Here is a 144,179-nt window from a genome sequence, read left to right as displayed (position 1 = left end):
CCTACATCATCACAGTTAAGGGAAAACTTCACAATATCTGTATCCTTAAAAACTTATTAGATATTCAGGACATAGAATAAAATTAGACTGTGCACTAATTAACAGATAGTTTACAGATCCCAGACTCCTTTTCTCTCCAGTGACTCTCCTGGCAAATACAGATACCAGCACAGACTTCTTTTTCTGTGTTTCTAGCCTTTATCTAACTTTGCCTTTCATGGGTTCATTAAAACAGTGTTTTGTAATAGTGTCAAATTAGTAGAAAACCTGAGCTATAGCAGTTTGACAATGATATAGCTGTCATGATGGTTCTACTTTTTGCTTGTACCTACTCAGGCATCATTAGAATCAAATATCTACCTCTCAGCATTTCTCTTGGGTTCATCCAACTCTGAAAGCTCTTAGGCCATTAAGGCATATCAATTAGTAATGATTTTTTTCCAGCCCCAGCAGCCACTGAAGCATATATTGAAGGTGATATCTGCAGTCCAAAATTTAATGTGGACATTTGAGAATATCTACTTTGATGAAGAGATTATCAGAGAAACTCATTTGCTTAAAGTTTTAGATCACAGTTATTAAAAATATTTTATTTGCTGAACAAATGCCTGATGAACACTCCTGGATCTGTTAAATAATATTAATTGCACACAGGTTTGGAAAACACAAGAATCATTAAAGAATAAATGAGGTTGTGCAATAGCCCAGAAGAGCTAATGTTGTCACTTTCCAGGCAGCTTTTACAACCTTCTGAGCAGGACTATTTTTAACTAAGTCACTGTGGCCTGAGGAAAGTTACTTTCATTTTTTAGTGTATCTATCCAATTGAGTAGATGTCACAGAGGCAGCTCGTTGCAAGCACTGGCATTAGCTAGGTTAGGTCCCTTCAGCCAGGACTGTTTGGGAAAGCAATCCTTTCCATGCTCAGAGGTGTTTCCAAGCCTGGGAGATCACTTACCTCTTGTTTCCAGTGCAGCTCTAAAGTCAGTTACTCAAAGCTCAGACTGAAAAACAAATGCAATTAATGAATGAAAAACTTCTGGACAATCTGGTTTGATCATTCTACCTACATTTACTTATTTTTAAACACAGAAATACACTGCTTGTCATGGAAAATATCACAAACTAGTGGAACACCAGGAGCACATCAAAATCCCATTTAATCCTGGTAGGCAGCACCATGAGCTTTACTATGGAGATAGAGATGCAATTGAATTTGTCACTCCTTTGAGCTGCAGAGGCTCTCACTCCTCCTCAAGTGATGTGACCTGGAACGATTTTTGGAATACAAGCATAAGATTCATTTCCAAGTTTTTATCCTATTGTTATGCCTGCAAAATTGTTTCCACTTGAACATACATGACATTAGTCATAAATCTCTGGTCAAACAAAGGTGAAGAAGGATGAAAATGCCATATACAACATTCATTCTTACCTTCAGCTGCCAAGAATCTTCTTGCAGTGTGGTTAACCTGATCACCACTTGAAACATTCACATTATACTTTAATTATCTGTGTAATCACCCAACAAATCTGACACCAGGTTTCTCAGCAGGAGTTTGCAGATTCCTTCTCAGCTAGTTAATGAATCTTAAGGTCTGGCCTGGACACAGAACCTGGTATGAGTCTTTCAAATTAGGCCTAATTTCTTTTTCATGTTCATTTTCCTCTGAATCTAAATAGTAGCTCTGCTGTGACCACACAGATATCCTTTTATATCTCTGCCCAAGTTTCTATACTAACGAAGTTAATATTTCTTTCCATGTGGAAATCTTCTCAAGCAGATAAGATCAACATAAAGAAGCATTTCAGTAGGTGGCATATGCTCACTTCCCACCACATCTTTCCTACTGCTCAGCCACCCTGGCCTTTCTTTCACCCTGGGCATGTCTCACCAGCAGATCCTGGCACACCTTTGCATCTCTTCACCTGCATATTTAAACTCTGTGAGTGTGAGCATACTGGGCACTGCTTCCATAAGATGTTAAATGAAAGCATATGTGGAAAACAGATTTACAGCTTGAATTTTACAGCAAGGATTTTTGAAATTGTAACCAAAGAATCACATAAAACTTGAACAAATACTTTTATACTTCACTGGATTACTTACACTTTGATATTAAAGCCTCCTTCCAATCATGGGAAAAATATGTTGAAAACAGAAAAAGAAATATACTTCAGTCAAAGTGCCAAATAATCTATCTAGCCTTATCTGCACACATATGCATGCAAGAAATATCTACCACCCAGGCAACAGTCTGCACATCCCCATTCCCTTTCACAGCTATCAGACAAGTTTGACCTTTGGTTCAGACCTAAAATCTCCCAACCCATTCGTTCTATCTTAAGAAGAGCAGTTTCTTCAGGGAAGGAGATGATAATGTATCTGCAAAGGCTGACTCTTTGTGCAGTTGGAGGGGGGAAGTGCCAGCAAAACAAATTGCTCCTGTTCAAACCCATCAATTCAAAACAAGCATCTGGAAAACTTGACAAGAATACTCCAATGACCCTTGTGTTCTGACAGCTGGAAAAGAGAAAGCGCTCTCCACAAGGGGAAGATGCGTGTTCAAACTTTTTGCCTGGATAGAGAAACACATAAAACTGTTTGAAATATTTTTCCTTGAAGCTCATTAAATAAAACTTCCAGTGCAAAGTATGACTCATGTAGGCAACTGTGTCAGCACTCACAAATCTGTGTTCAACACCACCAGGAGCTGGTCATGGTGATGGGCACCTTACACATTCCCTTCTCTCGTGAGCCTCCATGGCTGGAATAGATCATTTCCTCCCTGTGACAGGAGCCTCAATCTCCTGCACCCCTGGCACATCAGGGCTGCCACCTTGCTGGGGAGAGCTTCTCTGCTCCACGTGGAGAGGCCACTGAGGATGGCTCCATGAGGAACAGACTGCAGTTTTGTGCTTCCCCTCCAGTCCTGTCAAGGGAAACACCTCGAGCAGGGTGTGCTATTGTAGACATGATTTCAATTTGATTCTAGCTCAGGGTTTCTAATTTGGTCAAAATCTGCACTGAGCTACAAACCTTTTTTATTTTTGGGAAAAAACCCAAAAATCTACCTCCCAACATCAATGAATTCTCTTCATTCCGACTTTCCTGACTTCAGGCTCTGCAGATGAAACATTTACCTAGTGCACCAAAATATCTTCAAACTCTCCAAAACACAACAAACCACTTCTGGAACTTTCCAGTCCCAAATTCCACTCTTTCTGTACTGCTGCCCCACAGACTTCCTTTTACTGCTGGGAACAGAGTGTGGTCCACAAGTCTGGTTACACATTGTACACCTAGGATATGTGAAATATTCCAGTTTACTCACACCCTGAGCTTCGATGCAGGAGGAAAACAAAAGAAAATTGAGCAGCTAGATCTGTGCTCCCACTGTGCTTGGGGGTGTTATTCTTCAGAACTCTTTCAGGAAAGAGCAGTCTGAAGTTTTCTTCTTTCTATAAGATACTTAAATAATACTCTGGTCTAAGTTTATTCTTTCAGATTCAACATCATGATTGCCCCAAGCTTTCTGATTGAAACAGAAAATGGCAAAAAAAAAAAAAAAAGACCTTCCAGAAGGCACAAGCTTATTTGGAGTTTAAACCCTCCAACAGGTAGCAGCCCAAATTATCCCCAAAATGGATGTGGAGAAAAATTCTGTATTTACCTTAAAATGTCTTGGGAAATGTTTACTAATGTATAGTCTTATATGTTAGAATAACAAAGTCATAAGCCTCAGTACTTTGCAATTGCTTGTACAGGAAAAATGGCAGAAATTATTTAAATTACTTGAATTTTATTATAAAAATGTCCTGGGTTTAAGTTGGTTTTGATTAAAAGTGGCTCTGTTTGGAGGTACTCAGTAACATATTCGGTGTTCAAACCAATAAAGAACTGACATTTTATATATAGCAGCAAACACTGGACCTTATTTTTTTGTGTCACAAGAAAAATTAAACAAGTTACATTAGAAAATGGGTCACAACAGGATTTGCAATAAACACTATACACAATATCAGCCATTTGTACAGAACACAGCTGACACACACACAGAGCTTTCTGGTTTATGCCTTACTTCTACGACTCTAAATTGATTTACAGCCCCATGTGAGACTCATAAAAGAGCCCTAGGCAACTCAATCCTGCTCACGGACTATTTGCAACACTGTGAATTTCTCAATTTGCCCATTTAAAAACATTTTCCCTTTCCCTTCCTTTCAATAACAGATTTCTGGGGGGAGTAGGGTGAGAGAGATGAGAAAAGAGATGGTTAATGGTTAGATAACTTGAGACACAAATAAGTACATTGCCTTCTCCTCCTCCTGATCCCAGAGCAGCTCTGTTCTTTGGCTGGGGGAGTCTCTGTTTCCCACTCACCTGCCCTGGTGAATACAATGAGATCTATAAGCAGCAGCAGCACCTGACCACGAGTGTGATGATGCAAACACTGCTGTGAAATGAGTCACTGAGTTTAACGTGACTTCAATTAGAAGAAAGACTTATTTTTATTAAGGCAGAAGATTTATAAAAATGGGATTTTGTGTCTGTGCACATAGGAAAGGCCTTAAAAATGAGGCATAGTTGGTCTATAAAGGAGTTTGCTCATTAATCCTCCCCCTGTATAACACCCTGACATTGATGGATAACTATCCAACTCCCAGTTTAGAAATTAGGTATGGAGAAATGGAACAGGGGGTCCCAAGGTGGCACAGGAAAATAGGGAGAGAACAAGAACCTGAATTTGCTGTTCTGATGGTTAGTGCAGTTGTCTTTCTAATAAGCCACATTGCTCCTCTTCATTACTGTTTTATTTTACTTCTCTAATGGGAAAATGGCTATGGAGAACATTTTCTGTCAGGCAATGGACATCTAGTGAGAAAATACCAATGTTAACAATCATTTGATCTGTTTGAGTGCAGTGCACTTTGCTGGGGTTACACAGCAAAAGCTCAGAGCTGACTTAGGTCCTGTGTGCACCTGCTTTTTTTGCTGTCATTCACTAATTTAACATTTCCTGACAGAATGGATGTGAATCCTGGCTCCTCCTCAGCACTCTGGCTGGACTGATAAGCCTAGCTAAGGTGCAGCTGTGAAACCTGCCCTGCTCACCCCAAATCTCTGCAGGTGAGAGTGGCCAGCAGAGCCCAGCTGCTGCAGAAGGCATCACTGAGGATTTGGGATATGCAGCTCCCTGCCCAGGGCACACCCCACCTGCATCACCCCATCTGCATCACCCCATGCAACCCCTGGGTACCCCAGCAGCAGCTGCTGCCCTTCTCCCCACATGTGGCCACTTGAATTATCTCTCAGGTTACGTTCATAGTCCCTACTCCCCTCTGCTGCTCTTTCATTAAAGAGCCTTTTCTGGTTTTCTACAAAACAACCCTTCAGTATGGGGTGAAGAAGTAACAAATCACATGCAACTGACAATTTTTCTTTTACAGTCAGTCATGTGAGAAACGTGTTGATGGTTAAGATGAAGAGCCTTTTTTTCCATGAGTCATAAATTTTGAATTAAAAACTGCAATATTTCAGGACTGTGGGTTTTGGGAACAAAATTGCAGTTAATCATAGAATCACAGAATAATTTATGTTGGGAGCAGCCCGTGGAGGTTGTCTCATGTAACCCCTGTCTCTAAGGAAGCCAACTTTTACCTGGACCTTGTCAAACCAGACTCAGAGCCTTGTCACACAGCTATGCCAAGCAGCTGCTCTATTTTGTATTTTTCTTTCAAATTACTCTTTCTACAGAACATGTACAATAAAAAAATTTGAAAATATGATTTATAAAAGCTGCTTAGAAGGCTCAATATTAACTGAATGTCTAATCTAAGAGTATTGTCAACATTAGAAGTTTGGGTCTTTCCTTTTTTTTTTAATCAAACCAGGTAAAACAGGCAAATCTTCCACAAGCTTCAGTATTCAATATATCAGAAAAGATTTTGAGTTAAAGAGAAAATAGGCAGCAACATGAGAACAAAATCTCATCCTTTTTGCCTTGGAGCTGAAGTTATGTTGAGAGTAATTTGTAATAGTTTATTCAAGATATAAAGTTTTCTTACTAGAGAAAACAGATGTATCTTAGCATTGACTTACCAACAAACATCAGACTAGACATGTTGTCCTGCAGTATATCACAAGGGTCTCACTTCAGAAAGAAAATCTTTTTCTCTCTTATATGAAAACAGTTTATTTTTGTGATGATTTTGAGGAGGAAACAAACCAATCTCACAGTGCTGCCAACCACAATGAGGGTCACATCCCAAACCCAAAACTGTTCCCAGGGGTCTCACTAATGGCTGTTCCATACATGAAAGTGGTTTCTTTATAACACATTTGTAATATATAACAGTCTCCATCTCCAATTATTTCTGTTGCAGCCACCACAAAAGTTGTTCTTGCTTTCATCTGTCAGTTAGACCAAGATGGAGCTGTGTGCATCAGCTGTAGGCCTGTCCCTACATTTAAAAAGGGGCCACTGAAGGGTAATTATGCAATATCACATCATGAGGGCAGACACTGCTGCCCTGAGCCAGTGCTGCACAAGGGCACAGAGCAGCTCTTTGGGAGCAGGGCTGGTTTACGTGGGATGAGCCAAGGACTGCCAGTGCTAAGGAGAAGGCACAGGAGACAGCAGCAGAGCTTCCTGTCTCTCCACATCCTCCTTCCTCCAAATGACACTTGACTGGATACTAAGAAAAACTTATTCACCCAAAGGGTTATCAGGCACTGGAACTGGCTGCCCAGGGAAGTGGTGGAGTCACCATCCCTCGAAGTATTTTAAAAATACTGTGTAGATGTGGCCCTTGGGAACATGGTTTAGTTTCCTTGGCAGTGCAGGGTTAATGGTTGGACTCAATGATCTGAAAAGTCTTTCCCACCTAAACAACTCTATGACTTTATCACTTTAGAGGTGAATATCTCTGAAACCTCCCCTTCACCTCTCTGTGCCTCAGCTTCTCATTCTCAACCTGTGATACCCCTGTTTCCCTTCTCTGCCTGGTAAATGTAGATTTAAAGTTCTTCAGGCAAGAATTGTCTCTAAAGCTGTGTTTACAATGCCTAAAGCTGGGTGTCCCAGTACAGACTGCGACCTCCAAGAGTTCATGCTTTACAAGAAAATATGGACTTTCCTCTCCTTCTGAGAGAGGAAAGTCTTTTTGAATATAAGAAAGAAGTCAAATACAGCTAATTACCCAGAGCTTCCCATCAGGCTCACAGACTCCCATCGTGGACACACTCAGTGGTTGTTCTTTATTTCTGAGCTTTACTTTAATCCCTCCTCATTTCTCTTCTTTCATTTTCAGTCAGTTCAGGCTCCTAATGTTTTTGCCAACTTATTTTTAATGGGATTGTTAGCATCCAGGAAGCCTTGTCAAATAATCATTATACAACTACTTTCAGGGACCCCTGTGGTTGCTTCCACTTGCCGTGCATTCCCCCCACCCCCCTCTCTCCTTACATTAGCAGGGGAGATATTTTTCTTACTGGGAAAGCGTCAAATTAAAAATCTGGCTGTTTGACCCTATCCTGCTTGTTCATCCAAAAGCGTAGCTGCTCTGACTGCCTGATGGTCCTTTTACATTATTACATTGTCTTCAGCAATTCACATTTACACATTAGCCAACAAAAAGGCATTTGTAAAATTTTTTCTTGAGTAACAAATTGAAGTCTGTCAGCTACAGGAAAACCATAAACCTGCTGCTCTTTCTCACCCAAACGGAAGAAAGGTTGCTTTTAAATGAGAGTTTTAGCCATTTCTATCTAAGAACATCTCACTGACTGCTCACCACCCACAGATCAGCCCTTTCAATGGCTATAGCTTTTCAGAAATGCTGAACAATGTGTGTTGCTGAATCTTAGTGCTTTGCCCATCTCTGCTAAAGATGCTGCATTATCTCCCTATTTTGATATTTTTCTGCCGTAAATCTTACATTGTGGCAGATTTACTTTTCAACTAGTTTCCCAGTACTTCTTTCTAGTTTCATATATAAAGGAAAATCATCATTGCTAACTACAAAATCTCTACGGCCAAAAATTTTAGGGTCCCAAAACCTTGAAAATTGAGGTGTAATAGTAGAGAGTTGGACCAAAGTTTCAGAAGAGCTCACCTCCCACAGCTGCCCCTGGGAGCTGGTAGATTCTGTTAGACTGTGGCCATGGAGACATTCAGAAAACTGTGGGATGTTTTCCCAGGGTGGCCAGACCCACAGTTACTGCCAGCAGTAGCTCTACAGGAGAGAGAAATTATGGTAAATCAGTCCCATGCAGTGCCCTTTGTCATCAGCACTCCCTGGCAAGGGGCAATTTCTCTTTTCTCTCTGGTGCAGCAGAAACAAGGAACCACAAACCTCTGTGGTGCTCTGGGCTCTGCCTCAGCAGGCAGTGCTGCTGCCTGGAGCACTGACCTCTCATCCAGGTGCTTTACCCTTTTGAAACTCTGGAAGATTTGTGCCCTGCTTTTGAAAGGATTTTAAGGAGATTCACCTGATTCACATCAAAAACATATCTCAAAAAGTTTCAAGAGGAAACTCCGGAGCTCGAGAGTGCAGAGCCAAAATTTATCCTTCCAGGTCCTGCCCTTCCTGCTAGCCTTTTCCCATTAGAGAAAGCAGCCAGAGTTCCCAGAGCTATGATTTTGAATGTAGTTTACCTTTTTCAAGTTTATTTTTGGTATAGGACAGGCTTGTTACCCTCCTGACATTTCATGAATCAACTGAAAAAGATGACAGTGTGAAACTGCTTTTAATTTTTTTAGGCTTACAGTTTTTGGGGGGAGAGGACTCAGAAGAAGTGTGTTACTTCATGCATTTGGTCTGATGCTTTTACAGGGGCTGAGGGAGAATCTGCCTGAGACAGTAAATCAGTTGGCAGACATCCATTTTTGGCACTGTACTGCTTGCATTTTTCTGACAGAGTCAAATATTGATGAGATCAACAAAACTAGCTGGCTGAAAACAGCTGTCATTCTCAAAGAAGATAAAGCCAGCATGGAAAGGGTCGACAGTCATGCCTGAGGAAGGAGTTTTGCTACTGTTCTCCTAATGGCCCCACCCAGGCAGAATTAAAATCAGTCTGAAACTGCTCTGCCTCCAAAAGAGCTGAACCATCATGGGAGGAGCTTGGGCTGGGGATGCAGCGAAGTCACGAAACTACCTTTGTTGTGCCTGTTTCTCCCTAGGAGGTCACATTGTGCTCAGGTAAATGGAATAATTTATATTCACACCAGGTCCCACTTAATTAGAGATTGACCTTGATTTTATTTTTTGGCATTCAAAACCTTGAGAAATCCTAATCCATCCTAGCTTGTTGCATTAAGGAGGGTCAGGTTCCATTCTGCAGCCCTAGACAGTTCACCCTGTGCTACACCTGCCCTGAATTTCTGCCTTAGCAGCCCAGCAGAGGTGCAAGTAACTGTGCTCAAAGCAGAATGTTCATAGACTGCTCCAGTGACACCTTCCAAGGTATACCTGCAGGTAACAACAGCACAGCAAATTGCACAGAACTATATCCTTCACAAAATTCACCCCTTTTTGGTTTGGCAAGTCATCCGTGAACCAAGCTTGATTACTCTGCATTTATTTATTCTCCATAAATATTTCCCAGTTAGTTTCCATGAATAATTGTCAACCTGTTAGTTTCAACCAATTGATAGTGATGAATATTTGCTGTTCATTAGGAATGCAGTAAGACAGGTCACCAGGGGTCTATGTTATTGTTTCTGCATTTGCTTTGGACAACTGTTTTAAAGAGAATAATGAATCCTGATATGAATAATGTAAAGAATAAAAAATCCAAATGACAATTATCATGTGAAAAAAACCACTTCTGTCAAAATTCTTGGCTCAGAGATGGTAGGAGTCCACGAATTAACAAGTCATAATTAGTATAGCCTCACAAATCACAAACAACAAAATTGTTTTTGTCCATACAAGTATTCTCAAGCCAGTGCCTTTGACTATTGTTTAAAAATCTACAGTGCCAGACATCAATCAGCACTCTTTTAAATGTAGAATCTATTGTTTCAAATGCTAAAAATATTTATGTAGAAAGCAGAATTTGGTAATAGTTCTGAGCACTTAAAAATACACTAATGAGTGTTTGCAGAAATAGTTCTTCTTGACTGGTTATTACAACAGCTTCACAAGAGGATTGCCATCCTGCATAATTTAACAACCATGCTCTTAAACCTTGTGAAGTAAGCAAGTGAAAATGTTTAAAGTTTTTTATATACATTCCCTATCTTAACACTGTTAGGAATTAAACCATTACAAGGAAACAATTTGTTAGGAGTAGCTGGGTTTGCAGTTTCACTTGCACAAGCTATGGCACAGATCTTGAAACTATGACAAGTTATTTTCTGAACTGAACCCTCTTTGTGTAACCACCCCACCCTGCTGATCCTTTGAAAATGAACTATGGGAAAGCACAAGTTTCATGAGGAATTCCACATTAAACATCAAGACTGCAAATCAAACACTCAGAAGCTGAAAACACCACTGATCTCCCTATTGATTTCTTGCTAAAGCCCTCCTGTCCAATCTGTCTGCAATAGTCACTCTGTTTTGCCAAACAAAAAACTGAAACTTGGAATAGGCATCTGGTAATATCACAGTGGCAATTCTGATCCCATTTATTGTTACCTGGTACCATCAGTTGTTTTGTATCAAAAAATGAGATGCCAGCCAGGATGTACAACAATGGGAAGTCTGCTCTGTAAAGGGGATGCCAGCACTGGTGTTCCCTTCACCAGGATGTGAGGAATTTCTCCTCTGAGCCTTCCAACCAAAACACAACCATGAAATCCAGTGCTCCAGCAAAACCCAGTCTCCTGAATGGCCAAATGAACGTGAAAACAGTATGTTAAGAACATCTACAGTGGATAGCAACCACCATTAAAATTACATCATCATTGTTACCCAAGTTATGAACTAAAGGCAAGATTTAACCCCAGAGAGAATGAGAACTTGAGAAAATGCTATTATATGGCTTATCATACAAAGAACATCAACTCATCATAGTACATAGAAGAAAAATCAAAGAATTTAAAGCAATTTATGAAAAAAACTTTTGAGGGAAGAGTTGTTGAATGAAGAGCGACATTAGGAATTAGAAAAAATTCCAAGTATTTTCAAATTAAATGCACTAGAGTCCAACAAACCAAAGACCACAGGAGTTCACTTGCTGACATGTAACTGGGATTTGCCCTAATGCTATGACAAGTGTCACACAATAGCTCAAGAGAAAATTAGAAATTTTGAGCAGCTATCAGAGTGGGAAACCTGTCAAATAGGGCCCAATGCCACACACTGAGGAAAACCAAAACTGAACATCTGTTCATTAAGTGATCTCTGTCCATATTGTGCACTGAGTGGAGCTGGGGCTCAATGTCAAAATAGAATATGATTAATTAAAATCTCATCATCAGAGACACAACATTACATAAGCACACCCAATTCTCTTTTCTTAAAAATTCATGGCCTTGTCTTTGGAAACTAGTGAAATTCTTTTAATATAATTCTGTGTGTAATAATTAAACACAAAGCCTTGTACTGTGGTAGGAGGTCTGAGCTGGAAAAGCAGCAAAAAGTGAATCTTCACAAAGCTTGAATGTCACAGACTTGCCCAGGGAAAGCTTAACTTTACATCTTTCTGTAAAACCATTCCCAAGTCACTGGAATAACCTAAAAGGTAAGATTAGGTAATGAAAGGGTAAAGTAGAGCTTTAATGTTTAGATTTTAGGACTGGTTGCTACAAGCACCGTAAATTGGCTCTTCAAAGGAAAAAGGTGAAGACAGACAATGGACAAATCCCTGAACAAGATGATTAAACTCAAAGAAGCCCCTAAAAGTGTGCTTTGGCCTGTCAAAGTGAGCCATGTGAGGTAGATGGGCTATAGAAATGTGGGACTGACCATGCATTAGCAATCACAGAGGCACTCTAATCAGGACAGCACTTCAAACTTGTCCCTCAAAGGCAACACAAAGTGTTGGCTGTGTTTGATTGGAGTGAATGTTCCTTGATTTCACAGTGTCCTAAAACTTCATTCAAGGTTCTTCTGGAAAGGATAAAATAAAGTGGCATGTGGTAATTGCCTTGACGTCCTTCAGGAAAAATCAATAATTAATATGAGTGAAGGGTCAGGAAAGAAACAGATCCACTACTGGGCTAACCTAGAGGGTTTAAATCAAACTAACTAGATTTGATAAACAGTGAAGTCTCTTTCATCCATGTATTGTAGGTGAACTTGGTTCTATTGCTCCTGAGAGCCAAGTGCTAATTACATCCTGGCAGCATCCCCAGGCAGGACACAGCTGACACTGTGCCTCCTCTGGGCACTCAGCTCTGCTGGCTCCTGGGATGCAGAGCCACAGCACTCCTGCCCTCCCAGCCCTGTGCCTCTTCCTCTGCAGTGACAGGCAGTCACTATCAATTATTTGCTGAACAAACACCCCAACCAACCAACCAGGCTGAAAACTCTCACTGCCTCAGAGAGCAAAGAAATGGTGAGCCTAGAGGGGAGAAGGTGAGGGGGAAAGAATGAAAGGATAATTCTGCTGCCGGGCAGGCTGAGATGCTCCTGCTGAACTGCCACTTGTCTTGCAGGTGCTGCTGATCCTTGTCCTCAGGCCATGGATGCACTTCTGAAAGCATTTACCTCTGCACTGGACATGCAAAACAGTGAGATGTGGGGCTTGTATGTTAAACTCCCCCCAGGAAGGGTAAAATCCTCAGGTGGCAAAATTTCATTCCAGGGCTTCACCCTAGCCTATATGCTAAAATTTCATAAAACAATTGCTCTTCTACTGCTTATACTCAGGATTACAGTGAGGGGAAAAAATATAAATACAGTTACCCAAGGTGGTCCACACATCCTTGACACTTGCACCGAGAGGAAATATTGCTAGAGATTCACTTATCCTTCATTTTCTACTGAGCAAAGTTTCCTATGCTTTTGTGCACAGGGATGACTATTATAGACTAAAGAAAAAGTTGTTTGTGGGGGCTCCTAATTAATGGTGAATAACACTGGATACCAACAAAACAAGTCCATTTTCCCAGAGTTCAGATACTGGCAGTAAGCTTTCCCTGGGAGAGTACAAAGCTAATGAAAAGTCTGTTCATTTTGCAGCTCAGATACAGACAACATTTGTTCCTCTAGTTTTCCAAAATGAACATATAGTCATCAGATGTAATTGTTTACCAAATTTGATACTTTTATACAGTGTCATTCTGGAGCTTGAATGAGCACAAATAAGGCAGAAATGTAGCACAGAGAGGAGGAAAGAAATTGCTCACAGAATCCAAACAAGCCTTCATTGTACTTCATGTTCTTTCTAAAGCACTGCAGTCTGGCTCTGCTTTTTGTACCTTATTAGCACCATCTAAGGGAAGAAAATGGAAATCACCTAAGGCTGGACAGAATTTGTACACAATGGTGAAATCTTTTCACTGCGGTGAAGATCTATGTCAGAATGTTTCAACTCAAGAGAGACAACAACAATATTTTAATTCTCAAATTACTTAGGGAAAAAAAAGGCTGATTAACATATCAGTGAAAAAAAATCAAAACATAATGTAACTCATGTGGTTTTCAATTTGAGATTAATATTCATATGCAAGAAACAAGAAATAGTGAAGTTTTTTTTTTCCTCCACTATTAGTTGCACATTAATGGAAGAGGTGTAGGATGTGATGGCCCACAGAAGAATGAAACAATCCATTTTTGTCAGAAAAGACTGCAATATTTCTTTCAAAAATAAAATAAAATTCACTCTGTAGGGATGCAGGAAATGAGAACTGTTAATGTCTATCCAAAATAAAAAATAAACCCTTGGATTCACAGTAATGAAAATTTGATGTGACAAAGAATCACCCAATAAATCAGCTTGGAAAGGCAGTACAGCTCAGCAATCGGCCATAGGTGTAGAAATGACCACCTGCCCACCAAGGGGGATATTCACTGTCAATCTTTAGATCTCAAACTCAGTCCCTGATTCAGGGCTTTTGTGTTTAACCAGCTGAGAGTCCTCCAGCACCTGGCTGGGACAGGCTGGGTGGCTGCTGGGAGGTGCCAGGGCATCCAGGAGCCCTGCCTGGGTCAGTGCCACAGGGAAACCTTCCTCCTCCTCCTCCTCCTCCTCGGCTGCCTGGCTGGGGCCACTGCATTCATAAAGAGAAATTCAGACAGAAAACATACTTGGGAAAGACTTTTTGTCTTTGGGAAATAAAGCAAAGACTGAGTTCTGAGAGCTGGTATCTTACTCCAGCTTTATGTTTGCTACAGCAAACACCTCGTTCTCCCTTCTCTTTCCAGTTCAATGCTATTCAGCTGATCATCTTTGTATTTTCATCATAAATATTCACTATATATTACACTCAATTTGTGCCTTTATGCTGGCTTTTCCTCTTGTCATTGCACTTCTGTTTGTGAGTTCTAAAGTCTTTATTTCTTTAGTTTTAAATTAAAAAAACATTTTATGTGAAGCAATTGGAAATTATTATAAAGATTCTTCCTTCATGAAATAGCTTTCCCATTGAATATAGAAACAATTTATCAGCATGTGAGTCATGCTGGCATCTGCTCCATTTGCAAAATAAAAGGACAGGCAAAGACAGAGTGAAATAACTAGAACATAAAGAAAAAAAACCCCATACATAATAAGTTCCTCAGTGTAACAAATAATTACTCATGGCACCAAAGAGAGAGAAATTCAGGTTAGAGAAAAAAGACACAAATCTTAAAAAGAGGGCATACAACTACTGGAGACCTTTGCCACATTTTACACCAAGATCTCCATCATGTTCATTTATAAAGCAGGATTTGACATCTTTCCAGAAGCTCTACTCTGCTTCAATTAAGAATTAATTAATCCAAGTCTCCTCTACCGTGTTATAAAGAAGGTCAGACTAAAAGATCACAATGATAAAAAAATGTTGAATCACTCTTACCTGGACTGTGAATAATTTGTCAGATAACTTTCTTCTTGTTTAATCATTAACATTTGCCCACGTTAATTCCTTGTCCTGTATAACATAGTAAATAGTGCTTATTGAGCAAAAACCTTACAACAGGATGATCTATGACTTACACAGCAATTTCCTATTTTCTCAGAGAAAACTTTCAGAAATTAATTTCCATTTCTAGTACTTCACAATTTTAAATGCAAAATTTGCTTCCTGTACTCACTATAAAAAAGATTATTTTCAATTTAGATAATGTAACAAGCATTCTTTCCCTAAGGATTGTGCACAGAATACATAGAAAAAGCACAGATGTGAATTTAGCCTGACTGAGTTTGTTTAGAAGTCTAAACTTTTGTCACAGATTTTGCCGACACAAGCTCAGTTCAATTTATTAGCTAATTCAGTATTGCTATAACATAAAGGAAAGGAATGCAGGAGCTTTCACAGCTAGTCAGAAAATAAGGACCTGAGGAGATGTCTATCTAAGCAACTTATTCAATCCTGTGCTGCAAGTCAACCCATTAATTTACCTGCTTTCATTTTAGCTGTGCCTATAAACAGATGTAGATTGCAGACAGTCTACAGCAAGAAGAACAAAATGAAACAAAACCTAAGTGGAATAGAAAAAGGCAAAAGAAAACCAATGCAAGAAAAAAGCAGCTGGTTCAACGTGACAATTCAAGTCCCCCTCAGAAACAATTTTCATCTGCCACAGGAACAGCAGCTCCTGCCTTTCCTCTTGCAGCTACACACACACAGGGTTTGTATGAGTTGGTAAGGAGAAGGAGCATGATGATGAAGAAAAAGAGTTTGATGGTATAAAGGTTTAGAAGTTGTTTATCAGCCTTTAAATTTTCTGTGGCTTTTGCTCATTCCTACCTACCTGGAGTGGAAAACAAGGCCAAAGCCATCCCCCAGCTGCTGGGGCTGCACGGGGAGCACAGGAGAAGAACACATCTGAGCCAGAAGTGTGGGAGATGCCATCATCAGGATCAGAACTTGCTTTGGTTTCCCAGCAGAGCAGGAGTACCTGACTGGTTCTCTCTGTGCATTAAACTTGTTTGGTGTCCATCTCACACAGCACAGCTGCTGCTCTTCCCTTTCCCTGCAGTGCCCCTGGACAGAGCCTGTTGCTGGGGTCGAATGTTTTCGGAAGGGAAGACAAGAATTTTTGTCACAACCTTTGTTGCTGAAAAACTTTGACTGAAGTCTGCTGACAGCAGCAAGATTTGAATAGTTTTAGTGAACATGCAAACCCACTATTTGTCCTCCTCGCCCCAAACTAAGGAGGGAACAGAATTCCTCCTGTTGTCCCAGAGCTGAAGACAGCCTGTGGGCTCCACCTTCACAGCACAGTAATATACAGCTAAAAATGCTAATAATGCATTGACTGCCACCCTTCCTTCTGGGTGAGTTCTGCCAGCACTGCAGATCAGCACAGGGATGAGGCTCAGGGCTCCCAGCAGCCTCTGCCATCTCAGACAAGACAATGTCTCTCCCAGAAAAACACTGCTGGTTCAGTTTCATCTGCTCAAGGACATGGAAGGTACTGTGAGATATACAGGAGCCATTAAAGTAAAACAGGAGAACACACACTGGGAATCTAAACAATACAGCAATGGAGAAAACAGTAAAGATTTGCTCTCTTTTGTATCCCTGAAGGATCAGAGTTCATTACTGGAGCACGTGCCTGCTCAGTATGCTGTGTGCTACACAACATACATGATGTTCTTTTATCTGCAAAAGGTGGATATTTTACTTCCTTTGGGGAACAGCTTTTGTTTTAACACCTACCTGCAAATTACTAAGAACATTGCTAGTGCTATAAAAACAACAAATTGTTGTAATAACAGTAAATTGTATTTGTGACTACATTGAAGATTGATAAACCCAAAGTTCATGCCACGGCAAAGATTTCATTTCCACTGAAAAATGTAGTAAGATGTTCCTCTACAATGGACTGCAATGTGCTTTTATAAACTATTTTATATCTTTCAAAATTATGTTCGTCATTCAAGAATTGCATTGACTTCAAATCCTCAGGATGCTCCAAGAGCACATTAGCTTTATTGCTTTAGATTAGCTTTTCAGATAGTACTCACAGTTAACTCACAGCATTTGAGTTAACAACTTAGCAACCCACATATTGAAACACATCATTTCATGAATCCCCAGACTTACAGAACTGTGTTCTCCGGTACACTGACAAGGCTCCAGTGGAGTCAATGCATCTTTAATAATTTGAGCTGAAATATAATTATTGTGAATTTATGACCTCATCAAAGTCAATGAAAATTTCCACTGGTTTCAACAGAGGCAAGTTTTTGCCTTTAATTTTTACAACTCCTCCCTTTTTCTCTGCAGCATCTTCTTTTTACATAACCAGAGGATCAGCTTCATCTAGCTAATTTCACACATCCAACTGATGCTCAATAAGCTCTATATATGCATTTAAGGGAATGAAAGGGGTTGCCTTAGGACAATTCAGCAACTGTAACATCCCAGCCATACTTGGAAAACCTTTTTCTCTCTCTCTGTAAGTAGAGTAAGTCTGCTGCTGACTGAACGGAGGAGGCTTGAGGCAGCAAAAGAAAGTGAACATTGGAAAGAATATATAAAGGTAAAAATTCTGACGGGAGGATGACTCAAAATAAGTGGTCCAGCCACTGCAAGCAAAGCTGAAAACAGAAATGCACAAAAATTGGAAGTTTAGAGATGAAGATTAGTCATGAAGGACATCCTTTAACCATCCTGACTGTGCTGGTACAGCTTCCTGGGCTGGGCTGCTGAAGGGACATCCTTGCACATCCCAGGAGAAAGAGCCTCATCCAGCAACATTTATTTACCCAAGAGCACAATATTACCTAATTCTGTTACTTAACTGCACTTACTACTAGAAAAGTGAGCATAAAGGAGTATTTTCCTCTTTATAGAATCTTTCTATATATTCGAAGACATTGAAAACCCTTGGTTTCCTTTTCCCTAAAGTAGACTACACTAGTTCTTCCAGTATTTCACACCTTGTAAGCAAGAAATCTCAGCAAAAAAGAAAAACCCCTTGTCATTTTCCTTGGTTGAGGTCTCTTACTTGTCTTAGAAAACTGTGATTGCATGGAAGATAGAATTAACAAATCCTCTGTCTGAAACACAGTTCTTGGATTGTCCCAGAGTTAGCTTTGGAATGGTAGGGTAGTGCTAACTCGTGTTTAGTTTATGATGGAAAACCTGTAGGTTTAACTAATAATAAGTAGCTAATTATTCCCTATTTAAACACTTCACTTTGGGATTTTTTTCCTCCAAAGTGTGCATTTGCATGAATATTTGCATAAGTGTAAGACCTGACCTTACTGATTGCCCAAATTCCCAAAATTATCAAGAATTCTGATCATTTTCTGCAAAGCCACTGCAGTCCCTTCTGAATCTCACAACCTGCAAAATCCATAAAATAAACTCAATTCCAGCAGCCAATGATAAAAATACAGAAGTGAACAAGACCAACAACTACAGTTGACTTAATATATATCTCTGACATGACACGGTTATTGACATCTGTGACTTATTTCAGTGCAGTTTTCAGCCAGCTGTGGACACACATCACAACGATTTTGTCTGGAAAACATCCTCTTTCTGTTTCAGGAATGGCATGCTGAGGTGTGCTGCTTACCTCCCATATCCATCTGACAACTGGGGGCATTAATTCACCATGACAAACAAACTTGTACTTCCTTAAGTTTGCCTCTCTCTTCCTGCAGTCTCCTTATGCAAATTCAGCCTGGCTGAGCAGCAGATCCTCCTGTCCTGAGGTCATCCTTGCATTCTTTTCTCTCAGAAAGCTTTCATGTTTAGAGCACAAAATACAGTGATCCTGACTGCCTAGCAGGTAACAGCACTTGCTCAGGATCCTTTAACAGGACTTGCAGAAGCAGCCCAGCCTGGTTTCAGGGGATCTTTTGCCTCTGGGATGGAGATACAAGGAGCTGCCCATCTGCTTCTATCAAAACTCACCACAGCCAGCTGTAATCTCCATCACACAAACCCCAAGGCATTCTACAGGAACAACTGGCTTTTGCCTGGATGTGGAAAGCAAAGCCACATGCAAAGCACAGCCTCCAGGGTTTTCCCACTGAGCTGAGCTGAGCTGACACACTGCAGATCACAAAGGAAAGTGCTCAGGACAAAGAGGGGAGCTTAAAACTTCTGCAGATTTTTGGAGTATTTCCTGGGAACATCCACTGGTGCTCTCCAGAAATATTACACAAACTTGGAGGGAAAATCACCTCGGTGTCAGGAGGTTATATAGCAATATCTATGGAAAGGGAAGGAGAAATCACTTGCTTCACCCCATTTAGTGGAGAAAAAAAAAGGTATTACTAGAGAAAGTACATCAAACCCAGTAAAGTTAGCCTGTCACATTGTTTCTCCATCTATTTGCTTCACACAAATATTCAGTTAACTCCATTTCTCCACTTGGCAAGAACTCAGATGAGGAAGGGGACTAAAAAGAGCACCAAGAGCAGGGGGAGGGGGGAGGTTTCACTCTCTAAAGAAATCCTTTTCTCTCTGTACTGTCAGTTCCAGGAGCAGAACCATTGTGCACTATCTCAGCTTTTCCTGGTTCATTGATTTAGGCTGCAGTCATTGTCTTAGGCATTCTGCATCTTTTCCTATACTTAATGACAGAGAAGGACAAGGAACTTCCAAACAGCACACCTTGCCCTGCTCTCCAACACACTTCAGTGTCATTGTTGCCCCTTGGGGCCACTCCTTTTGAATTTTCTTGTGGTCTTCCATAACCTCAAAATGCTCTGAACAGACTTCAGTGAAGACAAATCTGTGATCTCAAACCAAATTATTTCCTTTACAAATAATATTTCTTAAATATTGAGTCTCTCCTGACGAACTTTGGCCATTGAGGAGTTTATTTGTGCTTAGCAGTAGCACCCCTGCTACAGCATTGGTGGTAGCAGAAGTTTACCCCTAAATTTTTTTCTCTGCATATTCTGGAAAGATGCATTTCTGTTTCATAACTGTTCTTTCCTATTTGTGGGTCACATCCTGATTGTCCAGAGACTTCCAAGCATATTCTTGCCTTGCATCTTGTCACTCTGATTCTCAGTAGATAGAAGTCATTGTTGCTGCATAGATTTTAGTAGTTTTATTTTCTACAATTTCTTTTGTCTAAAAAAAGAACAGAGAGAGTGTTTTGCTGGTCCAGAATGGAATCCTAAGCTCCTAAAACCTGTAGTCAAAAACCAGCCAAAAGTAGATCTTAAAATACGCTGGAAAAACTTAATTAAAGTATCAAGACAGGTTCTTCCAAAGCACTTTTCCCTCCAAACACACATTGTACCCAGGGCATCCTGCCTCCCTCTGAGCTCTCCCTCTGCATTACACCCACTCCTCAAGAGCTGCTTCTGTCTCTCCCACACGTGGCTCTCTGATCTGGCTGCTGAGGAAGGAGGCAGTCCCTACTCAGCCCAGCCTGTTCCAGCAGGTGGCTTCTTTACTACAGCCATCTGTGCTCTGTGCTGCAGCCAGCCTGCCTTTTTCTTCTCTGATGTATTTATACGACTCTTGTTTTGAACCCACACCCTCAGAAATCAGCTGGAACTGTGCCCTAGTGCACATGGAGCATGGGAACACCTTCCAGGCTCCTGCTTGGCTCAGCCCAGGGGCTCCTGCTGGACACTTGAGCACCAGCCTGGCAAGAGTGCTCCATAACCTGCACACACCAGATCCCTGCATCCTCCTCACCTGCTGAATGGGAGTTTATTTCAGTTGGGCATGCAGAGAGCCTGAGGACACCCTTGTGTAGAGCAGAGGGAAAACAGGACCTGGAAGCTGCACACAAAGTAGTGAAAACTTTATAACAGTATTGGATTATATACTGTGACAGGTAGAGGAGAAAAAGATACTGGGACAAAAGAGGAGACTGGCAGAGCATATTAAAGGAAGAAAAAATACATTCTTCATATGCAGCCTGCCTGAACTAATCAGCATTTCTCTTTTAATTTGTATTAATTTTGCAAAAATCCATTTTTTCTCATCTGATACAAATTACTAAAGAATAAGCAGCTTGGGTTCTACCACATGGACTGATAAATAATTGCTTTGCTCTTTAGTAGTCTGCACTTTGCAAATGACTGAAATCTCCCAGACCTTGCAAGGTCTGTCTTCATTTCTGGGACTGCCACACCATGATTCCTGCCTCATCTCCAGAGGTGTTACAGGGCTGGGCAGAGCAGGGCAGCAAGTGGCTCTGCACCAGACTCCTGTGTGCTCCTGAGCTTGTGCCTTGCTATATGAGATACACATGAGGGCTGATACAGCATTTCCCAAACTAGAAGGGACTTGAGGTTCCTAAAGGCCAGAAGGAGAGCTAGAGAAAGGCTCAAGTTTTCCCTTCCAAAACCCCTGTGAGATCCAGCAGGAAGAGAGGCATCAGCTGAGTTCACTTGCAAGGTGAACGCTGACCAAATCTTTCCAAAACCTCTGTGTTATGTGAAGCTTTCCTTTCTGCAGGGACAAGAAGTTCATGCTCTACAGGTAGATACTCCTGAAGCACTTTTCTAGGAGTGATTTTAGTCCTGCTGAACTCTGGCTGGTGTGATTATTTTCTCACCAATGTATTGCTGTGTTGCTATTCCCATCATGTAAAGCCAGTTTGTGCATTTGGGGCAGGTTTGCAATGAGCTGTGAGGTGAGACTTACCCAGCTCTCCCAGTGCTGGCAAACCACAGAGTCAAACACACTCCTGCCCCTTCCTCAGAGGGGCTCTCCCTAGCTCCAGGCCCTGGGAATTTAAAACAGTATCAACAGGTTCTCCACTGGCTGAGCATGAGCATTTGTCAGATGAAAATGGCCGAAGTCTTGAGGAATTTCACATTTCTCTCCCGTATCTTCTCATTTGTTTTCTCAAGGTCTTCACAATTCCCAGAATATCTAACTGATAGGCAAATACTCACTAGTAAAATCTTTTTATAAAGTGTATAGCTTTTCTACCTAATTCTTCAATAACCTTATAGTAAGACAAAGCTAATAAAATAAAATTCTATTTTCTCACTCCCACTGAGTTGTTAAGTTTCTTTCCTCATTAACACCCTATACTATACCCTTGATTTGCAGCCTAACTAAACTTGGAGAATTCTTTCTGTAATAAAATTATAAGGTTTATTTTAAAGATGAAACATAGGCATTTAACCTGTCAAAAACAAAGTTCAAGCCTGCAGCTTTCTGTATTTCTGCCATTAAAAATAACAGACCTGGTCCTGCAGGTTTTTTTCACTTGAGGAAATCTCTCAAGTTTGAATGGGAATTTTGAGTAAGGAAGGATTCATGCTGAAATATGCCTTCAAAGCCCTGCTATCCTGTCCAAGGGCACAATAAATTGCTCTCAGATCGGGAGTCTAACCAAGATAAAGGGAAAGGAATCCTCCCCTCAGTCTGGCATCCCAGTGCTGTTAATGAATTGTAAGGATTACAGAAGCAGCCAAAGCACCTATATACCCTCTAAAGGAGGCTGTTTCACTGGTACTGAAGCTGAAACAGAATTAAACACTGTCAAACCCCCCATTTTTTATGTACACTGCTGAATATTAACTTAGTGTCAGGTCAGATACAACCTATTGTAGCTGGCTCCCTCCAGAGAGGAGATCTCAATGACAATACTCAGCTGATGAACACAATCAGAGGGCACATCCAGCACAGTGTAGTCTTTGCTCCAGTCACTTTCTGCAAAACCCCTCATTTTTAGACTTTTCACTTCTGAATACACTTCAGTGTCACCAAACAACTCAGAACTTCTAATGCAGATGCCATTTCTCAGGGCACAGGCTATACCAACTACACTGTTATTTATCTTTGTTTTAAAAGTGAGCACAACCCACATTGATCCAGCTAAGGGAGTCCTGTTTCCCTTCCTGAACATCTCTCCCATTCCCATACACACTGCAGGTGTGATCTTTTGTCAGTATGCTCCAGGTTAAACTATGATTCCTTTAAAAGTAGTGAATTTGTAACAATGTAAAACTGGTGAACTTGAAACTGGACCTTAAATTTCTAGTGCTGATAATCTCAGTTCTGAACAGATTCAGCAATGAAATTTTGCTGTCCACTTTCAATTCTCGAAGTGACTCTTTGTTATCAGATGACACAGTCAACAAATTCCCTGTTTATTGTGGTGTCACTTGCTACAATCACCCTGTATCCCCATCTGTGGTGTTTCTATGTGTTACCTTACAGGGTGACATTTTACTATTAACAGGCCACGGAATGAAACCAGGAACTAAGAGAAGGAAACATCAATATAGATAATCTGTAGGGCAAACAGAGAGGGAGGGGGAGAGAGAGAGAGAAAAAGCAGTTATCAAAATGTCCTAAAAGCATGTTTTATGATGAGAGCATACAAATATTATACTATAATACACCTGAAGATAATCACATCTAAAATTTTTCCCCCTGTTGGGTTGCTGAGGAGACAAATACCCTTGAGCTTCAGGGTTCATGTAATTCTAGTCACAAACACCAACCCAAGTGTTAATTAAAGAAAAATAAGAGAGGGGAAGAGCGGGAGAAGCAACAGATAATGAGTGAATATTTGGCACATTTATTAAGTGGAACTCAAAATTATAGTCATGGCAAACCTACCCTCAGGTTCCTGGGGGAACATAATAAAAGGGCTATCCAGCTAGAGAACTTAAGGATATCTAACATAACAAACAGGGCAGGTAGGGATGATGAAGCACTGGGTTTTGTTCCATGTTAAATTTGAGACTGGATGGCATTCAGAATGAGGGAACAGCTCAATTAAGCCAGGAACAAAGGGAATCATTTCAGAAATGTCAAGACATATGTCAATCTCTAGGTCATGAACTAGATAGCAATGAAGAGATACTCAAATTTCACATGGTCTGCATGTGTTTCTACCACATAAATAAGGTATGCTGGGCACAGTGCTGATGCCAAGACCCATGCTAAAGCCCCTATTGCTGTTTGCATCGACTAAGGATCTATATTTTACAATAGTATATTCCAAATGTTATGAATATAGGCATCTCCTGCTGTTTTGACATTGCTTGGCAGAATTTAACTCCTTGTTCCTGCTGTCTCCTGAATCTTACCCAGCCCATTTCCCACACGCTAAGTGTTTCTGCATCTTTCTGTTCACTCCCAATCTCTTGTCTCTAATCTGTTGTTCCCTTCTCTCCCTGCTCCCTTCTCACCTTTTCTATCTCCACAATATCATTCATAACTCACCCCCACTCTTTTTCCAGCCTCCCCTCACACCTTCTTACAACAGACACAGACAGTCCAATTTTGCTTTCAGAAAAGAACTGGAATAATGAGCAAAGCCCTCTAATCTTTTGTGGATCTAGCAGATAGAAAAGCATCGCAAAATTTCCAATTTCTCTCCTTAAAAGTCTTGAAAAAACAACCTTATCAATAGACAGGGAAATGAGCAAGAAATGTAGTGTCCTTCACTGCGTTTGTTGTCTTTCCAACATCTCTGGGTTACACAGACTGGATACATTTCAGGAAAATGACACAGTCTTATTAATGTAAATGGTGTATAGTTGGCACAAAACATGTAAAAGTGAATTAGTATTTAAAATTATAGTAGCAGTTATACGTATTTAGAGAATTGGTTCATGCAATCATGAAAGAAATATGGAAGGCACATGCTTTATGCCAGCAAGAATGCTCAAGGAAACATTATTGTGTGATACTACTAGGAGAGACCTCTAATGATTATTAAATGAGTGAGGAGACCCAGAGCTTAAAGCAGAGGTGATCCATCAGAATCCAACAGCACCACACACTGACCCCCTCCAGATTTCCAGTTTCCAAATCCACACAAAATTCAGTCAAGAAAGATCTCCCTGAACCAAGGGAGTGTAATGAACATACTTCCACCTGTGTGCATGCAGCAGCAAAATACCAGGATAAAAAAAAAATGTATCAGTCCCACACTCAAACTTTCCTTTTGTATTACCTGCCTGGAAGGCTGATGTTGGTATTTGGATGAGAATTTTAAACACACAGCAGCACCAGTACAGCAATATAGAAAATTTAAAAGTCTGTGCCACCAACCCTTATCACATTAGGCACATAAATAGGATTGAGAGACTTATGTAGGTACATTCAGGACAAAATTCTTCCCGGACAAAAGGAACTACTTTTCCATTAAGAACATGTACTCAAAGATAGCAGCAAGCAACTCAAAGTATGTGCCATACCTTGATGAGAGCAGCCTTGTCTTCACAAGCACCTCCTTTCCCCTATGGCTGGCTGGGCACGTGAAACCTAAGCTGTCCCAGGTCCCTTGGCAGGAACATCTCCTACATTTTGAGTCAGGGCAGGTGATCAGGGAATGAAGCAAAAGCCATGTCCTGCCACCCTCATCACACTGAATCCCAAATGAATCCAAACCACTGGTTCGGTGCCTGGTTTTGGTTTGGTCATTCAGCTGGTCCCTGAGAATGCACACTCCTACATACAGCAAATCATACCATTTCCCAAACACATCTCAAAATTTATCCTCATTCTTATTTAAATAATGAGAAAGATATCATCTTGGTGCACCACAAAGGTAGCCAAGAAAGAACCAAAGTTGTCTCTTTTTGCCCCCCATTAGAGCTTATTTAAGAAAAAGAAAACAGAGTTTAAGAATAATCCCTGAGTTTCACCCTCCTTCCAAATATTGTTTTCCATTTTTAAATCACTGTGTGCCATCTGGATGAGCACCTTATCACTAGCCAACAGGGGGAATTCAGTGTTTGTATTTATATTTGCATTTATATGGCATTCTCTTGCACTGTATCTCAAAGCACTGACAGAGCAATGAATCACAGAGCTGGGGAGTGGTGACGCATCGCGGCAGGAGCATCGCGCAAACCGTACAGCTGGAAATGCTTTGGGTGCTAATTAATCTTGGCTGCTCGTAATTCAGAGAGAGGAGAGCCTGGCCTGACAGATTTGGCTCTGCCTTACCGTTTGGAGGAGATCTCAGAGAGACAGCATTTAAAAAATTTGCTTTGGGAATAGCCTGACATTGCATTTCATTGAGGGGATGGGACCAGCACAGCGCTCTCAAAAAACAGCATGTGTTGGAGATGCTTGACTAAAATACTGTGGTGTACTATGGGCTTCAAGGAGTTTTTTCTCTTATTTGAAAGCATAAACAGAGTACAGCTGAGATATTTGGGAACCTAGAAGATCAGTCCATGTAGTATGAGGGAATTCAGAAAAATCACTGGGTGTATTCAGGAGGAAAAAAACAAACAAACAAAAAAAAACCCACAAAAAACCACCAAAAAAGACTCCCCCACATCAAAACTACTCAGCTTTCAAAAAGGGTGAAAAAAAGAATGTAAAATTCAGTCTACTCAAAATCTGGTTCAGGTTATTTGCAAAACCTGGATGCCCTTTGGAAAAACAAAAGGATCATCCCTTTTTAATTTGCAATTCAAAGCTACAGAGTGTGCAGGTCTGAGACCACAGTTAGGAGCAGTGAGACCTGTCCTGCTCGAGGGATCAACCCAGTGGTTCTGTAGCTAATAATGCAGCCACTTCAGATGTGCACATCTGCCTGCTTCCCACACTTTAGTGACACTTCCAGGGTCACTAAGGCCACCCTGTGCTGCCAGCAGGCAGAAATTGCTGTATTCATTAGAAAGTCAGGATTCCTACAGGACAGCCCCTTCTATGTGATGGAAAGGAATGGGAGTGTCTCCAAACAGCCTCTCTCTGTACCTCATGCAAAAGGTTGCCACATCAGAGCCCCAAATAATTCATGTTTCTCATTTCTCATCAGCCCTCTCATTCAGTCCCCCTCACACCAGCAAACTCAGTCAGACTGCTGAGGCTGCAGACTGCTCTGATTAATTGCTCTCATTACAAGCTCATTTTTTAAATTTCCCTTCATTTCAATGCAGAACTTTTCTCTGGAACCTGACTTGTAATAAGCAAAAAGCAGTAATAAGTATGAAAACAGGTCTGGCGAGAAGTGACGGCTTCACCAAAGGGAGAAAAATGAGAAGGCAACCCCTCAGAAGAGTGGAGCTAATGATGAGCAATCACAGAGCAAGTGACCTGCAGACATACAGAACAGGGGCTGGGCCTGGGGAGAGGAGCAGCAAGGAGCAGCATTGCAGAAAGGCCTTGGGAAGTGCCCTGCAACACCTGCATAAACCCTGCAGCCCCTGCCCTGCCCTGGGTGCTGCAGGGGCAGAGCAGTGACAGGGGCTTCGCTCCAAACGACAGGAGAGCAAAGTTTCTCTATAAACATGGCACATTTCCAGCAGGGATTTGCTCTCAGATAAGTGAAAAGCAGATAAAATTCCAAGCAGTTCTCAGAGGTGAACCAGAGGACTTGCTGTGGACTTGCTCTAAGCATGGGGAAATAGCAAATATCACTCTCTCTTCACTCTAACATTGACAAACATTGCCTTTGAAACAGAATGAACGTGAATGTAAACTCGAGAAATGAGGGGGACAGAATTTTTTTTTTTTCTAAATGGATGAAATGTTGAAATGACTGCATACAGCACTCCCAGGCTGTTATTCAAATGCACTGCCAGTAAAAGGGTGTGTGATGATCGTTCTTTATGGACTAGTTTCCATAAGTTCTATCTCAAAAAAGGAGTATTATTCTACACCAGGCTTGAATGCATAAACTTACACCTCTATCACAACAATTCAGCTGTACTGTGGTGAAAATGATAATTTAACTTAACTTACCCTGCCCTGGCAGATTCTGGAGTCATCCTGTTTCTGTGAGTGTGTTCAAAGTTTCAGTGCCACAAATCAGAGGTTCTTAACAACCACTCCTTACTATGGAAAAGAGAGAATAAAGTCTGTCTATTTTATTGAATAATATACTGTTTGTTACTGAACACTACTTGCTGCTTGAATAATACTAACAGGATGAGAACCAGTAGAAGCAAGGTACTGCTGTAAATCTCCAAATACAAGGAGGCAGATCAGGAAGAAGTTTCCATTTTCTCCAAACAACATTCCCATTTCATCACTGGCAGACACAATTCCAGGCAGCCATTGTGGGCTATAGGAATAATACAGCTCTTCCAGCTATGAAAATGGAATGAGGAAAAAAATCTCAAGATGCAAAACCACAGGTCCTGCATCTAGTTCTCCTTACCTTTGGTGTTCTTCCTTTTGTAACAAAAAAAGAAATAATAGTTTGCAACACAGGCCACATGTAAAGTTATGCTAATTTAAAATACAGGAGCACCTAATACAATGTAATTTTGCAGTTATTAAGCACTTACTGAACTCTAACTTCAAAACCAAATTTTTTGCAATGCATGAAGGATAGAGTATTCCTGTATTTAGTGAAATGGATAATTAGCTGAATGTTCAGTAAATAGCAAGCTTGCCCTTGACTTTCCTTGCCACTATTTGCCTGTTTAGCAGCCATTTATGGATGTTTGACTAATAACCAGTTCAGCTCTGTGTTCACTCCTTGACAGCTCAGGTTGCCTGACATTTCTCAGTTGCTCTGCACTGATGTGTGCTGCTGAAAAACAAACTGATGCACCAACCCTGGCTCTTTGTGATCATGCTCTGCATTTCCCAGTCCTTAATTTTTACCAATTAAAACTCCTTCTTTAAGATTCACAGCCCAGAAATCCCATGTTCCTTGACATCTCAGGCTGTGGTTTGGTTCAGAGAGAGAGGCAATTCCTTCAGAATGCCCAGTCTGACACAATCAAATACATCTTGTCAAAATCCAGCTAATCACAACCCTGCACTTAATCACTTCAGCTTTTTCAGATAACTCCAGACAGCCTTACATTTGAGGATCCTTGAAAAGCTCAATATAACCCAATATTCAAATAACCCAGATCACAGCCTGTTCATCAACTTGAGGCTGCTTTCTACAAATACGTCACTATTCATTAAGAATGGTGTCATAACTTGATGTACAAAGTTTCTGAGAACTTGCTTACATTCTGCAAGTTGTCTGGATAGAGATCAATGTCCTGGGGACATTAGAAATGCCTCTGGGTTTCTGATGTTAATTTTTGCACGTGTCATTTAAAAATAGCATTCCTCAACTGTTTAACTGTTAACCATCCATGCAAAAGATCAATAAATGCCTCCCTACTTTTGAAAAGGTTCTCAATTTGTGAAACTTCTTGATGAACTAGCTAAAATTCTGGACCTAATTTTTTTTTTTTTTTGGACAGGATCTAAGAGTTAAGTATTACTGTCCATTGTTGCAGCTGTTTTCAGAACAGAAGGCAGACTGAACACCGAGCTAAACAGAGCTTAGGCTACCACCACACTCTTCTGCAAATATCAATCCATCCAAGCTTCTACTGTGCCACTTCATTGAAAGTCACCTTGGCCCTAATGTTATATTATAGCTGCAGTGCAAATTATTGCTCCTTTTCCCCAATTTTCAGAGTTATGAATGAGTGGAAGACATTTTCCATTAAAAATTTAAACCAGGTAGAATGTCACAACTGTGAGATGAAAGTAAGGTTGCTCAGAAAGTAGCTGGAGTAGATGAGAGATATCTCCTCCCAGGAATGCCATGCCCTGGGGAGAGGGGTAAGCAATCTCATGCCACAGCACTCCTTTATTTATAGGCATGTGGCCACTTTAGAAGGAAAGCAAAGGGAGATGCTCTGCAGACCCTCAGCAGGAGCCTCTCAAAGCAGCCAGAGGTGTTTTGCAGCTCCAAGAGCCAGGTAAATGCCATCCCCACTGAGTTCAGCAGGCACCCAGCATGGCCAGGTTGGACTGTGCTGGTCAGGGCTAACAGCTGCTCCCCCCTTTTCCATTTATTTGGGAATACTGCAAATCCCCACACAATAGTAAATGAGAGTGGGGTTTGCTGGCTTTAGTGATTAGAAGCAATTTAACTCCTGCTTTCCAGTAGTCCCTGCTAACCAAATAGCAAAATACATGATAGGAAAGCCCCCAGATGTTCTCATTAAAAACTTATGATGATTTTAACATTATTAAATGGAGAAAATAATTTTCAAAAATCCAGCTATTTTCAGTTTATTCTAACCTTCAAAGCTTGCTTACCTTCAAAGAGAATTTCCACTTCTCCTGAGGATTATTATTGAAATCAAGTATTATTAAATAATATTAAATCAGATCATTTGCAAAGAAAATAATTAAAGTCACACTAGGTATAAGAAGAGGAGGATGACTGATCTGACCTTTTAATTAAATGATTAGCACTAGTCAGCAACAACACAGTGAAATGACAAAGGAAAAGTGACCTTTTAATGTCTTCACTAAGAATGAAAACAGGGCACCATGAGCATTAAAATCTTTTCAAATTGTAAGTTATAGAACTACTCACCTCAGAAATCATTCATAATTACAACCTTCCAGGTTCGGTATTTATATGGAATACATACTCTGCTCAGTGCATGGAAATGTAGCTATTCTCAAAAGTGACCACGGGGAAAAAGGTCAGCCTGTCATATTTTAATAGTATTTGTCTTAAAGCCTACAAAATGTGTTCCTCTGAAATGGATGGACTCTGCTTCAGTGACTCTGTCAAAACCATTATAAAAATAAGTTACCAAAGTGCTTAGATATAAACTGGACTTCAGTGAGGCCATGAATACTTAACACTAAAAGACAGTGTAGGGCTTTCTTGCCAAGCTATAACTCCACTCTTACAAAAATAAAGTTAGAAATAAAAGGGATGCATGTCTGCACATAAAGAAAATGAAAGCTGGTTAAGACAAAGAAAGTAATTTTTCTTTTTTAAAGACTTCTCTAACTTTCTATATTTTGAAGTATAGCTTTCAAATTGAATTAATCCCAGCTTGAACAATAGGTTAAGGTGTTCGTGTTATCTTAAGACAAGGAGTTTACAGGTTCTGAGTGTTTACACCCCGAATGAAGCAGAGATAAAAGAAAATTGAAACTTAGAGGGTTTTTTTTCCTGGCTTTGTGGGTTATTCCTTAAATAAACTATATAGGCTTCAGGCACACAACGACACTTGGGTTTCTGTGGTAGCTATATAGCAAATAGCTGTGGAATGTATACTACCAAATATATAGTCTGCTTCTGCAATTTGCTTGTAAACCAAGCAGGAGGCAAGAGTATATCGCATGGTGAGCTGCATTTTTATTCAGAACCTCTGATCCAGTCATATCCTTCCCAAGCAGCACATCTAATCTAGTATCTGGAATTTTGTTTTATGCTGCTTTCCGTGACTGAATAAGGCTCATACTATAAGTTGTAGCAGTATTTTTGGACACCCACACAGTTCTAAAGGAAGCCTAAGCCATGCTTTTATTTTCTTGGCTATCACCTGGCCCTGTAGCTCTGATCAAGAGCAGCATCAGTTCAGTACCTGGGACAGCTCCTTCCAGGAGACTTAGCTCTGCATTAGCAGGGAAGGGGACTCGATACTGAAACCTTTCCATCACCTCTTATTAAAAACCAACTCATTAAAGTGCATGGCCTTGTTATGGATCACCTGGAGCTTCTTTAGCCCATTTTATGGTCCCAGCTTTTAGCTGTACATGGTTTAGACTCCTATGCTTATTTTGATCACTGTTTTCCCATTCTTTATCACATGACAGTGATACATATACCTTCCCAAGGGTGAATGCCAGGAAAACAACTGCAGTAAGTCATATGCACATCCGTATTTTTATAATACTTCGTAGGCTAGTTTTCTTGGTTTGCTTGCTTATCTGTTTTTCTGTTGACATGACAGAAATAACGCACAAGAGAAATAACTTCTGCTTCATTAGAATAATTACAAATATAGAAAAATATATACAGGGAAAAAAAATCATTTTTATTTCATTTAAACCATATTCTTTGAAGGCTGCAGCACATACTTAGTTGTATGTCTTCACAAAATCCATCTATACACAAAAGTGAGATGAGCTGTACAAATCTTTCATATCAAGAGAAATCAGTAAAAGCTCTACTTAGAGAGCTCTGCTACATCTGACTTTGAGCCTGATTTCCACTTCCACCTTGCATTGACAAAGCATTTTTAACTAGCACAACCACCAATTCGTTGATATTTTGTATTTTTATAGTTATTTCCTCCTAGGACAAAATGAGGTTAAAAATATAAGCAGTATAGCAAAAAATGCAAAAAGCCCGAGGGATTCTCTTAAGTCAGACATTGCAGCATCAGACACATAATACATCTCTGTTAAGTGATCTCACATGCAGACATTTTGGTTTTCAACTGTTAACTGTTAGGACAGTTAAAAATAAAAAGCCTATAGTTCTTTGCTATTTCTAAATAATCTTTAGATTACTTCCAATATGCGGCTTTGAAAATTTGACCAGGATGACAGCTTCTCACCAGTGCCAACAAGTTATTGGCTTTTGTGGATTTTTTTTGACCTCTGCAACAATTATGCATGAAGAAGAAAGAAAATAAACTTACCTCTTTATTTCTAACTTATCGGGTTTTTGTTATCTAACCCTGAAGTGAAAGATATTCTATGCACTTTCCCACATTTGTTTCTCATCTTTGCAAATCCCAGTGGCTCCACAGTCTCCAATGTGAGATAATCTGTAGATCAATGAGGGCGGATGTAAAACTCTTGCTAAGCCATGTTTTCCCAGCTGGGGGTAAATTCACTTGCCTGTATGTAAAATTTCCTAATTAGAAATGTCAAGTCTCTGTTAAAAGCTTCCAGAAATTGATGCTGAGCTCCACAAAAATTAACTATTCCATAGCCGTGTCTTATCTGACTCATCAGGAGAAACTTTCCCATATTATTCATAATTAGGGCTACAATATCAGAAGAATTGCAGAATTTTACTACATGGGGGTTTCTGCCAATCAGCCACAACAGCCCTGGGGATGTGCCCTGAGGAGGAGCAGAGCACTTGTAGCCATCCAGACTCTGGGCATCCATGGAGGGCAAATGCTTAACTCCCAGAGCCTCTCCCCAACACGAGTCCAGCCTGAACAAAACAATCAGGAAAACCCTCCATCACCAGCCCACTGATGGAAGCTGCAATATTGCTCAGCTCAGAGGGGAGCAGAGGAGTACAAACCATGTAATGCCCAGGCTATAGGAATTAGAACAAAAATCTGGGGATCTTTCAGTGCTTAAATTTCCATCCTTCCCATTGGTGATGGGTCAATTGAAATTCTGCCTTCACTGTGAGACTGATAGAGGTAAAATAACACACTCAAAATAATGTCCTGTCCTCCAATAATTATGGACTTTTCAGCACAATAACCTATTTATGCTCTGGATGGTATTTTGCAATGTTACTGTATTTCCTGGCTCTCACTATAATTGGAAGACATTTTAGAATAAAAGCACGGTTACAAGTAACAACAATTTTCCTATGTTAAAACTCTCTTCTCTGGTAAAATTGCAGAATGCTGATGTTGGTAGAGGCAGGAAATGGCTTTAAAGATTTGCACAGAGATATAGTCCTGACTTTGCATCCCAGCTGCCCCCACTTATATATATCCACAAACCATTAATGAGTTCATTGAAGCAGAGGTGACAACAAAGCCTTGAATGAGCATGGTGGAATGCCAGCATCATGGCCACAGCATTCATTTTACCTTTATTGTAAACTGAGGAGTTTTGGTCGTGATAACACCTGATGTATAGTACCCGAACATGAAAACTCCTTTAAATAAGTAGAGACAAATTCAAGACATGATAGTCATATTCTGCTTCTTCAAAGAAAAAGTAAATTTGTATTTGTGTTCTCAGTTAAGCTGAAAATAAATAGGATACAGAAAAAAAGAAAAAGTTGGTAAAGACCTACCGTGGTGCTCAGTCAGATAGTTTCTGCACTGCAAATCAGAAAGTGGAACTTGATAATATAAGCTGTATTATGAGTTGATCTTGAAACTGCCATCAACATTTGGCCTAAATGTAACAAAATACTCTGAAACTTAGACAGGTTCAGCTCTCTTCAGTAAACATTTGGGGCAAAAGAAAGCTCAGAACACAACAGTTTGCCCCTCTGCACCATACTACTGCCAGCCTCACTTCTAACACCCAAGAAACACAGCAAGAAACCTTATTTTTTCTTGTTTATCCAAAGAGAAGTCATGGCATTTACCCAGACAAATATTGCCAGAAGTCACCTGCACCTTTTTTTGTACATCTGAGCTTGCTCCTATAATATCAGTAATTGTCCTCCCTGCATAGGCTGATAGCTATGGAATAACCTGTGTTTCACTCCTACTTGCAGAGTTCCAGTTATGGCCATGATTAGGTGGTGAATAAGTACAGGGCTTCAGGCCTTAAGTGCCATTCCCTCCTTATGAGCAATCAAACAGCTCTACTGCATTCTTCATACAGTGACTGGAAAGCTTAAAAACTTGTGCTCATACTTTCTCTCCCCATAAGAAATAAAAATTATGGAGGACAGGAAAAAAAAGTTAAATCAGCATGGTTTTTTTCATACTTTAAGTGAAATAACTGGCTAAAATGTAGTGTCTCTACTACGTTGTGAAATAGCTTTCAAATAATGAGAAGACATGAAAGTGGATGCCACAAATATGTGAAATGTTTCCCAGGAAGACAGCAGTTTCATTACAGGAAGAAAAAATAAACACATCTTGGAAAGGCAAATACATTTGGACTGTAAACAGGGGTCTGAAGCATTGTTCAAAGGCTCACCATTTGATTCCAGTACTCATACATAACAAATATCCTTTTTTCTGTTTTGTTCTACTTGTACATAATGGCTACTTAGGGGGCTTCAAAAGCAAGTAACAGAATAATTGAAAAAGAAACCATAATGGGTTCTATCGTCTGCAAAGTTTCCATTTAAGAAAAGGCTACTAAAACCTGGTTAACCTGCCCTTAAAAGAACAAAAGTGAGATGGCCTCCAGAGACAGCAATTAAGACTAAGGGAGACCCTCTTTCTCTCATCATTCTAATAGCAGGTTATGGTTACAGCAGGAAAATAAAATAGTGTAAGGAAGTATTTGTCCCCAGAGTGCAGAATGAACAGGTGGCACTGGCAGAGCAGGGCTCAGTCTCTCCTGGCAGAGGCAGGAGGGAATATTGCTCTTTCCCACAGCAGCACTGGCACAGCCAGGAGGAGCAGGGGTTGGCTCTGGGGGACAGGGGATCACCACAGGAGCTGGAGGAGGAAATCTCCCCGAGAATGATGGATAACAACCTCTCAAGTACCAACATCAGATGTCTGCCAAAGCTGCATATTGGTGGTGATATTGTTCGTGCCATTTCTGGTGATTAGATATTTCCTTTAAACAGGAGCTTCCCCCAGCCCCAAACCCCAATTAAATGAGAACAGAAAATGCTCCGTGCTGAGAACCAAAGAGCTGATGGGTTCAGGAAATGATACATTAGTTTGCTAGGAATAAAATACAGCAGAGCAAGACAGAGCTATGTTTTCATCTTTTGCTGGGGGTGGAGTGCCAGCAGCACTGCTGTCCTGCCCAGTCATGGCCTCAGCACAGCCAGCTGTGTGCAGCAGCAGTGGGCAGGAGGCTCAGCAGATGTTCAGCCTTCTGGGGCACTTGGAGTTCAGAACACTCGTTGTGTCCTGCAGGATGAAACCAGCAGGTCACACACCACTGCTGGAAACAATCCATTGTGCTGACCAGCAGCTGAAAGAGCTACCAGGGCTCCCCTGCTGCAGGAGGGGTGATGGATTTGAGAGTTGCTATCATTCAACCATCAAAAGACTAATAAAAAAATAACTCTTTCCTCTCCATCTCAAACAATAATTCTCTCACGTTCTTTCAGATTGCTGTTAAACCAAAGCATGACCTATTGAGGTGAGTCATTGTGACAAATGAGAAAATGCCACATCATCAAGAAGTAGTTCTGAAACTCAGGAGAAATTTGCAATTTGGGAAACTAATTCTCATTTCTCACCAACTGCAATTTTCACAGATTTTAATTAGATATCTATCATTCTCCTAATCACTACTGTAATTACAGGGAGTTATGAAATGCTGAAAGTGGTTCTTTGTTATTTGAAGTTAAAAGAAAAAAAAATAAGAGAGAGATTTTTAGAAACCTCAAGACCTTGTGCTGAAAACAACCATTTGCTGTTTTAGACCACGGGAAGTTCTGACACCAACTTGACTGTGACCAAGTTATATCTGCACAAATCAGGATTTGGGCTGACATTTTGCTATTCCAAGAATTAATCCTACACAGTAAACTCTTCCCCCAGAACAAACACCCCCACAATTTACCTGCAGGTACACACTGCAGTTGCTTTCCATCACTGAAATACTGATGGTTACACGAAATGTACAAAAAAAAAAAAAAATAGAAGGTAACTCTGACCCCAGTCATATTTGTTAAACTCTGCTAAATTCAGAAGATAAGTAAAAGTGCACATGTGATTTTGTGCTCTCTGCTAAAATGACTCATTGAGATTGGATTTAACAATAAACAGAAAACAATCTTTTGGATAGGGGTATGCCTACTCATCTCCCCTGGCACATGACAGACTGGATGAAAAGCAAGCCTCAGTTTGCAGTGCACAGCTACATTTGCTGTACATTTCCAGCATTTATGTAGCCACATCCTTTCCTGGACCTAAATCCATGCTCTGGAAGCAAACCATACCAGCAACTTTACACCAAAGTATAAAATGCTCATTAAAGGCTTAAAGTAATGGGTGTTAATGAATATAGCTTGCCCTCCTACCATCACACAGACAGAGAATAATTTGCAGAAGGGTACCACAGGCCCTTTAAACTGCACAGGGAAATTTACATTATAAGGAAAAGAAAAAAAAATAGCTAGTCAATCTGGCAGTATGGAACTGGCATAGTTCTTTGGATTTTGACATAATTGTTGTGCTATTAAATAGAATAACAGCCTTAAGTTAAATAATGAAGGTCATTTGAAGGGTCCGCATATTTTGCTTTTCTTCTGGGAAAAAAAAATAAAAATTTTGAAACCCTGTGCCTGACTATTCATAGAAAGTGAAAATCACCCTCATTGCCACAAGGGAGTCAAAACATCCAGGGTCATTACTTCATTAATTTTGATTTGTTTCTAGCTAATGGAACTTGAAAAAATTTTTACTACTTACCATGACATTCCATACCAGTCATTCACTCTCAAAATCAGTGTGTCACCAGGTAGAGTCATGCCATTTCCTTTTTTCTTTCTACCCACAGAGCTCAGAGACTGTTTTTCTTCTTTTATCAGAACTGCAGAGATTCAGTCTGGTGACCTAAAAACCTAAGTAAGCCTAATAAGAAAATTAAAGTTTTCCAGAACAATGACTAAGTCACTCTAAAATATTAATTCCTCCAACAGGAAGCTTATTCCAACACAAGGCATTGAGTTTGATTCAGCACTGAAGAAACCCAGTTCAATGTGTCTCTCCAGCCTAAAATCCCACCTGCTTCAGTGAATTATCATCACCATATATTATTTGTTGCATGGAGAAGCCTTAGTTATTAAATGGCCCAGAGCTGCTGCTGTGGCAACTCTTAGAGCAGAGATCACTCACACAGACAGACCTGACTGGGAGATAAGATAATCCTCCCATTAGGAAATGCAAAAAAATCTGAATATAATTATTCTAATAAACAAAGACTAAAATATAGGAAAATACCCTAGATTATCAGGTGTGAGGCACTAATGTGAAGGTTATCATAGCTTCAACTCAGTATGAATATTACATTTGGAAATAAAACACTTACTTCATTCCAGTCTGTGTTGGGAAAAATTAGGAGTTCTCATGGTCCAAAGACATTTATTTGTTTGTGTCCTTCAAGCCACCTAAGCTTTGGGGATACACATAGAAGACTTAAGGTCAATACTAAATATTGCCTAGGTCAACTGTAAAAGTCCAATATTGTTCTTGAAAAGAGAAAATAACAAATGCTTTTCTTAAAGCAGTCTCTGGGATTTTTATTTTTATACCCTTTCCCCAGGGAGCAGGATTAAGCAGATATTATTCAATAAATTTTCAAATGAAAAATGCAGCAAATCATTTTACATAGATTTCATAACATTTCTTTTGATATAATGTATTAGAAAAGAAATATTATCCACATTTATGTTTAAACCAGAGTTCAGGAGCTCACGCTCCCTCTAAATAAATGCATATTCTGGCTGTATATTTCTATATTCTTACCTTTGTCTGGCACTGTGCTGTGGAGCAAATAGATTGAGAGATGCAGTAATACGCATAACCTTTAGCTTAGCTCTTATCACAAGGAAAATAGTTACTGTTGCCATGGTTGTTTGGTCAAACTGTCACCCCATATCAACATTGTTAGTATTCACACCTGATAAAAAGATAGCTTAAGAAAAGAAGGGGAAGAAAAGCAAAATACTCTCTAGAAGGCAACCCAATTCTCATTTAATCTCTTTTAAAAATCTGCTGTGCTAATGCTATCCTGTATGCCTATCATTGAAATCATATGAGACTTCAAATAAGGGTAAAGATAAGTAAAAAAAATAATGAAAAGTAGAAATCTGTGCAATTTTTCTGGTCAAAGTGATGTTTAGATTTTTATTTGGGAGCCACCCATAGGGTATTTTCAAGGTCAGGAAAATAGAAAAAGTTTAGAAAAAACAGAGATGATTTTCAAGTACATCTAAGCTGCATTAAATCTCTGAACTATTGCTCTACAACCTGAAACCAATCCCATATGAGACCATTATTTCTCAGCATCTTGTTAGTTCTACTTTGCACATAACCTTGTGAACTACTAATCTTTCTGAATAACTACACTCAGCTCTAAAGGCACACCAACAACTTTCACAATTACACTGGAAATTTAAATTAAATTTTGTTTCAGACACAGCTGTACAAGTCAGGTGTTTCAAAGTATTCCTGCAAGGTAAACTTTTAGAAAGTTCAACAGTCTAAAGAGTGAAATATGTGAGCCTAAAAAAAATTTAACAGCGCCTACAACAAACCTGAGCTCAGGCACAAGCAGGAAGTATTTCAGTGCTGGAGATGCCACCCCAGTGAGGGTGAGAGGATTACATAAGGCTCCCATTAAGCACAAACACATTAGAGACCACTAATACATACTGACAAGATGCTTTTCGCTGCTCTCTTTCCTCCCTCATCCATTTTTCACCCAACTGCTCAGAGCCAAATGCTGGTTACTCATCTCTGCTCTGAGGAAGGGGAAGGCACAGTACAGCCCTGGGACCTGTCCTTCCCAAAATCACTTTCTGGTGCTCACCAGCTCCCCATGTTCTCATCATGTATTGCCTTTACTTTTACGGTCCAAAATCCTCAAAAAATGTCTGCAGACCTGGTTCTGCTGGCTGGGAAGCTCCAGAAGCTCCCAGATGTCATCCCTGCGGAGCTGACTGCAGTGATTCACTGTGGATATTTACCCTGCAGCTGTTGCCCATCACTGCAAAGGCTGCTGCTAAAGCAGACACACATGCTGTGCTGGTAAATAAGACAAGAGACTTTATTGCTTATTCTAAGAGCCCAGATGAGAAACTGGCACACTCTTACCTTCAGCACCAGCCTTGCTTAACACCCCACTAAGCAGCACTCACAGGGGAGCAGGAGTGCAGTGACAGTGCTCTGTGACAAACATCAGCAGCTTCTCGCTCTCCATCACAGCCCAAGTCTCCAGAGCACTTCTCTGTACCCACCAGTCATGTACTGATGCACTCTGCTCATCCAGCTACATCTGCAGCAAAGCACAGAAGGTTGCCAAAGGAGTCTATTTTCCAAAATATTCATTTGTTCTGCTGTCTTCAGGAAATAGGATGTCTGTTCCTGCCCTTGCAGGTGTAATGGAGCCAGTATTTTATCTGTTGGCTGCAATGTGAAAGGCTGAGAAAGGCTGTTTTATTCCATCCTGAGGATAAGACACAGAAACTGTGCATGCAAACCACTGATTTGTGCCTATTGCTGCAGATAAACAAGCACATGTGTAAATAAGAGTGGGCCTATTTAAAACTGGTGACAATGTGTGTTCCTTCTGGTGTTTTAAGACAGACCTCTTTGGTTTTACATAACTAAAATTAGTAGTGTCTTTAAACACTTTCCTATAGATTCAGCCCAAAATGGTGGCTGGTTTCCCTCATCAGAATGACAGCCTCTTACTTTGCCTCTGCACACTATTGCAATCCAGCTATCAGCTCAGAGGTGGATAGAGATTAATACATACTCCAGCATCAATGACACACAAAAATAAGGTTGTTATTAAAAACATGGATGTTGAAAGCTACAGGGTGTCATCTTGTTCCAGTGATGCACATGTGCTTCTCAAGTCTTCAAATATTTTGGTTGTCTTTTTTGGCTCCATCCTAAGGCTCAGATTTTAACTAGGACAAGTCTTGAGCTAGGTTACTGCAGCACATAGGTTGTCACTTGCATGATTTGGAAACCTAAGAGAAAAACAATATGCTGGCAGTTAAAGATGTTTACAGTATTTGCACAAGTGAGGGCTCAGCCGTAATGGGTTCTCTGGAAGCAATCACAGCACAACATATTTAAGCAAAAAGAGAATAATCACTTATATCAGCAGGGTAGGCAAGACTGCCATTTGCTGACATCAATGCATTTATTGAGTTAGTGGTCCTGAACTCAGGATACTAATTTAGTTTTTACAGCAATTAGACCCCACTGGGAGAGAAGAAGAGAGAGGTGTGAGACTGACCACCTCTCTGATGAGCAGTGCTTAAGACAGTTTGCAAAAACATTCTTCTCTCTGTCACACAGTCGGTGCCACTTAATGCAGGAAAATCAAATCCAAAAGAAGAAATGCATCTGAGACATGAAAGGAAGAAAGCCCAAGCAAATACCTATTTATGATACTATTGTAGATGTCACTCAGATACATCAACCAAGCAGGTTATATACAATATTTTTTTCTCAGTTCTTTTCTCTAATAAAAACTTGAGGCTCTTGAAAGCTCTAATCAAATCTCAAAACAATTTTCAGCTATAAAGGAGCTATGTGTTTTGAAATACAACATAATCAAACCCAAATATATGTTGCTCAGCTTAAACTACCCTTCTAAGTCTATCTGGGCTTCCTGTTAGCCATGCCAAACTGAGTTCTGTGAGTTTCTCTCCAAGCCTTTGCAACTTCCTAGAAAAGTAAATCGGTTTATATGCCTGGAGTGAGTCAGGTGGGAAGGAGGAGAGATGTCTGAGCACATTGGTGTCCTTTATGTGCTCTGAAATCAAAGCAATTATAGCCAGTCTTCTAAACTAGGAGCCAGTGAGGAATACTGGTGCAGCAATAGGAGGGACATAAATTAGGAAAAGACAACACTGTAAGAAATGAAAACTGGAGAACAATTATCATTCTGGGACATTACATATTCAAACGAGGATGAGAAATGGCAAAAGCTAAGTCAGCATTAGCATGTCAAGCTATTAAAGTTTCTTTATGTATGGAATGAAGAACAGACTGGAATGAAGTTGGAGGGAAAAGAAACTGAAGCAGAAGGGTAATTGTAGGGTCAGGAAAGACAGGGATGAGCTCTGAGCTGCCTGGACATTGCTATACCATACACAGGTACAGCTACTGATAACATCTAAAATGTACTTCTTTAATAAAAAGTAATTAGAGAACAAGACAAATAGCCACCCTTGAACTTAGGCTCTTCTTCCAACTCTGTCTGAATGCATCAATTTTAGAAGGGCTATTTACTGTCAATAAACAGGGGAAAGGCTACATGGCTACAGGTTCCAGTTTTTGTCAAGCCAGAAAATGAGTGCCATGGCTGTTTCAGGGCTACAAATGGCTCTGTTCTCCCCAGCTTGCTTTGCTCTGGTTTTCACTGCTCAGCCAAAGAAGGGGTTGTGCTGAACTGCAGGACAAGGGGCTGTGGGGCTCCTGGTGGCACTGTGCACAGCAGCCAGGTGAGGTACTCAGCAGGCAGTGACAGCCACTGAGATCCTTGAGAAAATTTTGGCAAGGTTTTCTCCTAAAATGCAACAGCTTATTCAATTCAACAACAGATGCTTTCTATGTTATCCCCTAAAGCAAAGAAGTTATTAAACAGGCAGCCAAACCCTCAATCCTAAGCCTGCCAACTGGAGGTCATAACTGAGTTTTCTATTTCCCTCCACCAGCAGCACTTATTATTACTACCCACAGTCTTCCTTTAGCCAATTTTTACCCAGAAAGGGCAGGCCCATTCCACACAGTGCTAAAACACCATCGTTTTCATGCAGGTTGAAAAAATTAAACCAACCTGGAGTGCAAGAGAAGATCTCAGTCCCCCTGCAGCCATCATGAGCCCCACGCCCTCGAGCTGCCCAGGGCTGTGACTAATCCATGCAGAGCCCCTCGTTAGCTGAGACTGAAGTGCTGAGGGCTTCAGCAAAACCCAGTGGCAAGGGATGGATTGCACTGAATTGCTCAGCTTGGAAAAGCTCACGCTGACTCATGCAGAACATGGCACAGCAAAGTCCTGCTCGGCTTGGCCTGGCAGGGGCTCAGTGCTGTCTGAGGCACAGATGCCAAATAAACCCAGAAGGAGAGGAATCCACCTGCCAATTATGGCAACTTTAGGATTTAGCAAACAGACTATGAAAGGTGTCACAGGCATATGCATTTCTAAATTTGTGAAGACACACATCTTCTGCCCCTTGTTTTACTCATGATGCAGAAGACAGAACAATAGCAATGCAAACAGTGACACAGGCTGTGTTTTTCAGTATTTGGCTCAAAATGTTTAAAAAGGCAATTTTTTGCTAGGTGCTTTCTACAACCACTAGGTCCAAAGGGAGAAAATTGAAATTCTTAAGGCACGAGCAGAACTAAAGAGCTGTTCACTGAGAAGGAATTAATCCATGGACCAACTTATAAAGAGACAGTGATACTGTAAACACATGGAGTATTTAAAGGAATACCAATGTTTTTGTAAAGAATGTTTCTTCCATTGAAGACCCCATATTTGATAAGGCAACCCTACCAAACTAAACGCTCAGAGGAATCTCTAACTCTTCTAGTGAGCAGCAAAATCAGACCAGATTATAAAGATGAGCTGCCACTTCACTGCTCAGTTTTTAAAGCACAAGGCCCAAACGTGTAAAGAGACAGAATTTTGGATGTAAAACTTTTTATCGAGAACAACATTTCTGTATAAACTTCCCATCTGACAGGACTACTAGTTGCTCTTTGATTTTATTAAATCAGGATAGTAAGGGCCAAGAGAGACTTTGAATTAATTTTTAAGACTGCTTGTGGTGAACACACAGAGCCAATTTCAAGGAGACCTTCTGTCCAACCCTGCACAGTAGGAAGCTGAGATATGAGGCAGATAGGCATACAGATGGGGGGAAAAGAAAGCAGAAAGACTCCTCTCACTCAGCCTTCCCCTGACTGTGACCTTCTGTCATACTTACAAAAAAAAAGCCAATAAAAAAGATAACCAACACATCTGCCAGCCAGACTCAAAATCTTGTGAGCCCAGCTTGTTCACGGGAGATCTCGAGCCTTCCCCAGACCTGAGCCTCTGCTCCCCTCCTGGCTCCTCAGCCGCGGTGATGTGCAGCTGCATCTGTCATGAGGCATTACATTATGTCAGCCATTTAATGCAGTAGGAGATACAACTGGGTCTGGCATGTAAGAAAACGACAAATCAGTCTGGAGAATTTGAAGAGACAGTTTTCTGGAGGAACACAGGTGCACAAGCTGGGATTTAACAGAAGTTATTTGAAATGCGGGAAGTAAACAATAAAAAAGGCCATTTTACCCTAAGTAAATTTTAGAAAATAGGTTTTCTATCCAAATGTTTTGCTACAGCTGCAAGTCTCAGACTCAAAAACCGACAAATAAGATTTCTTTCAAACTCCAACATGAAGTGAATGGCAGAGAGTGAAAGAGACAGAATTTCATATCCATTAGGATCCCAACACTCCATTTTAATCAGGAATCTGTTGCAGTCTATGAGTTACCCAGTCTGTATATCTCATTGAGTCTTTGGTGAGAAACTCAACTCCTTTATGTGTTTGGAGTTGCATCCTCACATAGGAACAAGCAGTTAACAAAGACCTGAGTGAGAGTGTAAAGCTTTTATCACACAGACTGTGCCACCATTATACAGTCACAACAAGAACACAACAACCCTTCATTTTCAGTATTGTATTCTGCCTTCAGTGTCCTCTCCTGTGTGTCTGAAAGGTCCTGGGTGCAGCAGCACAGGAGTTAAATGATCCCATGTACCCCATCACCAAGGTCAAGAGAGGTTTTCACCACCAGATCACACAATGAAGGTTAAGTGTAAAATGCTATTTATTCACATTAAAAAAGCAAAAACAAAATAATAAAAAGAGAAACAAACAAGACCTGGCATTAAAACATGGGTGCTGACTTTACCCAAACACCCCAGATGATTTTAGTGTATGATTTTTGTACCTCACTGCAGAACTGGCTCACTGATGTTCTGCCAGTACTAGAGATAATCTTTTGAAATCAAATTATATGTGTGCAACATGAATTATACTTTTGGCTTACACTGCAGTAAAACTGCACATTTTGCATATTTTTTTAAAGGAGGGGAAGAGAGAAAGAAAAAAATAGAGAATTATATGTCAAAACCAACTTATCAGAGATGCAGATAACTCCAGACACAAGCGACATCTTAATTTACAGGAAGAATATGTAGTATCAGACACATAAATAACAGGGCTTTTTTTTCCAGAGAAGTTACCATCAGCATGAAACTATTGTAATATTTTCCACAGGAATGTAATGTTGCTTGGGAATGCCCAAAAATCACAGCACACTTACAGCTAACACTGGCAACTCACCACCTTCTTCCAGTGACACACAGCTCAAATGTGCTCCCTGTGTTTCCCCCACACCTAAAACAGCCCAGGAAACACAAGGATGCTGAAGGGGCAAGTTGGGCCCTCTTGTCAGGGATGACTGAAATGTGTTATTTATGTGTAAGGCTGGGAAAGAGTGATCAACCAAATTTGAAACCAATTTTATTTCTTTCTTTCCCTCTGGAAATCCTTTTATATAGTCTCTGAGAAATGTCTCAGCAATTTTGAAGCCTCAATCACTGTTTCTGAAGTTTTCTGGACATAAAAATATACTAGGATATATAACAAGGAATCCATTGGCCTAACAAGGATTTATTTCTCCACTCACTGGCACACCAATTTAATTAAGACACCAAACCAATTAATAAGCCCTACTAATAAGACCCACTATCTATTAGCATATGCAGTGAAAGCAATTTCTGCCTGTGACTATTTATGAGAGTAGTTATTCACTTGGTAACCATTTACATAGAAACAGCACTAAAAAATGCTATTGTTTGAGGACTAAGAGGACGAGAAATTAAATGCTGTGTCTTTTACATTGCATCATTTTTTAAAATATTTTTCTAGTGAGAGTAAATACGGGGAAATTGCTGCAAATAAGAGCAAAAAATAAATATGTGCCCCTAGAGTCAGCCATTGCCACACACACTTGCCAGCTCCTTGATGGCCCCAGCAGCCCACAGTGAGACCTCAGGGGCACAGCTAAAAATAAGGTCACATTTAAGCCACTTAAGTGTTCTGACTGTACTCACCAAATCCACACAAATTAAGAAGAGTTAATTAGCAGGTGCCCCCTTCAAGCAGGAGAGCCAAGAGCACCAATGGCAGCTTCACCCATCCAGGCCATTTCTCGTAGTGACATCATATTTTTGGTCAAGTGTGTGTGTTAATGGCAAGAATGAAGAAAAGTCAGCATCCCAAAGTGATGTCAGAATTGCACATCAGCAAATAAATTAAGAATAACTCAAAATAAAAATTAAAAATCTTAGAATTTTTGATGGGTTGGGTTTTGATTTCTCTTTTCTTTTTAGCCCAGATCATTTCAGCAGTCTTGCAAAATCAAGCCATGTAAAAACAAGATGGGTTTGAAATCTCCAGCAATGGGCCAGAGTGACAAGGAAAGCTCAAACTGAGCATGTGATACCATAAAACACTTTTAACAAGAAGGAAGAAGAAATAACCCAATTCTAAATATTTTTTATCATAATTCTTCTCTCTACTCATAAAGAAATTAATTGTCACAGAAACACACACAACCAGGCAGAAATTTCCTGGATGATATTTTCTTTCTGGTAAAAGAAGGAAAAAGATAAATTGGTGGCAATTACCAGGTAACTTATTGAATCACCTGCAGTGGTCAATCCCATTTTTTTGCTAAGGATGAAATATTCAGAAAAGGCGATTTCCAAAGCTGAAGAGAAAGGAGGCCCAACAAACAAAAAACCAGCTAGCTAAAAAAAACCCCAAAAAACCAAACAAAAAAAACATAGACAACACAATATCCCGGAAGAAACTCCCTAATGGGTCTCAAACTAATTTGTGCCATCATTCACTATTTTAATCATCAAGGACAGCTTGCTCTCTGAATCCCATTTTTTAAAAAGCCAGTTTTAATTAGTGTAGTTTCCCAGCACCCCTGGTACCTATTGCAGTGACTTCAACCAAGAGTCACAATAAAAGCAAATGTGTATCTCAGCAGCAGCACAAATAAAAAACATAAAATATAACATATCATAAAACACAATCTCTGAACTATTTCTGCTCTTGTCAACATAATAGTTTCCAACATAATACTATTTGTTTGAAGAAAGCTATTCCAAATATATACCAGTGCAAGAAAGAGGGGAATAGTACCCCAAATTATTTAGTTAGAAATGAAAAACTGGGGATGTGGAGCTTTTAAATAAGGGATTTGCACCTAGAGCACAGAAAAATGTACATGTGGATGCATTGCATTCAGGAAACTATTAGAAATCTGCTGTGATCCATGTTCCTATCAGTTTATCTCAGCACATCCTAGAGGCAGAGAGAAAGCTGGGAATGTGAGACAAAGTATTATGTGAGACAAACTATTATGAAATTAGTACAATTGGGTTTTTGCTCCCCTAACATTCAGAAGAATTTTGTTTTTTCCTGAAAGGGATCAATTCTCTAATAAGACTGAATTATGCACATCTCATTTACTGGAAGAAAACATGAGAAGAGTGGTTTACAGGAAAGGAAACATAGGAGAAAAGCTAAATTAGATCTTAAATGGCTGTTGTATCTAAGGATTCTTTATTTGGTTTTGATATTTTTTCTCTTATCTCCGTTAAAGTATGTTACACAGAAGGAGCTGCTGATGAATTTTTTGACAGTATGCCTGGTTTCTGGGTTTTTTTTAAAGGCATCCTGTAATGTAGTCTCCAAACTTTAAATCATAATTGCATGATAGCTCAAATATTCCAGGAATCATGTGAGAAATTAGGCTTCTTTCATGTACAATCTGAAACATTCTCTGGCTGTCAATACATAACTGCTCAGCAGAGGTGTTTTTGTCAGCAGAGTTGCTGAGAATAAAACAGCAGGACATCTCACCAGAGTGTATAAACTCTCCAATTCCAGTCATGAAGGGTGAAGTCAAAGTCTGTCATGGACCCACTTAGAGCATTTTTGTGAGATTTTCTAAACAAGCCTTAGCATCCATTTGCAGGGCTGTTAAGGCTCTACTGGAGCTGATCAAACTGTGGGGGAAAATTTTATCTAGTGTAAAAAAGAGATAAAAGTTTATCTTTAGGGAATTTTTTTAAAAAATAAAAACCCAAACTGAGATAATTCAGTTCTTTTGCACACGGACTGGGATGTAAACAAGAAGTTATTGTCGCTGGCCAGGGAACAGCTGAGCACTGTGTTAGCTGGGATCAGCAGCCACAGATCCTGCTGCCCGTGATTTGTAACACAGGAAGTTTTGGCCTCAGGTTCAAGTTCCCAATGATTCCTTTCCTGAGAGGGTCTGTGTGTTTCTACCCAAGGCAGAACATGGGACTATCAACTATGGATGTGCTGATAAGCTCTGGAAGGGATGAAACCAACTGAGATACAGGCAGTCATTTGGAGACAACAACAAACTCAAACAAAGCCTGCAGCCATTTGTTTCATATCATACATTGACAGGATTTTGGGTTTAGTAGTTCTTACAGAATGATGGCTCACGGAGATGCTACAGCCTAAGTTATGACATGAACAGATGAGAGACCTCCACACCATCCCCAGGAGCAAGCTGCTGCCCCAGCCCACCCTGGGGGGACATTGCTGATGCATCTTTCCTAGAGCAATTCTTTCAGTGCTCTCCTTTTACTTTGCACTCACAGCGAGGTAAAAACCTGCACACAAACAGCTGCTCTGAGTTCTCCCAAATTCACACCCTGCCTCCTCCTGCTCCATGTAATTGTTTGCCCACGTATCTGAAAGTAACACAGACATATGTCAGATTTTACTAACAGGATCATGGCAGGTGTCGCTTTAATTTGGAATTATGGTAGTGAATTCTTCATCAGCATTTCAATCATCATATTTGCAAAGTGGTAACATTGCAAGGCTTAAAGGCAAGCAGAGGCACAACTTTCCTTAGGAACCCTGTGCCACCCCTGGGCCTTGTTCTATACATGCACTGTCAATATACACCTTACAGAAAGAAAATAAAGCATCTTTAAGTGCAAAGTTAAAGTTTCCACCACACAGACATTGTATTAGTGCTATGCAGATGACAGGACCTGGCATAGAAAGTATTTTGAAAAAACCTGTGGGTTTTTTTTTTTTCCTTTCCCAAACCTGAGAAACCTTTTGTTGCTGGTATGTTTCTGAAAGGATTTTTTGCCTGCAAGAGCAAGGCACTTTAAAGCGTCTGGTAAAATGCTTCAGTGCAGAATGCATGAAGGGCATACATTAACATACATTGATTACTTGTATTTTTAAATGTAAATGTTGTCTGCTCAGCATCTGATGGAATTATACCAGTACAGTCAGTAAGTGTCATTGACATTCCATTCCCTGTTCTGAAGCTTGACAATACCTCTGATTCTGCAGTTTTTATTTGGATAATTTTCATCATAGTAACAGAAAGCTGCTCCAAAACACAATGGCTTCTGTTTCCCAGACTTGGAGATTTCTGCTGCAATTTCTCAAGCTGTTGGTGTTTGACAGAGGTGCTGGTGTTCCCTGGCAGTGCTGGCACAGCACTGATAACCTGTGACTTACTTTGTGCATGTCTGCAGCTCCAGTTTCTCCTGAAAGTGGCAATTCAGATTCAGCTCAGCAGTACTCCCACCCAGCAGTGAGAACTTCTCTCTCAGCTTAGAGAGCCACAACATGAAAACATCTTTAGTGAACTCTTGGGTTTAGATATACCCCAGGCTGGGAATCCCACCCTTTGCAAATGTATATCCAGTGCTCAAACCCTCACCAGTGCCCTTTCCAGGCAGGACAGAGATGATTTCATTCATCTAGCTCCTGGAGTCCTCTTGTGCTGACACCTGTGCTGTGACAAGCACACAAAGCTGGCTGCTGTGGTCTCCACAGAGCTGGGCAGCCACAAGCCTCTCCTCACATCTGAGTCCTTGTCCAGACCCTGAAACAGAGATCCCCTGTCTGGAGTCCAAGGCAGAAAGACTTTTTTGTTTAGCTCTAATTGAATTAATGCAATAGTACATATGTCTACAAATACAAAAATGCAGAAGAAAACAGGAACAAATCCTACCTAACTCAAAATTCTCCTATTTTAAGAACAAGTAATTCCTGGCAGAAATTTGAATCACGTTGACAAAGCCACCTTGCCTCCCACTGTTTGTGTCCAGCCTGTGCTTGTGATGGCACAGGGACACTGATACACCAATGCATTACCTCCCACTGCTCAACAGCTCCAGAGTGTCCCAGGACTCATCAGGAGTGACCAGGCAGACAGCAGCTCCACAGCCAGCCCAGCAACACCACATTTTCAGGCACTGTTGCTAAACCTGTACATTTTCCCTCGTTCTGATAAGAGACTGCCCTTTTCATGCCCCCAGGTAGCACACAAACACCACTCTCTGACAGTCAATAACCCACTGCTCTTCTGACATTCTTTTGAATCCATATAGTTAATTAAGGTATGTATGTCTATCCAAAAATCTATACTGATTAAGCCTGGATTACAGAGTCCTTTCCTTGCTCAGTCTGAATAACCACACAAAATATTAATATCCAAACAAAGAAAGCTGCTCCAGTCCCTGTGTATTTATTTGACTTGAGATCTGCCATCAAAGAAAAGAGTGTCATTACTCGAGCACCAGGCCTTAAGTGATAGATTCCAAGTGCATCATTTTTGGAGCCATTAGAGGTTATCAGGCCTATATGGTTGCTAAGATACCATGAATCATGAAGGAAAATATAAGATAATAGTAGGCAGTCACTGTGATGTTTATCAGAGTATGTTCTCTGAATTTTACTTAATAGCATCATGATTAGGATCATTTTCAAGAGTTCCTGTCTATTTTCTAGCTAGGTGCAAGAATGCAACTGCATTAAGTTGGCAAATATTGTTTATAACTCATGTTTTGCCACGAGTAAACGAATTTGTGGAAGTCAAAATTTGTAATTGCCACAGCAGAATTTATTAACAAGTAAGAGCGTGTGTCTGTGTGGAGGTTTCTTTCCTGGCTATTAAATAGTATCTTCAGACTTGGAATGAAATCATCCTTCATTGATTTCAAGTATATTTTATGATAAGAGAGACTGTGCTTTCAAAGAGTTTTTAAATTAAATTTGTAGCTGAGGTAATTGCTGTTGCAAAATTATGCAACTAAAGTAAAGCGTTATGCTGGAGCTTTCTTGATATTATAATTTAACTGCCTCTTTTCTAAATCATAAAAGTGTGAGATGCCAGATAAGGGCAAAGCATTAGGTTATTACTGAATTATTTTATGTTCTATCTTTGGAAATATCTGGTGAGAAGTAAAGGGATGAATTTGCAGTGCTCAGAGCAGTGCTCACACCATGTCCCCCAAAGTCCTCACTGGATTCATTCTTTCATTGCCCTAAAATGGTGAAGTCCAAGATGGAAAAATTTCCACTCTCCCTGACTTGCTACCCCCACAAGAATGTAATTCCTACACCAATGGACACAGACAGCCCAATAAGCTCTTTTTAGAGAGCTGACGTGGTGGTGGTTGTTATCCTCACTATCAGGCAGTGAGGCAGAGGAACAAGTTGCTTGGAGAAGCTGTGGATGCCAATCCCTGCTGGAAGTGTTCAAGGTCAGGTTGGATGGGTCAACCCCTGGTCAATCTGGTCTAGGGGTGGCATCCCTGCCATGGCAAGAGGACTGGCAGTAGATGGTCCCTAAGGTGCCTTTCAACCCAAACCATTCCAGGATTCTGTGATTCTTATCTGTAACACACCAAACCCACAAACCTCTGCCCAGGTGCCTGCATGGCACTGGAAGTAAAGCACACAACACCAGGAAGGCAAAAGCTCAACAGGTGGCTTCCCTGATCCAAGCTTCCAAAAAAACCATCTTCCTATCCTGCACTGTGAAGGCATTTTAGGATGATTTGCCAACTGCCTTTCCCAACACAAAACAAAATACTGTTCAGGTGAGAAAAGCTGCTGGAACACACAGCAGAGAGCACCAAGCAGCCCAGGAGGTCAGAGTGACATTATGCTACAAGAGTTACCCTGCATCTTCTGCAAGGTTTCAACTGGATCTCACACAAAACAAGACTAATGACACCATCCCCTCCATGTTAGTGAAATTTTCTTCTATGAGCCTGCAGTTCTGACTCAAAGCAAGGTTTCCCTGTCCTTGACAAGAACCAAAAACAACTGCTTTTTAATTCTTTCAAGAGCACTGGACATTTAGACATTTAGACAAACTCAGGAGTTTGTTACAAGAGCCTGAAAGAGACCCACTCACAACAACAAAAAGAGGCAGTAATACTTCTAATTTTCCTGGCACCCACAAAGATGAATACACATTGACATCTGAGTACTGTAACTTTTTTAAAGTAAATGAGCCTTGAAGATTATCTGTCAGCTAAAACGTACCCAAGGGCTTGCTTTGCAATGTTTCTTTTTTTAAAGAATGTTTGTTTTAATGTTATTGTTGCAAGCAGCCAAAGAAAAATGTAGAGCCATCATAAAAAACAGGAGTAGATACCCAGTTGTTAGAGCTGGTTTAGGAACAATCATAGGAGTGATGGACTGTGCGACCCAGGAGAGGTTCCTTCCAACCCTAATGATTCTCGGAATTGATTTTCTTTTGCAACTCACTTTCAGTTAGTCCTTTAGAAAAAAAAATAAAAAGGGTTAGATCAATGCTGGCTTCAATGACACAGCCATTCCAGCTCCTGCAGCATTTTCTCACCATGGCAATCTCTTTATCTTCTTGTTTGTATGAAGACCATTCTCTACTCCTCTGTTCCTGGCTGTACATAAAAATAAGGGGCTGGGCTCATAGTTTGCTGACTCCAGGATTGAATGTGATATTAATACAAATCAGTTAGCATATAGAGCTCTGACTAAACCTCTCAGATTGAGTGTACAATTGTTTTGCTCACAGTTGGGAAACTAATCTTTGCATTCATTATCACACTTGCTAAATTGAGCCTCTTCTAGCTAGAAGCTAGAACAGAAATACAAATATAAGAAATGTGTACAGGGACATGAGTTACCTCAAGCATTTTGATGTCCTGCCATGACTGGTTCTGAGGTGCTCCTCAGCCTGGTCTGGAGGGCAGGCAGTTTGCTGCTAAAGCTGCAGCAATGCACAAAAGCAGCCCTTTGAAGCTACACACAAACAAGACCTCAGGCTGAAGCAGGAACCATTACAGAGTGACAGCCAGACGCACCCACACTGATATATTCATCACTGGGAGTGCTGTCCCACTGCTCCACTTACCCCAGATGCTTTGTAGCTCATTGCAGGCAAGACTAAAATGTTGCCAATGCGAGCAGCTGGAGGCAGACCTCTCCTGGCAAGCCCTGTGGAAATCTCCCTCAGGCAAAGTTCGTAGCAGTCAGTAGCCTCTAGTATTTGTCATGTATCTTATTTTTGCATTTCTCACTTTAAAAGCTCTCCATGCCCATGGGAAGGCAGAAACAAGCCATGCAGGGAAGAACTGGTGTGTCTGCACAAAAGCAAGGCTGGCTGTGCCTTTTAACCAGTTAGAACTTTGATTTTCACATGTTCCCAGCTCAGGACAGAACTGGACAGAACCCCTCAGGGATGACCTGACCTGTGGCAGAGGAGGGCAGTGCTGACACCCCTCCTGTGCTGCTCGAACAGCCCTTGGGCAGTGCAGCCCAGGACACCTCCCTGGCACCACTGGTTGCTCTGCTGTGCTGTCCCCATTTGGGGGATGCTGCAAAGAATGAGCACAACAAAGTTTTCCCAGGCTTGCCTGGCCTAACTCACCTCTCTCTGTAGGGTGGCTCATGAATTCCCAGGGTCAGCAAACACCACCTTGCATTTCTCTACACAATTTCATTCACTTTGTGCCAATACAATCCAATGAGTTTATAGTGCAGAACAAAGACTTGCACTATTTTGCTTTTGGCATGGTTTCTTTCCATTCTGCCTTCCAGGTTCATCATCACCAAATGCTTTAGCAATCCAAAGTTCTGTATCTTTTTGCCTTTGGTTTTTTTTTTTTCCTTTTCTTCTACTTTTCTTTATTAAAGTCCAGAAAGTTTTTCTCTCTTCTTCTTCCCACTCTTCATCCACTCTGCCATAACTTCTGCCACTTCTTGGATTTCCATCTACTCGTCATATGGAAATGTATGAAATACAATTCAGAGAGGTCACCTACTCTGTTCTTGATTTATTTTATCCAAGTCATACTGTTCCTTATTGCATTTGCTGTTTTCCAGGCAGGCAGTTTCTAGATGACATATGCATGGAAGTGGCACACATCCAAAAAGTATTGCTACTTCACATAACACAGTGTTTGGCATGGTCTCATGTTGCCCTGAAAAGCAGCTTTTATTGTGGGCAAAAGATCAAAGTAGAAAAAAAAAGATGCAAAGTCAATCTGGTCAAAACTTAGAATTTCAATTGGCCTGAAATATTGACATTGTTGAAATTGTTTAGCTCATATTCAGGGTAAATTGACATTTTTCCTTCTACAAGGAACATTTAATAGAAATTATCTTGCTTCAGAAACACTATGTTTCCAGAATTTATCCTCATACCAGGGGCAGCTGACTGAAATTTATGTTGTTTTCCAGTCTCACAGCTCTTACAAACACTTTTCCTGTGTACCAGGCACAGAAAAAAAGGAGAGTCCCAGCTTTTTCAGTTCAGCCATCCTGGCTTTCTGAACCCCAGAAAGCCACTGTTTCTGAACCCCAGAAAGCCAGTGTTTCAAGCCACTGAACCATGAAATAGCAGCCAAGAGCAGCTCACAGCCCCAGGAGTTCATAGCTGGTCACAGGGAGCCAGACACCTCTTCTGATTTTCACTGTTTTACTTCTGAAATCATCCTACCTGTACCCCACAGGTTCCCACCATCCTCACCCCTGCCCAAATAAATCTGTCTTCCTTCAAATACTCTGTTCAAAGAAAATGTCAATAACAGTACAGTATCTGGAGATTACAGCATTTTGAAAAGATACAATGTCATGGGTGTGCAAGTAATTTTTTAATTTTCATTATAATTGCATCAGGTCACATCTCTGGGAAGTTAGGAAAGGGCCATGGAAATCAACATAGCTGACTGTACACAGAGCCCAGAATAATTCCTCCATTCAAAACTCCAGTGAAAGAGAAGGGAGAGTTTCTTGTAACTTGCCTAAATTCACTCAGTGTGTTCATCTAATAAATGCTGGTCCCTGGGACATCCAAATTAGAACAGCAAATAAGAACTCTAAAATTCACCATTTCTAGTTCTGGGTCCAAAATGCAACCTCTAGAACAGCTGACCTCAGAAAAAGGAAAATTCTGTCCTTGTAGGTTTTTTACTGTTCTGGGCCAGAGCTGATTGATATACTGTTTGCATCTCACACTCAAAATCAATGTTACAAGACAGAAGAGCTATATTCAGATGTTTCATGTGTACCAGATTGCAAATTATAGAGGAGGGGGAGCTGCAATTTGACTCTTTCACTTTCAGTATCTGAGTGATAGCCATTTTACAAAATTATGTTCCTATTTTCCTAGTTTACAAAATCAGTAACCCATAGGAAATAGTTTTGAAATTATGAGTTACTGAATGCACAGAGTAGTCTCATCTCATTCATAAAATGTGTCATCAAGAGAGGTTTTCATGTTCTGTTTCATTTATTCCTTTTTTAAATTTCATTCTTTGAATATTAAAAACAAACCCTACTAAATAGGTCTTTTTTATGTGATAGAAGATAAGAAACAGTATAACCCAACAAATTGCATTCCACAGCTGGAATATCACACACCTTGTAAGCTTAATTGTGTTCATCACTCAGATAAAATTTCATTAGCAAAAATTTATAGCAAAAGTCAATGATGCTAAATTCTTTGTACTCATTTCTCTGCATCAAAACACACAATTACATAATCTGATGTATGTTTTGGTTACTTTCTCTATACACCTGAAAGTTCCAAAGAAACTGCACAAAACTGAGATTCAAATAAACATCTCTAACACACACACTGGTGCAGAGCAGAGGTAGAAACACTGAGAACACCAGCTTTGAAAAATATTGATTTCAAGATTTTCGTATCATCAGACACCAAAGAAGCTGGTAATTAGGAATTGGTAACCTGCTGAGAAAACATCTTCTCTAGATTCCCATTAAATTCAAAACAGAAGTACAAACTTATCTTTGAACTAATAAATTAATCAATCGAACTGCAAAATACTGGTTGTATAATTTATAATTTTATCATTTATAGGAAGTGCAATCTAGTAAAATGGCTTAAATAATAAGACATTGTTCTCTTTGATAGGAAGTCCCGTAACAGAGACACACAAACAGCAAATTAAAAAGCCCTAATAGCAGTGCTTCTATTGGCTTTTATTCATTATCATTACACATTGATTACCATCATGCATGTTTAATTATGAGGACAAAGATCTGACCACAGCATTTTAGCATCTCTAATTGTGTAGGCTTTTAACAATGCACTGCGCAGTCCTTGTCATATGGTCTGAAAAATTATCAGATAAGTAAGAGCTGCCTTTTGCAAACACCATCCTTCCCCCTGACAGAAACACTCAGCACATGCTGAAGTTCTTTCTCAAGGAGTCTCTCCAGCTCAGCTCTGCACTCCTCCAAAATATCTGCTTGCTATAATAGTGAGAAATGTGGCTTTCATTCCCACTATATCTTTGTGCTTGTCATTTTCATTGGTTGAAATTCAGATTAATATTGCTAATATTGGACTCTATCTGCAAGGTCTTTTTTGGTTGGTTTGTTTAAAAAGACTCATAATTGGTTCAATTATGAATTATAGTTTCAACACAAACCCATTTAATTTAAGTGAATAGACTTACCTTGCCTTACATAGATGAAGTCTTCTGCTAGCAAGGGAATAAAGTCAGACCTTTTCTCATCAAATTCAATTTAAACTTCTGCACAGGTGTATGTCACAGCAGTCTTACCTGGAAACTCAGCAAGCTTTACAGTCCTTGCTAAGAGACAATAAAAACTGCCTTCAGTTTCATTTTCTCCTTTTACCTTCAGACATTTCAGGAGAGCTCTGGAAGTAGATTAAGTGAAGGAACAAAACAAATGATCCATGTCCTTGTCACCAGTCACATAACTGGTCCATTAGCACTGCAAAACTTGTGAGGTCTCATGCTCTCTTCTACTGCATTTTTCTACTTAAGTGCAATGTAGAAACTTTGCACCTGGCACCAGATGAAGGTCCATATTTCTGGGAATGCTGTAAGCATGGCAGAGAAGAATCAATTTGATTTTACAGAAAATGGAGGGAAACAAATAAATGAAACAGAAAACCCCAAGTCATTTGTGTCCCTGCAGACACCTTACCACATGTAACACAAAGGAAGGAAGTTATTAGTGCCCCACACATTGCAGGACTCTTTGGCATAACTAGAATAACAAGAATCCCACTTCATCTTTGCCTATCTTCCTTCTAAAACATCAACTCTCCAAAAAGAATGAAGTCATGGGGAAAGGCAGGGGAACATGGAGAATACTTGCCCTGGGAGGAGTGGAAGAAACAATGAAATGTCAAAATGCTGAAAGCTGAGAAATGCAGTGTGGAAAGGAGGGAAGAAGAGCAAAAGGAGGCTGTGCTCCTCTCCCCCATGGCAGAAGACATGACGGGAAATTTCAAAATGAACCCAAAATAAGAAGGGAGGATGAGGATGCAAGGCCCACATGTGCTTCTTGCAGCCAGGTCAGCCAGCAGAATTGAAAGTGAGGTAAGATACTAGTTTAATATATTTTTAGACTTTAGCACTTCAGAGTAAGGATTCTTCTTTATTCTTTGCTCAGCACAATGAGGGCAAATGCCTCAGTGCCTCTCTGTGGTGTAAAGAACAGAGGCACTGCCTAAAAAACTGCACATAAGGCAAACAGAGTGGCTGAATGCATTGGGAGAAAAAAAAAAATCCTGCTGTCAATATATTTTTTCCTTCTCAGTGCTTAATGTTTACTGTCCAGAGTATTTAAGGCTCGAGTTTTGCATTGACTTTTTTAGGACTGATGACAGGCTCGAAGCTAAACACACGTTTGGATGCTTTGGCACAGCAGAGACAATAAGCCCAGCACAGCAGAGGATTAAATCTCCACTACAGCCTTCACATTGCTTTATTGCTAATTTTTGCACATATGTCTGTGATCAGTTACAGGGCTCTGACATATGGTGAGTGCACCTGCTAAGTTAGCCAGGGCTATTGCCTCAAACAACACGGCCACTTATGGCAGGATCTGCAAAGGGATAAATAAGGGATTATAGTGTCCCTCGTGCTGTTGTGCGTTGCATTCCCCAAACAGCACCGTGGCAATGCAATAACCTCAGATAAACAATCTAAAATGTTTTGTAAACATGCTACAAAATAGATTCATCACTCTCCCACAGTTAAGCAAATTTATTATTAATTATGCAAGATTCAAATTGATAAAGTATTTTTGCAGGGTTTGGTGCTCATTTGCATGATTTGGGATGGAATATGAACAGAGCACTTATCTGCCCACAGTCACGTTTTCATTTCTAAAATTACATAAATGGCTCAAGAAATTGGCAAGCACATCTGTGTGAGGGAGCCATAAAGTTCAACTAGTCTTTGCCACAGAGCTGGGGATCAGCATTCCCATGTTCTTCCAGCAAGAACACCCCTGACCTGTTCCCTCTGCACCTCCCAGGGATGTTCCCCCACTGCCCAATTAATGTCCTGTTAAGCTGCTCACCTGCAGAGCCTTTTATTCCCAAACCTCAGAGCAGAGTTTATAATCTGTGCTACACACCCTTCCTGCAGGGCTGGCACTGCTGTGGTTCTTGATGCACTTTCAAGTCCAACCAGCATCCTGAGCAGCCTCGCCATCCTGTTTTCTAGAATTCAGAGGTTAATCCTTACCAGATCCTCAGTGCCCTACCTCACACCAGATTCTCCAGATCACAGCTGGAGTCAGGCTTTGAAAACAACCATTTGCACACATCAGAGAGCTTTTCTCTGTGTTTATTCTGCTGTGTTTCACCACGTTTGTTTTGGTATTGGCCTCTTCTGCCAGATTGGAAATAGCATGACAGCAGCTCTGCAACTGCACATATGATGACTTTCTGTGTAAAAGGGCTTTTTAGGACAAAGAACATCAAGGTCAAATCTCAGAGCTTTCAGGGCATTTAAAATCACATCTCTAGATCTGGTCCCCTAACGTAGGTTCTGGATTGAATCTGCAACATAGATTTTTGCAGGAATTCACATTCTTCTATTTCACTTACCAGAAAAAAAAAAAAAGCAAATAAAGTATTTCATTCAAATATCAGGAAAACATCTATGAAATTTGAATACACTTAAATCCAGAATTCAAAATCTCATTTTCAGTTTGGACCTGAATCCCTTTTGTTTTTTTACTGTGTAGTCATGTAATTTTATATTCTAACATGTACTAGCATATCCTCAGGCCAAAGAATAAGAATTGAGTGTTTTTCATTTTACCCAATTCTGATTATTTTTGTAAGGGTTCTGAATATGTGGCTAACACCACCATAGTAGAGGTAATTAGCACAGTATCATTTTTTTCCTTAGTGTTATTTCCATAGCCCTCTGTACCCTCTGGGGGTCTTTCTACAGGATTTTTTTTTTTTTTACTCCTCAATTAAATTACTCCCCATGCTTACACCTGAGTACACAGAACATATAGTTCTAGTGACATATTTCAAATTCAGACTTTGAAGCTCCCCATCCTAGTCCTGCTGGCAATTTTTGCCTATGGAAGATTCTCCAGAGCACATTACCATCAAAATCTGCCAGAGACACTATGCAATATTAGTCAAGGCATCTTTAATAATGCAAGAAAGGTCAGCAGCTCGCAGAATATCAAGTTGAATATCGAAGAATTATGAATCTTTTCCTCTGTGTAGATTTCAGAAGTATTCTTTGGGGCTTTTTCCTGATTCATTTTATGCCAACAGTAGTGGATTTGTTTCTTTTTCAGCATATGCTGGGGGGGAAAAAAAAAGAAAGAGGAAAAAAAAACTTCCTTATCAAATGAGAGTAAGAATATCAGCATATAAATAACTTCTAATAAATCAGTGCATAAAAATAGTGTAGGGATCAGGTGTGTAACACACTCCTAACATGAAAAGAAGCTGATTCCCAATAATTCAATTAGAAATTTCATTTTAAGTCCATGTGGGAAAGTGGCAGCCAGAGCTCCTGGCTGCACAGGCCATGCCCTCTCCAGGCCATTGAACATAAGGAGCTAAATTCCATATTTTGTTCTTTCAATGCCACCAGAGTTAATGTTGCTTTACAACTAACAGGTTTTTCCTGGAACAGCTTAGGATGTGATCACATAGCAGGGCCTTGACCTCTTGACTACATAATGCTTTTGTGATCAATAGCACAGAAATTAATGTGTTTATCACATCAGAGCATTTTAAAAATTTCATACATACAGTCACTAATTACCCCCAATGCCCATGATACAGCATTTTGAAGAGTTGCTTCAGTGCTTTCAAAATTCTGCACAGGAATAAGTTGAATTAGGCAATCTGAAAAATCAAACCCAACTAATTTCTTCTGTTCTCCCCAGGTCATTAATCTTCATGGGACGAATTACCAGCAGCAGCTCAGCAGAGTGGCACTGATGGACTGGGGAGACAACAAAGCCACTCTGGCAGAACTGAGAGGAGCATTTGCCTCCCATCCCCTGCACCTTCTTCCCTGATTTTCCTCTTATTTCCTTTAATTTTTTTATACAAATGATCAGAATTTAGTATTTTTAATTCAACTATTTTTAGAATTATTAATTCAAGCTCCCATTGAGCCATCCTCTGCTGAACATGACCACTTTGACTGCAATTTGACAAAGCAATTTTGCAAGGGTTTTTTTTTTTTTTTGAAAGTAGTTCTGCAAGAATAGCAGAACTATTCTAATAAGAGAATAAGAATAGCAGAACTATCCTTATAATGTTTAGAAATTACATAGGATCCTGGTATAGCGTTAGAGGCAAAATATTAATATTAAACTAAAAGACTGTTAGCTCAATTCAGGGGGGGGTGTCATGATGAAAATGTGAGCTCTCAGCACAAATGTAACAGCAGTGCAGGAAGATGAGTTCCAACTTGATAAAAATATGATTTTAAAATCTAATTAGAAACACAATACTAAAAAGTCTTTTTCATTTTCCCAGACAGAAATTACACTTTTTTCAGTGTGGTGTGATGTATGCACAAATTACCTTCAGGTCACATTGGCTTTTGTCTGAAAGCTTAAAGGGAAAAATACTTTTTCTTTAACCTATAGCAGTGCAGCCAAAGGCACTGATGAGGTCACAACAATACATAATAAGTGATCAGTAAAGAAAATGGTGCCATATGTTGCTTTTCCCTTGCTGTACTGAGTTCTCTGGAAAACGATCAACTGTAGTTGCAGCTAAATCGTAGTGTATTTTTCTGTTATCAAATGGGGTTAAAAAGTCATGTAAATAAATATACATGAACTAAACAGAAGCAGCTGGAAAGTTCCCAGAAGGGACCTCTAACAACCTCCAAGTTGGACAGACCATGGTAGATCAAGGGATCATTATTTAGATTAAAGGCTTACACCAAACCTGCTGCGAAATTCAATCTGCTGAATTTTAAATGTTGATGGCACAAAATAAAAAGTACTAAATGGTGGTATTTATTAATTCTTAAAAAGTGAGATGATGAGAGAGTTGTTACATTTTCTCCATTCCTAATGTCCCTGGTGCAATTTGCTGAGATAAAAAAAACTGTAGATACCTCCCGTGAAAGTCAAATATTTCAAGCAAACTTTTTTGTATTGATTTTCTGGAGAAAAAAAAAAATTATCAGCATCATTAGTGCTTTTGGGTTTTCTTTTAAAGGCTTAAACCAACTTAATTTTAGAGAAACACACCACAGCAGTGACTGGACTAAATCTGGACTCTTGAAGGAAGGAGCTTTCTTACCTCAGTAGACCTGTGCTACTCCAGCTGCATTTGATGGGTTAAGCTCCTGTGCCCAACAAATAACTAAGACAACAGCTGTCTGAGACTGCAAGCATTACTCAGTGCCTCACCATCCTCGTGGGATTCCTGCTCCCTGAATTGTGTTTCTGAGTTGGAGAAGTGTTGTACAAGTCCCCTGCAGAGCAGAGGCTCAGCGTCTCCCCACAAGGGATTCTCACTCTGTGTTTACTGAGCTCAGTCTCTGCACAGATGCCACCTCAACTCACTCAGCGCTTCTCGGCTCAGATTTCTACCAGCCAACAAGTCCAAATGTTTCAAATCTCAACAATCTCTCTTGAATGAATGAACAAAAGAAAGCTCCCTTCTTCTGAGAGTTGGTTTCGTATCCCCGAAGAAGACAGTGTGACAGTAATTAGTTATACTTGTTGAGAGATTTACACAGGAAATGTTCCCTCTGCAGACAAGCCATGTGGAATTTATGTATATTTGGAAAAATATTTAGACTTCTGTCATGGCTTTGCCATCTGTATTCCTTGGCAATCATATTGCTCGGGCAAAGACCTATGCTGACAATGTAAATTAGGTCAGAGTGACATTGGTCCTCTGGGAACACTGGAAAATCTTCAAAACTGCTGAAGTATAAGTGCATCCTGTAACCTGGAAGGAATGCCTCATTACCTGGGGATGTGTTTTCAAATGATAGCTGTGCCCTGATCCCTTCAGTCAGCACAGAGACACATTCCCCAGCTAGCAGTCTGGTATCTAGCACTTGGGATGGCTTAGTCAGACCTCTGTCCACTGCTAAAGAGAAGGATTTGGCTTTAAGCATTAAAAAAATTTCACATGGAACAACTCAACTGTTGAAACAGTAGGAACAATTTTCTCTCCAGAAAGATGATTACAAAGAGTGACAAGACCCATTCTGTGACAAGACATTTGCTTTCTGCTTCAGCCAGTTCCCACGTTGAGACCCATTGACAACATTTTGGGAGCCAACCAAACAGACTTACATTTCAAAAGCTTGAGCCAAAGAGTTCACATTCTCTTCTGGCATACAGTGGTATATTTCAATTGCCTTTAAAACTGCCATATCAACAGGTCCCTCTGAATGTCCTGATACCTGTGTGCCAAAAACCTGTAGGAAAATCTGTCACAGGTTTTAAGCAAGTACTGGCTGAGGGAGGGATTTATTTATAAATCAGGTCATAGGGGTTCAAGCTTTTAGCAAAGGGAGAAGTTCAGTGAAAGACAGCATGGGGAAAGCAGAACTTCAGTTATGAAGATGATTTTCTATAGTTATGCAGTTTTTTAAAGTGCATCTGTTTCTGCTCCATCTTACTTTAATCTCCCAACACTTTACAAGTATGGCACATTCTACAGGAACCTGGAAGAAGTTGGGCTTCCCAGCAGAGATCCTTGCATTCTGCCTATCTGTGATACATTCTTGGAAGCTAAACTGATGTAAAGGAACAGCAGATCACCTTTGTGAGTTGATTTGTGAAAATTGTTTCGGTGAGTAAACAAATGTATTTCCTTATTCTTGACAGACAGCCTCATTAAGTTTTCATAACAGATCTGCATTATTAAAATCCCTGTTCTCTCCTGAGAACTGGAGGTATAGGAATCTCAGGTGATGCCATGGTACCCATTCAATGAAGCTCTCAATATAGATGCTATTTTTATAAAGAACATTTAGCAATGGAGCAGGTGACCTGTTTTAGCAGGATGAAGCCCACTCTTACAAACAGGAGAGATAAAAACAACCACTTACCTACAAGTGGAAAAGAGCCTTAGTTACACTAGGAGCCCATCGAGTCTTTCTGTCATGTCTTGCTTACAAAGGTATTTTCAGAAAACAAGAACAAAGTGCTTCAGTGAGTGTCTTTACAGTTGCTGACTCCTTTCATAACCATCAAAAAAGATAAGAAACCAAATGTGCAAAAATATTCATAACCAGGTGTTTGGACTGCTCTTTTTGCCCTGACTCCTGCCTATAAAACATCAATCTGCTATTATCCTCCTGCCAGATAAATAGGCAAGGTTGTTAAAAGTGACCTGCCAAGAAAACTTTTAACTTCTGAGCACATCATCACAGCAGACACAAGATTTTTCCCTGATGAGTGCAAATTACTGTGGGACTGGTGGTTCTCTGTGGCACACAAAGAGCAATGCACTGTACCCTGCATAAAAGAGTGATTTTCACGTTGCTTGATAACGAACCTTTTGTATTTTGAAAGTAACTAACAAAATACCTCTGCAGGAGGCCTGCTGTGTTAGTCTTCATTAAAGGAACCAGATCGATAGATTAAGCAAAACAAAATGGTAGCATTTCTGCCTTAGCCTAAAGCTTTTTCTCTGCACTCCTGAGCTTTATGGGAAGCACTGGAACTAAAAGAAAAGTTGATGCTGCACCAGGCAATGAGACTTAGAAAAAAAAGGAACTTAATTTTAAAAGTCAGCACTCAGGTAGAAATAAGGCAGAGAGATAAGTCTAGAGATGGGTTTGCTGCTAAATAAAATAGAAGAAAATTTGGAAACCTCTGGAAGCCATTTAGGAGAGGTGACACTGCAGTTGCAGCAGCAGGAGGTACCTGGGTGCACCTCTCCTTGGCAGGATCTGCTCCCTCAGCAGCTCCCTAGCAGATCATGGCAAGTGGCTTCCTCCCTAACCTGCAGAAAAAATGCCCCATTTTATTCAACCATCTCCCACAGTCACAAACTTACCACACTTCTGACTCACCTTTGCTTAGCTCAAAGGAAATGTCTGGTGAAACTTGGAACTGGAACTCACCAACCCTGCACTGCTTGAAATTAGTTGGTTGTGGGTAAAGGACTATGCAAAATACTAAGGAAACATGGGGAGCCCCAATTAGTATAAGCAGGTTTTTGTTACCTTTTCTCTTTTGGAAGCAGCTTTACTACCAACCTAAGGTAATCTAATAAAACATCATCTCTATTTGAGGATGTGAGAAAGAGTTCCACTACAACAGAGTGCAGGGAAAGAAGGAGACCTGAGGGAAAAGGAAAATTCTTCTATCAATGAAGAACTGGTACTGCCTGTAAGAACTGTAGAGCACAGAAGCTTGGAACAGTAAAATCAGAGAATATTTCTGCTTTCAAAATGGGAAGTTATTACAGTCTGCAATCAGAAAGGAGACGAAAGCTGCACCAATGAACTGAAGCACCAAACTCACTCTTGAGAAACTGTAGAACTAAGTGCCTATTAAAAAGCCAGAAATCAGACAGAGAAACATGCAAGGGACAAGGTTAAGTATCATCAAAGAGAAGAATTGAAAGAAGGTCAATAACAGCTTGGACAGGAAAAGAAGATGAATAGAAAATTGTTCTGGACCACCTCAAACCCCTGCTCTGCAGAAAGGTATTGATGGGATTTGAAGTGACCAAGAAAAATGTGAAAGATGTGTCCTCCTTTCTCTCACAAAGTGAACTGAAGAGACAAAAAACAAGACAGAAAAGAAAGAAAAGCCAAAGTCAGAGAAACCTCCTTGCAAGTTCCTAGAATTTGCTTTGGACAAAGGACAGACTTTCAGTCAGACACTAAAACTGCCTTTTTAAACAACCATTTCAGAAAAGTGCTCTGCATATTTGCATAATACAAGTCATTGAATAACCACTGGACTTTCTGTGTATTTCACCCTTCTGTGTATTTTAACCATACAGAATCACTTTTTACTATTGACAGACACACAACTCATTTGAAATTCTTTGAAAAATCCACAGCAGGTTATCCTGCTTGCCCAGACAAGAACAGAACAGCAGGTATCTCAAACACTGCAATAATCTCATCAAGAAAACCAAAGCAAAGACTGTACTTTAAAAACTGTTTATGTAAAGCAAATGGGAGGAAAACTGCTCTGGTGAGATAGGAAATAAATCTGAAGGATCTTGGAGAAGGATTTCTTCTGGCACAGTGTATTCATAGAGCTATTAGTAAGTGCTTTTGGCCCCTCATGCTTCAAGTTCCTCACCCATCTAACAGAGATAAAAAGGTCATTGAGGCTTTGGGGTTTCTCTTTAGGGGCTTTTGCTCAGCCCCTGTCCTGTCTGTTATCTGCAGACAACATAGAGTTATATTCTGTAATTTTTCCATCTAACATCTCCAGCTCTCTATTGAAAGAGGGTCAGTCAAGACCAAGGACAGCAGTATTCAGCTGTCATGGTGATAAAAGCTTGAGAGACTGTCTAGATGAGCTCTTGATTTGTGCAAGCATGAGTAAAGCAGAAGCCAGCAGATGAGAAAATGGCCCCAGCTCTGAGCAAACTGAGCTCCTTCCAGGGTTACAAGTATTAAACAGTGTTTTGTTAAAGCTTTTGGGCAGGACTGAAGTGTAGGACCTGTGAGAAAGTCCCATTTTCTCTAAGTTTCCTTTCCAACAGGGATGATAGTTTCCATATAAGCTACAGCACATGAAAGAGACTCACTTTCTTTTAAACTCACTCTCCATTGCAGGAGTAATTGTGATGAATTGTCAATAAAGATAAATACAACCCATTGATGAATTTAAGGACGTGAAATTAGAGGCTGGTAGCAAGACAACAACTGTTGGAAAGCACCGTGAGCAAATGATGGATGAGACCAGGAAAACAAATGGATGGATTGTCAAAGGCGCAAACCGACAGCACACGGGAAATTGATGGCAGCTGTTCCAGCCAAAGCACGGACCTAACACGCTGCCTCAAAGCATCATTAACTTTAGTATAAAAGCTATGTGCTACACAGACTTTATTAGGCAGAATCACAGGTGTTTAAGAAGTTGATGAAGTATTTTCTCGACGCAAGTGTTCTTGTTGCACACACAGATGCTGTGGGAGCCTCACGTGTACACCAGAGTGACCCAACGTGTTTGACATGTGGGAAGGCATCTGGGGCCCTCTGGTAAATAGCCTGCCTTGCCAAAAATGAGAATTTTGTCTAGTCAGGCAAAAATAAAGTCCATTTACACAAGTGAAAGGACCAGTGGAGTGCCTGTATTGGAAGCAGTGCCTTCAGGAGGAGCATTAGGACAGGCAGGAGAAGCAGCAGTGTGGCTCATGCTTGTAGCATAAGATTAGACAGTGATCCAGTTTGCAAGTGGCATCTGTCACCCATGGTCCTCTCTGGAGGTACCTGGTACACCTCTGTCTGCAGCACAAGGTGTGCAGGCGCAGATATGGAACCATTCCACAGTGGTTCCCACTCAGTTGCACTGGTTTATGGACACTCCAGTGGGCAAGACAGAAGAAAGGCTGTTTCACTACACACCCAGGAATGCTCTCTTTAGGTCAGCGTTCATTCTACTTTAGTTCAGTTTAAAAAAAAATAGTTGATTAATCCAGAGAAATCAAAAGCAAGCTCAGTCGGCAAAGAAGACAAAACTTTGCTATGGAAAGATGTTCAGAAAACTGGAGAAGAAATGGAGTTCTGCTTGCTCTGTCAGTAATTCCTTTGGCTATTTTTGATAATACCCTGGAAGCTTTTAAAGGACATTCAACAGAAAGGTCACTTGAAGTGTTTGCAAAGATTACAGAGGATCAGGATGCATTCACTATGCACAGTTTGCTACATGCTCAATTCACTGTCATGGAGAAAGAAAACAGCAGAATTAATCCTCGCAGAGGAAATTAGGATGGTATTGTGCTGGGTCACGTTCCTGGATTATAAGATTTCCACCAGTCAATCCTGAGTTATTGCTCTGCAAATACTCAACCTAATTTGATAGATACTCAGGGAAAAAAAAAGACCAGAAAAACCCCTAACTAGTAAGAAATTACTTTCCTTGTGTTTCAGAATAAACATTACATTTATAAGAAGGCATTTATCATGACACCACTGAATGCCCAAACTTTCATTTATGGAGGCTGAATTTCAAAGTACATCTCTATCATTCTGCTGCTATTAGTCCTCCTCACAAGCATATTTTTTGCACAGTTAGCATGAATTATTCTAGCCATGAAGGAACCCAGTCTTGGTTATATAGAGGGTTTCTCACACACCTATCTGTATCTTCAAGGTAGAGCAAGACATGAGTTAAGGTGTGCAAAGATAGAAAAAGACTTGTCCTTAGATGCTTTCCTCTAGACTCCCTGTTATGCCATTGAACAGTGTGCCTCAGTCAGGTGCTTTTCTCCAACTTTCACACTTAACTACATGTTTTTCCTTAACTACTTCTCACAAGTTCTTGAGAGAACACATGCAGAAATGACATAGGTGTAATAGTTACACAGCTCAAACAGAATGTCAAAACACACAGAGATTAAAGATAGAATTTGACTTTCAGCTTTCAAGGTGACTTTGGCTCCTAATACAGGATTTTCTAAGTCACCCACACAGATAAGGGCATCTACACTTCATGCTGTTCGTGGGAATGTAGGTGCTTTCAAATTCCCTCACATGGCTCTTGAAAGTCAGACTTCTGAAGGTCAACAGAAAAGAAGCTTTTCCAAAAGCACCTGTTTGGAGTGTGGGAAACAGGCAAATCCTCTGAGTACTTTTACCACGTCAGATAGTGTGGATTAATGGAAATCCTCTCTCTCCTCTGGCAGAAGCACAGGGAGCCTGGCACACTTGATGGGATGCTTCAAACCAAAAGACAGACATTTGGAATCACACATGGGAATCACACATGGGCAAGGTGTGCAGTGGAGCAGGGAGATACTGTCCTGTTTATGGAGAGAAACCAGAACCATCTCTCCTGTGTGACTTACACATATCCTTTCTAGCCTAGTCCTTCACAGTAGGTAATTCAGGCTTTCCTGGCATTTCATAATTACAGTTAAGAACATTTTGTCACATCCAAAACTCCAGGATACTCATGCCATGCAGGGAGGGAGAATGACCCAAAGAACCTGGGGGAGGCTGAGAAGAACTAAGTGTCAGGGCCAAATGTATCACTTCTCATCCCAATTATTCTAAAATGCTTGGACATATCTCATTAATAAATAAAAACTTAATTGACTCTTTTGCTCATGTACCAGGTGAGGTGGCTCTTCAAGCAACATAGAATTGGGAAAGATCAGAAAGAAAGATCATTTGGCCTATTACCAAAAAAAAAAAAAAAAAAAAAAAAAAGAAAAGAAAAGAAAAGAAAAGAAAGAAAAGGCACAGGCAAATGAAGTCAGGGAAACAAAATCCTCCCAGGATGCAGACCAGGTGCACCACCCACAGTCAGTCTGTAAACCACCCTAGACTGGAGGCAAGAAATAGTGTGAAGCATAAAATGCTCCAGTCTTTAATAAATTCTGGACAGTCACTCACACACTTATGCCTCTTTTCAAATATTGTTCATACTACTAACGTAGCCAGGAATGGTGTCTCATTGCGCAAGACATGCAAACAGAAGAGAAAAATGGCATTTGCCCCAGGGAGGTTAGGCTGTATTTGGAGAAGGCAGATGGCAAATGCAGGACCAGAGGCACAAAGGCAGCCGATGGCTCATGAAGCAGCTCTGCAGCTCAGAAGTCAAACCTCTCAAATATTTGCCTGATGACCAGTGCTTCAGAATTCATTGATTCCTCAAGTCCTTGTCCTGCCTGCAAAGTGACATGCAAATGTCTGTAGGACATTTGGAGTACATTGCTGCTTGCATAAATCTGTAGAATTTCATGCGTCCCAAAAATTAATCTAATTCAACCAAACATTCCTTCCCTAAGTAGAACACACAGATGTAGAATGCTCGTGTGCCTAAATTCTTTCACTTAAACCCAACATCAAACTCAAGCAAAAAGCCCAGAGAAAACATATCCTACTTCAAAACATTTTAATTAGTCACACTCATTTAACTCTACATTTTCCTGCAGTACAAAGCAGTAGTTATCTTTACGGTTCAGCCTGCAAACTCCTCACTTTTCAAGATGCTCACAAAAGAAATCTAACTGCATTGGGTGGAGTTGTTGGCATCAGTGGGAGATCAGCAGCAGAAAGGGTTCAGGTCCCTTGGGGAAGGACTCTATTCTGTCACCCAGGTTTCTCTTGGTCCCTTGCTCAGTAACACTGCACATGCCATGTCCAAGCATGACACCATCAGTTCCAGTGCAAATCATTCACTAATAATTGCCCAGTTTGGTTCATATCTCCAACCCACATGCTGGTATCAGTGGGGTTCCTCTCTGCTTAAGTGTCCAGCTTTTGTCTGAGGTTTGTGAACGGGTTAAACATTGATTTTAGAATCTCAGTGGCCTTCCCACCAGAGAATTATATTTCAGCATACCATTATGGCAAATTTTCCTAATGCCTGCCTATGGGGATATCTGTGTAATGGCACCATCTGACTCTTATCATAATTTGATTCAAACTCATATTGCTTTTACATTTTATTTCTCTTTGCCATTCTGGCTTGTAACAGCCAACAGCAGGCTGAAATTTTACCTAAATGAGAGCATTTTTGCTCAGTGCAAGAACATTACTCTGTGCCATTTGCTTAATAGTTCACATTACTGTGTAGGGAGTGTTGCATCCTTAGGCCAAGTTCCTGGCACCCAGTTTGTTAAAAGTTTCAAGGGCAACACAGCAGCAGCTTCTGCATGGAAAAACGTTATTGTCTGGCAAAATTCTAGTTTCTCAGATAGACGAGAAGTCAAGGAAAAACTCAACTCTATTTTTGCAAGGGCAGAAATAAATTAATAAATACAAGCTATACTCTTGCCACAAAACGTCCATGTTTTGTTAAAGAAAACAACCTTTATTAACACTCTGTTCATTCTGCAAAGACATTTAAGAGATGGACTTTGCCATTCTTCTGTTGTTTTCTGCAACAGCTTTCAACGATACTAGTTACCCAAAATATGTTTTCTAAAAAAGGAAAAAAAAAAAGAACAGAAGCAAACTACTGAACAGAGGAGCTGCACCTACAGTGGATCGATGTCATGGTGACAAGTGAGAAAAAACTATCAGCTTACTGGAGAGTGATCCAAAGACCTCCTGACTGCAGCAGGAGGTGAGCCTGGCCCTTCCTTCCTGCTGGCTGGAAAGGGAGAGAAGGGAAACTGCACTGAGGGTCAAGGCTGATAGCACAGGAGGAGAGGCCAGGAAAGCCCAAGGGACAGAGGGTAAAGCAGAGTGTATTTAAGCACAGGATGCTGAAACATGCAGAATTCCCCGTGTTTCCAGGACTGCAGTGCAGTGGATAGAACACCAGTAATGCCAACAGCTGTGCTGTGGACAAAGGGTGTTTGTGCTCCCTTGGATCCTGCCACATTTGGAGATTGCTTAGATTGCCCAAATCACACAGATAATCTGTGAAAATAAATCAAGCTGCCATGTTTATAAAACCTTGTGGGACACCAGAAAACACTTTACATAGTAGGAAAGGTATCATGACGCAGTCCAAATGCATTGAATTGTAATTTTAACATAGAAGGCAAGGAGCATTCTGCCTGTCTTTTCTCAGGCTCATAATTCCTTCCTCACAGCCCAAGAGTCATACACAACTGTGACAAAAGAAAAAAAATAGGCGTGCTCTCAAGGTAGGGGAAGTGGCTTTCATCAAGCTGGAAAAAAATTTCAGATTCAGATGAAAATACACAATAGAAAGTAACACGCATAAAAAGAGTATGAGCTGCACCACCAAAAACAGAAAGCTATTTCAGACAGATCAGATTTTATGTCCCATGTTCCATATACTACATCTCTTTCCAGAAATAAGACAATAAATCTGCAATAACTATGGAACCATTTGCCCCAGTCCATAATACATTGCAACTGCTAGTTTGCCTTAACATTGATCCTAAAACAATGTTAACACTAGTTATTTACTTCTAGATATATCTATTGTTCACACAGAATGTCCAAGCCCTTTGATAGCTGCTTAAAGTCAGTCAAGTACCCAGGGAAACTGTAAGTAACAGAATGTATCTTAAGTAACAATTCCTTCACCACACAAATGCATTTCAAAACTACTAATTTATGTCAAAAACAGTATACATTGAATTTTGTTTGCCCTTCATTTGTAAATGTCATGGCTACCACTCTTTTGCCATCTTCCCTGAGAGGGTGGTGAGGCTCTGGCACAGGTTGCCCAAACAAACTGAGGATGCCCCTGGATCCCTGGAAGTGCCCAAGGCCAGGATGGACTGGGCTTGGAGCACCCTGGGATAGTAGAAGGTGTCCCTCCTAAAGAGATGGTCTTTAAGGTCCCTTCCAACCCAAACCATTCTGTAATTCTATTCTATGATTATTTCATTATCATTTCCTGTGGTTTTTTCAGCCTATTGTTTGCTACTTCCGATTTGAGAGCAATGCAAGTTGCATTTCAAGCTGCTAGAATAAGGTGTCAAGCAGAAGCATCCACCCTTCTTGACCCAGGATTCAACTCATGAAGATGTTATCCACCACTAAGTTTATATTTGTAATCTTGGAATCGAGAGTTTCCTCTAAACTGCTGTGCTCTCTTGTGTGAAGGAGGGAGTGCTGTGCAAAGCCCTTAATGCAGCAAAGCAAACTTCCCTGCTTCATGGCCAGGAAGCAGGGGCACTGCAAGGAGCAGCTGGCAGCACCTGCCCTGTGCCTGGAGAGTCCCTGCAGCACCAGTGCCTGGGTGTCCAGGCTTGGCACTGGCAGGAGAAGTGGCCAGAGGCCACCTTTTCATCCTGCTGAGTATTCTGCATTTAGGCAGAGAATCACAGTGATTGAAGCTACTACTCAGAAGCTGTATGTGCCAATGCTGCAAAGGATTTTAGAAGATAAAATAAGTCAAACTAGAGCCTGAATTTCAAAGTATGAAAATGTATTATGATGACAAAGGACTAAAAACAAACTGGATTTTAAAATACACAATTAGATGCATAAAAAAGAAAAGAAAACATTCTTTTTTATGCAGTTCCAACTTCCTTTCTCCCAAATGATGGTCTTATTTTTCTCCTGAAAAGGCTCAAAGGACATATTTAACAGAATTTGATAAATATCCTAAATAACATGAGAAAGATGTTAGTTATTACGAACCCGTGATTAGGGTTGATATTGATGAAGAAAATCAGATCTTATTTTTAGATTACCATAAAATACTTCAGTGGCTTATGTTGAAATTATTTCAGAAATTGTTTTTGTTAATATACATCTGTCTGTACTTCTAAGCAGGTGATAGAAGTTTGATCTTCAGCTTTAAAATTCTGAGACTCTTAGTTGCTAGGAAACCAACAAATCTAATTCCTGTGTCTCTTATAACACAAAAATATAACTATATACTGATTCTCTCAGAAAAACTCATGCTATATATTTTTCAGCTTCACCTTTTGTCAGTGATTTGAAGCTTTATTTTCTTTCATTTAGGTCTAAGAGAAGGCACATCACTTATAAAGAGATTGGTAAATATGTTAACAGAAAAACAGATGGAACATTCTTTTATCAGAATTTTTCATCTATCTCATTTCTGGAGTAAGAAATGTCTTAGCAGCAAGTTATAATGGCTTGAAATTTCCTTCTAATATGGATTCACAAATTTATCTTTAATATTTCATTACCACGAGTGTTGATCATTTCTGGCTCAGAAGATGGTTTTGTAGACAATCAATCTAGTGTCTTTATGAGAAACATTATTCATAAACATATGTAAAAGGCCTGTGCTTTCATTACAGCACAACCAGTTAACCATCTATCTATGTACACCCATCTGACCTTGCAATTACTGCCTTATCTATATGATGCATTGCAACAGAATTATTAATTCTACTTCCTTACACTTTTATCCTTTGGCTTGGCAGGTCTACTGGGAAGAATAACACATATTCCATTAATAACAATTACCAGTGACATGATAGGGACCTGAGTAATGTGTTATTCAAAACTTGGTATTTTTTCTGGGGACAGAGGTAAATATAAATACCTTGAATTCTGGGAAAGTATTTTCTTCATTTCATCAAAGAAATGTAACTATATGTAAGAAACAGAGACAATATAGCATTATCATAAGAGGAAGAAATACTCAACAACATCTAAATATAAAATCGATATCCTCTCCACTAATTATCCTATATTTTCTCAATGTATGTGAATAAAAAGCAAATGCAGTGGTGAAAAAGGTAGGAGAGCCAGTTTGTTCCCTTCTTCAAGAGATATCAAAATTCCAAAAGTCCCCATTTTCCATTATTTTTCTTGGGACAAGGCAGGTGCCAGCTGAACCTCCTTCCCAGCCTTGGTGACAGCAGCCAAGTGCCAACACCCAGATGTCCTCCCTACTCCTGTCTCCAGCAGCATCCAGCAGGGAGGAAACATCCCTTCCCACAAAAAATGACCAACCTCAACTTGCACAGACAACTTTTCCTCCCCAGTCCCAGAGCCTGGCAGCCACAGCCTGCTCCTGCTGCCAGCTGCTGCCAGAGGTGACGTGGCAGTGCTGGAGGGAAAGCTCTCCGACCCTGATGATGTGCCATATAACAGCTTCTGCAATTACTCCAAACAGACTTGTTTTGCTCTTTGCCTTTAACAAAATAAATAGGAAATGACATCCAATAAACTGTTTAGATTGCAAATCACACACTTCAGCTTAAGAAATGGCAGTTTTATGCTGCCACACAGCCTTTATTCTGCCCTTTCAGGATTATAACATGTTTTTCAAATTCCATGATCCGACCTCCTCTTCCAAACACTTTGGGCTTTGAGCAAGATAAGAGCTCAGTGTTGGAAGATAAGTGTTGGAAGAAATCCAACATGCATGGAATTAAGGTTGCACAAAGAATTACAAATTTAGATTTTCTCAGTTCTCCAACTCTTGACCTTGCAACAGAGAGCCATATTTTTAATGTATAGCTGTAGTGAGTACATCTGCGTATACACTAATGGTATTATAGGCATATCTCAAAGACACAGACAAATCCATTTTCTCTGTTAAAAATGTTTCTATTAGGGAATCGTTTTGAAAATCCTTTGCCCACATAAGTAATCCTAACAGAAGGATCCTCTGCAAAGATGTAACTCTGCCCTGTGGGCTTCTAAACAGAAGAAGACTCTGTCCCTAACAAAGCATCAGTTACTCTCCAGAATAACATCTTTCCTTCACACCCTGCAGTTTGCCCCTCATGGTTCTTACATACACCCCCAAGAAGGCTCTGCAGAGAGAAGCAGAGCAGAGCTCTCTCATAAATGGAGATGGAAAAGATTAAGATTGTTTATGCTAAAGAAAAGATTACTAAGTGAGGACCTGATGAAAGGAATGTAAAACAGATATTGAACTGGGAGCTTGCAAGCTACCTAAGATGAGAATAAAAAGCTGAGTTCTTTCTTCTCCCTTAAAAATAAATTCTAATTCTCAGAGACACCCTCAGCATCACAAGCAGCACATTCTCCTGCACATGCCTTGCTACCCCTCTCAGGTGCACAGGGAACTGCATCAGTACTGGGATTTTCTATTCCAGCACTGATATATGAAAGAATAATAAGATAAACTGTTTCCTCCCCAAAACACAGCAGACTATTACAGCATGTATTCACCTTCCTTTCCCTTATTGCATGAGCTGTAGGTCTCCATCACTCTCACCTGGGTGTGCAATGTAAAGAAACCCACATCTGAATCAGAAACAGGATGGAGGATGGAAGGCTCAGCCTGGTTCACAGCACTGAAAATAACCTGCCCAAGGTGACAGAGCAAGCAGGGCTCAGCATAACTGAACCAAAGCCCAGGCACTGCTCTCTGCTGCATCCCTGCCACACCAGCAACCCTGAGTTTGCAAGGCTTTGGTCACCTACGCTCATCAATTGAGCTCACTTTTCACAGCCACTTAGTGCAGAGCTGCAACAAAAAGCTTGCAACAAATACATAGAAGCAGTACTGCTCAGTTGAAAGGGAAAAGGAGGAATCAGATTAAACAATCAAGCATTTATTTGTAAAATTATTGCTTTAATTGAAATACAATGAAGGAATAAAACAGAATTAAACTTCAACCACCTACCATTCAGCCGCCTCCATTCTCTAATTATCTGATGGTTTTATTTATCAATTAATTTAATGAAAATTAAATTGAAAAATAGAAATGTGTATCCTTCTAATACAAAGTAGATGGAATTATCTAAATTAAAAATGCAACCAGGCACATGTAGAGGGTGGGAAGAAATGCCGAAAGATCTGCAGATTACACCCATGCAAAAGATAGAGGATTTCTTGGTCCAAGCTAAAATAACTACCCTCATTGCAAATCAATTTTTCAGGTTTATGCCAGCTAAGAGCCTTTCCCAAATGCAAAAGAAAATACCATGCTATAATCTTAAAGAATATATCAATATCAGTGCTCTTACACAATATCCTTATTAAGGAGAAAGCCTTTCCAGCTTCTCCATTCCTCAGCACTCTCACACACCTTAATAAATTTTATTCATTTGAAATAATGAGAACTTCCAGCATCACCTCTTTTGAGAGAAGAAAGAGAAAGAGAAAAACAAGCAGAAGATTAAAGTAAGAAGATCTTAAATCTAGAGCTCCAAGTCTAAAAGGTAGCTTAATCTCCTTCTAAAATAATAGCTCCTTCAGCACTCTTTGGGGACATACAGGAAAAGTGAATTATTTGGAAGCTCTCTGGTATATATGATACACACACAAAAAAAAAATAAGGCTTATCAATACCTTACACAGCAGTACTAGAGTTTATCCACTTAGAAATAACCCTTTCACCCCACCCTGAATATTTTAATTTGTACTGATAGTTATTTTATTCACAAAGCAGTGATTCAATTAAATTAAGCAATATAGAGAAAAATCAGCCTAAGCTCAAAGGTTTATTATAACAGAAACCTTATATAGTTCACCACAGAGAGAATAACTGCTGCAAGGTCAAGATTAAAGACACATTACCTTTTTTATATTGTATAAAATAGAGCTTTTTGGTATATACTTTGCATTTTATACCTGTAGCCATAAAGAAAAGGGTAGCTCTACCCAATGGCTCTAAAGAACATGTTTCATATCCCCAGTGCTGTCAATAGCAACAAACAACTAATCTTCACTCAATAAATGTATCTTTTATAAGAGTACTTCCTTTTACAATTTCTAGCATAGAAGCTGCAAGAAAGGAAAAGACAAGATTAGATGAGAGCAACTTGACCTAATATTGAAAAACAGATTACTGCTCTCCTGTATTACAGAGGTGCTAAAATCAGTTATTTCTGTGTGGAATAACTCACAAATACTTGCACCAATTTCTTGCAGTAGAAACTGGGAAGACAATAAGGCATCATCCCCTTTAGTCTGAAATAATGCGAGAATGTCAGGTTCTTTTTTTCTCTCTCAAAATGTAAAGGTGACTTACAATCTACTGTGCCTCAGCAATAAATTGAGAAAAAAATAAAAGAGGTGACTTGCTACCTGGACACACATATACTTTTCTATCATAATTAATAATGATAGTTTTATTACGGCCCATGTAGCAGCTAATCAATAGGCTTTGATACTTGCACAGTCAACAGCAGTTCCTGTGTGCTTGCATAATGTTCTCTATAAGACTTGTAGCTGTTCAAGATAATGCATTTACTACCGATGGCCCAAAGTCAGCAGAGAAAACTGTATTTACAGTCCATACATCACTCTTCACATTTGTTCAGATTCAGGCTGAATGCTCCAGAGCACAGGGGAGAATGGCAGAAGACAAGTGAGAAAAACAAAAGGCAGGGTGAATAGGAGATGATATTACTGGAAATTTAGAGACAAGAATCCCAGTTCTACTACTTCTGCACCATTTTTGTCCAGAGTTAACTCAGAAAAGCTATTCCATATTACTCCAGAAGAAACAATCCAGAAAATAATCTGACTTCTCTCATAAGGACAGGTCACGTGTAAGACTTGGAGATGTGACCCAAAGGCATCAGGAGACAGAAGAAAGTTTCCCATGAGCCTTGCAGCTTACACTTTTCCAGCATGATGGAGGCTACAAAAATGACAGTAGTAGTGATTTATGCTCAAGGTTGGAAAACAGATGCAAAAGAAATTATGTTCTGGTTGGTTATGAGAAACATCTTCTGTCTTACAGCTTGCATCTCAGGAGCAATGACTTTCACAAAGTTCTTCAAGGACTGTGAAAGATTTGCTATCCTTCCTGCTTGCTGGACTCTCAAATCCCTGTAAAACAGAGGATCATTTTCTTTCCTTTAGTTTCTACAGGAGAATACAGAATTTTTCTCTCCTATTTTCTCTTGCTTTTTCACTCATTCACAAGTATCCTCCACTTAAACTTGCACCCCTATTCTTCCTTAAATATTACAGTTGGTATAAATGTTCTACTTCAGACAGTGTTTTCAGCTTCACACCTTTCACCTCTCTTGCCTACTCCATCTAATCTTTTAAGTCTCGTATTCTAAATGCCATTTTATATACTTTTATATTCTAAGGAAATGCTTTTCACTGTACCCACAATTTAAACACCACTATATTTTTGTGATATTTCTACCTAACAAAACAGCCACCCACTCTCATTTTCTTCACTGCTTGTTTTACCTGGCCATCTTACTCCTGACCTCTCTATTTTCCATTCTCACCCCTTCTAATTTATGGCCTTGCCTCACCCACTCCTTTGCAATTAGCCTTTGACTATTTTTTTTACACAGACCCTGAAAGCACTTAGTTCTAATCTTGTTTGCTCTTCCAGCCTGTTAATTCATAACCCCTTTTGCATTATCCAAAACAATTATTCAAGCGAGCACCTCGTGCAATTCCAGCAGGTTTTACATCTCTGCATAGATATTTCCAAATATTGGTGTTGTTGAAGGAAACTTATTGCATCAGACAACTACAAGCAACACATGAAGTCCACGAAAACTTGAGATGTGGCAAGTGGAAGACAAACCAGTGCAGCACAGACACCTGCTAGACCAGGTCACCAATTCCACCAGCCAGGGCAAAACCAAATCCTTCTTTACCCACCTGCCAAGACACTGTGCTGACCAACCATTTGTCCACAGCCACTGTCCCTTTTTTGTTTTTCTCCCTACACTACAGACATCAAATTTTCCAGACCAGAAATACCCAAAGTTTGTTTCTTAGCAAAGACATTTCTGGAGTTCATTAGAATAGATACAGGAGTTAAATAAATTGAGATATGTTTTGCTTTAGTTTCACCATTCAATTAAGCACAAACTGCCCTTCATTTGAGTAATGAATGACACAGCATGCTTTTTACACACCAGGGAAATTTCCAGTGCTCTAAAGACTTTTTGTTCCCTGCAGAGAATCAGAACAAGACTAACAATCTTTCTGGCTGACAAGAAGGATTTGACAAGAGCTCACCTTCTCCTCCACCATCAGCAGCAGGTAGGGTTATCTGTGCCTGCCAATGCTGGGGGAAATTTCACATGGGATATACCAGAACAGGCACAGAAACATGGAATATTTACATTTCAGATTTTGGCCTCCAATGGCTATGCCACTGGGAATAGCTGGGAAAGTGTTTCTAGACTTTGTTTGAATTCACAGGACACCAGGAGTCATATTTCTCCAAGTTCATTCCAGAGGAATACACAAACCCCAATATGTCAGGCCTTTCCTGAAGAATCTCCTTGCTGAATTACAGTGGCTCATCATGCACACTCGCACACTATTGACTATAAATCACCTGTGTTAAGTCAGGAGGAAATGCATAATCAATGGCAGGAAAAACAAATACTACACTTTAAGTTGCCTCGGTATTGACTGCAGCTTTACTGGCATCCAGACTGTGTCAGTCTGAGAGTTACCTCGTTAGTGTGACTACTCCAATTCAGGATTGGTGTTATTTTCTTTAAAACAACCACCTTAACAGCTGCCCAGCAGGTATTGTGCAAAACCCACTGCAGTGCTAGAAAAGAGAGAGAGAGTTACAATATCCATAATTTCCAGAGCAAGCAGAATCTGAAAGGAATCATCTCAAAAACCTGTCCTGGTGCATGTGACAAGGTGCCTCCAGCACTGCTCTCATTTCTGGTAACATGCAGGATGCCCAGGTTTCCAGGGGGGGATTCTGGGGTGTTTCAGCTCTGTACAGGCTGGCAGATGATATCTAGGTACCACATCTACCCCTGGATCCTGAGGATGTCAAACACATCCTCTCCATCATCTTTGCTAAGTGATGTGCCACATCTACATGAGGCCTCGGGCTATAGGCATGGCAGGGATGATGTACCAGACTTGCTACAGATTCATGGATAGCCTAACATCCAACAAGATTACATTTCCTTATTAAAGTACAAGGATTCACAGGGGAGGAAAAGAGGCAACACTTGCTAAATAATGAGAGAAAAAGTTTCTTTTCTGCAGCACGGAGACATGGAAATCAGGTACATTTGCACTGCACTACCTCACTACATTTGCACTGCACTACCTTAAGTCCTGGACCAGCACCAAGAAGAAATATTAAATTTTATTATGTTTTTAATTTTACACCTACTATTTAATCCATTTAATGGGATTTCACCCTGTGATTCCTACATCTCTGAAGGAGGTCAGAGTAAATGATCACAGTAATGTCTTCTGGCCTGCAAATCTAGGAAATCACTGGGCCATTATAACCTCTCAAAAATATGCAATTAAGAAGTACTTTTAACACCAGCAGCTGCCTGAGATTCAAAAAGCCTCTCTGGCTTATCTGGCTTAGGAAACTAGAGGAGCAGAAAAGAAATCAAACTGTTAAAACTTCCATAGTTTCCCAAGACCTCTAACAATAGGCATAAAAGCTTCATATTTGAGATGACAAGGTGGCACCCAGATCAGTGTCTCCTATGTGCCTACCATCATCAATGTAAGAAAAACCCCAATCATTAAATCATGTGAACAGTCTGAGCTGAAAGGCTTGCCTAAAAACTATTTTTGAAGAGGAATGTATATCAATGCTAGAAGCAGAAATTGGGTTGGGTTCATTTCTGGTGGTGGGAGGTATAAAATAGTATTTTTCAGAGCCTACTGTAGTTGCCATATGCCTGAGAGGCTCAGATGTGTCATTTCCCATGCCTGGTGAGATACAGGAGCTAGAGCACTGCTAGCAGTGGGCTGAACTCAGAGGGGAGGAGAGCTGCATGCAGGAAAGAGAGGAGGAAAGAATTTTCTGAGAAAAGAGAATGATGAACAAGAACAAGTTCATTCTTCTCAAAGAAGCTAGGAAAAATGTAGAATCCATTTATTTTGGCCCATTAGCTGCTTGAAGCAGGATTTTACCAGTTTCAGAAGAGAGCAATGCAGGCAGATGCTGAATGAGACACACTGGCTGGTTGACATTTCTAGTTCAGACCCATAAGAAAACTTTGCAGACACTTGGATCTGAAAGTTATCACCACCTTATCAAAAACACAAAAACTGGATTGATCCTCCTAGAGCTACTGACTTCCACTCCTCCATGTTTCTCCTGAACAAAACCTTATGTTTCACTACTGCAAGTATTTTCTGATGAAGTGAGGAAATAGCTTTCTAAAAGTCCAGTAAGGAAGACTGTTATAAAATTTCAATCACTTAAATTTGCAGAGAACATTATAGGAATAAATGCCATTGAAGAACACTCAGTTACTCGAGCCCAAGCCAACAGAGCATTTTCCATCACAGAAACCCCACACAGCAACCCAGCAGCCGCCCAGCATTTGGTGATCGTGTCAAAACAAGTTGTTTGTGAAAGCTGTGTAACACTGTCATTATGGGGCTGCACTTCTCTCCAGTATACAAATATTGCTCTGTGCTGAAAGGGAAACACTGCTGTTGCCAGAGGTGTTTCTTTTCCACTGGCTTCTAGAGCTAACTGAGAGCACTCCAGTATCATCCTCACGCTCTGACAGTAACAGCTGCCTCTTGCTGACCCTGCAGAGCACCAGGGTTAGATAATAATGACTCGGCTTACTTTGCAGGTGAGATTTTATTTTATATACTATACACAACCTTTAACACCTTGTACGAGGTCAAAGAAGAGGCTTCTCAGAACGGGGAAGTCTGCAAGTAGCTCAGCCCTTAAAAGGGGAGAGAAAGCTGTGTCCCAGGGAGCAGGGCAGGGTCAGCACGGCTCTGAGAGGAGTTACTGGCAGTTCTGCTGCTGAATTGAGAGAGAAGGGAAAGGCAAAAGCATAAGGAACACAGTTCTCTAAAAGGGAAGGAGCAGCAGAAATGCAGGACAAAAAAAGGGGACTGGTAGAGAGCTCTGGAGGTGCAAAGAACTTAGGAGAAAGGCTGTAAATGCAAGTTTTTAGGGGAAATGGAAGAGTCAGAAGGAAATGGAAGAGTCAGAAGGAAATGGAAGAACTGTGTGGAAAAAACAGAATTAACTTCTTGGCAATTACTTCTCATCCCCAATAGAAAAAAAAATAGGGAGGAAATCCATCTGTACTAAAGTAAATACCAATTGAGAAAGGAGCTGTGCTTTAATAAAAATGTACTGGTCAATTTCTAGTTTTGCAAAAGGAAACTGGAACTGAATGCACACAGCTCCTTTTCATTGGGTTCTTACATTTCAGAGGTGAGCAGACAAAAGGCCATCTCACTCACCAGCACCAACATTTACCAGAAATGTATTGCTGAAGTCCAAGCACCAGCACCCTCAATTACAGTTTGTTTTTACAAATGACAGTTTCACAAATCTCTTTGTGCTGTAGGGCAGCTGGAGCAATCTCAGGAAGCACTGCACGATAAATAGCTCTATCTAAACCCATCATACACTCATAGAATGGTTTGTGTTGGAAGGAACCTGAAAAAACAATTTGTTCCAAACCCCTGCCATGGGCAGGGACACCTTCTACTGGGGCATGTTGCTCAGAGCCCCATCCAGCCTGGCCTGTGCTGGATGCTCAGTGTAGACTTAACAACACACACTATTTAAAGGCAAGGAAAAATGCCTCACTAGAGGCAGCATCACTAAAAAGAAAGAACCTGCACTATTTACCATATGTTCAGACCAGTAATACATTAAAAGGCATCAAGAAGAAATTACATGCAGCCCACATTGTTTTCAGTGTGGTTTTTCTATCTTCCCTTTTTTACTCTCTTGATTCATATGAATGATGGACAAACTATAGAGTGCAAATGGTTTCTTGGGAGACATGGATTTCACAACCACTACATGCTGTTGATTCCCAGGGTGTAAGGGATTGTGTTATGCAGGAAAGTGCTGCAATGTTAAATTTCATTGCAATCCATTTGCTGTGAATTGATGCTGCCAAATAAAATGAGTTTATTCCAAGTTCTTTCATAAGAGCTACTAATTAGAACTACCACTCACTCAATTACACATACTAGAGTTTAGGTTTAGTCTTAGACTCTTGCACCTGAGCTAATTCACAAAACGGGGGCAGAAATTTTCCTTCCCATCTCCCTGTCTGGGAGCCAGTTTTTATACCATTTAAATAATGTCTGTGAAAGATAAATAAAACCCATCCCTTGAAAAGCAAAACTAGACTCCTCTACAAACAGGGATTACTTGCTTCTCTTACACTACTGCTCTTGCACTTGGTGTGAAATGAAAAGGAAAAAACACCTGCTTTGGAACTGTATTTTTCCAGACATCTCCTCCTTTTATGGAAGGTTTACTTAATGCTTTTTATGGCACTATATAACAGAAATGAATTAACAGTGTGGCAACAGCACTGATCTTCTTATCTTTCCAGTATCATAGAGAACAACAAACATGGATTTTGTGAGGGTAAAATGGTAATCAAATGATAGTTCAGGATCACTGGTGACTCCAGCCTTAGAATTGCCAATGAGAAATCTAAATCTAGCTATAGCAACACTGGCAGGCATTTAATCAATTACTGCTTTGGAGAATTATTTGCTTAATGCATTTGCTTCCCTCAATCATGGAGGGATATTAAAGGGAAAATTGTACATATTATGTATTTCAGGTTTTAAAAATAACTTTAGTCTTCCATTTAACAGGCTGGATCCAATTCTAACTTGCTGCTTGTAGATGTCCTGCTTTAATACACCACTAAAAATGATTGCATAATCAGGCCACTTAGTTATGATATGACCATTTGTTTACATGGCATGTTTTAATGAATCATTAATATATTCTGTGGGCACTTTAAGTAATCTGCCCTTTACCTTGGTATTTCACAATACACCCCAGGCTTAATGGCCCATTAAAAGATACCCTGTTGAATCTTGTGGCTTAATTGATGCACTTTTGCTGTTTTGATATTATTTTCAGGAAATTTGTTATTGTTTTCAGCAAGGAAGGACAGCACTAAATTGGAAATGAGCTCAAAAGGCCATCTATTAAATGCAAACGTGGGTGTTTTCTCTATGATTTTTTCTAATCCTCCCGGTGTTCAAGATTATGGCACATTTAGATTTAAATTGCCAGATTGGTTGATCACAGCAGGAAACAGAGTAAGCACATTACTTCTGTTTTGACAGAACAATATAAGATTTTTATACATTTCATTAAGCAGAACTACTTAAAGAAAAAAAGTCTCACTGTGTAGCGCCATCTTTTACTCATGAACATCCTGTTGAAAATCCAATTAGTATTTTCAGAAGGAAAAGAAGTCCTGCAGTTAAACTCCATTGTCACAGCAGACATCATAAGTATGAAATGAAGTTCCAATATTTAAATTTTTCCGTGATCAACCTTTGCTGTGCCAAAAATTTATCATAAATTAGACTTTAAATTAGGATTTTTTTCCTTATCTGTTTTTCTAATTCATGCAGAGAAAATGGAAGTACATAAATAAGCTTAATAAGAACTCTGAAAGCATTAGCCTATCTGCAAAGAGGAGCTGGTCAGGAAAAAGCTGATGAGTGGACTTTTCCTTCATAGCAATGTTTCATTCTTACTGATTCCAATAATACATTGTGAGACTGTATTTGTCTTTTTAATAGGGAGTAGATAACTGGGAGCATAGCAATTTCTGTTAATTTTAGCATTTTAACTGATCAGTGTGCAAATAGATAGGTGGCTCCTTGACACTAGAAGCTAAAGGCAAAAACAATTATTTCTCTGCAAATTTGTGTGAGGGACTTTTTTTTTTGCTATTATTTTTAATCTGAAAGTTATGCACAACAAGAGCAAATGCACTTACTAGTCACATAAGACACATCTTGTTCCATGAATGATAAAAACATCAAAGCAAAGGGCAAGAAATTTGGAGGTGGTCAGTTTTACTCCTATTTTATCCAGACACAGTGAAAGTTCCAGTAACTCTAGTATGAGTGGCTTCTTCCCAAAATCCTGCTGCTGTTGTTTTGCCATACATTAAGGTAATGCTGTTTGTTAGCACTCACATTTAAGAAACAGCAGTGAATGTGCTTCAAGAAATGTCTATTGCAACACAGAACTTTTCCCCTAGAGAAAAAAATCTCATAAGGAGGTACAGCAAGCAGACAGTTTGGGTGCCACAGCATTTTAATTCAGCCTAATGCAGGGTAAAGGCCCTTAAAATTACATAATAAAATCCTATGCAAATTGCTAAGGCAGAGACAAAGAAAGCTAACACAGACAATAGCAGATACTTGAAACACAATGACATAAGGGTACAAACAGTTTGATTTCCTCCCTGTTTTTCTTCTCATTCATTCCCATTGAGAAAGCATTAAAAATGAAACTAAAATCTAGTGATTAAGGCATTTAGTCTGAGCTGATTTTAGGCCCAGACTGAATTCCCTGTGTTGATATACAGACTGTCTCTTGCTCAACAAAGTCATACATTCCTTTTTCTCTGTGCCCTAAATTGGTTATTCCCATTTCTCCCTCAGAGATGTCAGATGCTCCAGTGATATGGACCAGAACTGTAGTACCCAGCAGGATTTACCATGGCAGACAGTCTTTGCTCATTATCTGCTTTCACCTTCCAATGCCTTCAAATATGATACCTCTTCTGTCTGAAATCCAGTGTGGAGTGTAAGCATAAACTAGGAAACTATTAATAAACCTCAGCCAAATTGTGTGCAGCTGAGTGAGTGAGATGGGACAAACTGCTGCCAGTAACACAATATAAAACTAATAAAGGTAATTTGTCTCTAAATAAGACCACATAGTTAAGATAGCATAATATAAAATCTGCATTCATCGGGAGGGAAAAAAACCCTGACCAAACAAAAAACAATCTACAAGAGCAATTATTTTGGCAATGAATCCCACCAAACCCCACAAGTGTGACAGAATCCTGTCTAATGCACACATAGTCCAAGGCAACAAGGAATGCAGCACAGCAGAGGGAATTGTTAGAATAGACAGCTGGTTTTGATGGACAGCATCCTGCTGTGTGCATTTGGGATGAGGGGAGGCAGCTTGGACTCTCTCTACTCTGATCCAGTGCACAGGGTATGTGCAGCACCTTGCTCCAGCAGCACAGCTCCCAGCCCAGTTCTACCACAGAATTATGGAGCTGCTTTGCTCTCCAAGGTTGTTCTGTGAAGCAAATGAATGAAACTGAGGATTATTGGGAGACTCATTCCAGAAGCCAGCTCCCAGTCTGAACTACAACTTTAATGCAAATACATTTTTGTAACACGTGGAAATGCTTTCTCTGTGGCAAAAGCCAGCCTGGGAGCTTCAGTGTACCTAGTGGTATCTCAGAATTTTCCCACCAATGCTGTAAGGCAACAGGAACAGCTTCCAAGCAGTGCAATAATATGTTAGTTTGAATGTTGGGAGCAGGATTGCAGGTGAGCTCTAACATGAAAAGCTAAAAGCCCCACATTCCAGTGGCCCAGAGCATAACAGAGAAAGGAATTAACAGCACCACATCCTCCTGCAGCAGTGCTGGTCTTATCTTTCCAGTAACCCAGAGAAAAAGGGATATGGGTTTGTGAGGCAACTAAAACGATAATCAACTGATAGTTCAGGATCAATGGTGACTCCAGCCTTAGGTAGCTTACAGCAGGCTTTAGATCACTCCTAGCAAAAAGAAAAGCAAAGGATAAAGTAGGGCCAAAGTGCAGCAGGCATCAATGACCAGATTTGGTTTTCTAACACCTGGGGTTCTGAAGGCTCAAAAAGCCCAGGCTCGATGGCATTCGGGGCATCCATCAAACCAGAAAATGTCTTACTGAGGTTATCTGCAATAAAAATATGAACTTAAGTCATGCCAAAGTTAATTAGCATCCCTCCAGCCTCACCCTTGTCTCCCCCCTGTTAGCACAGGCAGCCACAGCTGGGCTGCTGCAGTTGTGCCCCTGCACAGCAGCTCCCTCCCTGCGCTCCCCAGGAGCACTGTGCCCGCTGCAATCCATCCTGGCACCTGCTGCAAGCCCAGCTCACCCTCCCTGCTCAACCAGCATGGGCTTGGATCCATCTCACACAGCCTAGGACAGAGCTTCCAGGGGGCAATAGGAATTTTTCAGCCCTGAAGCCAGCACCGCAGAGGAACAGCATGTATTTGATCTAGTGGGCGGATAGTATGCACTTTTCAGAATTCATGCTGTATTAAAAACAAACAAAAAAAAGACCCCACTTCATTAACTGCTCCAGCTAATGAAGTGCACACGGAATACCAAATTGAAGGCACTAGACCAAAAATACTCTGGTTTCCTCTGCCCTCCTGTTTCTCATTAATATGCTGAAAAACAAAGAAAGGATAAGAGTCTGAGTCTATTACACAAATTAAAATTATATATACAAAGCCAAAGAGGAAATAACATGCACACTGGGCTCAGAAATTATATTCAACAGACAGATGAAAACTTGATACAGTGAGAAAAATATACTGCCACGTGAGCCTCCTCCTCTCCCCAAGGATAAAATAGCACTTTGAATTGCTTCTACAGCCAGCTTCTATATTCACTAAGGCAGCAACAGACCAGCTAACTACCCCTTGCAACTGTAAAAGCACAGAGGTATCCATGGCTGCTCCACAGTCATAATTCACTAAATCATGTGAGCCACATGAAACCACTGCAAACCTGCTGACCTACCACAAATGATCTGGACTGTGGCATGTTTTCCAGCTCAGTTTTTCCACCAGAGAAACCCAAATCCCTTCCCCTCCTTCTCCTGTGAGAGAGGAGCTGTCAACTTTAGCTGCCCAGGCCTGATTTAAAAACATAAATTCAATTTATATTTTTATCCTAGCAACACACAAAAGTATCTCTCTGCTCCAACATATCCTGTCTGAATTAAAATCTTTTCAGAGATATCTACTCATTAGTTTTAGCTTAACATACCAAGACTGCTCAAATCTTTTTTCTCTTTCCTAAGTCACTGCCAACAGTACAGTGCCTCTTGCTGCAATCCATAACCTGGGATAACCTGCATCTGCCATCCTTTTCTCTGTCCCCAAATCCAGCTTGTGTGAAAATCCTGCTGGTGCTCTCTACATAACTAATTCAGATATGGCTTTTTTTTATCAGATCACACTGGGAAAGCTCTCTCTGGGCTCCAAACACCTTTTCTCTTTATTAAAACAACATGGAGCTTTTTTTCCTGGGGTTTGACAAACTCATTTCTGTCCCTGCTCACATCCATGTGCAATATTTTTGAAGAGATGATTTTACTACTCTGTCACTTCAACCACATTAGCTGTCCTTTGTGTCATCTTTGCCATCATTTTGTCCTCCTTTTATGTTCCATCAAACAAAAAGCATCTTCATTTTCTAAGCTTTTCCTTGCCTGTCCCAGCCTTGTCATCTCCCATTCTGCCCTGTGGAACAGGCTGTCACTTCTCTTCAGACAGCAACTTCCACCCTCAGCATCCACTCCCTGCAAAAATACAGAAACAGCTTCATTCTCTCTGCCACTGTGTCCTTCGTTGTAGGAAACAACATACTTTGAACACCTCCAAAGTTACTTATTACAGTGGCTGAACTCTCTGCACAAAGATTTCCGTGCTGATACAGCTGGGGAATGACCAGCCTTGGAGAGCTTACACAAGAGCTAGCATGCCATCTACTGCCACCGCACTGCTGCTAAGTGTCCCTGTGCCTTCAGCAGCCACTCCTGCCTGTCTGCTCAGAGTCAGTGCAGCACAGAGCACACTGCTCTCCTGCACAGCCCAGGGCTGGGCTCCTGGCCACTGTACAAATGCAGATAATAATCAACAAAACTGCTGCCTTTTCCCTGCTCGTGGCTGTGCTGCTGCTTGTGGAACAGCCTCGTCTGAAGCTCCACCTCTGCTGGTTCTCAGAGCACAGTGTGGACACCTGAGAGTGCCACCTGCTTTCCAGTGCAGCCCAGGCTCTTGTCACTCCCTGGTGAGTGCTAAGGGCTCAAAGGATTTTCACACCACCAAGTATTGACAAGTAAAAGCTTTTATATTGGAGAAATATGAAACACCGCAGGTTTTGGGCTTCTTTTAAGAAACACATAAGCTACAAGCTTTCATTTTGTGTCATGAAAGTTTTGCTTCTAAAGATCAGAAATCTCCCAAAAGGCACTTCTTTGCCCAAGCAACCATTTCCAGAGCAACAGACTTTCTTCTAAAGTTCAGGGTCCTTATGTCCTCCAGAATCATTTCTGCAGAGGTCTCAATTTCCCATCCTTTGCAAGTAATAGATGCTCAGGTAGCTTATTATATGTGCTCAATACAGATAAGATGGAATTTTAATTAAAAACTACATAGATCTATAGTAATGCTGATCTTGGCTATCAGTTGAGAGTGCAAATAAAACATCAAGAACCAAAAATCAGGTTTTGCATCTTGAAATGAAGACTAATACACATGCCTTGGGACTGGTAAAGGCACCATATTAAGATAAACAACTTCCAGTGTACTGGCACCCCAAGAGTAGAGACAAAAAGAAAAGAGGAGTTTGGATAACCTAGAGAGAGCAGAGAGGAAGGGAAATGCCATTAGAAAAGTGTAATAAACTTACTTATATTGAAACGGAAAATCCTTGGAGTACCTCAATTTTTCTTTCCTAAGAGAACACAAAATGAACCAGAATCTTGGTTCATAAATCTACGTTAAAACCGCTTGACCTAATATACTGAGCTTTGATCTACTCACATCAACTTTCATCTTCAACTAATCATTGTGCTCTGGACTGGGTGGCAGCAGGACAGGTATATCTTTCCAAAACCTATTGGACAGTAACTAATTTTAAAGATTGGTTTGCAGTTTGTAATGACATGGTTCTTGTATATGCTCTGTATAAATCAGTACAGTCTCGCATGCTACACTGAACAAATCAATAAATCACTTACCAGTAACACTTGCAGACCCTTTATTATCAAGTGCCCTTTGAAACACTTCCTGCCCCTTTCACATAATATTTCCTATCTTCAGTTGTTACTAGAAAGGTATTTTATCATTTATCTGTCTGTCGTATTGGAGACATTTTATGCTTAACTGCTTAGTTGCTCAAAGATTCAGCAGACTTCTATGAATGCTTTTTCCTTGTCCTACATACCCTTGAAAATTCCAGTAAAATCTGAACAAACAATGACATATGGAAGTGTAACCCCACAACCAGATGAAGTCTATGACCTGCGACAAAATATTGTGTGATTTGTCCATTAACTCAGAAGAAAAATCTTCTAGTTTTCAATGGAAATTGCTTATAACAAGCTGCTTATGACCACAGAACATGCTGAGAATTATTCATCTTACACATCTGGTGAATAATTTTGAAAAACAAAGCATTTATTTATGGTGAATTGGTGAAAAAGTGTGTTTGATCAAATAAGTTATCAATTACAAACCGTTTTAATTAGTAAATCACCTACATCGGAATTTATATATGGTTACAATGATCTTTAATGCAAAAGGATTCACAGATACTCATGTAATTGTTTGTCTTCATAAACATCAACAAAGCCCTGCTCAAGAAAGAGGGTAAACATGTTTAGATACCTGAATAGGATAGAAATGAGTTATGTTACCTAAACAGCCACAGCCATCCTAGAAACTTTTCTTTTTAGAAGACATCTTTATACTGCAATGACCAGCTCCTGATGTCTGCTGGGGAAGGAGCAGAAGGAAATGGAGAAATGAGTTTTCTTTGGACACCCTCTGTATCATTTTTTCCATACACTCAATTTCACATTGTGCCTCTGCTTAGACCAAGCCTGGTTTCACAAAGCTCGAGGGTAGCTTGGCACAGCTGGGACACCTGAGCCAGAGCTGCCCAGGACCCTCACCTGGCACAAGTCATGCCAGATATTGTTCCTGAAAATATGAGAAACAGATATATCAAAACACAATCAGCAATAAAATAAAACCATATTCTTCAGATCTGCACATCATTCTAGTCCAATACCTGAAATTCCAGCCACCTATCTCAAAGGACAGTGTGTTTGAAGAGCAACATTAATGTATCTTTCCAGTCTGTTCTTTCCACGCAGCCAATAAAGAGCATCACATGGACCTGTGCACTCCAAATTTCACACGTCATTACCAGAGGGAAGGGATTTCCATCACACTCAGCAGCAAGGACTGGATGATGGATTTTGTTACAAACTTTAAACTTTTAGCAGAGGCTAGAGCAACAAATCTGAGCTGAGTCTTCTCCCAGGAGAAAGCATGCTGTGTACATGATGTAGGCATGAGAGACTGACTTTCCACAGCACTGCTTTGGTCCTTATACTAATTAGGAATTTGGCACAAAGACATGAAATTTTAAATATTCATGTATTTGACCTAATGTTTCAGAAAAGGAAATATGCATAATTTTCAAACAAAAAAATATTAACATCCCGAAAATCTATATTTTTTTAAAGTAGTTTTACTAATACAGTTAGAGGTTTCATCCTTTCTGGGTGGCACAAGTTAAAACACTTGGATAAATGCTCAAGGCTTTGTTAGGAATCATATCTTCCTCAACACTTTTGTAAGCTGACACACCAAATTTCTCTTCTGCAATGTTATCAGTAACCTTTTGGAATAAGAAAGCTTTACAAAGGCTACAGATATCTCCTTACGTTATGTAAGTAAGTGTATTTCTAATGTGGCACTGGATGAACTAGAGTGTGCTAGGATGTGGAAAAAGCATTCATGACAAAGAAGATGTAAGAAGTAATGTTAACTAGGACTTGGCATTTCATCTGAAGAGAGCTGTGCATGTGTAAAAGGTATAAAATGCCTAGTTTTATAACATGTTGCCTGCTCAGAACCTCTAACGTTTATAATAAATTTCCATTATTATTTGCTGGAAATTGCCTATGTCTTTTACACTAAACATAAGTGCTTCCAGCTAGACAGCTAAAAACTTTGATTGCACTTGTGGTTGACAGTATCAAACAGAAAAAGTCTGAAACTTTGAGCTTAAAACAGAAAAGAAAGGTAACTTTGCCAAGATGATCACTAGCGAATGAACCCTGATCTATTTTCCATCCCATTAAAGCTCTGCTCAAATTTTGGGGTTTATTCCTCTACATTATTTTTGGAAAGCAAGAGAAGTACCACCCTTTGTCCTCCTCACTCACCAAAAACATGGAACAGTCAGCAGCAGTTTTGAATTTGATTCAGTTTTTCAATAGCAACAACTGTAACCCTCCAGAATCAATGCCCACATAGAACACAAGGAGTTTGGCTTTTGGTTGATCAGCAGGCAGGGGGACAGGGACCTGGCCATGCTTCCTGCAGCTCTTGGTACCTTGTGAGAAAAAGTCTAGAACCCAGCCTAGTCCTGCTTTGCTGGCTCAAACTCAATTCAAACAGTGAACAGACACAAAATGGAGCTGCTGGAGACATCAGCCCTTGCTTGGTTCATCTTCTCCCTGTCACATGCAGTCTGCACAGGTTTGACAAGAGGGCCAAGCAGCTCTGTGGGACAAACACTCTGAGAACAAGGAGAGAAGTGAGCCCATCTACACCGTTAAAGCACAAAAGGTGTGTGCAAGTGCTGAGCACCCACTGCTCACTGCTGCTCCCCAGCCCAGCTGGGGCTGCTGGTGCACAGAACCCTCCTTCACCACTCCACATCAATCACCTGAAAGCAGCAGGAAGAGTGGAATGCTGCCAAAGGAAGATAAATAATTGATGTTTACATAATGAACATATAGCGGCACTCACGTCAACAGGGAAAAACTAAAGCAAGAGTTCAACAGCAAATATGCTTTTGTAATCTCCTCTTATCTCTTGTTCTCCCTCCTGGGTGTGACCTGGTTTAGAACAACTCCATGGACTGGAGTGAGTTGAGAGATCTGCTGCAGAGCTGCCTGGGAAGTCTGATGGACAAGTCTGATGAAGTTTTACATAGTTTTATGCATTGTAAGGTAAGAAAAAGCCTTTCAGGAGGTGAAACTGAATAAATCTTATCAAAATGCACCACAGCCAGGTTTATGGGAGAGTTATCCCAGCAGACAGGCTGCCTAGCCTTACCTGCAGGCTCCCACTGCCATGACACATCAGTGCTGACCTCAATTCAGCAAGCAACTAAAGATCTCATGAGTACTGGAAATAATACTGAGACATGCAAGGCATGTTATATACCTAAAACAGTTTCTGGATCGCTGCAGACCAAAGAAAATGTCTGTCTTTTGGAGACCAAGGGAAACAATCCTATCTTTCCTGTAACTCTTGATGTTTGGTTACTCCCACAGACATGACAGAGAACTGGATTCCCCCACATATGATCCAAACTACCTGTTCTGAAAACACTATTCCTCTTTAAAAGTACAGTTCAGGGGTAATCCCAAACTTTTCTTCCTTCCCAGTCTGAGCAGACTAGAAGCTAATGAATTTTTTTTTTCAGTTGCATGGCCCAAGAGCTCCAGCTCCAAGGAGAAGTTTAGAATCTTTATCCTGCAGCAGCCTCACCATTCGGTAATGAAATACTGTACAAAGTACGTGAAAGAAAAAAAGACTCATCTTTCCAGGTTACCCAGAAATCATATGGGGTTTGTGGTTTTTTTCATTACTTTTCTGTTAGCTGCTTAAATGCTCATCATGTGACCCCAAGGCTGCCAGCATCCCCCTGTTGAAATCTCCATGGAAATTGAAGTCATCTCATGTCACATCCTGCCTTTTCCCTTCCCTGTTGAATAAAGGTAAGTGTTTCATGGCTGTTCCTGTCTTCACTGTTTGACTGACAATTAAAAGAGGGGTCTGTAATTGACTTACATTGGATTACACTCTGAAAAGACAAACAAAGCCTTGATAACAGGTGAAAAGAAGTAGTTTATTCAGCTGCCTACAAGCTTCAAGAATAAAAGCCCTTCACACTTCATGCAGGAGCATAGTGGAACTATGCTGCGTGTCTGCAGCAATTCAGTGCTCAGTGTCTGGAAAACTTCTAAGATACATATAAAGGATAAAATGTGAATTACATAAATTTAGAGCCTAAGAGATGAGAGCAATTTATTGCCAAATAATCTATTCTTGCTCAGAAGAGCTGTTAGGTGGAGCAGTGAGGTGAGCCTTTGATTTATACAACCCACAGCAGCTCAGTCCAAGCTGAGCACTGAGCAAGAAGCACAACCAGTGGTACCCATGGGCTGCCTGTATTCCCTGTGCTCAGCTACAACCACAGACTCTGCAGTGCCAATTCCCATTGCTCCTGGCCCTGATCCCAACAACCCAAACCATGTGCTGACACCCCTCACTCCCTGCTGAGTGGCACAGGGGTCCATGCTGTTATTCCGAGGGGCAGTCCTGCATCCTGACATTCTTTACAGGCAACTACATTCTTTTTATTAACAAGAAACTGCCATTTGTATGCCTTAACCCACCACAGGCACTGTCTAGCAGGTGTCCTGTCATAAATACATATTAATTTGGCAGCAGCAATTCTGTTTCTAGCAGTGTCTGAATTGTTCTCCATGCAACATTCCAAGCAGAAAGCATTGAACCTGGGTGAGCAAATACTAATATCACAGCAAACTCCCTTAACCTACCACTGTGTGTGCACATGCTCTTTGACACCAGATTTGAATGTCAGGTGTGTGGTGACAGCAGATGCAGTCCTGGAATAGCATAAAAATATGCAAGATCTTGCAGTGAGGCAGAAAGAGCATGTGCACACATGTACAACTGCCACCTTTGGGAATTTTATTCCTAGATGAGTAATGCAAACAATGCAATCATGAAATATTCTTTTGGTAACTCTTTTAGCATTCACAGTGTGCTTGTGAGGTCTAAAAACAATTTAGACCGAGAGAAAACTAAGGCTGCTTTTTTGATTCCGATATCGAATTCTTTTTTTCTCTGCCATCCCCTCCATGAATACACAGTGAGTCAATCTGGTATGTCTTGTTGGTTGAATAAGCTCTTTGATTTTTGAATTATTTTGAGATTAACTGAATTTGAAATGTGTGCTGCATGCAATGTCTTGCTGACACAAAAAGATGAGCTTTGTTATTGACAGCGAAATGTTGCAAAGCCACATTTTTCATTACTTGTCTCTGTTGCTGAACTTGTGTTCCTGTCAGACTGCTGCCTGCCAAGACAGCAGGGGCCACCAGGTTGAAAAGTTCAATTTCCAATATTCTCTCCTGACCTCCCTGAACTTCAGAGAGTAACAAAGTGTCTTTTTTCAGCATGATAAAGAAACCAAATTTCTTTTGTAAATAGTAAAAGATAGTGGGCATTACATTAGGCTGCACAAAAGCTGTATAAAGGCAAGAGTGCATCACACTCAACCTGAGAAATATGTTTTTGCCAGTATGATCATGATGCTATAGCATCACAAAAATTGTGATGTTGGTCCATCAGGAGCCCTGAAGAGCTGGCTTGGCACCTGACAATTTCCCAGACTGTAAAATGCTATAAGCATGGGACAGAAGCACATATTTCCAATGTTAATTTCCATGCAAATTGCTATTAGTGTTATACTTGCCATTGAAAAAACTACATGCCAAGACTAAGAAGAAGTTGCCAAGCTGAAAGAAGGAAAAGACAGAAGGAGTCTCATCAGATATCCCCCAAAACCCAGACAGTCTCCAAGAGGCTTTGCCTCTGGGAAGAAAATGAGAAGGCGAGTGCTGGAGCAGGTGTTCTCTGCAAGACACCCTAAACACACCTTGGGAACAACAGTTCTAACAACATTCCTCATTTCTGTCTTGAAATCACACCGATTTTTCTCCACTGTCCTTCCACTTAGCCACTCAGGGAGTCTGCAGCCCACAGCCACTGCTAATGACCCTCAGGTCTGTGACTGCCACCTTTGACCTTGCCTCCAAAGCAAGTCAGAGGAAGGGATTTCAGTCTGTGAAATCCCAGCAGAATGCAGGTACATAACCCAGAGGGCCCAAAGGAGACCTGGCAGGCAGCAGCAAGTGAATTTCCTGTTCAGCCTGTGCTAACCAAGCTCCAGGATCTGCTGAAAGGGAGAGCATGACTCAGACACTATAGGCTGCAATAGGAGGGTGGGAAGTAAAGCTGCAGAAAGCTTGGGAGTGTTACATTTCTTGAGAAGTGTAAATTAGGGGAAATCTTCTGTTAGCCCACAGATGCAGTAATCAGAGGAAAAACAGCTTTTTATTCTCATCTGTTTATTATTGCCTTCCATTCCTTTTGTCTGGCCAAAAGTATTTTGTGCGTAGAAAATGCCTTTGTACTTTTCCTACTGCTTTTGCAGCACTTCACACCATCTCTCTTTCCCAGCCTTTGTTCTCTTCATGACCTCAGAAGCTCCTCTCACATTTCTTCTCTCCTGCATGCTCTGTTTCAATTTCTCATTTCTCTCTCCATCCTTCGTCCCCCACTTCTTTCCTTTTAGCTTGAATTCCTGGTACTCAGGTTGAAAGTATCCTATGCCATCAAGATTAATTTTGCTTTCCTCTTTAGACCTGATCAGCAGGTGTACCAGGTGCTTTTTAAAGGCAGGAAAAGAGCTCTTGTCCCATAGAGGATTGCACTGTCCATTTCCAGAAAATCTATGGTGGTACAGTAAAAGCAGCATTACTAATATCACATTTCACTACCTTCTCTGATGGCTGGTTTAATTGAAATAAATTATGAATCCCACATGTGCCACACTAACAGAAAGCAATAAAACACAATATTTATGAATAAAGATAGCAATTATCTTATTAAATCAGACAGTAATGTTATTCTACCAGAGGACTCTTCATCTCTTATTATAATCAATACTGATTATGAGTGTAAAGAAAAGGCTCTTGCCATTACTATAACAAGGTCCCATAGATCTGAAAAAGTAATGAAAGATTTACTGTAGAAAGTGAAAATTGGCAGAGTTATAACTGAGATTTTGAAACAATCTATTTGGCTTTTGTCCTGGACATCAAGCCAAATTTTGATGACATTGACACAAGTGTCAGGATGATGTAATTATATTGACATCAGTATTGTTATCCAAGATTGATGCCAGTGTGACTGGCAGCAAGATCTCAATCTTTTAAAAGCTTTTGTTTTTAGAGGCTGAAAGAACTTAATAAGACACTCAGATATTTCCGTAGTTCTGTTTCTGTAGGTGGTAATTTTCTAGGGGTGTAAAACACAAGCTTGATTAAAAGATAGTGATCCAAAATTTACATCTATTTCTGGAACAGCTATTTTACTCATTAAAGGCAAAAATTACCCCCAAGTAATATACACTTTGTGCCTCAGTTTCATTTCTATAGTCAGGGACAGGTTTGACAAAAATTTTTAAAAACAAGTGATTCTGAAAACTCAACTTTATGCCTATTTCCTTAAGATTATCCTGTTTTATAAAACAGGTGCACCCCTTTTAAACATGTCTTACACAGCTTACTTAAAGCCACAGTAGTGTAATTAAGGCAAGAAGTAAATATATTTATTAAAATTGAGTAGCCTATATGAATTACCTTCCCTAAACACAGAATATTAAGCCTGTATTTAACACTACTGCTCTTATTCAAATGAGAAAAAGGAATTCTAGGACAAAATTATCCTTTTTGAAGTTATTTTCAGGTTATTTTTCTGTGGAGGAGGAAAGAAAATGCAGTCATTGATCAAAGCAAGCATTTCCCCACAAGGTCCCAGTACATCCATGCACCTAATCAATAAGGAAACATCTACTCCAATTTTAAAATACTCCATTAAACATAACTGAACAAGCAGTTAATAGAGAAACACTGAGTCCTGTGGCATGAAATCAGGCAATGACACTGTCCTTCCTTCCCTCAACAAGGGACTTGGAACAGCAGTTTCCCAAAACAGCAAAATTCAGGGCTTGTTGCTAATGTGAAGACTAAAAAGGGCTAGGAGGGAGGGGAAAGAAAGGGAGCTTTTTAGAGAGAAATTCATTGAACCCCAGGAGGGATTTAATCATCCAACAGTTTCATTTTTGCTAGAGGCAAATTCCAGAATTGTCATGGCTACCATGAAGCATGAGGAAAAGTTTCACTTAATCATAATATAAGCTAAACACGAGCATTGCAAGGCAGCCATTTAAAACCATTTCCCAGATCACAGAATGCAAACTGGGACACAAGCAGCTGCCACTACTTGGGCAGTCATAGCAGGAAAAAAGCTCAAGGAAATGTGTCAAGGCAGTGACACTGCAGCCTCAGCCACAAACCAAGGATCCTGACTCTTGGAAAACTTCCACTCCACCACCTGGTGAGCAAATGCTCCTTCCACTCCCCTTGCTCTCTCCTTTTTTCAGTTTGCAACCAGCTTTATAAGCACAACTCTACATGTACCATTTTTGCCTTGTTTTTATTCTCCTCTCTGAAATCAAGGGCATTTTAGATAACGAGATTCATGAATGTTCCCTACTATAAATTCAGCACAAGTGTTTTGACCCCAGACAGGCACCTACCATGCAGCTGGACACAGACTTAATAACAGCAGAGCTCTGAAAAACTTCCCCAGCAACTTTGAAAATTGTGAAAAAGTCCCCTGACCTCTTGCTCCATTACTTTCAAGTAACAAGCTCAGCCAAAGTTCTCTGACATCTTTTGGAGTTTGCAATTCTTTCAAATAACCTTTTACTAAATTCTGTGTGAACCTACCCAGATTTACAGCTTTAGGATTAAATCACTCAAACCTCAATAGGCTCAGTGTAAAAATGAGGTGAAACCACAATGGTTTTGAGTTCTACTCTCAATTTCAGGCTTGCTTTGAACTCAATGCACAAAGCAAAATACACTTTAAGCCCAAGCAAGCAGTCTTTTGAAATCCTGCTCTCTTGGAGGCATGGTAGACAAGCCACCTCATCGCATTACTGGGCTCTTTCTTCTGTGATAAAGGGTCAAAAGGAGGGAAAACACATTCCTCCCCTTCTGACTAATAATTTTCATGTCCCAGTTTTAAATATGTGTCCATCTCCTTTCATTAGTTTTCTCAGCCAAGCTCAAAGTTTTACATTTCAGAAAAGTTCACTTGCTGCAGCCTGATGTCAAAAATAACTTATTGTGAAGTCTTGAAAGCAGCACTCATTTCCTTCACTCTTGATATCTGTTTCCTCCTCCTTTTTTAACAGCCTACAATATATCATAAATCCAAGGAGCAGACTGGTCATGTCATTCACATTCCCATTAAATACTCCAGCATTCAAAAATTCAATACACCTCTCAGCAGATGCCTACAAGCAGGGCTTAACCTATGGGTTCCAGCCCTTCCTTCCTTTTGCAGACACAGACGAAATAGAAATCTTTCTGCTGGTTCTTTTCCACTTCCACTAAAACTCTAAATTTAGTATGTATTGATCTAACCTGTCATTGATGACTTATTGACCTTGATATTTTAGCCTAACCAAATCCCTTTCTGCCTCCCCCTCTCTTAATCGCTCTCTTAAAAAAAAAAAAAAAAAAAAAGCCCATACCAAAATTAAGGGAAATAGTGGGATATTTTTCATATCCTAAGTCATTCTCCAGATCACCTTACAGTGCAGAATGCACAGACCAGAAGTAAAAACAAGTTGTTAATACACACAGCTCATGATTGCAAAGGAGACCATAAAACCATCCAAGTGCTCCAGCAAGCCAGTTAAGGCACCTTTGTTCTTTATCCACACAAAAATCAGCAGGTGCCAATCTGCAGTGATCTCTTTAGAGACTCTGCAGATATACATAAAAGAATTAGGCATTTGATGATTCATTTAAGAACGAGTCTGATAACAGGATCACCTTCTTATACCAAATCTGGGTTCTTCAAGTAATTAAATCCCTTTCTTAGAATACTGGCACCTTTCTGTGACTGCTACACTAGTGTTCAGTTGGTGAGTCTGTTTGGTTGTAGCTGTTTTACTTTTGCTTTAACTACTAACTATAAATGCAACCTGGGAACTGAAAATGAAGTGGTACTTCTACCTTATTTCACAAAAATCACTACCAACAAGTATTTAGTCGATAATAAATAATTACTACTTTACTCATGGTTCCATTTGTAGACAAAGTAGAACAGAATTCACCTCCCTCTCCCAAAGCTTTATTGAGTTTGTAATGTTAAGATTACCCAAAGTAAATTATTATCAAAGTCTATAGATACAGCTTGAAAAGAAATATGTAAAACCTGATCTAATTCCTTTAAATCAGATACATGATTTCCACTGACATCAATAGCTCAAGATGGGGATCATAGAGCAAATACATTTCTTAAAATGTCACACTTTAGACATAAAGAACTTAACTGCTTAAAACAGTCTCTATGCAAAATTTAACTCTATCCAATCACTTTTTTTAGACTCTAGAGATTGGTTTGAAAGAAATTACCTAGGATGACTCAATAATTCAGCATTGTACTAGGTCAAGAACAAGTTTCTGGTCATAAATAGAAGTGCACAGAACGTGATCATTTGCCAGGAATATTTCCTTGTTCCAACATAGCCATCCTCTCTCTAGATATCCTAATTGCTTCGTTTTGCAAAGATAAGTTTTTCAAATTAACTTTTACTGACCCTTGCCCCCACCACCAGCTTCATATTTCTCCTCATCATCACCTTCCAAATGAATAATGCTTGTTTATTTCAGCGTCTTTCAAGCAAACTCTTTCCATCAAACATCTGTCCCATGATATGTACTGGCTGGAGGGGATAAATTATGCATTTACCCTGTTAGCAATTTCTCACCACCAGTCTTTTCAACAGGGAGAATTAATCGGAGCCATGCAGGCTGGGTACTCTGGGGTCTTTCTGCAAACACAATTGCATCTTCCAAAACCTCTTTGCTGTTCAAGGCAGATTTCTGTGTCCCCCCAGGTCAGAGATCAGCCTTGTCAGTCTGATGATGTGCAGCTACCAGTCTGAAATTTGCTCAGCCATCAGTCAATTTCCATCCAAGCAATCATAATTATTTCCTGACACAGGTACAGTGTTACGGCTGCATGATCACTAACATTTCTGATGGGGAAGGCTTAGAGCAGTGAAGCAGCAAGAAGTCAAAGCCTAGGAGGGGAAAAGTCTGCAGTTCTGCTGGTGAAGTACATGCTTGCATTAGCTCAGTCTCCTGATTTTTCAGTGTCAGATAAGAAAAGAGGTGTTTACAGCCAGAAGCAAGCACTTGATATCAATTTCCAGGACACTTAATAGACCATACTATAGAAGCTGACACTGGTCACAAGGCCTTACCAGAATCCAAGAGCATCTTGCTTACTGAGGTGGTTACTTAGCCCAGTACTAATGCTTCATCTGGTGCCAAAAAAAGAAATCTTGGCTCTGCTCCTCCTGCACTGGGGCTCTGCTGTGTCAGGGGAGACAAGATTCTGATAAAGTACCTGGTGAGCCTGCTAATGCACCTGATGCTGGGGCCACCATGTGAGGAATGCAGATTTCATGTACTTCTGACATGTGAAAGTTTGTGAATTTGGGAGCTTTTGGCTCTCTGTGAAACCTGTCCTAGACAAAATATAAAGCTTAAAGATGTTTCACCCCAGTCAGAGATGCATAATGTGTAGAAACCTCACCAGGCATTAATGATGATAAGTAGTCCAACATGTTTTTACAGCGTCAAGATTTTAAAGGAAGGAAAAGCAAAGTGCTATGCAAAAGGGGGTGGAAAGGTCAGGCAAAGAGTGTAAGAAGGTGTTCTCATTACAGTCCCACCACAGGTGTACAGCAGCAGCTGCTAATAGCAACTGTCAGGGTAAAGAAACTAGGAGAACAGCATCAAAGCTAAGGAGGAAGCAAAAGAATAGAGAATAAGAGAAAGCACAGGTAAAATAGTGGTACAAAAGTGCCATCTACACTTATAACCAAGGACAGCACTTAAAGTTAACAATTGCATTAACATTCTCAGGCGATAAGCTTGTACACTCATAGAATTAGAGCATTTTAACATGTCTTGAGTAGCCTGTTAAAGGAGGACAGGTAGTGCTCCATAAATTAAATCAAATGCATTATGCGTTCACATTTATTTTTATCTGAGCCTACACCTCTTGAATTTTTTATCACCTAAAAAAAAAAAAAGAATATAGACATGCCCTGCAAACCCATCAATTCATCAAGTTTAGATTTTGAAATGCATGTAAAATTTACACCCACTGAGCATATTTTTATACCGACATAAAAAGTTATCCTGGCAGTGTTTTGCCAATATGTCATCTATAAACTTTTGTTTAGACATATATATATATATATATATATATATACACACACGCATATATACATATAGATAGATAGATTGATTTTTTTTCAATATGGGGACTAAAATTGCCTCTCTTTGCATCTTAGTCATATGAGGCATGCTCTAAGCATCAGTCTGCTCATGTTTGAGATATAACTTTTTCTGTCCAAAGAGAAACACTGACCAATAGATCATGGAACTGGATTTGAGTTCTTACTGCAAAGCCAGCTGCAGTTGTGCTCTGCACAGTCCTCTCTGGGCTGGCAAACCTCGGGGTCTGTGTGGCCCAGGGGGACACAGCCACCTGCCCACCTGTCTTTTCCATCTCCCAACACAGACACAGAGCCTGGCAAAGATTTCACTGGCCAGATTACATGTTCCTACAAAACAGATGACAGCTGAAGTCTACGGCAGCCTCAGCATTACAGCTCTGCCTCCTTCTCAAGGTAGGTTTAAAGCTGGGTGAGTCCAGACTCTGCCTGCACGACAGAAGTCATCACAAGAGAAAGATGCAATCTGCCCTCCTGGCTGCTCAGCACTGCAGCTACACCTTTCCCCAAAGCACCACCTTCCTGCAAACCTCGCAGGAGGATTCTGCACTGCTGTAAGGCAGCAGAAAACTGCCAGGCATATTGATTGAATGCTGTGTCTGCACCCAGAGAAACTGTCACAAAAGCTACTGACATCTCTTCACGTATCCCTGCACATTTCTGGTCCAGAGCCACAATGCAGACTCCTATCTCACGCTGGGCATAAAGCAAAGCATCATCCCTGCAAAACAAAAATCCACAAACATACCAAAATGTAATAGCCAGTAGAAAAAAAGATAAAGGAGGCAGTTGCTCCTGATGGTAACCTGGGGGGAGGGCAGGGTGTGGAAAAACAACATGATAAACTAAAGATTTCCTACTTCAATATAAGGTACATAAAAAAATACCCTTTAAGTTTACTCTGATTTTTATTGTTGTAGAAAACAATAACACAGACGTCCATTTTCTTCTAAAGCTAAGTACCTCTCACATCCTGCTTGGCTCTTTTCATTCCCTCGCAGGTTCCATTTGATTAGTGAGAGATAACTTATGAAAAACAATTTCAAAGGCTGTACAGTGCCACAGTCATTTTTCCAAATGCTGCTTTTAATGGCTTCGGCACACTCTGTGGTGTCCTGGGTTTTGTATTAAATAACCATAGAAAGTCACTGTGATACAGCTTCAATGATCAACTAACACAGATCTGATTATATGATCCAGGGAAAAAAAGAGCTTTTATGCTTCCTCTGGGCCATGGCTCTATGCTCTGCTTGCCTTTGCTGTTATGTGCTTTGTACTCCTGTCTGCTTACTACCACCAAGATAGTAATTTCAGAGAATCTACGTGGTAGGTAACTTGGCAACCCTACCAGCCAGTGAAAACTATCTTCATGTTACAATTTGCCTTAAGCTGGACAGATGCATATGAATTTGGGGCTGGAGTTAGAGCTGTGTCTATGTGTCTGCATTGACTGTACACATGGAGAGTCATTCATCATCTCCCACAGGGGCCACCTAATTCCCATTCCACTGCAGGAGCTTATTGCCATCCTTTAAGCATTTAAACCCCTGTTTTATCTCCTCTTGTAGTTAGGATGACACTTGACACATAAGAAAGGAAAACCTGTTTTTGTCCACAGAACAAGCTAATATATGGGAAAAGTCACAAAGAGCTAGAATAAAAAATCCTTTTCTCTTCAGTTCTCTGTAACTGGTCATGCTGTCATATTCATCTCTGGCACAAGTGAAAGCAGGATTTTAATACTCCAGTTTTTATACTCCTCCATAGGTGCAGTCTGTCAAAGGGTACACATGTATTAAGCAATTAAATGTTCAATTGCAATAAGATTTGCATGCAATAGTTTGAACTCTAATTTTAACTGGCCTCTAAGGAGGTGCTATAAATCCAAACTTTAATTATTGAAAAAGTATCATAGCCTAAAGTTAGACAAATTTATTAGCCAGCTGCAAGAAGAATTAATTCTGTCCCCAGTCTGTCCCCTCCCCTGCATACTCCCTGATACCACAGAGGTGTTCGTGAAGCTGAATTAACAGGACACAACTCACTATTTTTTTTTCCCTTCCCCTCCAAGACTCACTGTTTTTCCACAACTTAGTTCAAGGTATCAGACAATGACTACTGGAAGAGCAAGGAAATACACAGGGAAGAGCAAGACAACTGATCATTACAGTAATTTAGGTTCATTGGCAAGGTGAATGACAAAAAATCAAGGGCAAAACTACTTTAAATTAGAACAAATTCAGGCTTTCAAGCATAGATTCACTGTACTAATAGCAGCCAGAGAGACAAGAACACCTGCAGCTCGTTTCCTCCAACACTGCTTTGGCTGCATGTTTCTATGGCCTCTGCCCAGCGTGAAGTTCACCTGCTTTCCTGCTATAACTTTTGAGGCTGTTATAGTGGCTCCAGTGTATAAATAATAATTAACTTCTGAAAGCAGAGGCTTACAAATGGCATTGTTTGATTTGCAATACATTTCACTCAATTTTTCTTCTGCGTAGAGAATTCTTAAGGAGAATGCTGACAAACAAGCAGCATAAGGTCTATGTATTATTAAAATTTAAAACACATGCTGCATACACAGAATGTCAAAAGAATATGTTAATCAAGTACAAGTAAGCCAGCTTGATCAGCTCTTCTCTGTGATGGTGCAAAGCTGGGGAAGTTGCCAATAGAAGAGTTACTCTGGCTCCTTGTAACCACAGAGGATTTATCCAAACACATTAAAGAAAGCATACACATGTACTCTTCAAACTTATGCACTTCTCATATTCTAGGGGATTCATGCTGATAAATCAGAAAACAATGTAAACCTTTGAATTTTGTTTCACTGTAGGGCATTTCCAGAACTGGGGCATTCAAACTGTAACCCCAAGCTATGAGAGAGCAAGGAGAACACAAACTGACCATGAGCTACAGCTCCATGCAGAGCTTACCAAAACATATCCAGAGCAGTCCTCAAAATATCCACCATTAATGACAGTTAATATCTTATCCCTCTCCTCTGTGTGTTGGGCAGGAAACAAGAATTAAAACACATATTGGTTTCTAAGGACCGGATTCTTACTTGAAATAATTTGAGAGAGTTTCTGTCATCCGCAGCGACTGGAAGAGTTTTGTTTTCAACTTAAATTCGGTTTCTCTCATTCAAGCAAGAAGCAGGTCCTAGATTTGCATTTCCTTTGTCACATTTCTAATATTCAGGTAATCCCTTCCCTGCAGTTAAAGGTGTTTGATTGCTGAAGAACCATTTTGTTTTATAAAATGAAAACACAAGAGAGCTTATCCTAGGTTTAATATGCTTTACTCTTAAAAAAAGCCCAACAGCTGACTATGAATGACACTCATGGCTACCTCTGGTTTCAGTTTACAATCAATCATTAGGTGGATCTAGGGCTGGTTTTTCATTTGTTCCCTTTTTCCACTAAACAAAGCAATCTCAGATTAACAGAGGCTCAGAGCCAGGTGAGAATTTGTGGATGCCATTGCTGTGCAGCAGCAGAGCTGTGTGTCACCTGTGTGATTCCCACTGATGGCAGCTTACAGCACAAAGTCACAGCTGTGGTGGCACATGCAGTGCTCCAGCCACAGATAGACATGTCACAGGCAATTCCCTCCACTGCACATTCATTCTGGGACTAAAGGAAAATGCATGGAATAGCATTTTTATACGAATACCACGGGGAAATCTTGTTCTGCTGAAGCTAGGCATGTTCTGTGCCATCTAATGGCAGAATTCATTTAAATTTATAAATTCACTGCAAAGCTAATATGTTTGGAGTGGGGGGGTGGAATTGTGGAGGTTTTTTTGTTTGGATTTGTTTGTGGCTTTTTTCCTCCCAAGGACTAATATTGAGCAATAACATAGCAGGCAAGTAGCTGCCCATGCACATTCATTTACATTATATTTACAATGTGTCTCAGAGTGGCATTTGCTCTTTTTAACCAAGTTCTCCAACTGTAAGTGTTAATTTCTATGGACTTCATGGAACTTTTGCTAAAAATCTTTTTTTTTTCCCCATTGGAGTGATTTGCTGTGCAGAAACTGGTTTTGCTGACAGTTACTCTTTTCACAGGACTTCCCTTAAGTGGACTCCAGTGAGTTACTGCTTATCCCCCTGACCTGTGGCATGCGTTGGGAAAAGATGCACAAAGAGGCACAGAGAATACTAAAAAGATGTGATCAGCCAGTTTTACTGCATAAATCCCTTTCAGACCTCAAACATCTCACTCTGTTAACATAAACTGTGCACAAAGGGAGACATAAAAACTTCTTCAGCAATTCAGACCTTAAATGTTACTAGTACAGGGAATTTCAACCATGTACTGGCAATATACCAAGCAGGAAAGCTAATGTAAAGAGAGATTCTTATAAGGGGATTGGTGCTTCAAGCATTACTCTTGCATTTCTTTAAACAGTGTTGCTTTCACTAGGACTGTAATTGCTTCTTCTGTTTGAATAACTGCCAGAAAATTCTCTATACCAATAAACTCCATTGTCAATGTGAGATTGATATTGCTTTTGATAACAGCTTTAAAAAATAAGCACGATTTATTCATCAAAAAAAATCCATCAATAAATCCCAAATTTATATTCAGAAGGCATCTTCAGTTCGCTTTTAAACAAATAATTTCATCATAACCTCCTTCTTAGTAAAACTACAATAAGTTTTCACATTATATTACAGGAGCAATGGCTATTCAGTTCTAAATAATGGCTCCTTTGCTAGACAAGTCAATGGAAATTGATTTGTTTCAGCCTCCTGTGCTCACACACACAAAGCCTGTGTACAACAACCTTATTGACTTCAGCAAACAGTATTCAACCTTGCATCCTCAAGGACTCGTGGCAAAATTTTTAAATCATTCCCCTCCTGTTTTGTACCCTTTATGGAACGAGACTGCATTTAAATGTCAGTCTCCAGCAATAATGCTATAAAGAGAAAATTGGTCACAGAATTGAAAATCTACTTTATATTGAAACATACAGCACAGGATTGGATATAAGAATGAAGAAAATTAAGATGCATTGAACTTCAAAATGAAAAGCATTGACTGTACAGACGGTAAAAGGAAAGAGACTCCAGCACCCTGTCTACACCAGAGAGTATTGGCACAAAAGCCACCCCATGGGCAAGCCAGGCTGCCTGCCATAAAGCTCCCATCTGCACACAAAGTGTTCTGCATGGCACACAGGCCTTTTCCAGTCCTGTGTGTACTGGATATTTTCTCTCTTCTATAAACAAGAACATTTAAAAACAATTAAAATAAAGATTAGGGATATTAGCATGGTAGGAGCATAAAGTGCAGTATCAGGGACAAGAGACCATATGGCCCATCAAAATCTCTGTTTATAAGCCTTGGAAATACAAATCAAGTATGTTCCCATCCTTTTAATCCATCTTTTCCTATTTAAATCTGATTATCAACTTTACCGCTGCATATCCAAAAGTAAATGCCACATTTTACATTTGAAGCACATCCATAAACAAAACCAATTGTGAAAAGTCCTTATCTGAATGCCTTCAAGGCTGGTGCTTGACCTCAGGTTCTGAGCTAGTCACCATCTCACAAAACGTATTGGTTTCTACTTGTTCCACTTGCTTTTGACTTTTTATATAACATTCAAGAGAGCACCTTTGGCATCTGAGGGATTGCATGGCAGCAGCTTTGCTCACTCACATCACGGCAAGATTTTCACTTACATTTCACACAATGCCAAGAATGTAGTGACTGTTCCCCAGCAATTACCCTGAAGTATTAAGCTTAAGAATTATTTATGTGATAAAAACCTCTGAAGTAGGCACTTGAATATGGTTTATGCTGGTTAACCCTCACCAAAAGGGATGACCAGATGATTTTTGTGCTCTTGTTCCTATTATATCAGCATGAACAGCACATTATTTACTAGTTCACTAAGTGACCAAAATAAATATTGAAGCATGGCAGAAATCAGTCCTGTTCTACTCCCTGGGCTTCTTTTCTGGGTTTTATTTTAAGAACAGGAAAGGATTTGCTGTGCATGGGTTGCACACAGCACACCATGGCATTGGCCAGGTCTTGGTGAGACTTTCACACTTGAGAATGAGTAACAGAAAACAAAAATTAACAGCTGGTGACAAAACTTTGTTTCACTTGAAAAGAGGTTCAAAGTGTTTAAATGCAAACTCATTAGCACCGTTTATCTACATTCCTTATAGTGAAAGAGAAATTTGAATTTCTGTGTATAAATTTTAGTGTTGGTTTTAGGACAGGGTTTTTTCTGTCTACTAAATTTCACGTGAGGCATTTCTCCTCTAACACTTCTTATATTATCTCATCAGGTATATTAACATTTTGTCTCTCTCTTATCCATATTTACTGCTGTGTTCTAAAACTCATTTCTTCACCCAGGTTACAGAATTTTAAACATTTATTTACTTCTCAGAAAGGTCCTTACAGCTATTTAAAATTACTCTTTCCCTTCTCTGATCTAACCTTGCCTCTCCTGTCAATCACATCTTGATTGCTTCTTTAAAACAAGAAATTTTGAGTGATCCCTTGAAGTGATACACTCAGCTGAAAACACATTAGAAAAGAAAAGATCTGACCATGAACCACCAATACAACAAAAATCTTTCACATTTCAGAAATGCTATTTCCAGCTCTGAGAGAGAGGATTTAAAGACACCTGCCTACATTTTGGGGGCTATGTTTAACAAGGAAAGAGAGGGATTTAACACCAAAAGTTGATTGTAAAAGAAAAAATAAAAATTTTAATTTTTTACCTGATTAAGGACATAAAAGTGCACCATTAGTATATCATTTGAACACACCTCAGAACAGAAGCAAGATCATATACACTAAAGACATGAACTGAGACACAAAATCATTCTTGCTAAAAGTTACTAAAAGGCTCTGCATCACCAGAGAAACATGGGAGCAGTAAGGATACAAATTTTTTTCTTATTATTTCCTTTTAAAACTGGGGCTTGATCATCTTAAAGAAGAAAATATATCCTACACCCTTGTAATAGCAGGGGATTAGACATAGACATGGTGATCAAGAAGATCCTTACCCAGTGTTTATATGAGGAAAAGATGTTCAGTGTAAACATGGGGCTTGTGTAGCCAAGACAAGATTATCCTATTTGGTGTAGAGTATTTGCAAGAAAAAACAGATCAGGGAAGATAAAAGCCATACATTTGTAAGGATGAAAGCCTTCTGCTCAGGGGGAAATAAATGCTGACTACTTTCAGAAGGAAACAAGAGAGAGAGCAAAAGAGAGAGAGAGTTGTTATTCCCAGCATGCTGGATGTGCTTCTGAGCACTCCAGCTCTGACCCAGCTGGTGGCAGCCAGCTCTGAGAGGCAGGAGAAGGACATGGCTTGAGAGGGATCCCCAACAAGAATGTGCCACTTCTGAAAACACAAACCAACTCCCAAAGGTTCTCACTAAACTGGGACAGTTTTCATGCTAGTTTTTCAGCATTGCTGTTTCATCAGTGCAGCTAAGGACAACTTAGAACATGCAAAAAAATGAGAAAGAGTCCTTGCTTCAGTATACCTCATGTAGGAAAGCCCTGGATGAAGGGAATTCTAAGTCCATCTGTTATAAAAATAAATAAATAAACAACCCACAAGTATTCAACTGCACTACTTCACAAAATATTCACAGCATTCAGACCTGAATATCTTCAACCCATCTCCTTGTGGACCAACAAAACTGTTTCACAGAATCATTTGCCATTGCCTGTCATTTTTAAGAGACTTCAGTACCTGAAAGCTGCAGCAGAGACTTTCCCTAGTGTCTCAACATTTAGTATTTCATGAAAACATCAACTTTAATTTATAAATTAAGTATTCAGTCCTTGAGTTGGCACGAGAAATATTGAGACAACTGTGACTAAAAGCACCTCAATGTACAAAATAAATGTGAATAAACTCACTTTAAAATAGGGAAGTGGATGTTTGATTATGCAGAGCAGATTCAAAGTTTGGCTTAGGTAGCACTGTGCCAGACTAGAGTGGAAGCACACTTTGCTGAGGGATGCAGCAAAAACAAATCTCACTCACATGTATGAAACCAGGCAGAGCAGGTAAATAGAAATTGGTTAATTAACAGCACGAGTATTAACAAGATCAATCATGAAATCTAAAACCACAACTGATAATAATCAGTGGGAAAAATATTAATACTCAAGTGCACCTAAGCCTAATTTTCTTTCCTTTTCTCTGTGGTGAAAGATAACCATAAATTCTTTAAATAAATTTTAACCATGGTGTCACAAACTGAGCAGTGTGTGAGCCTTAGGAAGAGGGAGGCAGCTTCTTTGTAGCAGCTGCTCTGTGCCTGCATGCTGCTAATTATTTAAACCCCAATGTTAGAATTCACAGCACAGCACAGCTTATCAGTCCAAAGTAAGCAACAAGAGACACATCTTGATCCTAGGACATGATGAACTATCTGTGGAAATGTTGCTTCTCTCATTCTCTGGGGTATTTTGGCGCAGTGACATGAAAAGGTGCCTTGCCATTTCATCCTGATAACAGACAGGCCTCCAGAGAGGGATAACTGGATGCTAATGTTCAAATACTCATGAGGAATACAACATCCAGATTGGATGGTTGGGACCAAAACACTGCCATTCACACTTTGTACAGTTCTCAAACATAAAATGCAAACCACTGCTCCAAAAGCATGAACCCTTCATGCCCAATGAATCCATATAACATTCCACCAGCCTTTATAATTTCACACCTCATGTTTCTGGTGTTGATGAATGAAATGCAAACTGCCCAGCACTAGTAATGAAGGAGTTAACAAACCAGCAACCAAGAAAAAGAAACAAAAAGCTTTTCCTCCACTTTGTCACTGTTTTGCAATTTAACATTTACCATGAATTAATTACTGGAAGTCTCCATTAAGACTCTTAACATTTAGAGTGAAAGTTCAGCATAAACTCAGGGTCACTGTTTACAGTGCTCTCTGAGCAAGCAGTCTTATTGCTTGGAAGTAACCATGAATGTTAAAAGGTACAAGGCAACTATAATGAGGAAATGAAATACAGAACTCTAAAAATATCCCTCTGATCTATGCATGTAGTGTGGTGTCTGACAAATTCAATTAAATATGTCATACATCATTCCTACAATGTTATTGATAGAGACATAGCAGTATTGAATTTTAATTATTCAGCTGGTATTGATCCCACAATAATCTGGTGAAAATCATTTCAGGTTGTCAGTACCCCTAGGAGACAAGAGCTATTATCTAATTATAAATCACACTGTGTCATTTGACAAAAGGTTAGGGCTTTCTTTTTACACATTTTTGCAGTCAGATTCTCATGTATAAATCAGAGTGACATGATTGTCTGCAAATGCTAATTATTTTCTTCCCATTGAGCTTCTATTCCATTACCGTGAAGGACTCGTACAAGTGAGCTTGGTGCACGTAGCAAATTCCCAGACACGCAACAGCGAGAAAGGAATTGGGATTTCAGATTTTTATTCCATGCTGACCTTGAGCAAGCAATTGTAACACTCGCAGGGTTTGCATTTCCCCCAAGGAGAAGAGTGGGACAATATTTGCAGTGCCCACTCTTGTTAAATGCTTTCAGACCCTCAGAGGAATGCTGCTGAGCAGCAGCAAACTTTCCTGTTCAGCTTACATGGAGACAAAGAGGTTGGCTAGTAATCCCAGTGTTCTCTTCCAGTAATCAAGGTTTCCCTCTGCACTGCACTGCCATCATCAGGGAGCAGGGTGGCTGAGGCTATCCAGCTGTATTTCCTTGTCTCCCTTCAGGTGCTGACCTTTTATCAAATCTTGGGCCCCGAGGAGGGAGCACAGTCTCCCAAATCATGGAGTCAGTCCTAGCAACCAGCTTTTTCCTTTGATCAGAGCTGGCTTTTGGCTCAAGCACCCTCCATGACCAGCAGCAGCAGCACAACCACAGGCACACCCTGCTCTGCTGAGAGAGCCAAGGGCAGCCAGTGCAGCTCCCCGGGGAAGGCAGAGACAGGGAATCTTTACAGGCAATCCATAGCCTCTGACAGATGCTATCCCTGCAGGGTGCATTTATGGATAAGGAAAGAAGGTGATAAAAGTGCCTGATCATTGCTCCCTAAAATACAATGACTTAAACAACTGCACTGATGGTCTGTAATAAACACACCGTTCAGTGCCATTCTGGGACTCCCTTTGTTCCCCACACATGCCTTGAACTTTATGGTACAGAAATAAGGATAAAATAAATGATCAGCGACAAATGGCCTAAACCGAGAACATGAAATCTAAAAGGGGAGGTTAAATATTTGGAAAACTGTAAATGTCCTCCTTTAGATTTGAATTTTATCTGATTTGAAAATGTCACTGTTGAGTCAAGGACAATTCAGAGACTAAAGAATTTTTTCAGCTGAAACAAGGGACATCTTGGAAAATCAGGTTTAAATGAGAAACATACGAGAAAAAAAAACGAGAAAGCCATCACTTGGCACTCATTGCAGTCTGCAAGCCCTGGGTGGGCTGTGGGACTCTATTCTGTGACACAATGTTTTTACATTTCCTCCGGAGATCCCCAATATTGTGACATTTTCTACAGTTCACGGATTTCAGAGACTCCGCAGGGAGAGTGACTGCAGCCCTTCATTCTCTAGCACACCCCTGAACTGAAGGGTCTCTCAGAAAAAGGAAGACACATTATTAGCACCAGCTAGATTAACACCTAGCCTATGCACTTCTGCAGGAGTGAGGGACTGCCAGGGTCTCCTGTGCATGTTATTACCAGAGAGTTTTAACAATACCATAGGTTTTAAGTACTTGGTGGCTTAAGTTCTAGTTTGAAGGGAGAATTGTCATGGAATAACCTCAAGACTTCCTTTCATTTCGTTTCACAGGAAGCAAAAATACTAGGTAACATTAAAGTCCTCTAGCTAACCTTTGCAAACCCACTCTTAGTTCATCTAGGTGAAGTCAGGATTGTGTTCACTCCCAATTACTTATTCACTCTTCATTTTCATTCTTTTAATTACCCCAAAACCCTCCCACATAAAGAAATTCAACAAGACACTGCCAAAAAGAGAAAATCCCCAGCATGATTCACTTAAGCTGCCACACAATTCTTATCCACTTTTCATACCTGAGCTACATTCACCTCAGCCATCTAAAATAAAAGCTGTATGTCCTAAGATACCTTGGTTCTTTTAAAATACTTCATTTTATTACTCCTTTCTGTCACATGTCTTGCCCACCACAGCCGAGTTCTAGCAGTCCAAGCCCACCTATAACCCTAAATTAGACTCACACACCCATCTCCACTGACTCACAGGTGGTGATGCAGAAAAGCACCGTTTCCTTCCCAGAGTGGCAATCCAGAGACCTAAGGAAAAGGCACACATTCTCACAACTTGCCACCCAAAACCGAGGTGATGCCTAGCAACAAGGGAAAATTTCTGTGAACAAAACACAGAAGAAAACTTACCTGATAATTTTGAGGTAAATACAAAGTTGTAAAAAACCCATATTTTAAACAACCCAAGGGATTTTGAGAAATTGAGGACCTATGTGGTTTGAAAGGGTTCCATGCTACAGGGCTTGAGTTATGCCAGACAAATGACCACATGTCACAGGTAGTACAAAAACCCACTGACTGGGTAATGGCAGCTCCTCGGTGTACAGAAAATCTGCATCTGATCAAAGGTAAAAATAAAGGCAAAACTAGAGCAGGACTGTGAAGCCTTTGGCTTGGAGAACTTTCCCATGGATGCCATCCATCAAATTCCCTACTGTGCAGGAACAGGATATCAGAACCAGGCAAAATGTAGCATCTTTTCACCATTCAACGACTTGGCTTTGTTTCACATGTCTGATTGTGTGATTCTTTCCCCCTGAAATTTCAGCTATACATCCAGCCATACATTCAGTCATACATCTTTTAAATATTTTAATTAAAACAACGTACTTCAATATTCCATGAAGTGCAGTATCAATGTTTTAGAGATTACAGCACAAATAATGCACATTTCCAAATGTGGCATATGATGTTTGGCAAATAAAAAATGAAACCATCAGTGCTTTTGGGTCCTATTGTATAACCTGTATAACAGTAACTTTGTGCATTTACTCCAAAAATGTTGCTACATCTCAGTGCATTTTTATATCCACTTGTCCAGATCTGATATCATCAACTTCAAACCTGTGAAGGGCTCAGGAGAAGTTATTAAGTGAAACACTAGGTGTGACAGACCAGAAAGGCCCATCCTGGCCTTAAGATGCACTATTCAAACTGTTAATAAAAAACTTGACTTCCCTTTTTTTCTCATGTGTATCTATACTTTCCGTTTGAAGACTTCTGCATTAATGTAAAAAAACTAAACTAAAAAGACATAGCAGAGTTTGCAAACTGTAGCAGCATATTTCTAAACCAACACCAAACACAAATCTGAATTCTGGTCAAATCTCGTATTTGCTGGTAGAATATACAAGCTTTTTCACCTAATATCTGTACTATCAATTGATCTGCTTGAGTGTTGTGCATACTGAACAAATAATAAGAACCAAAAAGACCACTGAGCCCCTCTAGCAAACCAAGTGGCTTTCTGATGTCCTTGCTGATAGTGTTTCACAGGAATTATGAGAAGTGATGAAGACTCACAATGAGAGACAAAGACAAAATGTGTGGTTGGATGGTAATAGCTGCTCCTCCTCCCTTCCTGCTGGACATACAGGAAATATTAACTAGCCAGACCTCTGAACCCATCACATTTCAATCACTGAATTAAAAAACAGTTGTTTTCTGAGAAACATCCCAAGCCCATGAATTTATTTCTCTCTGTTGGATGCTGGCCAGCTCTCCTGCCCTGCCACAGCCACACAGCCAAACCTTCAGGAAGAAGATCCAACAGAATCAGGAATGTGTGCAAGGTACAGAAGGGGTGATCAGGGCATAGCCCCAAGCCCTTGATGTGTCTCCCTGGATACTCCACTGCTTTGAACAAAAGTAAAAGCATTACTGGATGAACAATTTGTCCCAATTCACTGTAGGGCCATGGGGAGGTGGAGAACATTTGCTGTCTGTGCCAATGATAAGTCAGTCTCATCATCCATGATGCATCACATCCCAGCTTGCTTCAGAGGGAAAAAAGATGTTCTCATGTTCAAGTCATGCCTAGTGGTACTAGCAAAAGATGCCTAAAGAGCTTACAGGTGCTGAAACATACTCTATGCAGAATGCATTATTGGCTTCAGTGTCTCAGAGTCTCAGAGAAAGAGCCCACCAAATCAGACAAAGCTGATTTCAGAAAGGTAAACACTTCAGAATGCTCTATGATTACAGAGCAGGTTATGAGGCACCACCAGTTTTACTTAGGATGGGCTTTAAGCAAGGGCTTTATGAATTTTCATGGAGCAAACCAGGATCCTATCAGTGCAGTAAGCAAACTCTGATGGCAAAATTCACCAAGCATAAAATTGCTTTCAGCTCTATTTATCTCGAGGCAGAATGGACTAACCTATGTTGGAATCCAGGCTCTTCCCACACCCTCTGACAGGTTGCTCAAGGCTCACACAGTGACATCAGCTCCTCCCTCTGAACTATGCTGTAATTCCCATTCTACAGCTAGAGTTGGATTCAGTAGTTCCAAGATAAAGTCCATAAAAAGGGACATCAAAACTAAAAATTCTCCACAGGTGAAATGCAAAGGTTTCTGCCTGGATCACAGCAAACCACCATTGTTCAGTTTTTTGTACTGATATTACCAGTTCAACTCAAGGAAAGCCTCATATTCCAGCTTTATTCACAGGCTGCTGGCTGAAACCTCTGTAGGAGTTGATAATTCCCTTATATTTTAGCCCACACCACCTGCCATAATACTCATACTGATACATATCAGATCAGACACAAAATGGAAATACAACAAAGGAGCCAGACAAGATCTTTGCTCTAAATTTTCATGGGGAACTGGTTGTGAGTTTTGACTGATCTTCAGAGCCTCATCTGAGATTTCCTAACCCAAATTATTATATGATCTACAGGGTTTTCACTGTCCTGGTAACTATAGCTCCTGCTGAGAGATTCTCCAGGGCTATTCTCTGTACCACCTGATGCCCTGGTCCAGCTACAACTGAGCATCCCTTCTCAATGCCTCAACTGGATTTTCAGAACTTCTCAAGTCTTTTCTACTATTAAAACCTTGTGAAACCACACACATTGTTCAGTGGGTGAACATGATCTTGTTCACTGTCTGGTGCTTCAAGGGCTTTCCACCACAGGACAGGATAAAAAACACACAAAAAGCAACAACCTCGATCAGCCCAGGATGGACAAGGACAGCAGAACCTTGTCTGTACTCGGGTGATGCTTTATGACACAGGACAGGAAATGGAATGGACTCCATTTCAGGCATAATGATAAGCTGCACAAATTGGCTGAGCTGTTTGCTATAAAATGACTCATTTCTGTCTCTATTAATCTATAAATAATATCAATGCCATTTATGGGGTTATTTTTCCTCTTGGCTTATGATGCTGTGGCACTCACTTGATCCATTCACCTACCCCAGCTGACCTGTGCAGGAACTTCTGCAGTGACCCCAACTTCCCTGCCTTTTCCTCCCAGACCCCACCAAACTGCAACATGGGAAAATAGCTCTGTCACTCAACTCACAGGAGCAGCCAGAGATCCAGGTACTCTGAATCCTCCACAATTACTTTGCTCGATCTCTTTCACTCCACGGGTGAAGAATGCTTTGCATTGCATTCACTTTCTTTTTCCTTTTCTGTATTGAAGGAAATGAAGCCACATCCATTCCAATTATTAGTACTATCTAAAACCTTTCCAATAATGAGGCATAGGGACAGCTAAACATGCACAAACTAATCAGCTTTTACTGCCTGATAAAGTGTCACACTTATCGTGTTCCCTGATCAGCTGAGCTTATTAGTTCACTGCATATGACAGTCACAAATTTGCATCTATTATCCACTATCGGGAGATTTAAAAGCTTCCTGTTATGCAGAGATTATCCATCAATGGAAGCAATTCTTGAGGGAGAGAAAAGAATATGTTAGTCCAATGTTGGCTTTGCTAGGCAGGCCTTGTTGGATTTTTCATCTTAATCTGTTACATTGACTGAAACCATTGCTGTCATTATCCAGCAATCTCTGACGTGATTGGCAATGTATTAGTAATAATTTTACTAAGCATATTTCTGAATCCTTAGGAGCATAAGTCAAATGGAGCTTCTTTTTCTTTGCCTTAACAATTTTTCAGTATGTGCTATTAAAATCAAAAAGGTACCTGAGCAGGTAGGAAGTACCTTTGGGTGGTGCAGAGCCTGAAAATCAAAGAAACTGCTTCATCCTGACCATTAGGGAGGGAGGAAGCAGAGGTGGCACAACAGAGCAGGCTCTCACCCCTCTGCAGATCATGGGAAGCCAAGAGATTTTATCTTGCTTATTCACCTCCTTAAGAGGACAATTAGGTCTTAATTCTTTATTTGCACCTTAGAGAAATGGAATAAAGGTTAAAAATGGTTTAAAGACTTGGCTAGAACTTCTTGCTCTCCATCTCCTCCTCTTAGAGCAAGAGCCTACATCATCTCTACTCTTCCACTGCACTCAGTGGCTCCCACTGCCCACAGTTTTGGTGAAGCAATCTGTCCTTTCCTCTTCTCAAACATGTACTTTTACATCCTAATGCCTAGATGTGCAGTCAATATACAAAAATAAATTACAGCTAATCTTTATCTGGTTATATATATTCCAAGCAGAGGAAGCAACAACTGGAAATTGGAGCCAAATCATTTATCTTGCAAGCATCAGGGCTAACCCACGTGGGGTTGCATACTGTTATTTTATTTTCTTGATTGTGCCAGTTTCCTCTCCTCATTATTACCTTCAGCCAGGAGAGGAGGGGGAAAGGAAAAAGGCTGCTATTTATTCCAGCCATGAATCAGCAAACAGAAGACAGTACATGAGCATTCAGGCTGGCATCTTCCCTGAAGAGAATAATTGTGGCAAGCTTGCTTGGCCTTCTGCCACTTCGCACTCCCGCTAACAGTGTCTGCATGGCATTTCTGTTTGCCATGCTGCCCTCCAAACGAGCACGGATAGTTAGAGTAATTGTGCTCCCTAACAAGGCAAAAAGAGGGAATTAGCTGCCCTTTGCTTCCTGCTCAGGTCAGCTAACCCGCAAGGCGGTCAGGCAAGCTGAAGAGAGAATGTCACACAGCTCACATCAGGCAGAGGGTGAGTCCAGCAGCAGCAAAATCTGCCTCCAAACCTGGAGTGTGAGGCAGGAGTGGGGGAGAAGCACAGCTGGAGCAACGAGGCTGATGAATAAACAGCCCTTCCATAGGCTCACAGCAATGAAAAGGAAAGCTGAAGAATTAAACTCATTCTCTTGTTGATCCGCTCAGAACTGGACTATAGACTGGAAGTATCAAAAAGTGAGATGGTAACTGGCAATGCAATTCTCAATTCTATGTGCAAAGACTATAAAATTGCTGTTCCATTTCTCCATTTCCTTTCCAAATTTCCAAGAAGATATGCCTAATCAGAATCATATTTGAGTCAAATAACATTGATTTCAAAGCTCAACATGCTTAAGGTGATGTCTTCCACAAATATGTTAGAGCATCTAGTGATGTTATTCAGGCCCTTATCACATTGGTGCTGCTGCTGCTGGAAAAACACCTGCTTGGGCTAACCACTGCACCTCCCTCACTTGTTCCAATTTCACAAATACTGATCATCACAGAACCAAATCAAAAGCTGTAGCAATCGCAGAGCATCTCTCTATGGCAGCCAGTAGAACCAGGATTTCTGGCAAAAGCATGGATTCTCCAAAAGGGGTTTTTCATAACCAGTAACAAAAAGTAAAACAACAGAAACATCTACTTAATTCTCACTGATTGTATACTTCAAGACTGTGTGACAAATGAAAGAAATGGAGAAGGTAGCAACAACTTCGCTGTGATAAGCAGTGCTTTCAGGCTTTGCAAGGCACATTTTTGCCATATCTGTCTGTCATTCAAAAAGGCAGAGCCATGGGACAGGTGAGAACCAGAAATGTTTCCTGCATTGCACAGGTATTGCTGAGTGGTCCAGCAAAGTGTGCAACGAAAGGTCATTACTGCTTATAATCCTCTTCCCACAACCAGGCTGTGCAGCTCAAACACTGCCATATTAACCTCAAAGGACTTAGAGTCATGAAAAAATTACTGAAATTTTTCTGGTAAATCTCCTCTAAAACCCACAAACCAACCAGGATGAACCAGAGCTGCCACATGCTGCCACTTCACATGAAAACTTTAAAAGATACCATGTGAAGAAATTCTCTCAAAATTAGTGACTAGGAAGCTGAAGCCAAAAAAAATAAAGACTGCTTTGTGGCTGCCACCCAGGTCCAAACAGCAGCCAGTGGCCTGGTGTCTCACCCCTCTGCTCCAGCAGTTTATTCTTCACATTTCATTGCCCCTTGAGACTAAGCAACTAAATATTTATAAGGAAAGAACAGAAGTATTAAGAAGAGAACATTAAAGCAAGGAAGAAAAAAAGAAAAATAAAATCTATTGTAAATTAGAAACAAACCACCCCTGCTGTTAAATAGTCTGTAAGCAAGGGTACTGTGCCATTCTTTCAGGTGTTTTTCACCCAGACTATTTATTTCCAGGGGGAATCAGCTTTACAGGTTTAATTTTGCCTGTGGAGGAAACAAAAGATAAGCTGTTCATTGAGACCATTTGCCTTCTCTGTTCATGAAACTTGAGCCAAGTTCTGCCCTGGAGAAGAGGCACACCAATCTCTGTTGATAGTAAAAACACAGAGAGATGCAAGTCCCAATTTAATTGTGACTATTTAAATCACTGCAATATAAAATGTTTTCCCAGGAGCTTCATGAAAGAAAATGGAAGTCAAAACTATTTTTTATTCGAGTAAACAAACTGGAAGAGTAGACAATCCTGTTAATGAAAAACACTGAAAATAGCTGAAAGAATAATGCCAAGAGTTGCAAACAAGACACGCTGCAGAATGTGGAGCAGCAGCTGATTAGCAGTCCCGTCTTTATTTTCTAATGGTATGTAATTAGTGGTTTCTTAGAGGAGATGCACATGGCATTTCTTCAAACTAAGCACAGGCTCTGTTTGCTAAAGATGTGGGGCTTCATTCTTATCTCAAACGTGTTGCAGTGCCAGGATGTGCCCTTTCTTAAGGCTGTGTTCTCAAATAACTACTCTACTGCATTTCAGCACCACTCGGTTCATTCTCTGAAAAGTCTTTTAGAATGTCACAGAAAGGAGTATTTTTTAACATTTCAGTCGTTATCTTTTAGTAAAAAGGAATGCATAATACCAAGAGTATATTTGCCAAGGAAGCTGACTGATTTATTTGAATATTTGCACAGCTTTTGCAGCAAATCTCCTTCACTGTTTCTTCTGCATTTTCAGATCAGAGGGAAAAAAACTAAGTATTTCAGCAGCATACAAATGGAGCAAACAATACTAGCCCCAAGGGAGTGGGGAGGTAGAAAAAGTCTACAAATGCATGCAGGAAGAAATGAACTTTTTAACCGAGTAAGGGAATAATTTCATTCAATCATGGACCTTATTGCAGCAGAGTAAGTAAAAAGCAACACAATATATGTTTTCATACAGCTAAATTAAACATCAGCAAAAGAATAATGACAGAATACACCTCCCTGGTGAAGAGTGAGCAGGACATTTAGAGAATTAAGGCATGGTGTGCACTTAAGTCCATGTCAGCACAAGTCATCTCACTGCTCACATTACCAATTATCTCAATCAATACAACATTTTTTTCCACCCCAAAATGAGCTCTTGCATTGATGTTAGAAATGTCACTGTGCATCCTAATGCCTACAACAAATAGAAGGAGCCCATGTGCACCTGTGGCTCACTATTCTTCCCAGGGAACATTTCTTTGTGCAACAAAGGCTTTAAGCCTCCACACTGAGGTCCTCCAGAGTGATGGAACTATTGTCACCCAAGTTCAAACACCTCAAATGGCGTGGAGCTTGTGTCCGAGTGAAAGTCATGCATGGAAAGAATTTCAGCTTGGAAAAATCCCACAGAGAATTAAATTTGGAATTAAGCTAGGTCTAAACAAACCAAGGAATGAAACATGTTCAAGTCTCATATTTTTTCCCTCCCCATACCTCACTAGGCATGCATACCCCTCATCTCGACCAAATATTTTTGAGAAGGAAGAGCATGAAGGCTGAAAAGCTTAAAGTGTCATGTACTGCCCTATTTGCAATTGCTCCTTCATTTGGAAGTGTCAAACCACCCATTTCCAGCTAATTGCAGGAAAAGCCACAGGGAATGGAATCAGAGGGAAACTGCTTTGTTCTGCCTTGCTCCCAGAAAGGAGCAATCAGCCTTCCTGGGCGAGCTCTGCTGGGAAAGAGCTGAGATTGCACCCGTGGGATGTCACCTCCTCAAGACCCTTTCCTGGGAAGCACAGGCATGTGGCTCTGCTCGTGGCACTGTCCTTGCCATCTCCACACAGGAATGACAGAGACAAGGAGAGGTTCTCAGAGACACAAAATGCTTTCTCTTGTATTCCTGCACAGCCACATAGATCCAAACCTTGATCCCCGAAGTTTCATACAAACAAGTCAGCATTTCCATAGGTAGATATCAGAACAGAAGAGAAAATACCAGAGCCAAGGCAGAATAGAGCTGAAAGATGGGAGACAGAAGAACCTGAATGCCTTGGAGCTATCTTTTCCACATTCCCTTTGCAATCTGTATTACCAACTTTTCTGTTGAGTATACCAGAATTTTGCATATTGTCAGGTATTTGAGGAAGCAAAACATGTCAAAGCACATAATATCACATTCTATCTAGCAGAATATTTTATTTTACTGGCAGAAATATGCATTTTCCAACTTCTTAAATTGTATGTGGAACAGCTGATTTAAGGTCTAACTAAACTTTTAATTCAGGCAAATCAAAAATGCTCTAAAAGTCCTCCATCAAAGGGATGCAGTGAACGACAGACAAGTGCAGTGAGGAGTATCCACGTGTGCAGCCAGCAGGGTCTCACTTGGGGGGAAGAGGCAGTGCAGGTTTTGCAGCAGTGACAGCATTTGGACATTGGGCAGGGACCTGGTTCTGCAGCAGAGTGACCCCAGCTCTGTGAGCCCCAGGCTGCTGGGCAAGGCACACACACCTCAAGTCCTGCTGGGGCACCATTTTTTCCACTGTCCTGCTTTAGAAGAGGACTTTCTAATACTTTCCCTTCACAGAGCAGAAGAAAAGTCAGATGGAGAAAAGGCTGCTCATAGTGACATAGTCTGGTGAGGGACAGCCAGTGATGCTCAGTACTGACCAGTGCTCAGTTTCACCTGGGAACACAGTGCAGTGAGGCCCTGCAGGTACTGCAATAGTCTTCCTTTGTGACATGTTGTGGAAGACACTATGATAAATAAGAAACCACTACCCTTTTTAAAGGTGGGGCTTAGAAAAAAAATAGTCTTTCTATAAACACTTTCTCCACAGACACTCCTACATTCAGGGTTCTAACAAAACCTCTGGAGCCAGAATTCACAAGAAGCAAAGCACCACAATGTAGCAGAAAACAAATGGATCTGCTGTTTAATTCACCTTGTTAGTGACCCAGGAAGTTCATTACAATTCTGAAGACTTTCCTTTTGACTCTGAGCAGGTCCCTTACAAACACAGCCACAGGTGAACTTGTAGGTAAAATCATGTACTGCAACCTTTTTTCCACATTCTTGTGCAATACCCAGAGAGGAAGACCAGGCCAGCATGGGTTTTGCCACAGCAAGTTTTCATTCACTGTGGACTTATGTTCCAAGAGCTCATAAGTAGTCACAGATAGAAGGACACCTGCCTTGGTGACATATTTCATGCAGAAGCAAACAGGATACACCATCTCAGTTCCCTGCTGAGCCAAAGCAGGACTCTCTGTGATGGAAAACAAAATTCAAATAAAGACAGGAGTCAACCATAAGGCTTCAATCATCTTCAGGGTTTGGTGGCATCTAAGCAGCCTTTCAGGATCATAACTTTGGATGGGTCACCTAACCCCTCATTAAGCACCTATTCTCAACTTGGGCTCTGGTCTCAATACTCTGTCTCCAAAAGAGAGTGAACAGAATTTGCCAGTGGGGATGGTGGTAAAATATTGAAAGAACATCAGTCATAGATACCTGTGAAATCCTGAAATCCAACAAACTGAACATTAGTACAGGAAAAGGCTGCTTTGGCTTAGATATAGAGCATCTATAAATTATCCTGCTGGTTAAAATTATTTCTGTTTTACAGTATTAAAATTCCTCTATGCAGCAGCATATGAATTTTAGGACTGATTATTTTTAATGACTGTTTGCTTCCAGATGTAATACAACTATTATCACTCTAATTATCCATTATTACTGTAATAGTATGCAGAAACTCCAGCATTCAAAAGCCACAAACCACTTAGCAAACAAATATTCCTTTATTTCTGTGCAGTGGCTTTCATTATTTTGCCCTTCATGCAATCATTTACTGCCACAGCATCGTTCTTCACAGATATCTTCTGCAGAAAGGAAAAAAAAAAACCAAACAAACAGCTAATCAGGATTAAAATGTCTTCCTCCGAGTTTCCACCATAAGGATTACTCTGTTGCTACCCAGATCAGCTTGCCCTACCTGGCCTTCCAGGCTGTGCTTGTAGCATAATTCTGTCTATGCTGTACCCAAATCCACAGGAGGGAAAGTAAAGCAGGCTCTGAGGATCTGATGGAAGAGAAACCTCCTGCCTATGGAGCAAAAACTGCTGCTGGAAAAGATGTCAGCAAGCAGTTCGTGTGCTGTGTGCAGCAGAGCCATAGGTGCTCTCCATCAACAGCAGGAGATGAGGCAGCACGAGATGCTCTGCTAGGGCTGGAGGACTTAAATCCTACTTTTATCATAGGATTAGATACTACAACCACTGTGGGCCAGCTGGTTTTCATCAAGAAAAAAGAGGCAGCACAGCACTCCTCTAGGAATACACTTAGCATGACAAACTCATTTATTCCCAGCAGTTGTTTACCACTCTGTACCTTTCCTACAGCAAGTGAGACAAAAGACAGGATTTGAACGTGGAAATGTTACAGTGGAAATGGAGGTTGGGGTCCAGATTGACTCCCCAGATCTACTGCAAGAACTTTTATTTCTCTCCTGCACCTCTGCAGTGCTCTACAGAAAGCAGAGTAACCACTGTGCACTGTGATAATTTGCTAATGCCAGGGTTAATTTAAACCTCATCTGTGTGAGACTTCAGAGTGGGAAGAGCTGTTGACCATCATTGTCCAATGTTACCAATTTCATTCATTTTCATCAAGGAAGCTTCCAGTGCTCCTCCTTGCTGGTAGGACCAACCTACTGGAGCCAGTGCTCAGCACTGCTGAAGTCACCAGAGCCATGAGCACACACCAGGGTTGTGGCACGATGTGAGTCAGACTAAGAGCATCACTGTCCCCTGGCCAGCTCCTGCCTCTTAACTCCCTTCAAGGCTCTCCCACCTGCCATCCTGAGGAAAGGAAATCTGGCACGAGAAGCTTTAAATAACAAACTCAAAAGCAGCTGGCTTGGCCAGGTCAGTTGTTGGCTCCAAGAGAGTCACTGGATGCTATTCTGGAAGGGAGGGGACAGGGTGAAACAGCCCTTGTCCCATGACACAGGGACAGATAAATCACACACCTGAAATAGAAGAAACCCACTGGATAAAAAAAAAGTATTTATATATTTAAGAGAAGGAGATGGTGAATTTATTTTTATTCATTTAAACCCAACAAAATAGATGGTCCTGATTTTCAGCCTAAGGCCAAGGTGAGTCCAATGTTCTTGACACCCCAGCATCTAGAGAGCCCCCAAAGCCCTTCTTGATCACTTAGGCATGACTGCATTTCTCCATTTCTTTTGTGCAATGAATTCACATAAATCTGAAATTTAATTTCTAAACCAAGTGCTTTTCTAGTGTCAGCCTGACACAAGGGGCACTAGGCAAGGCCTGACCATGCCAGGAGAGGCTGCCCGAGCCTCTGACCCAGCAGATCAGGGCAAATTGCAGTATTCCCTGTCACTGCAGCCCAACAGCTCTATGGGAATCCTTACCATAGACTGCATTGACTATTATTGTGAGTAAATTCGGGGTGGTTATGCAGAGTGAAAGAAAAACTGTTCAGTGTGGATTTAGAAGAGGAGAACCTGCTTAGAAAGCTGAGCAGCCCCACCAGAGCAGCTCAGCTGGGGCCAGTGCCCAGTGGGAGCCCACAGACAGGGACAGGGCTCCCCTGGGGACTGAGAATGCAGCCTGAGAAATAGCCTGGCACTTGTTCCTCTCAGGGCTGCAGAGTCCCTTGAGTGCATTGTCACCTCAAGCAATCTTCCTCTCCTCTGCCACACCCTTTGAGCAGCATCTAAAACCTCAGGTAGGAGAAAAGAATAGCAGCTTCTGGAAGTGCAGAGAAGTAATAAATTATAGTTGCACATATTAGATATGCATGCATATATGTATATGGATAGATTTGTCATATATATTTCAGCTACTGTGAGACTATTCCCCCTAAGAATAACTCTAAGCAGCACAGGGGTTTCACCAATCACCTTGCAAGAAATCACATGTTTGGATATACAGAAGGTGGATTTATAGAGTTGTTTTATTTTCACCAAGTTTTTTCTGTGTTTCATAAAGCAGAACATGGTGTAATTTATTGCTTGTCTGGCATCTTTTGCACCAAAAAGATTACAAAAATGTTTCACTGCCAATTACAGTTAGCCAGCCTCACTCCAAGGCAGCAGAGCTAACACTGAACTCACACAAGCTCAGAAGTTCATGGACAGATGAAAGATCTCAAAGCTCAATTACTTTTCACGGACAGAATCCTAAACATCTTCCTGCTAACCATACTCTTCTCAGGAAGGGGGATCTTAAAGCTGAAAAGCTCAACAAAGATGGCTTGAAAGGAAATCTGAGGCAAGCTGGCTCTGCAAAAATATGTAACAGAGCATTCCCAGGCATAGCATGCAGTCAGGGGGGAAAAAAAGAAAAAAATGGGGAAAAAAAAAGGCAGCAAGCTCTCTTCCTCCCTCAATACAGCAACGATGGAGCAGAACAATGAGTACAGTTAGAGTAATAGGATAAGAAAAACTGGTTAGGGCAACACAGCAGGGAAATTTTTAAATGAGAAGGATCATTTTTATTTGACTTTGAAAAGAGAGAAAATGACTACCCTCAGCCTGGTGCAGAGATATTTTTATTGCTTGACTTTTACATGAACCTCTAAAGGTAGTATTTGGACAGGAAGAATATATTTCAGAGATGTATCAGGATGTCTATAGAGTGGCTGGCAGGGACTTGCAGCCTCTCTGTTCCAAGCCTCAGGCAGTGATGTCCTGGGTGACGCTGGCGTGTCTGTGTGGGAGCTGAGCATCCATCGGATTAACGCCACTCACAATGCTCATGTGCTGACTTCAAAATCCATCAGCTACAGATGGCTTATACTGAGACCTTTTTCCGCTAAATAAAGGGTTATTCTTCTTCTTTTAGAAGATGGTTGAAGCCACAGCCAATATATAGTGTTTTGAAGTCTCAGCTTTAATTAGAGAGTTAAAGAAAGGTATTTTCTTTTGTTAAAAGGACAGGCTGTATTGAATGTGTGACAATGAACCTGCTTCCAGGACAACCACCACAGATGTTCCTGCAAGGAACTGTGGAGAAGGATGATAAAGAGCTCACTCTTCACACACATTGCCATCTTTGCACTTTTGTGACTCATCTCCTACTGATTTTAGTAGTAAGCAGAAAACCTTAAATGCAAATTGTACTTCTCATCCAGTTTTATCAAAGAGAACATCCAATGTTAAATCCATAGTTAGTCAATATTTAAATATTAACAATACTGAGGAAAGGAAGAGAATTCATGTGGAAACTTACAGAGCTATTGTCAAGTAAAATACTGTAACCCATGAAAGATAACAGGTCTTTGGGGCAGGGCTGGTGTAGTCTCACAAGTGCTGCTGCTAAGAATTAAAGCAGATACTTCTTTATTTAATAGAGTCCCCTGCAAAAATATGCCAGTCAAACACTGTGCCTTGCACTGAGAGATGCCCTTGTCTAGCACTGTCAGAGAACAGTGTAAACAGCACAGTTCAGTCTTCTTCCTTGGCACACAGCAAACTGCAAGCAAACCCTAAAACCAGGGCAAACAATCCCAGTGAGCAGCATGATTAGGTTTGCTCTGAAACACCTGCATGTAAATAAAGACAAAGAGAGTGCAAGCTTCTATTTCCCTCCCTGGGAAAAAGAAAACACAAGATCTGGCAAAGTCCATCCCTAGTGTGCTGATACACAAGGATGAAATGACCCACGATGCAAGAAAATGTAAACAAGCAGAAAGAGATGACAAAAATACATACTACAGCCTAAGTTTCCTTGGCTACAGATTTCAGACTAGGTTTTCAAAGGCTGGTGTCTAAAAGAACAAATAATGATCTTGTCAATGCAGCCTCAAAGACTGTATCTGAAAAATAATGCAAAGAGGGTTTGGCGAAGGACAAGCTTGGAAACACAACCTCTGGGGAATCTGCTTTTTCATGAAATTTTAAAGATGCGCATAAATAGCGGTTTAGGTTGTGTGCTTAGAATTGTGTGGATTCAAGTAAGAGTAAAAAACACTTCCTTTGTACTCATTTGCTGCTTGAAAGAACAAACACTGGCAATCTGGATACTTAAAATTAACTCAAACCTGGGAAAAATTCCCTATCTTCCCCCTCTTCCAAGGTGTTTGCTGGTTCTCCATCTTCATCCCAGCAGTCAGCCTACTTTAACTGAAGGTGCCCTGGATTTCACAAAAATGTTATTTCCCTTAAGTAAAATACAAAATTGTACTGAAGGATTCAAGTTTTCAGAGTTGGGCACTTCAGGTCAAGCAGTCCTGGATGCTTTGGCTCAGACTGGAATTTGCTGCTGGAGAATGCAGGCTGGAGTTGGTAACAGCTGCTGGGACAATCTCTGTGCAGAGCTGGGTGTCCCACGGTGCTGCCGGGAGCTGACAGCAAGCCAGTGTTCCTATTCCCAAAGGTGTTGATTCTTACTGTGCCACACCTTCCCAGCCCTGTCCTCGCAGCAGTTTCTGTTCCCTGCAGGAGCCCCTGGGCTTTGGCAGTCTTTGGACCCAGAGTGATGGGCTGGAGCAGAGGGTATCTCCAGCAGAGTTAAACTGGTGCCTCGACTGAATCCCAGTGACAAAACCAGCATGAGTTACTCTGCCTTGTGGGGAAACAGCATCACTGTCTCGGCATCCTCAGGATTATTTAATTCTCACATTTCAATTTCACTATTATTCACACTATTCCACCTAATCTTGTAATTATTTACTGACAAAACAAAAAACCAACAACAATGAAGCTCCTAAAAAAAAAACCCAGAGTATTTCAGTTATTCCCCTTTACCAGTTAGTGCATCACATGCAGCCTTGCTTTGATTTCCCTGACTTAAGGATCATCCAATTTGCTGCAATGCTGCACAAAATAAATCACTAACCTCGTAAAGCAACAAAAGGAGGACATTTAATGAGTCAAAGACGATATTGCCTTACCAAAACAAAGATTAAAGGAACTAAATTGTTCCTTTAAAATAAAATTTGAAAGCTTTACAGAGCCCAAGAAAACAAAAAAGCCATACATGAAGGAAATGCAATAATTCTCACCATAGAAATACAAATGTTATTGGTAGAAAACATAACAGGGCTTTTTGAGAGAACACCACTGAATGAAAGCAAGAGAAGCAAAAACTGGATGAAAGGAAGAAAGGATGAGACAGATGAAAGAAAAGATGAGAGCTGGGGGAGAAAACAGGAAGGTCATTTCCTTTATCTAGACTTGCTAACTTCAGTGTACAGAAACAAAGGCAGCGACTGTTCCTCGCAAAATTGTCTCCAAGGACTCTGTAGCCCATTTGGTGATATTTTTAAAAAATAGTTTGAAGAAAAAGAAAACTACATTCTTTAATGCCACTCAGCAGTAGTTCTGCAGCTGGGGATTTCTGTTCATACAATGGTTTAAAGTTTTTTCTGCTCTAGTTATTTCATTACAACCATAGGATTTATTACATGGTAATTCCCTGAGCTCTTATAAATCTATTTGGGGATAGGAGGGGGGTTGTCTTATGATTCCAGTCTGGCAACAAATTTTCCATATAAAATTTAATCTATTGTATCTCACTTTTGTATAATCAGATCATTAAAATGCATTGCTAATATGTAAATCTGAGCTAACCTCATTACCATAATTATGCTCCATAATTATTGAATAAACAAGCATTTTAGAGTTTCTGAAGTCTGCTGAGAATGCTTTTCCAGTTTGGGAGTGGCTTTAATTATGTGCTTCCTAATCATTATTATAAACCTTTGTGGCAATCCTGCTCTGTGATTGTTTTAAATGCTGCTCCTAATCTGACTGGCAAGGACCAAAGGTTTGTGTGCTGTGAGCACATCAGACATTCCTCAGTCACAGCCTGCCTGCCAGGCTCCACATTAATTAGTATTATTGTTTAATTTATATCCAGGGCTTTGCTCACAAGCCTTCATGCATTTTAAGGAATTATAGGCAATGAGTCAAATTCTGCTTTTCCCTCTAGAAGGAGAATTAGTGAGTGAACATCTCTGTGTGTGACATAAGTTTATTGAATGTAAAGTATTCTGAAAAAACATGCTCACCATAGGTTTTACACCTGCACTGCACAGATGTCCAATGAAACAGCTTTCAAATGTGCTGCCTACTGGGTATTTATTCTATTTTTATTTCCACCCCCCTTTTTTTTTTTTTTTTGGTGGTTTGTTGGTGGTTTTTCTACAATACTTAAATGTTATACAATAAATGAGGCATAGGGTAAACATCAGATCCCCAGCCAATACAAGCAGCTCCACTGAAGCTAATAAACTTTTGCCAATCTATGGGAGATTCAGCCCATTGCCTTTGGAAGCCATCATAGGCAGAACCCTGCTGACTCCTGCAAGCCAGTTTCATCTTTAACGAGCAGCACATCATTCTAGGACTACCATTGTCAGACTGTGCTGCCACATCTTGATCTAAACAGAAAGTGGATAATTACTGCCTTTGCAGGCCCCCAGGAAAAGACACCCACAATCTGTGACAGATCTGACCTTAGAACAAATGATTCATAAATTATCAATAAGGTCTTGGAAACACTTGAGTGCCCTTGACCCAGAGCGATAGAAACAAAAATACCCATGATATTGACCTTTTCTCCTTTTATATGAGGTTGTGTGTAAGAGACTTAATTAAAGTTTGTCAAACTGTAAGAAGGTCAATAAGATAGATTCATACAAATTTTCAGAGCGAAATTTTTAAAATGTGTTTGATCTATCTACATTAGATAAAGCAAGTATAAAAAGTGTAGCAGGCATACTGACAAACCTGCTAGAATAGAAGAAACAACTGATTAACACCACCACTCCAGCTCTCCTCAGCTCAACACAAAATACAAATCACATACACTGGCAAAGGTCTTTCGATCTAAAAAAAGACCCTCAAACAAACAAAAAAAAATCTCAACCAAACAACCCAAAGAATCAGATTACTTTAGTGCTTTTTATAGAGTCCCAGGGCTCAAATGATTTTCTAATAGCAAACGGGAGAAAGAGACTGAAAATGCTCCATCTCTCAGAGGGTAGCTCTCTTTCTCCAGTTCTCTGTAATAACGTCTCTCAACAGCCTGTCCTCTACATATTCAGTCTCTCAGGTCTGTTTCCCTAGAAAGTGGACAAGAAGGGAATCTCAAATTAGATTCAGGCAGTGATGAACATTACCATTTTGGTGAGCTGAAGCTTGTCAAGCTCTCTTATCCTTTAGGTGAACATCACATTACCAGACCACAGGACAAAGATTTGATGTGAAATTACACTTCACTGTGCATTTATAGGACAGACAGACTTTATCTTAGATGGGGGGAAGAAAGATCAGACCTTTACAGAAAAGAAAGAAGGATTATTCACATTCACTGACAATAGCATCACCTTGTAGGCAAAGACCAGCACTTTTTTGTTCTATGTATGGATTTTGTGCCCTTCTGCACAACCTTTTTCTAAGAGCATTGGAAAGAAAAGTGACAGGAGTAAATATCAGTGAAATAAATCATTCGTTCTTAAGGAATTCAAGATATATAACAAGAGGAAATTCAAGTGATACAAGAAATATATTCACAGAAGCATGTTAACCTGGAAATTAACCACAAGGAGCTGGTTAGGAATTAAGTCTCAAGCTACATTTAAATCCCATTTAAATTTAAATCCCATTAAATCCTGAGTCCATCCTTTCCCTACACAAGAATTTCTAGTGCAAGGAAGCTAGTAGGAGAAAAGATAAGATCAGTACTTTGTTCAGTAGAAAATCTCAGCACAATGCCAGGCTTAGAGCCCACACCAAGAATGACACTGACTAATAACAATAATGCTTTTCATTTCTGTAGTGCTTTTCCACAGAGAATTTTGAACTACTTTCAAGTATCCATTTATTAAACTTCACTATTGAAATTATACATGTGTGCACATTTTCTGGATTAAAAGAAAAGGCACATAAAGATCTGGGGCTAGATTCCCACCTCTGTGTATGTATATGTGAAAAAGGCAAAATAACATAGTAGTTTCATGGCTTTCTGGCAAGAATGCTCTTCCTCCTATTCCCCTTTTTTGCAGCCAGAATCTTTATCTCCACCTGCACTGTACCACGCCTGAAACAGCTTAGATTGACACACTTATTTCCTTGGTGAGGGGCAGATTTGGTCCCACTTTTCCTCAGTAAGCCAAACTCACATCTCTTGCCACCTCACACAGCCTGGGAACCCCAGAAGAGCACAAGATGCATTCCACAGTGATACAGATTTCAAAAGGACACCAAAAGCCCCATGACACAAGAGACCCACTTGCTACCATTGTTCAGCCAGAGACAGGCAGTGGTTTGGGGGGCAAGAAGGAAGAGTAGAGAGAGTGAGCAGGATTTGCCCTCCTTTGGAAGAAGGGGTTCAGATACCTGCAGAGCTGCCTCTTTGTCACGGGAGGCTTTGCTGGAAATGGAGCACTGAACTAATCCAGGCTAAAAGAAAAAAACCCCAACCCCATGTTATTTTGATGTTCATTTTAGCTGCAGTCATTGAAGAGCCAGCTCAGTAATGCCAGTCCCTTCACATGATGAGGGAAGCAGCAAACACCAGCTCAGAGACAGCAGCCAGTGACCAGCAGAGCAAGGGAACCTCCTACATCTTCATCACAGAACATAAAAGGATGCTCAGAAAAAGTACAAGGAACAAAACATCATTGCCTCAATGCATCATCTTACCCACTAGATCAATGTATTTTAGGGCACAATTTCACAAGAAATGTAAATTAGGGAGGTGACACGAATGGTTTCAAAAGGGCACAAGTGGCCCGGCTGCTGCCCACCTGAATTTTCTTGAATTGCAAATCTCATTATCACTGGGTGCAGATATTCCCAGACACTGAGACAAGATGGGCCACCCTTTCACCTTCCTTAGCCAGCCTGTGCTGCCAGAAGAGGAGGAGGAGAGGTGTCTGCCTGAGCAAGGGCACTGCCCAGGGTGTAAAGCCACCAGAGCACCCACCATGTGTTCTTCCTTCAGCCTTCACTTAACCAACAGGACAGGGGAGACAGCAAAGGAGCTTTGTGACACCATGGCTCCAGCTCACAGGGTTTCTAGCAACCCTCCTTTGACTTCAAGCAGCAGATTTCACAAACTCAATGTATGCCATGAATCACTGGGAGGAGAGCCATGAGCTGGCCTTGTCTTTTCTCCTCCCTTCATCTCAGGATGAAATGTGCTCCTCATATTGGATGTTTACTGACTGACCCCAGGATGACACACGCACAGGGACTTTCCCACTGGCCTGGAGATTATTGCAAGATGATGTTCAGAGCATCAGATTCAGTTTCAAATTCTCTGTTTCGCTGGCAATTTGTTTTTCAGCTGACAACATATCTCTTTTTTTTTTTTTGGGGGGGGGCGGGGAGATAAAAAAAAGAAGCTATAAAAATTAAAGGACTGAAATAACCCTTCTGTCCCAGATGAAACCTTTTGTTTCCTTTCTGAAATAACCTTCTGTCCCCACCTTTTTCCTCCGTGTATCTCCCAAGTAGTTTCTCTGTGCAAAAGATCTGTAATTGCACACTGCACATGTTTGTGACACTTGACTTCAAAAAAAGAACTGCAAACCCCTCTTCCTGAAGCAGCACTAAAACAGTTAATTACACTAAGCTATTTAATAGCTTTTCATCATCAAGGACTGGTTCTTCTGCACACACAGGGACAGAATCCATTTATTTTTTATGTATATTCTTTTATTTATCTCACTCCTACCAGCTGTATGATAATTTATTCTCTGTCACTGTTCTTAACTCATGAGTTCATTTAAAGTGTGATAGCAGAGAAAATACATTAACAGTTTCAGAGAATAAAACCTTTCTGAAAACGGAATCCAGCACTTTACTTTTACAAATACAGAATTTACACATTTGCACTTGGCTTAATTAATTAAATCCATATGGGAATAACCCAAACCATACAGTAGGGCACAATATATATGCTGATACTTAATTATCATCAATGTAGGCAGGACAAAGCCAGAGAACTGTGTCAATATGAGAGATGTGCTGGGACTGGCCAAGGAACAAGCAGAGCAGCCCATGGTGACAGAAGCTGCTGTGATGTCTGGGATGTGGGCTCTAGAGCTCAGAGCTGAGCTCCACTGTAGCCAGAAGGAACAGAGCCTGTCCCTCCCTCCATCCATCCCTTGTTCCCCCTTCCATCCATCCCTGCACACACATCACACGTGCCCCTTGCAGTTCATTCCCCCACCTGAAGGCTGAACCAGTTTGGGAAAGGGTGAGCAGTGCTGGACACAGCTGGCAGTGTGAGGAGGGCTGGGGTCAGTTTGGGAGGAGCCTGAGCAGCTCACATAGCTACACCCTTAGAAAACCTCAGGTTGCTTTAAATCACGACTTTCTGAGATCACAGGAAAAGAAACATCTGGGAACCTTTCTGTCTTTCCACTGTGCAAGAGCAACAGCCACTTGTGTCTTTTGTCTTGGAAAGTGATTTTGCAGAAAAATGATCTCCTTTACCCATCAGGGATGCTGACAGTGCTCTACCCTCAGCAGCAGTGCCATGGCCCTGGCACAGCTCAGCTCAGCCCCAGGACCACAGCTGTGGCTCTGAGGAGCATCAGCTGCTCCTGCCTGGGGAGATTAAAAACCCTGAGCTAATAGATAGGAGTGGGTTTTACCATTTTTTTCAGGGAACAAATTTTTCTACTCCCCATTCTCCTTTATCCTCAACCTCTTCTGTGTAATTAAGAGCAGTTAGAAGAGAATTAGCCAGGAAAAAGCCATCAGATTGTTGGGTAAAACAGCCACTGGGCAGAATTGCTTCCAGATTGTGGTGTGAAACATCAGCTGTTCTTTGCAAATGGCCTTTCAGAAGAGGCAGCTCCGAGAACAGAACCACAGAGATGGCACAGAGCTGCTGGCAGCAGTCAGGGCTGGAGGGACAATCTGATGGAAAATGCTGCCAAATTGAGAACACATCAGGTGTCTCTCCAGAGACAAGGGCTGGGCTGCAAAGCAGCCTTCAGGATATGCAAATCAGCAAAGGAAAACAGGAACGGGAAAGGTTAGGAAAAGACATACACACCCACAATCCATTGTAACAATCATTATTATTGACTTTGCTGCTGTCTTTAAGGGAGACATCTATTACAGGAACCAATACTTAATGAAATTAGAAAGAAACACATATGCTTTCCCATAAACACACCGGAGACAATTGCCCATCACCGTTCATTCATTACAACTCCCTAGATTCAACCACAGCCTGGAAATACCATTTCAATATCGACATTGTTCTGAAGCAAACATGTAGGAAAGGGGAAAAAAAAAAGAAAAAGAATTGCCCTTATTTCATTCCTGCTCAAATCAGAACAGTTTTTACCAAGAATACTGAATAGAAACATTCTCTTTCCACCAAGAGGCATTACTTGCACAGCTACTAATATGGTCTAGTCTGTACCCAGTGGAAAAATATGAACTCCACAACATATAAAAGATTATTTCAGTCTTCCTGTTCACCTGTCATGGCCCTACTCATACACTGTTAATTTGATAAAGTGCTTAAAAGTCAAATGTTTCTCAGTTTTAAAATTACAGTTCTACTAGTTAGCATGTTGTAGCTAGAAGTTTGTCCATGTATTTAAAAAACAGAGATGCAAATCACCGAACTGAGTATACAGAGCATATTTTTTTTTTCTGCAAAAGAAATTCAAATGGCTTTCCTCGTGGTTCAAAAGTGTCTGTAAAACCTACCTTGAAAATTTGCATTTTTGTCCTTTTTTTTTTATTAAATGAATGCAAAACATGGGCAGAAAATGCTCCTTTCCAGGAAATATCAGAGGAGCTCATTACTGGACTCCTAAAACTGGAAATCACCTGTCATGACCTTTACTCAGGAAGAAGGTAAAGTGTACAACCTGGACCCTTTCACAAAGGCTTTTAGCTACAACCCTTTCAAAGTTCCTTCACACTTGGTCCAAAACAAGGTTTTAGACTTCAGCTATTACACAGTTAACATAGCTTCCCTGAGAAACACCAGTGAGCTTTTTTAGATTAGCTCTGTGTACCAGGTAGAGGACCAAAATGCAAAACCATTTTATTTGATTTACTCCAAGATCAGGCTCCTGGGGCTTTTCAGGTTAAAGAGGTGATTTCTGAAGCTCTGTTTGTATGTAATAGAAAATTGCTGCACTTTAGTGTAATTCTTTTTCTCCAAAATACCATGTCACAAACACAGGGCTGGTACTATCATGAAAATCAGGCTGTAGCACAGACCTATCAAGCACTACACTATATTCCAGTTTAAGTAGCATTATGGCAAACATCAGAGGAATTTTATAAAACATAATAAGCTTTTTAAAAACAGTATTTTAGAGAAAGAATATTTTTTTCTATCAACTAGTACTACGCTGTTTAAAAGTTACAAAGAGATCCTACAGTCTATTCAATTCTACCAGCTCTCAGAATCACTTCCACAAAAACATTTTTGGGTCCAGAGTCAGCCAAGGTTTAAACACGTGATGTGTATCACCCCAGTTCCACAGAGCACTTCAGCCTGTGATCATTTTAAGCACATTTAAGTCTCACTTAGGCTGATGCCAGTAAGAGCTGCAGGTCTCAGCAATGTGTCCTTCTGTCCTTTGAAAATACTTTGACTATATTTGTACCAACACAGCAACACAGTCCTACTACTGTCTCTCAAAAGGAAATGAAAATCCTCATAGTAGTTGTGTGGAAGACGCTGTGACACAGAGGCTGCTGTCAGCCCCAGTCCAGCCCTGCCAGGGAGGGTGGCTTTGTGCCAGGCTGGAGAAGGACTGCTGCTCCCTCCTGCTGCCCAGTGCTGCATGAGCCACTTCCCCACCAAGGTACTCACACTGCAGCTGCATCCTTCTGCATAGAGAATAGACAAACCACAGCAATAAAAATGAATCGGAGCTTAGGAGAAAATAATGCAGCTTCTAACATTTGGAAGATTTGATATTTTGGATTTGACTTCATCCCCTCACAAAAGCAGTCTCTGCCTTGAATAGCTTCATAGTGCAAAACCTTTTGTTTGAGTTGTCCCAAAATCAGCAAGCAATCCAGGTTTCAGTTTCACCTGGTTTATAGCACAGCAGTTGAGCACAACTAAGACAGCAAAACTGGGCTGCTCTGCACAAACCATTTTATATCCTAGGAATGGGGAAGGTGGGAAGTGCAGCTATACACATGCACATTCCAGCTCTGCACTGAAGCAAGCTCAAATTGAAGCCACCAGAAGACCCTATGCAAAACTCCTGTAACATGTGCACTTGCACAAGTTTTAAACCCTGACAGTCATGGTGACATCTGTGCCAGTGAACATGCAGTGCTCTGTCACACTGTTGTTGTCTTCCTTCTCTCAGCAGTTCCCCTTCTGTGCGCTCCTGTGAAGAGCTCCAGCATGTCCTCCTGGGCGGCAGGACACGGAGTGAAGAAAGCCGTTAGCAAATCAATCCTAAAGTGATTTATTTCCAAGTGGCAGATACCAACCAGGCAGCGTATATTTATCATTTGGACAAGGCCTTAATAAAGATAGATTCGAAGTATAAGTCTTTCTAAGAAACAGCTTCAGCTGCAGACACATGCCAAAGCTCCCCTGGCTGTTTAATTAGACTCAAATGTTTCAGCTGGGGTTGAATATGCATGATGTTTGCTTTCTTTTATGAATATTACAAGTAGTTCTCTAAAACTACAGGTTGTCCAGGCCAAATAGCATGAAACCCTTTTGAGATACCTATTGATTACTGGTGTTGGAAAAAATATTGCCAATCAAAACGTTCTCCCTGAGACAGTAATTGATATGTATTTATTACCTCAATAAAGGTATTTTAAAATATCTTGTTAAAATAACATGAGCGGTACTGAAGCTTATGGAAGACTCAGACTAAATTACCAATCTAGGACAATAAGAGCATTGCTTTAAAAGAATTTCTTCTCCTCTTTAGAAACTGAGCACTGGAAAATTGGAGGGGAGGAGAAGGAAGCAGCACACAGTTTCTTTTTGTCCATAAAAATGCACTGAGCCTCCTTTTATCTATGCCCAGATAGCTATCCATCATATAAATCATCTATTATTTACTGTAATTTACGATATTTTCTGTGCTGCATGGTACAGTTTCCCAGTTTCTTTGAGACTAACCTACAGCCAACCCCATCTTCTTGCACAGATGATATTTCTTTCAAGTCAGTGGGAGCACACAGGTTGCAGAAATGAGGTTGAGCTACTCAGAGGGATTTAGATACACATTGCCTCAAAATGAATGAAAAGTAAACCTCCTGCATGCCTTGAAAATCTCATTTGCTCCTCTGAACTTAATTCAGCTATGCAAGCTCTCTCTATTCAGGGGCTGAGTAATATTTTACCTATTTCTTTATGCAGAGCTGCCACAGGATAGTATGCTCTGTGGCTATGTCTATTTGCTTTGTGAAATACAACCATAACAAACCCGAGGCTAATGTCAAATTTCAGCTATAAATAACTCTATACTACCAACTGACTGTTCAGCACTCCTGCCCCACATATGTAATGTGAACCAGGCACTTTGCTCCAGCACTCTGCCATCAGCCAGGAATAACCTTTCAGAAGTCAAGGGAACCATGTGGAATAAACCCACTTCAAGTGCAAAGAGAAACACTTCAAAAAAGACTAGGAAGGAATGTCTGATCTGTGATTTCTCACAGACACCCAAACCCACTCTTACACTGAAGTAAAAAAAATCTACCTTCATATCTCTACTCTCAACAGTAAGGCTAGAGGAGCCTCTCTGGGGACATAATCTGCCAAAGCAGGGATGCCAGTCCACTGGGAAGGAATACAGAAATAACCCCACAGAAATGCCCCTCCCACTCACTTGATCCCTACAAATATCAACATATTGCCCTCTGGAAATCAGAGCCACAGAGCACCAGGCAGTCACTATCACCCATTGCTGGGGATAACAGGAACATCTCATGGATAAACTGGAAGCCATATTGACATCAGATATGACTTCTCACAAAGAAACACCCTTGAAAATATATCTTCAAACAGTTTCTAATGAAAAATAAGCTTCTTGCAGCGTCTTCTACTCTTATGTGTTTCCTCCAACCCATTTTCAACTGAGAAATCCAACAAGAAATCCACACAAGGGCTATCCATAAATGCTCTTTGCACCAAGAGCACCAAACACTTTTTAACACCCTGTTTCCAACCTGTTATAAAAATGAACAGCTCTTCATCGAGGTGACTGCCTGGGGACTGTCTCCAGCCCACAGAAATCCATGTTTTCCTAAGCCTTTTAGTGCATCTCAAGTGTTAATGGCTCTTATCACTATTGTGTTGTGGCACATCTCTTCCTTTAACAAAGGGGTTAGAAGAGACCAAGGAAACCTCAGAGGAAAGCAGAAAGCTAAAACACAAGTCTCCACCCTCTGATGGGAAAGGGGAGGCAAAGGAAAACTCAAAGGATAAATTTCCCTGCAAGGTGACAAAGAGAATCAAATAGTTCTCCATATTACCACAAAGCCCACACAGATGCACAAAAAAACACTGAAATGAATTTGTAGATAACCCAGCCTGTGCTCTTACCTGCATGTAGCTCAATAGTTTCCCCAAGTTTCTCAGCAGAAAAGACTCCTAGAGTGCAAAGGAGCTGCCTGAACTTAGGGTGGAATTTAACCAAGTACCTCCACCTGATTCTCCACGTGAGGAATACAGCTAAAAGACTTTAACATGATGAGTAATCTGTAATTTTGAATGCTCAGTTGTCACCTGACAGCTTTTTAGCTTTTCTTGATGCATCTGTGTTAGACAAGTATGGGAACACAGGTTTGCTAACTTAAGCTAAATGCCTCAAGGTAGACTATTAGTGAAAAGGAACTTATACAAAATCCTTTTTATTTTTCTCCTGTTTCATAAAGAAGAAATATATGTTATTGGGTCAGCACTGAAACTCTGTAGCATTTATCTCAATCTGGCAGTTTTAGAAATTACCTTGCCCTCACTAGGAAATGAACATGGAATATCAGGGGTGAGAGATCAGGAACTGCAATGCTTTATAAAGAGGTTTTAAAGTCAGCTTTTGCCAAGCATTACAAAACAGTTCTCCCATTACTAAGTCTGTATCTTAAAAATGGTAATCACCACCTGGCATCTTCCAGCAACACTTAGAAAACCGACAAAATGAGGCTGCACTTTACATTTAGGCAGCACATCAGTAGGGAGGGAATGCATCCATGTGCTAATGTAGGCAGACACATGGAAAGAGAAAGACATGCAGTAGTTTAGAGGGCATTATATAATAATTGTTGGCAAGTGTTGGCTTTTTAACAGCAATGGCTTTAGAAATTGGGCAGCAACCCATCAGCCTGCAGGTGCTGAGCAGAGAATAAATTGCTTATCTGTCTCTGCTGCTGAGTCTCAGGAGAGATGCTGTACTGTGTCATTCAACTTGCTGATCTCTTCAGACAGGTTTCTCCAATGACAGCTTTTTAGTGCCAAAAGTGTTAGTTTACTAACAAGGAAACATTGCTCCTCTGAATTGATATTTCTATATGCTGAGCACATAGGGATACCCTTGGGTAGTCACAAGTAGAACCATTTTCTAATTAATTAATCCACACATCTCCTCTTTCGGCTACATCTGTATACATCAGTACTGACATCAAATTGTCTGTTAACTTCATCAGAAGTATTTCCTTTCCCCGAATTTCCCAGGGGCTGTATCAATACCTCCATCCCTAAATAAAAGTGGCAGGCGGATGTAAAGTGAGTATCAACAGACTGCCCTATTTGACATATCCCCAGTGCAGCCAACAGTTCAAAGTGGTTATTAAAAGGTCAGAGATCATTCCAATTGACAAGGCACCAACTCCAAGTGACACTCATCCAAAAGTGCTAATGGAAATGGAGACAGAAATTGGAAAACCTGTAGGAGACATTTTGACAAGCTCAGCTGAGTAAAGATCCCTGAAGGCAGACAAAAAACTAACACAAAACAGTATTTTAAAATACCTAAAAACAAACAGGAAAACACACAGATATAGATATATACATTGACATCGACCAGTATTGAATGGCATTTCAAAAATTCTTTTCATGGTTCAGGGCCATAAAAAGCTGAATTTCTTCAATTTGATACTGCAAGCAGGTGATGTGGTTTCAAGAAAAGGGAAGTTTCCCTTCCTTTGCCACCTCTATACTCTATGCCTTTGTGTGCCTTTGCTTTCTTAGTGGAAAAAAAACCAAAACACAACCCTGTTAAAGGGATCACATTTAATGAAAAGGGGCTGAAAAGGAATTCTGACAGCATCAGATGTCAAGAGTTGATGCCATTCCTTATATATTATTGTATTCAGAAAATCCTACAAGTTCTCAGCCAGAGAAAATTCCCTGACTTAAAATCAATACTGAACTAAAGTCCTTTATCCTGCCAGTAATTGCTGTTTGCATGCAAAGCTGCTGCATACGCCTTCACTGGGAGAAAAACTAATAAGAGTTTCCTTATATCGGCAGAAAAACTAAGAACTCAGATGTCTGCTCTTAGCACTTCTGTGCCAGAGTGGATTGGGGGGAGGTGGTGATGGCCACATATCCTGAAAATTACGTGAAACAGCTCTCAATTTCTTCAGTGAGCTGCAGATCTCCAGATCACAAGTGCCTGCATAGGTTGTGTCAACCCTTGGACATGCAGTTCCTGATGTGCTGCCCAATTTGAGTCATTCCTGGAAGGGGATGCCCTGCTGCCTTGGGGGAAGGGGGACCAAAGACATGAAAATTGTATTGCTTCTCTGACCTGCCCAGACTGCATAAATGTGGAAAAGTGGGTCAGGAAGTTATCTTACTCAACCCTATAGTGCTAAGATGACTTTGGTTTAAGGGTAGCAGTCTTTTCTGAAAACTGCAAAAATATCCAAGTTTCCAGTTCTTGCCTCTCGTATATCTCAGCCTTTTCCTGTTGTCATACCTGTCTCATGCACTGAGCCCTGTAGCACAGGTGTGGGGGTACACATGTGCAGCACACCCCAGCAATGGACTACATCCCATGTGCTAAAAACACAGTTTATAGGCAGCATCCTGGTGATTAGCCAGAAACATCTGCTGCAAAGCTGCGGCACAGTTCCATAGCCTCTCTTCTCCTTTGGGCTCCCCCAGCAGGGAGCTGGCTGGTGGGGCACAAACCTGCTGAACTAAGAAAGTGGAGTCCCATCAGAGGGGAGCAGCCACTCACCTCACAGGTGGTGCAGCAAGAAGTGGGCAATATCTGTTCTGCATTCCTACACAGAGTCCTTTGCATCCATCTTTCCCATTAGTCGCTTCGAAATGGAGAAACAGGAAAAAAACGTTGCCTAAAGAAGGTCAGGAGACATTTGGTCTATGTTTGTTCTAATAAAGTGTCCAAATATTTATTTGCCAGCATTTTGCACACTTTATCACTTGAGATTAGACAGAAGGTGAGCTGTGTCATCCTGAAAGGATCCTGGCATGGAAAGGCCATGCTCATCAAGGTCAACATATGCAGAACACCAACTGACTTTTCATCCACCTCACAGCTACTTTCTTTTTTTGCAGGAACACCTGACATCGATTCCTCCCCCAACCCCACCATGCTCTTCCTTTGAAATCGACTGATTTTAGTTTAAAGGAGAGTGCAAATAAAAAGCACTGAATTCTAGAGATCACATGCGCTCCAAAACTTCACAGGATGAGTGCTCTCTGTGTTGAAATTGCAATCTATCCTCTATAACATTTTCACCTGACCAGGTAGTAGCTGGTATTTGATCAACTCTGTTTGAAAGATCGAATTCTACTTTTTGTTCCTCTGGGGTTGCAGGGCCATTTTGAGCTGTATTCTAGCCAGTCTTTCCATAGCGTCTGCAGAGCAGGTAATTTCCACCAGCACTTTTATTGCCAGCATTGTTTGATCCCCTCCTGAAAAGCAGTGAAAGGGAATTCAGAAGCAAGTGAAAGTACCTGGATGGATAAAGAAAGAGCATATCCCAATGTCAAAGCCTGAATTAATTAGTGTGCCTGCATGCAGGTTGTTTTATTATAGTCCTGACTATTAAAAATGGGCCAGTTGATCACCATGGTGGAATGAGAGTTTGAGAACCTCATGACCTCTCCATGAATCAAAATCATACAATATCTTGTGCCAAAAAACTGCTGATGTGCTCTGGCAATGCAGCGACAGTCTTTGCTCCTCGCTCAGCCTTTTTATCACCTCAAGTGGGCTGGTATGAAAAGTACATCAAATTACAAAGGCAATGAAGCAATGTCCAAGAAAATGCCAGGTGACACAGGAAAGCAGTTAGATCTGTGGTCATCTGTGCTCCCACACTGACCACTAGCATGCAGGCTTGAGGCATATCTGGTGTGCTTGGGCTTTTTTCCTCTGTTTGGTAGAACTCAATAGCATTCTGCATCTTTAAGGTCTGATACTCACATAAATGACTTCTCTGAGTGCAGCCCTTCAGCCTCCAGACCACTCAAATTTATGTTATATGTGAGACAACAAAGCTCAACAGGGAAGAAAGAAAAATCTGAGCTTGTTGTCTACCCAGCATTGCCAGCAGAGTAGCTGTTTCTTAGATGAAAGGGGAACCTGGTCTGGACCTTGGTCTGAGGGAATGTTTTGTACTTCCCCAGAGCTCCCCTTGCTCCATTAGCTGCAGATTTCTTCATCAGAATTGGTCCTTTGCCCACAACTAGCAGCCTCAGTTCTGCCTCAGTACCTATTTTATCCATTCCTCACATCTTGCCAGCTTGCACCCTGTCTCCTCTGAGCCCTCCCTGTCCTGCAGCAGCAGCAATGCAGTGCCTGCCCCAGGAGAGCTGGGCAAGGGCCATTGGCACTGCCTGGCCCTGGGCTTCCTGGGCATGAGAGACAGGGCAGAGAAGGAGACATGGAGCCAGGAAACTCTTGGCTACTGCCTGAGTGCTGAATTCTGCTTCACAGGTTCACATCCCTGTATGGATGCTTTCTTTTTTTTTTTTTTAATTACTCTTGAATTTCCCATGGTTTGAGTGGCAAGGCATTAATGGCAGTTGTTTAATTAATTAGCACTCCAAGGAAGCAGAAGTCCTGCCATGCTCTGAACTGCATTTAGCTGTGTTGACCCCACTCCAGTGAGGGAGCAGAGCTGAGCAGAGCCCGGTGGATGTTGTTGAGGTTGTTTCAAGCTGATGTACCCAGCTGAGCTCAGAACACAGCAGTCATGAGTGCCACAGGCTCTGCTTAGAACACATTTCCTTCCATGTGCCAGTCAGATCAATATTCACAACTATGCTTTTGACAATGCTGATTTAAAACTGCGTGATGGATTTCAGGGACCTGTAAGACCTTTGTAAAGAAGTAAAACCCCTGCAGCCTCCCCAGAAATAATCTTTATCAAAGTAATGTAAGGGCAGGCACATACATCAACAAATCTATCAGGTAACTACTTCAGCGTCGTGCACTGTATTCAGAACACTCTAAGGACTGTGAGGAGCAACAACATTGAATAACAACTATCAACAGGAGCTGCACAGCAGCTGCTCTCAGAGGCTGTCAGGAAGCAGCAGAGCAGCAGATGAGCAACACCCCATAACAAAACCTGGGGTAAGGCTGTCCAAAGGGAGCAGTGCTCCATCCTGTTCCTGCAGCACAGGTTTGAACTTTACTGCAGCAGCACAATACCATTATGAAGTGGTGCTTCAATTAATTAAGTCAAAACTGAGACTACCATGCATATTAATGAGCACCCTAATGAGCATTAATTTTTGATGTTCCTCGTTAACAAGGATTATAAACTATGACAAATTTCTGTTTGACTGAATGCCAAAATTTGGATGAGCCGAGGTTTAGAATTGTAAATCTGCACACTTCCCCAGGGGATTAGAGCACCACGCAGATCTGCTCTGAAAGCTTGCATGTCAAAGAGGAAATATAAATGTCACAACAGGCTATCATCCACTGCCCTT

The 144,179-nt window shown here is 40.5% G+C and overlaps 1 long non-coding RNA gene across 1 annotated transcript; it reads right to left on the bottom strand.

Moving 5' to 3' along the window:
• Positions 1 to 58,881: 58,881 nt before the first annotated feature.
• LOC146437427 (uncharacterized) lies at positions 58,882 to 138,904 on the bottom strand. Its single transcript, XR_014852334.1, has 3 exons — positions 138,807 to 138,904; positions 89,981 to 90,059; positions 58,882 to 59,328 (listed from the first exon to the last, which is right to left on the bottom strand). It is a non-coding gene; the product is annotated as an uncharacterized LOC146437427 (long non-coding RNA).
• Between the last annotated feature and the right edge of the window lie 5,275 nt (positions 138,905 to 144,179).

Source organism: Lichenostomus cassidix, chromosome 4A, assembly GCF_008360975.1.
Source record: "Lichenostomus cassidix isolate B80296 chromosome 4A, HeHo_3.0, whole genome shotgun sequence".
Classification (NCBI taxonomy): domain Eukaryota; kingdom Metazoa; phylum Chordata; class Aves; order Passeriformes; family Meliphagidae; genus Lichenostomus; species Lichenostomus cassidix.
Note: the sequence above shows the minus strand (reverse complement) of the source record. Positions and strands in the feature narration are given on the sequence as shown.